The 107,553-nt window shown below is 46.1% G+C and overlaps 2 protein-coding genes and 1 non-coding gene across 5 annotated transcripts; 2 read left to right on the forward strand and 1 right to left on the reverse strand.

Moving 5' to 3' along the window:
• The first annotated feature begins 6,282 nt into the window (after nucleotides 1–6,282).
• On the forward strand, nucleotides 6,283–6,356 carry TRNAN-GUU (transfer RNA asparagine (anticodon GUU)). The gene has a single exon. It is a non-coding gene; the product is annotated as a tRNA-Asn (tRNA).
• Nucleotides 6,357–34,666: 28,310 nt separating this feature from the next.
• On the reverse strand, nucleotides 34,667–50,149 carry LOC116947486 (rab GDP dissociation inhibitor beta-like). The gene is made up of 11 exons (XM_032963290.2): nucleotides 49,984–50,149; nucleotides 46,966–47,073; nucleotides 46,135–46,234; nucleotides 45,362–45,496; nucleotides 44,504–44,702; nucleotides 42,759–42,890; nucleotides 41,604–41,703; nucleotides 38,718–38,889; nucleotides 37,696–37,840; nucleotides 36,752–36,806; nucleotides 34,667–35,580 (listed from the first exon to the last, which is right to left on the reverse strand). The coding sequence occupies exons 1-11, from the start codon at nucleotides 50,026–50,028 to the stop codon at nucleotides 35,428–35,430; spliced, it is 1,344 nt and encodes a 447-aa protein (XP_032819181.1). The 5' UTR covers nucleotides 50,029–50,149; the 3' UTR covers nucleotides 34,667–35,427.
• A 1,460-nt stretch (nucleotides 50,150–51,609) lies between these two features.
• LOC116947487 (transmembrane and coiled-coil domains protein 2-like) lies at nucleotides 51,610–105,609 on the forward strand. Of its 3 annotated transcripts, none has more exons than XM_032963292.2 (7): nucleotides 51,610–51,824; nucleotides 52,256–53,615; nucleotides 85,913–86,164; nucleotides 89,029–89,373; nucleotides 91,861–92,279; nucleotides 97,769–97,904; nucleotides 101,961–105,609. In XM_032963292.2, exons 2-7 carry the CDS (start codon nucleotides 52,716–52,718, stop codon nucleotides 102,297–102,299), a joined length of 2,391 nt encoding a protein of 796 aa, XP_032819183.1. In that variant the 5' UTR covers nucleotides 51,610–51,824; nucleotides 52,256–52,715; the 3' UTR covers nucleotides 102,300–105,609. The 3 variants fall into 3 exon arrangements, with proteins under 3 accessions (XP_032819183.1, XP_032819182.1, XP_032819184.1); XM_032963291.2 differs by having other exon boundaries at nucleotides 51,611–51,855; XM_032963293.2 differs by lacking the exon at nucleotides 51,610–51,824 and adding an exon at nucleotides 72,905–73,032 and having other exon boundaries at nucleotides 53,501–53,615.
• Nucleotides 105,610–107,553: the final 1,944 nt, after the last annotated feature.

Raw genomic sequence — 107,553 nt, forward strand, 5'->3', positions numbered from 1 at the left:
TCTCCCGCACTCCTCCTGTGATCCCTCCCTCAGTCCCCCCCTCTCCCTTGCTACCCCCCCCCCTCCGCTCTCTCTCTCTCCCTCTCTCAGTCAACTCTACCCCTCTCGGCTCACTCTCCCCTCTCGCCCTCCCCCACCACTATCCCTCTCACCCAGCTCTCACCTCTCTCCCCCCCTCTCTCCCCCCCTCTCAGTGCACACTGCTTCACCTTAAACGATGCGAATTCAAACCCCCCCCCCGATGAAGTTTGGAATGCTGAATTGCGTTCTGAAGAAGTCACAAACAAACACCTTCGCGAAAGACCCAACCTAGACGATCCCTCTGCGTTTGATCTTCCACGAAGCTCACGGTCCACCCTACATCGCATCCACCGCACAAACCATGCCGACTATAGATGCGGATTCCCGATGGACAAATGGAACATGAAAAACTCTCCAGTAGCAGCGTGCGACTGTGATCATCCAGAACAGACCGCACAAGCAATGTAACGATGCAATGTCCGATCCGCAAATACGATGGAGACGTCGCACCCGAATGTGACATCGTAGTCTTTGCTCTGCATCTACATCAGAAGCCGTACTAATGGAGAGGTGCGCTTTGATGGCTGGAGGGGCTCGAGTTCGGAGCGATGTCAGACGGAGCGGGTCCCAGTGAAGTCGGTGCATGAGCGAGGAGCGCAGAACCCGAGTTCGATTCCCGCTTACGGCCAACACCCAGTGACGATTATCTGAGCCGGTCCTGGGCCTCCCCTGGGTGGACTCAGCCTAAAATTTGTATCTGGTGTCGTGTGTAAACATCGCCACTGGGGAGACAAAGGCGGCGGGGAGCGGTGCTGGCCACCCACCCCATCGTGTACCGTGCCGGCCTTCGTTAGGTGCAGCTCGCCAGCAGCACTTGCCCCGGCAGTCTGTTGAAGGCTATACGGGGAGAGGAGGGGGGCGGGTGCTTTATCTTTGTCTGTGAGGGCAGTGCTGCTGCTGCTGCTGCTGTACACGTGTCCCACGCGTGGTACGTGCCCACCTCACCCTCCCTCCCTCCTCCCTGCCACCTCCCACCTCTATCATTGCCCGGGGCTCAGCGACGTGGGGGGTGGTGGGGGAGGAGACCAGCGAGCAGCGGAGTGACCGTGACCCCCCACCGACTGCGCACATCGCGGCTTGTCGAGCATAAATAGGAGGAGGCGAGAGCGGCCGAGTCGAGAGCCACTTCGGAACTCAGCCGCCGCCGCTGCTTTGAATATTTGCTGCTGATGCTGGAGCTGAGCGCACGGACAAGCTCGCGCATTGAAGCCGATGGCGATTGCTGATACAGCAGCAACAATAATAATAAGCTGAACGCTCTCGTGCGTGGAGGAAGAAGCAGAAGAAGCAGAAGCCAGGCTCGGCGAATCACGCCGGGGAATAACCGAGTCCGCGAGTTTGTGTTGGACGCGCGCAGCGAGCACGACCGAGAGGTATTTTGGCATTTCAGCCCGGCACCTCCACCACCACCTCCACCACCTCCACCACCACCACCTCCACCACCAACACCTCCACCACCACCACCACCTCCACCACCACCACCTCCACCACCACCACCACCACCTCCACCACCAACACCTCCACCACCACCACCTCTACCTCCACCACCACCACCACCACCACCACCTCCATCTCCACCACCACCTCCACCACCTCCACCACCTCCACCACCACCTCCATCTCTAAGCACCACCTCCATCTCCACCACCACCTCCACCACCACCTCCACCACCACCTCCACCACCACCACCGGTTGTGTGCGTGTGGGGGGATGGGGGGTGAGCGCTACGAACCCGGCGGTCCCAGTTCGATTCCAACTCACGGTCAACGCCCACCGTCTGGCGTTGGCCGTGACGGTTATCTGAACCGGACCCGGGTCTCCCCTAGGTCGACTCAGCCTCAACCGAGTGCCTGTTGCGGTGTTGTAAAACAAAAGGGGGAGACAAAGGCGGCCGGGCGCGGTGCTGGCCACGCGACCCCCTCGTGTACGGTGCCAGCCCTGATGGGTGCTCGCTAACAGCACTTGCAAAAGTCTGTATGTATGTATGTACGTTGGAACTTCTTTCGCACCGTACGTGGCCAACCGTCCGAATCGGAGGCGAATGAAAGCACGCGCCTACATCCGTGCACGCAGTGAGGGAGGCGCGTGTGTGCTTGAATGCGCGTGTGTGTATGGATGTTTCTATGTATAGTTACTTGTCAACAGCCCGTGTAGGCTTCTGCGGTTGTGTGTATGCGCGCGTGTTTAAACTCAAGCCACTCGTAGCAACGTCATGCGGGGTGTGGGGTGAGAATCGGTTTTGGTTTGGTGCAAAACGCCCGATCTCGTCTGAGCTGGGAAGCTAAGCAGAGTTTGAGCCTGTTTCGTGCTTGGATTGGGAGACGCTACGGGAGATCGGAATGCCTGGAGATGTCAGCTTGGCCCTCAAAATGGTCAGGATCTGATCAATGCGGCAATCGATTGAGTATTAGTATATCTGTTGGGACCACTGATTATTATTGCATCGTAGGCAATAATACTCAAACATGCTACTCAATGCCAACCGAACATCCAATGTGGCAGAAACCTCCTGCAAAGGAGCATTGAGACTCAGTGATGCTTTCCTGGCTCATGAACATAATTCAGACTATTACAGTCACGCCAATACGTACTACTAATGCCCTCTTACATTATAACTGTGCGTGTGCGTGTGTCTGTGTAATCCGTCTCACTAATGACTGTTACATTGCTCGGGTCTCATCGCCAATCTTTCCCTCTGCTCCTGTTCCAGGAGAAATAACGTCAGCTCGACCGACTTCACCGCGCTCACCCGAGAAGAGACACGGAGAGAGAGAGGGACGCAAAGAGACATCCGCAGCTCACCATGAAGCACGCCGTGCAAATGTACGTCCTGGGGGCTCTGGTCTCCATGCTGACCATCCTCTTCGGAATCTTCGAGTCCATCCAAGGCTCGACGCGGGAAGCCGCCGCCGACGGCGCAGAATCCGACTACGTGCGTGCCCAGATGGACGACATCTTCGGCGGAGAGGGGAGGATGACGAGGAGGGGCAGCAGGAGGATGAGGGGCGGCGTGGACACGACTGTGGAGGGCAGCGGAACGGGCAGCAGCAGCAGGAGGAGGAGGAGTGGCGGAGACAGAGACGGCGAGCTCCGGAAAGTCGCCGCTCACCCGCAGGCGTTGCTCGGGGAAGCGACGGCGCTGAGGCTGTACGGCCACTGAGGACGCGAACGGACCGGGGCTGAGATGGTGGCGAGTCGCCCGGGACTTTGGGGCGCGAGGCGTCGGGGTGACGGCGGCATGCGACGGGTAGTAAATTAAAAACAAAAAGCCAGCAAGCTACGCCGCCTCTTTGCTGGGACATACGTTAGAGTGTTCGGCTCTTGAGAACGAAGAGCTATGAATTTGTTCGAGTGAAATAAAACAACAACAACAACGGCAACAACAAACGGACCGCGGCGATGGACATTGCAGAGTGACGTCGGCACGAGATGAGAATGAAAAAGACGGGGTCGGTGCAGCGAGGAGGCCACTGACCTATCGGCACGAATCGTTTTCGTCGCCTTTTTCCGCGTCGTGTGTTACGTGGGGCTGCCCGTTTGGGGCTTTGGTGGTGTTTGTTGTTGTTGCTCTCACGCGCTCGAGAAATAAACTCGGTCAGGAACGATCCAAACGTCCCACGAAGTGCTCTGCGGCTCAGAGAAGCGTCGTTTACATGAATACAAAGATGTGTTATGCCGTTTGCACACCTGTCAACCCCTTATCAGTGCCAAACTTATTACAGATCAATTCAGATCTTATTGGTCACCCCGTGCCCTTATGAATGTCAACGTTCATCCTACAAAGCCCGTATTGAAACGGTTGTACGCCGCATGGACCTGAAAAACTAAATTTCTATGTACATGGGTCGACAGCTGTAACTTTGTTCAGCTCACATTGGCGTTTTTTTTGTTGTTGCTGCGACGGTTAGATGTTGCGTGTTGTGTAAGAGCGACGTGTACGTGTGAAGAGGGGTGAAATGCCAAGCTGCGTTGTGATTTCATCTCGAGATCAATGTGCGCGGTGATATCGCGCGCCTTAGTCTGCTGCGGTTCAAGACGAGAGGAGTCTCCATCTCGGTCTCTCTGGGGAGCGTTTCGCTTCGCGGTGTGGATGAGGTTGGTGGTTTCGCGAGGCCTGTTATGCTTGTTTTGGTTTTGTACGTGCCGGTTAGTAGATCGTTGTGGCATATTTTTGTACATTAATGCGCATAATTTTATAACAATAAAAAAACAATTGAATATTCCGCAAAGTTAAAAACTGCTGTTGTTTTCTTTTTTAGTATACACATTTACAAAGTGCAAACTACGACAGTTGAGTTCATGGAGCGTGCCAACACGACAGTACACAACATAACGTTTCATCTCGTTACATACACACACGTAACACAATCGTAATTCTTGATGTTATGATTATTCATAATGCAATATAAACCCCTTGGTCATTCCGCTGCTGGATAAAAGACTCCCAGACGCCGTGGCGAACTTGGAGTTGGCCGATTATACCCGGCCACGCCGGTGATTTCTGCCTGATAAAAGTGGGGGGCGAGGTATGGCAGTGGGAGGTGGACGGCCCCCCACTGATGTTAGCCATGGTCGGAAATTGAACTCAGGTGGCTGGGTTCATTGCTCACTGCACCACTCACCGCTCCACCACCCCACGCCTCCCCCGCCAGAAATAAAGCAAAGGCATGATTTATCGCAGCAACTACAGTATGTGAATGCGACACGTGTTAGATGCCAACTTTAGGACCTATTTGTGGCTGCCAAGGTCGCACCTGTTGCCTCGCTGATTGCACAAAGTTCTGACGGCCAACAAATAAATAAATAAACAAGATGCCGTGGCCCCCATTGGTGGCTCAGAGGTCAGAACGCAAATCATTGATTATCCTGGGGTCTCAAGTGTGGGCGCCGTGGTGGTGAGATGCTAACTACCTTATCTTATCTTAACGTAATCTATATAGCGCCTTAACAAAGGCGCTTTACAGCGAATTAAGGAAGGTACGTCACATGAATGTGATGGTGGAGATGAGGCGGATACAATGGATGAGAGGAAGCAATGGGTGAATCTGTGATGCGTGAAAGCGAAATTGATGACAGTAAATGATGATGAATGAATCGGAATGGAGGAGGTCGTGGGTTCGACCCCGACCCTGACGCCTGCTGTATATTTGCAGTTTGCGTGCCTCTCTCCATCTCTATCCCCGTGGTCGCGTGGATTTTTCTCCGGGTCCTGCGGGGTTTTCCCTACACATTTAGAGTATTTGGCTGCTGTAAATCGTCCACATGATGATAAGCCACTTTATTGGGATATTATTTGTGGCCAGGTCGCTTCTGAGAAAGAGATATATCGCTCAGTGGACCTTACCTGGTGAAATGAAAAAATAGTTTATAATTGAGTTTTAATTGTTTATAGTCTAGTGGGCTAATGGTCTACGGTCACCAATGACTACACAATAACACCCCTATTGCATTACATTATTTTTCTGCGCTCGATTTGGCTAAATTACAGCTGTGAAAATATTTTTAAAAAACATCGGGTTCGCTGTCATGCGTCGAATATCAGTCGCGCTGCCACCGGCAGCATGGAACAGAGGTCATTTGAAGAGGGTATCAGATAGCAGCTCTGTGATGTCTGCTTCTGCGGGCCATTCTCTAACACGAAGTATCGTGCTGCCTTGCGAGTGATCGGAGTTGATGTACTACTTCTCAGGCGTATTCGGGATCAGACTGAGGCATTAATGAAATGAAACAATAAATAAAATGCCTTTAATAACACTGGCTGACAGCGGCTGACAGCGGCGACCCATGGATCCCACTGTGACGTCACGAAAGCACCTGCACAGGGTAAATCGCTATCACACACTCGGGTCATAATTCACTTTGTTGTTGTTGTTGTTGTAATTGCCACCTGGAACACGTGTGGCCTAATTGAGCTCAGCTGTGCCGGTAGGATATATATACGACATACGCAGTGAAGCAATTCCGTAACCGAGTTGTCCACAAATGCATCCAAGCTGGTCGGAACTCGGAAGCCAAGCAAGGAGCGAGCCGGGTGAGAGATTTGCCTGGGAGTGACCAGACCTCTTTCTTGCATGAGGTCTGTGAGACGATCAGGAGATGGTAGCAAATGGATTTATTGAATCCATCTGTGAGGCTTTGCGTGGTGGGTTGGGTGGGGGGTGATTCTTCATTCCCCCAGAGTGCTCACGAGATCCACGGCAGTCTCTGTGGCGCAATCGGTTAGCGCGTTCGGCTGTTAACCGGAAGGTTGGTGGTTCGAGCCCACCCAGGGACGCGATTTTTTTCTCTTTTTTATTTGACAGATAATTATATTGTATCATTTTTGGTGTTCCCAGTGAAGGCCGATTGAGCAAGATTACGATGCGTATCCCCCCCCCCCCGCCTTTGTATTTCAGCGGAAACTTTATTTTGGAAGGGAGGGGGTGCGTCTTATAATCCAGTGTTAGACACATCATCTCTTAGTGATGCTACCGCGTTGGCGGTGGTTTGTTAAGGCACTGTGGCCTTAACAAACAAAACAGGCGACGTTTCGGGCAATGGTCCTCCTCCTTCACAGCACATTGCCCCATCCTGCATGTGGGTTGGCGAAAGGGTGGGAGGGCAGACGCAGATGTTGTTGTGCGGGGGGGGGGGGGGTGTCGGGGAGGATGCGGGAGGCGCAAACTCCTCGCTGGTAATCTGCGTCCCGTGGCACGTGCGTTGGACTTATTTCGCACCGTGCGTAGCCAACCGTGCCAATCGGAGGGCAACTGGGGGACGCAAAGGCGCCGCGTGCAGAGGCGAGACGTGCGACCCTTCACCCACTGAGTGTTGCAGTCCCGTCGCGGGTGAGTGTGCGTGTGCTCTCAGTCACAAAGACAAAGATCCCCCATATAGCCTGAACAGACTGCTGGGGCAAGTGCTGTTAGCGAGCAGCACCGATGAAGGTCGGCACGGCACATACGGAGGAGGTGGGGGGGGGGGGGTGCCCAGCACCACGCCCCGGCCGCCTTTGTCTCCCTACTGGCGACGCTTTGCACACCGCACCAGGTTCAAATTTGAGGCTGAGTCGACCTAGGGGACGCCCAGGACTGGTGACCCCGTGGTCACTGGTGTTGGCCGTGAGCGCCGGGTTCGTAGCGCAGTGCGCTAAACCCCTACACTACCGCTCCCAATCTCAGTCACACACACAGAATCACAATCCACACGAACAGCATTTGCCCCAACAGTCTGTTAGAAGCTATACGGGTTATCTTTGCCTTTGTTCACCGTCAGTCGACGACTAACACCCGAGTCTGTCTCGTGATCTGCTAGCAGCGAACATTCGTGGCATCAGTGTGCACCTAGCCTGGCACGAGCGCCGTGGTGATGTCACGGACACTTCGTGGGGAAAGGCGGTTGCTGTTATCCTTGGCGCCACATTGGCGAGATGTTTACTACCTCGCCTGGTATACAGGAGGTCGTGGGTCCGATTTCGACCCTGACGCCTGCTGTATATTCTGAGTTTGTGTATTTCTCTCATCATCATCATCACGGTGGCTAGGATATGTTAACTTCCTCGCCTGGTATACAGAATGTCGTGGGTTCGATCCCGACCCTGACGATGCCTGCTGTAAATTCGAGTCTGCGTGTTCGTTCTCCCCGTGGTCGCGTGGATTCTTCTCCGGGTCCCCCGGTTTTTTCCCCTCCACATTTACAGACACGCGCGTTTAGAGGATTTGGCCGCCATAAATTTCCATAAGGATAAGCCACTTCGTTAAAGCCATCATTTGTGGCCAGGTCGCTTCTGAAAAAAATTCTCTATAGCTCAGTGGGCCTTGCCTGGTTTAAAAAAGAAAACAACAACACAAAGTTTAGTTTAGAGGGCTTGTGTGCGGGGAGCGGTGCGCAGTGGTCAGAGCACCGCGCAACGAACACGGGCGTCCCCCTGGGTCGACTCGGCCCCAAATGAGTGCTGGCCTCCAAAGATGCTCGCTGACAGTCTGCCAAAGTTGTGTACGGTGGGGGGGGGGGGGAGGGGAATCTTCGCCTTTGCGCAACGCAAGCAGACGCGCCTGCCCAGAGGTTCAGAGGGCAGTGGGGTGTGGTCGAGGCGGAACGCTGACGCGTGGCGATGTCCAGCTCGCGTTCTGGCGAACCTCGGCCACGTGGCTCGTGTTCAGAGTGGGAGGTCAGCGAAAGTGGCTTCTTGTTCTCGCGGATTCGAGTTCAACATCGGCAGCGGCAGGGAGACGTCGCAGCGATGCAACTGCGCTTCTTGCTGACGCGGACACCTGCGTGTGAAATTGTCGTCGTTGCTCAGCGCCAACATCAGCAGTCGTACGAAAGAACAAGAAGAGGAAGACGAAGATCAGCAGCAGCCATGGTCAATCCACTGCTGGATGACGGTTTCCTCCACCCCCCCCCCCACCCGAGCCGTCCGCCACCTCTCACGATGCCTGCGATGTTAACAATCGACCGTAGCACGTGCACGTGGACCGATCTCATGAGTGTGCACGTGACGTTTGCTCCACGAAGACCCCCACGAGTTGCATGGCGCGGGGATGGAGGGCTCCTCATTCAGCAGTAGATTGACAACAACGGCAACAACAGCAACAACAGCAACAGCCGCCGTCGTTCGCCACCGAGTCGCGGTGATGTGACTCATAGCGCTTGTGCCACGCTAGGTGCACTTTGAGGCTGTCACGCGAACGTGTCAAAAATGCTCGCTGCTGGCACGCGTTTTGTGTTTGTTTGATTCGTTACACGGATGATCTCCCGTTTAGCCCGCATTTTACAAGGGAGATCCGTGATGTGTTAGGACAGAAACACGTGTTCATGGGTGGAAAATGGCTGAGATGCAAATGCGTCAAACTGTGTTCCCCACTGCGTATGTACCAACACCAATAGACGCCATTCGCCACTAAGTGACGGTGATGTCACCACGGCGACTGTGCCAGGCCAGGTGCACTTTGAGGCCACGTGAAGTGTCGAAGGCTCGCTGATAGGAGGTCTCGGGACAGACCCAGGTGCCATGGGATGGCTAACTGAGATGACTGGTAGATGCACCAGCTCTACTCCCTACTGTGCCAACTTGCTGTATTTTATTCGCCCGGCGCTGCGCTCGTTGTTGTGAGCGTCGCTCCTCTGCCCTCCGTTGTTGCTGGAGGATGACTGCCTCCAACTGCTCAGCAGCGTCCTTCACGAACCTCCTCCACAGAGGCCGATCTTGACACCGCTGGTATCAGTCGTCGGCAAGTCCACTCAGCTCCGCATCCTCCCGTTCCGCATCACTCCATCTCTTCTCCAGCCCGTGTCGTGCCCGTTTAGCCCCCTCTATGCAGCCAAACAGAAGCTGCTTGGGCATGAGGTGGCTGGACATGCGGGCTACATGACCTAGCCAACGCAGCCTTGCCTGCCGGAGGAGCTTACCGATGGGAATGTGTCCAGATTTTTCAAGGATTGCGAACAGGCATGCACGGCTTGCTTTGCAAATGTTCATAATTGGGTTATAGCGAAGAACGTGGCCACATTTGTGGAATTCGCACGCGTGACCTTGCACAATTGCAACTTTCGTGCGCACCCACGCGTGGGGAGCGGTGTCGCAGTGATTTATTGCACCGCACTTCGAACCCGGCGACCCGGAGTTCGATCCCCCAGCTCACGAGCGACAACGCTTGCGACTATCTGAACCGCTACCTGGGCCTCCTCTAGATCGCCTTAAATGAGTAACTGGCGCGGCGTGTAAACATCATCACTGGGGAGGGGGAAATGCGGCCCCCAACAGTCTGTTCAAGGCCCTTTGGCTTTCTGCGCGCGCGTGCCCACACTGCATGCAAGCGCGGCAGCGGATTGCAAAACGCGACTGCGGAGGGGTTGGCGGAGTTCGCAGTCGGTGGAATGTTGGCGGCGGTGGAGAGGGCGGCGGCCGTCAGCGAGAGGTCGCTGCGAGGCCTTGGCGGTCCGACGCGGCCACGCAGGCATTCACGGACCATTGCAGCGCTGTCCAATGGGAGAGAGGGCACGCGGTGCAGTTACATAGCGGTGCGAGTGGTTGGCCGCAACGGGTTAGTGGGGTGGAGGGAGGGGTAGGGAGAGGCGATTGCACACCCGACGACAGCCCTGTACAATCAACAGCCGCCAATGCTCTATTTGACTATTTAAACTTGGGGTTTTTTTATACTCTTTGGTTCTTTCGGTAAAGTCACGTAGGTTGAAATATAATAGATCACGACGTTTCGATCGCAACACAAGCAATCGTCATCAGGTGGGACAACCACAGCAAGAAAAAACTGCTGTTGCGATCGAAACGTCGTGATTTATTTTATTTTTATGCCTACCACGTGACTTTACCGAAAGAACCAAGGAGTGTGGATTCCTGCAGTCACGAAAGCTTCAAATCAAGATTGTTTTTCTTTTATTTTGCCAGGTAAGGCCCCCTGAGCTACACTGCATAGCTCTTTTTTTTCAGAACGAAGTGGCTTATCACATGGAAATGTATTGGAGGGAAAAACCGGAGGACCCGGAGAAAAATCCACACGACCACGGGGAGAGGGATACGCAAACTCCAAATGTACAGGCGTCAGGGTCGGGATCGAACCCACAACCTCCGGTATAGAAGGCGAGGTGGTTAACATCTCGCAACCGCGGTGCCCCTATATACAGGGTGGCTCAAAGTCAGGACACATAGGGTTTATTCTTTTTATTTTAACTAATCACATAGGGTCGTTTAATTTACTTTAACAAATACTCAAACTGACTGCCATTAACCTCAAAGCATGCTCGCACGAATTCTATTCTAAAATGAATTTCGAAGGGTTTTTTTTTTAGATTATAGCTGCGCAATCTGTGAACATCCCATCAATAAATGTTTTGTCTCAATTCATTCAGGGTTCCTGGTCGAGTTTTACAAACGACGGATTTGCGGTGGCCCCGCAGAAATACGACACATAGATTCATAATGATGATGATCATAATAATATATAATCTACCGCGTTTAACGAGGACTGACTGCATGCGGGGAACGGCTGCGACACCCATCGCTTAATTGTTCCCAATCGAGGATTGCGTCCAGCCGCCTGCGACTGGGGAGATGTCCGCGTGTTTCATCAAACGAAGCTTGCACGCTTAGAGTGAGACGGCGGTGAGGTGCAACGTTTGCGACGTGAACGCATCGAAGGTGAAACTCTCAGGCGAGCGCGCGTTTGAACCCCGGCAGTGGTGTCAGGCGAGGCTTGGCTGGGTCCCGCGCACAAGTTTTAGGAACACTCCCATCCCGCGTTGTGTCGAGGCCGGTGCCACTTCACCCTGGCTTGCCAGGAGAAGGCAGGACAGCGTACAAATGTGGACTCCACCTGTTCCGTCTGTGTGGAATAGAGAGCAGTGGTTCTTAACCTTGCACCTCTTTCTATCTCAATCGTAAAATAAAGGTCCAATAATCTGGAATTGAAGCTTTCGTGACCTCAGGAATTACTATGCTCATTGGTTCTTTCGGCAAAGTCACGAAGGTTTCTTGAGTTCGCGTCTCCCATCTTCTTGCTGTATTTGCCTCCATGCAGTTTGCCGTTCTCTGTGTGCTCAATGTGTGTGATGTCCCTCTGTGTGTTCCCTCGCTATGTGTTTTGCCCCATTTTCACCTGATGACGAGCGCTTGTGTTGCGTTCGAAAAAAGTCGTGATTTATTTAAATTTAATTTAATTTGTGATTTATTTAAATGTTATTTTATTTCTACATACGTGACTTTACCGAAAGAACCAATGAGTATAAAAAAGTACAATGTTAATAAATACATAGGTCTGATGAAACAAGGTAGTTTTACTCACGTGCCCGTGCTTATTTTGTGTTTTTTCGATTATTTACCTTCTTAAAAAGAAAAATCTGTCCATGTCTCGCAGCCCTAGAAAGGGCATCTCGCACCCCCAGGGGGTGCGTGCACCCCAGGTGAAGAACCACTGGGGTAGAGTGTTGGCCCCTAGCACGCGTGGAGTCACGACTGGCACTTCGGTCACCTCCTACATGTAAACACTCATTCGACGACAGGAAACACCTTCACATGTAGATGAATATTCTCGCCGCTGTCGTTATCAACAAACAAAACGCACCGCACTTCATGTGCGTGGTGGAGATTCCTAATTTTTGTATCGCTCCAATTAGACCTTTTTTTTGCAAAGGAGAGAATGCACTCGAGGGGATGACCATCTGGGCAACAGGGCGAGGCCTTCATCCAGCAGTGGATAGACAATTTCCGATGATGAAACACAACGTGTGACAGATTAAAAAAGCATGTTGGAAATCCAGTGACAAGTCTGTGAGTATTCTATGATGAATTCCTGCAGTCACGAAAATTTTAAGTCACAATTTAAGTCTGTGAGTGTATAATTAACTCGGTTTTTAAATATTAGGGGCTGGCATAAAATTACAGTATGTGATTTCAGTCAGTTACACATTATAGCTTTGCTAATGTGGTCATGAGTCAATTTTATAGGCTAGGATATTGCATAACATGTCGTTATTTACCCAAGAAAGCCTCGCTGGATCTCAACGCTCAAATTCAGGAGGATCCTTCATTGGGATAAAAGTTTGTGGGATTGCATTGGCACCACTGTTTTGGGGGGATTTGTGTCTAGTTAATGTTGTAGAGTTTTTGGTTATCCAACAGTACATTTTATTGTGGACAATGGTGGTGCAGTGGTGAGTACACCAGGGCACGGCTAACATCAGTGGTGAGTGATATCTGAACCGGTCTTGGGCCCTACCCCTCAAGTCACCAACCCGCACTGATTAGCGTGGTGAAGTAAGGTCAAACAACTCCCATAACCGAGATGACACGGAAGAAGCCTTCATCCAGCAGTGCATTAACACAGGGCTGTAGTCTAATACCATATATTTAATGTTTTAAAATGCAAGATTCTGTTTAAGGGAGTGGAAATGTAAAATCATTTAGACCTGACAGATTTGGGTCAACGGAAGGACACGCTGGATAGCAGTCAGAGGAGCTTTCAAACCCTTCACTATAATCATGGCAAAAAAATAAGATTGCAAACTGTGGCCGTATAATTGAGTGGTGCCAGTCCTTCTGGGGCAATGCCGTGCGTGTTAATTATGGCAGCACTGGAAACCTGCTACCGAGCAGTAAGAGGAGTGAAATGTAAGACTGAAAAGGGCAGAGAGAGAGAGAGCGAGAGAGAGGCAGGGTCATGTTGTGGCCAAGTGGGCAATGTGGAGTTGATGGTGGTAAATGTGGAACCTGTGAAACTAAAATGGGTGAGGAGGTTGCTGGGAGGCTTGTGGTCCCAGAGGGCTGCGCTGGCATTGCTGAGATTTTGGGATTAAATCCAGACATCTGCCCATAAATGAACCGAGTTCTCAAGTGTAGTGAGTCGATGGTCTCAGCCCAGTAACTTTGAAGGGATATTCCGAGGTAGCTCTGTGCGATCCACTTACCTGGGCGATTCTCTAACGCAGAGGGTTTGCGGTGCTATGCCAGAGATCCGAAAGGATTATATGTCACGTTAAATGAGTCGTTCAATTTCAAACACCGTGGGGCCTTATTGGTACAAATCTGAAACCCGTGAAGCCACTGGAATCACATGGGAGAACATTTGAGTTTGGGGGGGAAATACAGGAAAAAATCTAAGTGAAAATATTTGCCTCGCTCTTCGTGCGAATCCAGGGAAGGTGCATTGTCAGACAGGCACAGCGTGGGTCCAATGTGAGCGCTTAGTTATTACAGCAATCACACGCGTGCATCTAACATGCACACTCTTTGGTCAGCCCACTGCTAGAGGAAGGTCTCCCCACACCCTGCGACTCGTGGGGGTTATTTAACCACACGTCACCACGCTGGTCAGTGCGGGCTGGTTAAAGGCGGGCGACATAGGTGTGGGAGCATAGAAGTAGAGTACAGCACTGCATTTTTTTTGCTGCACTGGCCTCGGCTGCCCACATTGCTGCTGCTCAGTGTTAAGCGCTCGTTAAGTTGGCGTGAAAACTTGAAGTTGCCTTTGATGATCCCGTGCTCCTGCCCTTCCGGAACCTATTCCACCTCTGCAGGATCTCCCACATTCTGCTCCATAATTCCCGCATCCGTCATTCCCTTACTGCACCTGCTGATGCTGCTGCTTACTGACTCCCTTCTCCGTTACTCTCTCCTCTGTGGCCTCCTCAAATCGCTCACCTCCAAATCCCAGACGATCCACCATCCTACGAATAGACTTCTCACCAGCACACGCAAATGATACCACATCGCCCCCAATCCCTCCACGGGCTCCCAATCCAATCCTGGATCCATATTAAGATCACATTCGCCGTCTTAAAAATTATCCGCGGACTCACCCCTGTCTACTTTGTGCCTCTCATCTCACTCCACTCTCCTCCACGACTCTCCTACCTCTCCCGTCTCATCTCACTCCACTCCCCTCCACGCACTCTCCTACCTCTCCCCTCTCATCTCACTCTACTCCCCTCCACGCACTCTCCTACCTCTCCCTCTCAACTCACTCTACTCCCCTCCACTCACTCTCCTACCTCTCCCTCTCATCTCACTCCACTCTCCTCCACGACTCTCCTACCTCTCCCGTCTCATCTCACTCCACTCCCCTCCACGCACTCTCCTACCTCTCCCCTCTCATCTCACTCTACTCCCCTCCACTCACTCTCCTACCTCTCCCCTCTCATCTCACTCTACTCCCCTCCACGCACTCTCCTACCTCTCCCCTCTCATCTCACTCCACTCCCCTCCACTCACTCTCCTACCTCTCTCATCTCACTCCACTCCCCTCCACGCACTCTCCTACCTCTCCCCTCTCATCTCACTCTACTGAGAGAGAGTCACGCTCTCTCCACTGCTGCTGCCCCGAGATGTCGCGGGCGCTGCCCCAGAGCAAGGAGGCGCTGCTGCAGTCGTTCAACAAAAGCGGCTCAAGGACGACGTGCACTCCATCCTGGACAACTTCACGGAGATCGGTCGAGACGGCCAAGGGTTGTGAATGAAGAGTCCCCTGTGTGGGCTTCAGTGGGGCTGTCTGGTCGGGCAGCAGAGACACGAGAGGCCAAGAAACAACATTCCAGTCGTGGGCTGAGCTCAAGGAGGGATAACTCGAGCACCATCCTGCAGCGGGGAATGGAGGCGGTGCATGTGTTTTTCAGCCGAGCCCACAACAGCCAAGAATCTGCTGTCTGGGAGAGGGGGGTGGGCGCTGTTAAACCCTAGCACATGGGGGAGAAGCCGTGCATGTGTGACGAGTGCGGAAAGACGTTTTTCTCACGCTCGGCCTACAAGTATATATATTTTTCTATTCCACTTGTGTGTAAATCTGTGTATACCCCGGATATTTTAGAGATGGCAATTCTCCTGCTGTGTATCCTACTGCTGTCACTCCCGGCCATATCTAGTGCCACACTCAACTCTACAAACGGTTACCCTCGTTATTTTGCGTAAATACTTGTTGCTCGGTTTGCCACTACACCTGCAAATGAAACAGCTCATAGACACTTCTTCACTCCATCATTGTATCCTTTTAAACCCTATCTTTGTCCCATTACTTCACCAGCACTCCTTCCAAACTTCATTCTGCTCTTAAAAATAACACCATCTACGAGCTGCTGCTATTCGTCCAAGGTTCGCCGCTCTTCATCCTTTCACAGAAAATACTTATGCAAACTGTTAATTCTACTTTTCTTATTTCTGGGTGGTATTGAGCTTCATCCTGGCCCAAATGAAAAGAGCTCGTATAATTCTGTAAATTTTTCTGGCAGGAAAGGTGTTGGTGTTCTACATGTCACTATCAAAGGACTTGTGATTAAATTAAGTCAACTAAAACTAGAAGTGGCAAATCTTGACCCGGACATTTTTTGCCTAACAGAAACATTTCTCACTCCTGCCGTCAATGACTTGCAGATTACGATTGAAAACTACAACCTTTTTCGGCTTGACCGAGGATCTAAAGTAGGTTTAATTGCCATCTATGTTCGTAACACTATTGCATGTTCACCAGCTCACTCCTTGTTTAAATAATGTTGCTTTGAAGATCTGGCTCTCAGAATAACTCTCCCAAAAAATCAACAGATATTAGTAGTGTGCTGCTATAGACCGCCTTGTGGGAAGGATGTTGAAGCTGCATCGGCACTGAGAGAGCTTTTTGGGGGCCTCCCTAAAGGTGAAATAATTTTAGTGGGTGATCTAAATTGGAATTGGCTAAACTCGCCGGCCGTGGCCACAAATTTTACAGGTGAATTTAACATGTTTCAATTAATAAATGTCCCCACAAGACCCAACCTAAAAAATCCGGGCCAGTCAACTCTGCTTGACGTCCTATTGACAAATGCCCCTCACAATTTCGCACTGACTGGTGTTCTGGGTAATAACCTTAGTGATCACTCCATTTTTGGTGTGAGATCATCAGCCAGACCCAAAGCCCCCTCTAAAATTGTTGAGAAGCACTCTTTGAGGCACTTCAGCACTCAGGCATTTACAAATGATGTGCTTCACTCGGATATTGATAAGGTCTGTGATATCGCCAACCTGACTACGGCTTGGGAGACTTTCAGGTACACGTTTCTCCAAATTCTTAACAAACATGCTCCGTTGGTTAGATTTAAAATTTAAAGTCAACCGCCCACCATGGTATGATCCTTTGATTACAAAGCTCATGACAACTAGGGACAAGGCTTGGGCATGTGCTCAGAAAAGTAATTTGGTAAATGACTGGATAGAATACAGGATTTTAAGGAATAGATGCGTAAAAAAAATACGGCATGCAAAAAATGCCTACTTTTCCCCCACTCTCCTGGAATCACATGGAAATGCCAGGATTTTTTGGAAAACAATCAAATCTATCGAAAAGGCATCCAAAACAGAAAATCTACCCGTTGAGCTTCACCGAAATGGGGAATATTTTTCAGATCCCCAAATAATAGTTGACAATTTTAACCTTCATTTTTCTGAAGCTGGTAATCTTTTTGATAATGTATTGGGAGTCACCCCTGTTCCTGCAAATTCCTACACCCCTGTCCAAACATTAAACGAATTTAGTTTCCAACCAATCCACGAAAGTAATGTTCTGAAACAACTGTCCTACCTCAAAGGGTCCTCCTTTACTGGAGCAGATAGTTTTCCCGTCTTTGCTCTACTAACTGTTGGTCACCTAATATACAAACCTATAGCCCATATTTTCAACCTGTCCATCAAAGAAGCATCAGTTCCTCTAGAATGGAAACATTCCTATGTCCGTCCACTTCACAAAGGGGGCCCTAAAGATGATCCCAATAACTACCGACCTATCTCAATTTTGTCCCCATTGATGAAAATTTTTTAAAAATTATTGAACTACCAAATTAGCAGTTTCCTGTCCACCAACAATCTACTACATCTAAAACAATCTGGGTTCTGGAAAAAAAATATAGCACCACATCTGCTGCATTAGACTCTTTGAATCAAATTTATAATAGCCTTGATAATAAGCAGTACTGTGCCTGTCTTTTTCTTGACCTGTCCAAAGCGTTTGATACAGTAGACCACAACACCCTGCTTAGTAAACTAAGGTGCCTCGGTTTTTCCGAAAACACAGTACAATGGTTAAAAAATTACCTCTTTTCTCGCACCCAAACTGTATTCACAGATGGTTGGAGGTCAAACAGTGTTAAGATAACAAAAGGGTTCCACAGGGTTCCATCCTCGGCCCCCTCTTGTTCTCTCTTTATGTAAATGACTTGGGCACTGAACTGGATCATTCCAGGGTAAATATTTTTGCAGATGACACGATACTGATTACTGCTGGCCGCTCTCCGGATGACGTGATTGCTAAGCTCCAGGGTGATTTCAACAAACTACAACACCAGCTAGTTTCTCTTAAACTAGTCCTGAATACCTCCAAAACCAAGGTGCTATGCTTCTCACCGGGACTAAAGCAGGAAGTTATTTTTCCCAAATTACATTCCTTGAATAATTATCAAATAGAGCAAGTCAAGATCTATAAGTATCTTGGGGTCATCCTGGATTCAAAACTTAGTTTTGAAGATCACATTGATTATATTGGTAAAAAGACAAAAATAAAAATTGGTTTTCTGTATCGACACAAGCACTGCTTCCCCCCAATGTTCCGTTTGGAATTGATAAAAGCTACCATACTGCCTCTACTTGACTACTGTGACATCGTGTATAAATCAGCCCCAAGTACTGTACTGAAGAAGCTTGATTCCATCTATCACTCGGCCTTAAGATTTGCATTGAACTGCCCATATAGGACTCACCACTGTGATCTATACATTGGGTCAAACTTAACATCTCTTAATGTTTGACGGCTTGTGCACCAGATCTTATTTATTCACGATGTACTTACAAAAAATTCCGCAGACTACCTACTGGATCTCCTCTCTGTTTCAAAGAACAAATTTGACCTCAGGTCTTCGCTCATTTACCAGCTTCACATTCCCTATTGCCGTACAAAAACTGGAAGAAGGGCCTTTGCTATTGATGCCCCCAGGGTCTGGAATGCTATTGCCAATAAACTGCAACTTGAATCACTACCGTTGAGATCTTCACTCAAAATTGCTCTAGAGGACTTGAACAACCCTAGCTGCCACTGCTATTCAGTGGCCTAAAATATGGCTCTAGATTTTGGTGTTATAATTTATTTATGTAGTTTATTGTTAAAAATTCGGTAACAGTCCCTATGATCACTGTTACATTGCATTCATGGCTTTTATTTTGGTGATTTCGAAAACTTTTTTTGTTTTGGCCATGTTTTTGTTTATTGTAGTACGGAGTTAGACTGACGGCCTTAATCTTAGTTGTCTTGTGGTTGTTGTTGTTATTTGACTTGCATTCCACTGGGATTTTTGCACACAGCGTTGGTGTACGGTGCTATTTCAGGAATATTTAGATATTTTTTTCCTGGATTTTCTGTTTGCACAGTCACATAATCACTTTAAGATGTTTTCTTGTTCATGTTTTTTGTTTTGTTGCGGTTGCACCCGATTCAAGTGCCGAATGGCTCACAGGGCTATACCAAATAAATGAACTATGAACTAAGTGGCAAATCTTGACCCGGACATTTTTTGCCTAACAGAAACATTTCTCACTCCTGCCGTCAATGACTTGCAAATTACGATTGACAACTACAACCTTTTTCGGCTTGACCGAGGATCTAAAGGAGGTGGAATTGCCATCTATGTTCGTAATACTATTGCATGTTCACCAGCTCACTCCTTGTTTAAAAAATGTTGCTTTGAAGGTTTGGCTCTCAGAATAACTCTCCCAAATAATCAACAGATATTGGTAGTGTGCTGCTATAGACCACCTAGTGGGAAGGATGTTGAAGCTGCATCGGCACTGAGAGAGCGTTTTGGGGGCCTCCCTAAAGGTGAAATAGTTTTAGCGGGTGATCTAAATTGGAATTGGCTAAACCCGCCGGCCGTGGCCACAAATTTTACAGATGAATTTAACCTGTTTCAATTAATAAATGTCCCCACAAGACCCAACCTAAAAAATCCGGGACAGTCAACTCTGCTTGACGTCCTATTGACAAATGCCCCTCACAATTTCGCACTGACTGGTGTTCTGGGTAATAACCTTAGTGATCACTCCTTCATTTTTGGGGTGAGATCATCAGCCAGACCCAAAGCCCCCCATAAAATTGTTGAGAAGCACTCTTTGAGGCACTTCAGCACTCAGGCATTTACAAATGATGTGCTTCACTCGGATATTGATAAGGTCTGTGATATCGCCAACCTGACTACGGCTTGGGAGACTTTCAGGTGCACGTTTCTCCAAATTCTTAACAAACATGCTCCGTTAGTTAGATTTAAAATTTAAAGTCAACCGCCCACCATGGTATGATCCTTTGATTACAAAGCTCATGACAACTAGGGACAAGGCTTGGGCATGTGCTCAGAAAAGTAATTTGGTAAATGACTGGCTAGAATACAGGTTTTTAAGGAATAGATGCGTAAAAAAAATACGGCATGCAAAAAATGCCTACTTTTCCTCCACTCTCCTGGAATCACATGGAAATGCCAGGATTTTTTGGAAAACAATCAAATCTATCGAAAAGGCATCCAAAACAGAAATTCTACCCGTTGAGCTTCACCGAAATGGGGAATATTTTTCAGATCCCCAAATAATAGTTGACAATTTTAACCTTCATTTTTCTGAAGCTGGTAATCTTTTTGATAATGTATTGGGAGTCACCCCTGTTCCTGCAAATTCCTACACCCCTGTCCAAACATTAAACGAATTTAGTTTCCAACCAATCCACGAAAGTAATGTTCTGAAACAACTGTCCTACCTCAAAGGGTCCTCCTTTACTGGAGCAGATAGTTTTCCCGTCTTTGCTCTACTAACTGTTGGTCACCTAATATACAAACCTATAGCCCATATTTTCAACCTGTCCATCAAAGAAGCATCAGTTCCTCTAGAATGGAAACATTCCTATGTCCGTCCACTTCACAAAGGGGGCCCTAAAGATGATCCCAATAACTACCGACCTATCTCAATTTTGTCCCCATTGATGAAAATTTTTGAAAAATTATTGAACTACCAAATTAGCAGTTTCCTGTCCACCAACAATCTACTACATCTAAAACAATCTGGGTTCTGGAAAAAAATATAGCACCACATCTGCTGCATTAGACTCTTTGAATCAAATTTATAATAGCCTTGATAATAAGCAGTACTGTGCCTGTCTTTTTCTTGACCTGTCCAAAGCTTTTGATACAGTAGACCACAACACCCTGCTTAGTAAACTAAGGTGCCTCGGTTTTTCCGAAAACACAGTACAATGGTTAAAAAATTACCTCTTTTCTCGCACCCAAACTGTATTCACAGATGGTTGGAGTTCAAACAGTGTTAAGATAACAAAAGGGTTCCACAGGGTTCCATCCTCGGCCCCCTCTTGTTCTCTCTTTATGTAAATGACTTGGGCACTGAACTGGATCATTCCAGGGTAAATATTTTTGCAGATGACACGATACTGATTACTGCTGGCCGCTCTCCGGATGACGTGATTGCTAAGCTCCAGGGTGATTTCAACAAACTACAACACCAGCTAGTTTCTCTTAAACTAGTCCTGAATACCTCCAAAACCAAGGTGCTATGCTTCTCTCCGGGACTAAAGCAGGAAGTTATTTTTCCCAAATTACATTCCTTGAATAATTATCAAATAGAGCAAGTCAAGATCTATAAGTATCTTGGGGTCATCCTGGATTCAAAACTTAGTTTTGAAGATCACATTGATTATATTGGTAAAAAGACAAAAATAAAAATTGGTTTTCTGTATCGACACAAGCACTGCTTCCCCCCAATGTTCCGTTTGGAATTGATAAAAGCTACCATACTGCCTCTACTTGACTACTGTGACATTGTGTATAAATCAGCCCCAAGTACTGTACTGAAGAAGCTTGATTCCATCTATCACTCGGCCTTAAGATTTGCATTGAACTGCCCATATAGGACTCACCACTGTGATCTCTACATTGGGTCAAACTTAACATCTCTTAATGTTCGACGGCTTGTGCACCAGATCTTATTTATTCACGATGTACTTACAAAAAATTCCGCAGACTACCTACTGGATCTCCTCTCTGTTTCAAAGAACAAATTTGACCTCAGGTCTTCGCTCATTTACCAGCTTCACATTCCCTATTGCCGTACAAAAACTGGAAGAAGGGCCTTTGCTATTGATGCCCCCAGGGTCTGGAATGCTATTGCCAATAAACTGCAACTTGAATCACTACCGTTGAGATCTTCACTCAAAATTGCTCTAGAAGAGTTGAACAACCCTAGCTGCCACTGCTATTCAGTGGCCTAAAATATGGCTCTAGATTTTGGTGTTATAATTTATTTATGTAGTTTATTGTTAAAAATTCGGTCACAGTCCCTATGATCACTGTTACATTGCATTCATGGCTTTTATTTTGGTGATTTCGAAAACTTTTTTTTGTTTTGGCCATGTTTTTGTTTATTGTAGTACGGAGTTAGACTGACGGCCTTAATCTTAGTTGTCTTGTGGTTGTTGTTGTTATTTGACTTGCATCCCACTGGGATTTTTGCACACAGCGTTGGTGTACGGTGCTATTTCAGGAATATTTAGATATTTTTTTCCTGGATTTTCCGTTTGCACAGTCACATAATCACTTTAAGATGTTTTCTTGTTCATGTTTTTTGTTTTGTTGCGGTTGCACCCGATTCAAGAGCCGAATGGCTCACAGGGCTATACCAAATAAATGAACTATGAACTAAGTGGCAAATCTTGACCCGGACATTTTTTGCCTAACAGAAACATTTCTCACTCCTGCCGTCAATGACTTGCAGATTACGATTGACAACTACAACCTTTTTCGGCTTGACCGAGGATCTAAAGGAGGTGGAATTGCCATCTATGTTCGTAATACTATTGCATGTTCACCAGCTCACTCCTTGTTTAAAAAATGTTGCTTTGAACGTTTGGCTCTCAGAATAACTCTCCCAAATAATCAACAGATATTGGTAGTGTGCTGCTATAGACCACCTAGTGGGAAGGATGTTGAAGCTGCATCGGCACTGAGAGAGCGTTTTGGGGGCCTCCCTAAAGGTGAAATAGTTTTAGCGGGTGATCTAAATTGGAATTGGCTAAACCCGCCGGCCGTGGCCACAAATTTTACAGATGAATTTAACCTGTTTCAATTAATAAATGTCCCCACAAGACCCAACCTAAAAAATCCGGGACAGTCAACTCTGCTTGACGTCCTATTGACAAATGCCCCTCACAATTTCGCACTGACTGGTGTTCTGGGTAATAACCTTAGTGATCACTCCTTCATTTTTGGGGTGAGATCATCAGCCAGACCCAAAGCCCCCCATAAAATTGTTGAGAAGCACTCTTTGAGGCACTTCAGCACTCAGGCATTTACAAATGATGTGCTTCACTCGGATATTGATAAGGTCTGTGATATCGCCAACCTGACTACGGCTTGGGAGACTTTCAGGTACACGTTTCTCCAAATTCTTAACAAACATGCTCCGTTGGTTAGATTTAAAATTTAAAGTCAACCGCCCACCATGGTATGATCCTTTGATTACAAAGCTCATGACAACTAGGGACAAGGCTTGGGCATGTGCTCACAAAAGTAATTTGGTTAATGACTGGCTAGAATACAGGATTTTAAGGAATAGATGCATCAAAAAAATACGGCATGCAAAAAATGCCTACTTTCCCTCCACTCTCCTGGAATCACATGGAAATGCCAGGAGTTTTTGGAAAACAATCAAATGTATCGAAAAGGCATCCAAAACAGACAATCTGACCATTGAGCTTAACTAAAATGGGGAATATTTTTCAAATCCCCCAAAAATAGTTGACAATTTTAACCTTCATTTTTCTGAAGCTGGTAATCTTTTTGATAATGTATTGGGAGGCAACCCTGCTCATGAAAATTCCTACACCCCTGTCGAAACATTAAACGAATTTAGTTTCCAGCCAATCCACGAAAGTAATGTTCTGAAACAACTGTCCTACCTCAAAGGGTCCTCCTCTACCGGAGCAGATAGTTTTCCCGTCTTTGCTCTACTAACTGTTGGTCACCTAATATACAAACCTATAGCCCATATTTTCAACCTGTCCATCAAAGAAGCATCAGTTCCTCTAGAATGGAAACATTCCTATGTCCGTCCACTTCACAAAGGGGGCCCTAAAGATGATCCCAATAACTACCGACCTATCTCAATGTTGTCCCCATTGATGAAAATTTTTGAAAAATGATTGAACTACCAAATTACCAATTTTCTGTCCACCAACAAAATACTACATCTAAAACAATCTGAGTTCCGAAAAAAATACAGCACCACATCTGCTTCATTAGACTCTCTGAATCAAATTTACAGTAGCCTTGATAATAAGCAGTACTGTGCCTGTCTTTTTCTTAACCTGTCCAAAGCTTTTGATACAGTAGACCACAACACCCTGCATAGTAAACTAAGTTGCCTTGGTTTTTCCAAACACAGTACAATGGTTAAAAAATTACCTCTTTTCTCGCACCCAAACTGTATTCACAGATGGTTGGAGGTCAAACAGTGTTAAGATAAGAAAAGGGGTTCCACAGGGTTCCACCCACGGCCCCCTCTTGTTCTCTCTTTATGTCAATGACTTGGGCACTGACCTGGATCATTCCAGGCTAAATCTTTTTGCAGATGACACGATACTAATTACTGCTGGCCGCTCTCAGGATGACGTGATTGCTAAGCTCCAGGGTGATTTCAACAAACTACAACATCAGCTAGTTGCTCTTAAACTAGTCCTGAATAACTCCAAAACCAAGGTGCTATGCTTCTCACCGGGACTAAAGCAGGAAGTTATTTTTTCCCAAATTACATTCTTTAAATAATTATCAAATAGAGCAAGTCAAGATCTATAAGTATCTTGGGGTCATCCTGGATTCAAAACTGAATTTTGAAGATCACATTGATTATATTGGTAAAAAGACAATAATAAAAATTGGTTTTCTGTATCGACACAAGCACTGCTTCCCCCCAATGTTCCGTTTGGAATTGATAAAAGCTACCATACTGCCTCTACTTGACTACTGTGACATCGTGTATAAATCAGCCCCAAGTACTGTACTGAAGAAGCTTGATTCCATCTATCACTCGGCCTTAAGATTTGCATTGAACTGCCCATATAGGACTCACCACTGTGATCTCTACATTGGGTCAAACTTAACATCTCTTAATGTTCAACGGCTTGTGCACCAGATCTTATTTATTCACGATGTACTTACAAAAAAATCCGCAGACTACCTACTGGATCTCCTCTCTGTTTCGAAGAACAAATTTGACCTCAGGTCTTCACTCATTTACCAACTTCACATTCCCTATTGCCGTACAAAAACCGGAGGAAGGGCCTTTGCTATTGATGCCCCCAGGGTCTGGAATGCTATTGCCAATAAACTGCAACTTGAATCACTACCTATGAGATCTTCACTGAAAACTGCTCTAGAGGAGTTGTACACCCCTAGCTGCCACGGCTATTCAGTGGCCTAAAATATGGCTCTAGGGTTTGGTGTTACATGTTATTTATGTAGTTTATTGTTAAAAATTCGGTCACAGACCCTATGATCACTGTTACATTGCATTTATGGCTTTTTTTGGGTGATTTCGAAAAGTTTTTTTTTGTTTTGGCTATGTTTTTGTTTATTGTAGCACGGAGTTGGACTGATGGCCTTAATCTTAGTTGTCTTGTGGTTGTTGTTGTTGGACTTGCATCCCACTGGGATTTTTTGCACACAGCGTTGGTGTACGGTGCTATTTCAGGAATATTTTAATGTTTTTTTTCCTGGATTTTCTGTTTGCACAGTCACATAGTCACTTTAAGATGTTTTCTTGTTCATGTTTTTGTTTTTTGTTTGTTGCGGTTGCACCCGATTCAAGAGCCGAATGGCTCACAGGGCTATACCAAATAAATGGAAAAAAATAAATAAATGGAACTACTCCCCTCCACGACTCTCCTACCTCTCCCCTCTCATCTCACTCCACTCCCCTCCACGACTCTCCTACCTCTCCCCTCTCATCTCACTCCACTCCCCTCCACTCACTCTCCTGCCTCTCCCCTCTCATCTCACTCCACTCCCCTCCACGACTCTCCTACCTCTCCCCTCTCATCTCACTCCACTCCCCTCCACGACTCTCCTACCCCTCCCCTCTCATCTCACTCTACTCCCCTCCACTCATTCTCCTGCCTCTCCCCTCTCATCTCACTCTACTCCCCTCCACTCACTCTCCTACCTAACCCCTTTCATCTCACTCTACTCCCCTCCACGACTCTCCTACCTCTCCCCTCTCATCTCACTCCACTCCCCTCCACGACTCTCCTGCCTCTCCCCTCTCATCTCACTCTACTCCCCTCCACTCACTCTCTTGCCTCTCCCCTCTCATCTCACTCCACTCCCCTCCACTCACTCTCCTACCTCTCCCCTCTCATCTCACTCCACTCCCCTCCACGCACTCTCCTACCTCTCCCCTCTCATCTCACTCTACTCCCCTCCACTCACTCTCCTACCTAACCCCTTTCATCTCACTCTACTCCCCTCCACGACTCTCCTACCTCTCCCCTCTCATCTCACTCCACTCCCCTCCACGACTCTCCTACCTCTCCCCTCTCATCTCACTCCACTCCCCTCCACTCACTCTCCTACCTCTCCCCTCTCATCTCACTCCACTCCCCTCCACGCACTCTCTACTTCAGCAACCAACGTTTCCTATGAAAGCCCTCCGTCAGCCATTGCTCAGCGGAAGGCCACTGCCTCTCTTACGCTGCACCTAAGGTCTAAAACTCCCTCCCTCCCCCCGTGCCGTGCGTGCTGTTGGCTCCCTACCCCTGTACAATGTCAGCCTCGAGATCCGCCTTTTTTTTCCTTCGCCTATGAACTTACTGTCTCTTCTTAGCTCCAAATTAATGTGCCCACTGGTTTCTGTATGGCGCCTCGAGACGTGGTTGCATTGAGACGCTATATAAAGCCACACTGGAGCGCATTGTACGTGGCTGAAACACGAATACACAAATGACCCCGTTAGTCCACCTCGCCCCACTGGGCTACAATCGACTGGTGTTGAATTTTGCCAAACAAAACACCGAGCTGGCAGCGATGTCTCTTGCGACTGCGACCGCCGCTCGCAGATTAAACAAAATGATAGGGGGCAGTAAACGAGACGAGTCTCACTCGCGCACACACAAAGACCCCCCGTGTAGCCTTAACAGACTGTTGGGGCAAGTGCTGTTAGCGAGTGGCACCTAATGAAGGCCGGCACGGCACACGAGGGGGTGGGTGGCCAGCACCACGCACGCCCGACCGCCTTTGCCTCCCTAGCGGCGATGTTAACACACCGTACCAGGTACTCATTTGAGGCTGAGTCGACCTAGGGGGAGGCCCAGGACCGGTTCAGAAAATCGTCAGCGGTGTTGGGCCGTGAGCGCGGAATCGAACTCGGATGCCCGTGTTCGTAGCGCAGCGTAGCACTAACCGCTGCACCACCGCTCCCCCCGCCACCAGCACCACGCACCCAACACGTGCACACGCACCCAACACATGCACACGCACCCAACACGTGCACACGCACGTGTTGGGTGTACGCGGGGGGCGCAAAGCGACGTGGAACCATTTCAATGTTGGCTCCTTCCTCGCGACTCGACCGTCGTCGCTGCATCGGCCAAACGAGACAATCGCCCATTGTGGAGGCGAACGGGGGCACGGGTCGACAGCCGCATTCACGTCTGGTGCCACGTGGGGGGGGGGGAGGGGGTGCGGCGGGGGTGGAGGGGTAGGGGGTGGAGGGGTGGGGGGTGGAGGGGTGGGGGGTAAGGGGGTGGGGGGGTGGAGGGGTAGGGGGGTGGAGGGGTGGGGGGTAATGGGGTGGGGGGTGTTTCAGATTGCACCACCGTGGCAGTTCTGACCGCAGCGATGGCCTTGCGCCGGAGTTTCCACTCTGGCTATTTAAAAAATATATATTCCGCCACCGAAAATTTCCGGCGCAAAGCACAAGCGGCAGGCTGCTTCTGTGCGCACACAGGCGCTGAGGCGGACTGTTGTATATAGACCTTTTTCATTTTTGTCTTTGATATTAATAATGATTTTGCCGATTTTTGTTTAATCACTCGCGGGGTCGCTGGGAGCACAAACAAACGAAACCCCCCTTTTTCGAGCAGCTGTCTTGTCACTCTCGCAAGGATAATGACACCCTCCCCTCCCACCAACGGAAAGGGTCAGTCATAAAGTCAAATAAAAAAAAAGACACACACGCCTCCCCCGCCCCCCGCGAAGGAAAGGGCCCAGGCCTTAAGGAGACATCTCATCACCACAGACAATAGAACAAACACACATCAGACGAAGAATACCGGACAGACAGCTTTTGGGTTATTTTTTAATTAACAGAAAGTCCAAGAAAAACTCAACAACAAAAATAATCTGACATTATAGGAATAATCTCGGGAAACATAAACCAAAAATAATAATTGCATATTAACACTAACGTTACTCACCTTAAATTACATTACATCTTGCCATTACCTGACCTTACAAAAACCAAAGAATATGAATTCCAACAGTAAAGAAACTTACCTCGAAAACTGAAGACGTAAAAATTTAAAGTAATTAATAACTCAAGCGTAACAGCACCGATCCCCGGATACAGACGGGGAACGAAAATTAATAAACCCTAGGAAATGCGTCGTGATGACAATGAACCGCAGGTCTTAGGAAACAGACCAAATGATATTTGTGCAGTATTGAACCAAGGGTTGTCCAGAGGAAATGAGGCGAAATAGGTCAAACTTACACAGCCGGGATGGACTATGTTCCATAGGAGAGGAGCCTCCCGGTCGCCTTTGTCTTCCCGCAGCACGGGATAGCAAAGAATGTAACACCAGAGCGAGGGAAATTACTCTTTATTACAGGGGCCATATGTGCATCCACGGATGAAAAGATGACTTGATGAACACACACACACGGACACACGACAATCCATCCCTCACAACACAGAGCGAGATCAAAGAAAGATCCGGTCCTTTGTGAAGAGGCGAGCCGGAGGGAGAAATTTTGGCATAAAATGAGAGACACGACACACACAATTCAGCTCGAGAAGGAAGAGCTCGGCAAGGATCAGCTCGACAATTCAGCTCGGCAAGGGACAGCAAGCCACCTTCGCGGCATGGCCTCGAGACATTAGCAATGGGTGCTGTGTCTCGCGGAGAAGAGGGGCGAGGTGATGTTAGGTGCTGAGCTCGACAATTCATCTCGACAAGGGACAGCATGGCGAGCGACAGAAGAGGGCGGAAAGCGGCAGGCTCCGGGGTGGGCCCCGCAATCAACCGAGGATGGCGAGGCCTGCAGAGTAGCGATGTGTCACCGAGTGTGAGTTCAGAGCTGAAAGACGAAGTATCGCTAAAAGAGTTTTATTCTACATCGAGTGCCAGCTCCCAGCAGCAGCTGCAGCCCGAGAGAAAGAGTGACGACCGACGCAAGCAATCGTCCACCGCGGGAGAACACGCAGCAGGAGAGAGCGCGCAACCAGCGCAACCAGCGCAACCAGCTCCACCAAGCAAGGGTGCCAGCTGCCAGCGGACAAGCGTTGTGCCGACTCGGCTCATCCAGCAGGGGAAAGAGCCTGACCAGCCGCCCGTGAGCAAGAGTGTCAGTGGACCAGCGGCGAGCGCGATCGAGCATCTTCAAGGACAAGCAACGTGCCGATGCAGCTACTCCAGCAGTGGAAAGAGCCTGTATCTGCCAGCGGAAGAGCAGCTAAGTCAACGCCCCGAGCAAGAAAAGCAACGAAGCCGTTTGTATTCATTGATAACTGCTCTTGCCTTCAGGACATGTTTCTTTATTGCCCTTCGTATGAATATGGTTGCATGAATTTTTTATGACTTTTCCACAAGCCGTGTGTGCTCGCGTACTCTGAGGAATAATCAATTGTGCTGTTACCCAGTTAACAAACGCCCATTGAGGGTTAAACGTATGGATCAATGAGGAGAACATCTCCTGGAGTACTGTGTTGACAATTTCAAGCATGAGAATTCGCATAATAGAGTGTTAAGGTTTTGTTTAGAAATTCAAATTGCTTAACAGAGAAGTGTTTGAGTGTTTCTTTCCTGAGTTCATGCATGATAATCTTGATTATAAGAACTGTATCCTGCGGTGAGATTTGAATTTGGAGACCTGACATAACACACTAATACCTAATCAGTAAATGTTAAAGCGAAAATAATTGTATTACACCGATCGATAATACGAACCTAGACACCAAAGCCGAGTTTAATCTGACGTACTTACATCACACCTGCATAACTTCATACGATTGTCTTATCCCGATTGATGATACGACCCTCGTCAGTGAGGCAGGACCTAATTATCATAACGGCTCGCATTAGCATAATCGCATACATGCACATAAATTAATACGGTTATCTCTCGAAGTAACACAATTTATGCGCATAATTACATAACTTAACATAACTTTGGATAATTATGCATTTTTTACATTTCATTTAAATTTTATTATTTTCATCAAATTTTCAATACCCTGATATACAACAGGACGCAGCCGCAGACGCTCGCTCGCTCGCTCACTCTCTCCCGCGTGTCTCAGTGGCAGAGTGTGGTCAGTGTTGTATCGGGGCGCCACGGCAGCGAGATGTTAACCCTCTCTCATTGGTGTACAGGAGGTTGTGGGTTCGATCCCGACCCTGTCGCCTGTATATTTTGAGTTTGCGTGTCTCTCTCGTCTCGCGCTTGCGTGGATTTTTCTCCGGGTCCTCCGGGTTTTCCCTCCACATTTAGAAACGTGCGTTTTGAGTGTTTGGCTACCATCGATGTCCACATGGTAAGCCACTTCGTCGAACTATATATTTCAGTGGGCCTTACCTGGCAATTTTTTGTTGTTTTAGTTTCGTATTCATGATAATAATGTCAATGATTATGATATTACTGAGAGGTCATCGGTGTCGATTATTTGGCGAAAAAAGCGTCGCTTGAATTTCAAGACTTTTTTGTTGTTTGTGTAGTGGAATAAATAGGCGCATTGGGGTAATTGGTGAGTTTGCGCGGGAGCAGGACAGTAGGGGGTCAAATTGGGACGATGAGGTAACGATTGGGCCAATTAAGCTGGGGGAGCCAAGGACGGCTGTGATTGGCTGGTGTTGATGTCAAGGCTGGAGTGGCGTCTTGAAGTCTGGAGAAGTAACAGGCGCAGAGGGCACGCGGAGCGCCGCTGGGACGCGGGTTAATTAATTGGGGTGTAATGAGAGCGGGGATAAATTGGGGAGACGCGAGGAGAAACGGGGAGTTGGAGTCGAGGGCTGGACGAGGCAAGACGTGGAGCAGTTGAAGAGAGAAGTAGCCAGCAGTGGAGAGAGCATAGTGATAGTGAAGAGCGGAGAGCAGAGACGAAGCAGTTAGCAGTGGAGAGAGCACAGTGATAGCGGAGAGCGGAGAGCAGAGACGAAGCAGTTAGCAGTGGAGAGAGCACAGTGATAGCGGAGAGCGAAGAGCAGAGACGAAGCAGTTAGCAGTGGAGAGAGCACAGTGATAGCGGAGAGCGGGGAGCAGGGACGAAGCAGTCAGCAGTGGAGAGAGCACAGTGATAGCGGAGAGCAGAGACGAAGCAGCCAGCAGTGGAGAGAGCACAGAGACATCGGAGCTGACGGAGAAGTGGAGATTGGAGAGACAAAGACGGCGAGCGAGTCGAGTGAAGCACGGCGAGCGAGCTGTGGCAACGAGGGAACTGTGGAGCATTGAGGACATGTGGAGAACTGTAAATAAAGTGGTGTTGGAAGAAAGACAAAAGTTGTCTGAGTGAAATCAACCACTACATTTGTATTCAGGAGGATGCTGCTACATTTGGATTTTTTTGGGGTAAATTATTTTTAGCGGTGGGAATGACACCAAATCTGTAAAATAAGGACCCCCCCCCCCCCACCATCGTAACAGAAAAACCGTGCAGGTGAAAAACCCATACCATTAATAAAGGTTTTTTGGGGGTTAGAGCTCGCAAATATCAATGTGTCGTTAAACCCGCCATCACCCGACACAGCCAATTAAGGTTTGTCACGGACAACAAAACGTGCCAATTTGTGACTACTTCGGCACACCGGTCTGTTGGAGAGTAAACCCACAACAACATTTACAATTCGAGTGTACGAAGTTTCAACTGCCACATTGGAAGACTCAACCGGTATCCTCTGGATTGCAGATCCAGTTTGCTCACCGTGAGACCACGGGCAAAAAAAAAAATATTCATTATAATAAAACGATAATTTACAGCTTTTTGCAAATTCACTGCTGAATGAAGGCCTCCTCATGTCTTCTCAGCCATTGATGGTCCCCGCGGGTTGGTGAAGTAGGGGGGGGGAGCGACAGGACTCATTCAGATGTCACTCGCCACTATTTTCAGCCACGGGCAAGTCTCGGAATTCAGGTTTGCCGGGTTCATAGCGCAGTGCACTTCACCATCGGTCCACCATTATATAAATGAATGATTGACGAGCAATGTGTAGTCGCACCTCTGTGCTTTGCCAAACACCGAACTCTATTTCTATTTTACACGGTGTGGATTTGGAAAGGACACAACCTGACGCTGGCCACCGATGCCGCCACGTGGGGAACGCATCGGCCCCGTATTGACTGCGCGTTGACCCAGACATGCAAGCCAAGCGGTGGCGAAACTACCAACGACCTCGCAACTTGCTAAATTAAGCATGGACCGAGTGCTCCCAGCGGTTGATACCAGTGGTGTCCTGGCAGAGAGACAGATGCCCTCGCTCGAAGAAGAGTTGCGAGCTGTCGTTGTTTGACTGATGGTGGTCGGTGGTGGTGCCATGCCAAAATCAACCTAAGCAAACGTTTAGGGCCCGAAGTAGCTCAAGTGGCCCCGGATTCACCAAATATCAGCTCGAACTCAGACGATTATAAACAAAAAACAACAACAAATAAACCAAAGCTCGTTGTTGTAATAACACTTGAAATTAATTATGATTGTAATGAGTCCATCGACCACACAAGTGTGATTTTAATTGAGTGGCGTGTCGGTCGTGTAATGTGTTGTCGGCACGTGGTACCCCAGGAATATATTCTGCTCGGGGACCCTGATGTGCAGACGCCACCACCAAGGAGGGCGACTGCCCTCTGACCAAAACAATTACTGTTGAGCGACTTTTTTTATCGTGAGTTCGACCATATTGAACTGGTAGCAAACTCCTTTTTATATTAGTTTAATTTCCGCAGTAAAATATATTTCAATGTTAACGGTGGATATTCTACCTCTTTTAGCAATAGCCCTATGCAGCAAAACTGTAAGAAATTATTATCGTCAGCCACCATGATCTATCCACTACTCCATGAAAGTCCTCCCCAATATGAATGTCAAATGCAGAAAAATATTACAACAGCACGTCTGGGGACAAGTTACATCTCGCAGTGGTTTGAAACATCCTCACAGCCCAGACGAAGAACATAAATCAAGATGAATAAATACGCATGTTTGGGATTGAAACGAGACGAGAAATGTGACCTCTCGACCTCTTAACAGTAACCGCATCCCCAGTGTTGCAGAACAAACCAGACGCATTCAAAGGGCTGAAAGTCATTTTGCGCGGAGTGAACGCCACACGGTGTCAGCTGTGAGGGACAAGGCACCCGATCCCCGGTCCAATGAAGGGCAAATTAATTTTAATCATAATCTCGACCACTGGAGATATAGGACACGGGCCATTAATGGCCATGGACATTATTCGGTCCTCTGCAGTTGCCAAGTCACGATTCGTACTACAGGGCACCTGGTGAGCAGTGGAAGCGGCGTTGGTGAGTAACTTAACATATAATTCTTCAGATTATGTAATTGTCTGCGATACGTTTCCACACGGTAAGCCATTTGTGGCCAGGTCGCTTCTGAAAAAGAAGTGAATGGGTCAGTGGGCTTTACCTGGTAAGATAAACATAATTTCGTTTGTTTGTATATATATTTTTAAAACGATTCATTTACCTTTCCTATACTTTGAAAACCTACCGTGTTCCCTTTATTGTCTGTTGTAAAGTTGAGCAGCCCCTACTGGACATTTGTTAAAAAGAGCTTTATAGCTCATCGGATTCCTGCAGTATAGATTTTAATATAACCTTGGCGATCAGGAAGTTCAGAGGTCAGAATACTGAGCCGGCTCTGCAGAGTTCCTGGGTTTTAATCTAGGGTCACCTAAATGTAGTAACTTGATGCTCAGCCTGGTCACCACTTATCGTGGTAAAAAAAAAAAATCACAGTAAATTTAGTTATTTGCTAAATGCCAACTCAGGGAATTAAAATATTTGTTTTACTGTCATGACGAATATTACTTTTACACAGATTGACTGGGAAGGTTCGGCACTGTTGTGAATTAAGTCACTTGAAGGGCTCTCATCAGACTCTCGGAGGCAGCGCTGTGATAGCCGCTTCTGGGCCATCCTCCTACATGGCAGGGTTTGCACTGCGCTGAGAGAACCCCAATAGTGTCTACACCTCATGACATAATCTGGATTTAATTGGGAGGGGGGAATAATTGCACGCTATCCGGTTACCTTTTTGGGCAAAGTTACCAGATTTGCGGGACTTTTACTTGCGTGGAAAGTGAGTGCATTTTTGTACATTTTCTACACAAGTTTTTCTTAAAACAAATGGGCGTGAGTAAAAGCCGCCTCTCGTCAACCTTACCAATCTCATTTGTGGCCGATCATAGTTATTATTTTTCCAAAATGAAACTTTGCTATTATAAATAATTTGCATATATCATAACGATGCATCCATCGGAATGGTGAGAATATCGTTTTACAAAACAATTGATCCATCAATACTTGCGCAGTAAGAACCAAGCCAAATACCGCACAATGAGTAGGGCGACACTTCGCGAGACAGGATGGACGCCGCTGGTGACAGTGGCAGCTAAAGAACACGTCCGAGAAAATGACAAGCCATGTGATCAGTTCCCGTGCATGAGATTGATGGTAGCAGCACCGGTGATGGCGTTGGGAGGCCTTCATCCAGGAGATGGATCGTGGATGATGATATACAACACACGTGTGTATGGTATGTGTCCATTAAAAACACATTATTTTGCAAACAACAAAAATACCACGAATCGATTTTTCTCCCAAGAAGGTGAACTCTTTAATCACCAAGTGAAACAATGCAGCACAATAAGTCAATAAATGGAGATTGTTTTTCCTCCCACCATCATTTGTCTCATCAGCCAAACGAGGTGGTTCTTGTAAGAATAGCTGTAATATTTACCACAGCAACCCCAGCATGGCACACTGAGAACACAGCCACCAATTGTAACCAATTTATTGATGAGAGCATTGGATCCGGAGAGAGCATTCAGTTTGTGATCTCTTGACACTAGCAGTTGAGTATGCTACAAAAAGAGAATAATCCTTCGGCAAGCCACCTGCAGCAAAAGAAGATACTTAATCATGATTATATAAAAAAAAAGATTCATACCAAACTGTTACACTTCCTTGGAAAACTTTGCTTTATTTAATGTCATGTACTCTAAAGCATTTATTCAAGAGAAACTTGTAATTGCCAAATAGAATTGTTTTAAACACTTTCTGAAATACAGCAACGCCAATCAAAAAGCCCTGCAATCAGAGTTCAAGGTCTGCAATAACAATACCTCTTGGCCGAGCTTATGGCACCGACTCATGAAATCAGAAAATACCACTGGCAGCTTGAGCTACCGAAATGTGTCAGCTTGGCCTAGCAAACAGAAGCTGAAACTACAATAAAAACTGCGGCACAATGGTGGTGGTGGCGGGGGGGAGTGGTCGTGGGGGTGGGGGGAAGGGAAGGAGACGGGGTGGAGTTGGATGTCCTAGGGAGCCGGCAGCGTACGGGAGGCCAATCACTGGTTGTCCTCGCCAAATACATCGTTGTGCTTGCGTTTCATCTCCTCGAAGTCAAACGCGACACCCATCAGGCGCTTGTACACGTCCTTGATGTCATCGCACGTGGTCTCGAAGTGGGTGGTGGCGTCATACGACCGCGAGATGAAGATCTGTCGGCGATCGACAATAAGCAAGAGTTCAGTGTCAACAACGCACACGGAGGTGACTTCTAGACAGAAAGAGGCACAATTGTGACCATGGGTTCGGTCTTCCCATCATGCCTTGAATGTCACATGCCGTCACCATACTGCGTGTGTAATGCACAGAGTGTTGCTTTTTATCACCAAGATTCTAAATTGTGGTAATATTATTTTAGGCAGCAGCGGGACAATGCGGCTACTATACATGAGTGGCACCCTTGTGAAGAATAATCAGTACAGCATAGCCATCATTGCTAACTCCTGCACTGTGCCTCAGGGGCCACGTGACGGCAGCCCAGAGGCTTCAGGAACATTTCAACGTAGACCTTTCAGTTATCTTCCATGCGTGGTGGCGACATATTAAACACCTCGCCTGGTATACAGGAGGTCGTGGGTTCTATCCCGACCCTGACGGCTGCTGTTTATTTGGAGTTTGCATGTTGTCTCCGTGGTCGCGTGGATTTTTCTCCTCCGGTTTTTCCTTCCACATTTAGAATCAACAGGCGTCTAGAGTATTTGGCTGCTAGACGTTTCTACATATGCCGCTTCGTTAAGTTATCATTTGTGGCCAGGTTGCTTCTGAAAGTGATAAAGCTCAGTGAGCCTTAAGTGGTAAAATAAAATAGTTAATTCGTTTAATTCGTGGGTTTGCTCCAGGTACTCTTAATTTCCTCTCAATCCACAACGGGGAGGATCTCAACCCATGCCGTGCGGACTGTGAGGATATTTTTGCTATAGTTTAAAAAGCTGATGGGTGTGGGTTGAAGATGGGGAGTGCAAAACTATGGATTTTACTTCACTGCACTCGACTGCCCATAATACCTATTACAATTGTATTTGCGCAGACACCTACCAAGGGTCAAGCCTGCTTAGCTTCCAAGGTCTTATAAAATCGGGTGCATTCCGCTGATTTCGTTATATATCAATTGTACGTGTATGTATAACTTCTTTCGCACCATACGTAGCCAACCGTGCTAATCAGAGGTGTGGGAGATGGATAACAAACTAAACACAAAAGCAGTTCTAAAGAAATTAGTTTTCAATCTAGATGGTTTACAAGCGCATAGCTCCAGGTGACTTCCTAATATCGGAAGGAAGAGCGTTCCAGACGGCCGCAGCTACACAAGCCAAACAAACTCACCTGGCTTTCGTTGCCCAGGTCGGCTGGTTCGTACAAGTCGCTCACCGACACAAACCTGCACACACCACAGGGGCATTTATCAGTAAAAATATAAACAAGCTGGCAAGCCGGTCCATTCGGGGAGCTCCAATTTTGACGAGAGATTTTACTGAACAAAAGTGCGTATGGATATAAGCAGACGCATGTGTCACCAAAGCTTAATGCACATGTGCTTACACCAATGTTTATCTCATCTTTCCTCCTGATGACGATCGCTTGTGTTGTGATCGAAACATCGTCGTTTTTTGCTATTTTCTTTGAACCATCTACGTGACTTTACCAAATACCACGGAGATAGGTTCTCATATTCTTTGGGCCTTTCGGTAAAGTCACGTAGACAGACCCAAAGAATATTAATTCCTGCAGCCACGAAAGCTGTAAGTCAAAAACACAATATTTGACAACTATGCGAGATGGTGACACACACGTAGGTGTACTGGCAAAACGCCCAACTGTTTAACAGCACGAGAGACGAATCGGACTGAATGACGGACAAATAGACTGATTCATCTTCTTTGGTTCTTTCGGTAAAGTCACGTAGAATGAGAATAAAATAATAAATTGATAAAATAAAATAACACAATAATATTCTCACGACGTTTCGGCCACAACACGAGCGGCCTTCATCAGGTTCATCAGGTGATGAAGGCCGCTTGTGTTGTGGCCGAAACGTCGTGAGAATATTACTGTGTTATTTTATTTTATCAATTTATTATTTTATTCTAATTCTACGTGACTTTACCGAAAGAACCAAAGAAGATGAATCCTTGCAGTCACGAAAGCTTTAAATCGAAAAATAGACTGATTTTAAATCGAAAAATAGACTGATTGACGGACAGACAGATAAGACTGACGGGCGGACGGATGTACTGACTGACAAGCGGACAGTGTGTCTCTGCGCTCACTTCTGGTCGATGGGGTCGAGCTGTTCGAGCGCCGGCTGGATCTCGGCCTCGGGATTGCTCGTCTCCACCGTGGTGCTCACGATGGCAATGTACTTGCCGGCGCCGGCCACGTTGTGGTCGAACGACACCATACACACGTAGATGTCTGCCGTCGGACAGAGAGGGGGAGAACACCACGCACGGTCAGCCTAACCACAACCGCTGCGGAAATGCGGTCGGCAAGCAGCCACCAAAGCAGGCGTTTAACCAAACGTGTGGGAGGCAACTCGCAGAAATAACCGGCGAGGAGATGTTCACGGTTGTGCTGTATAGGTCTCAAACGGGTTGTAACCGAGTTAATTTTCCTCAAAAGGCTTCCGGCGCACGAGAGCGAAACGTCGGACGTGCCGAACCACACACAGTTAAACCCCAAACACGTGAAGAGAGCTATACTTACCCAAGTGCAAATCTCTTTTAAGCGAGACGTGGATAAAATAATGGATACTAGGAATAATATAATTAACAAAAAATCATCTCGTGTTTATAGTCGCTCCAGTGGTGCCTCCATTCGATCTCGCTACCACCCTCACTGCCCTATGAAACTGTGGGATGCTGCCGTGGCATAACAGTAAGCACATTTCAGTTGCGATCCAGAGGTAGCCAGTTCGATTCAATCTCCTGGCGCATCAGCTAAAGTGTGGGTAATTCCCACCTCTAACAAGCCGTCTCACTCGCGTGGAAGAGTAGGCCAAGTGGCATCTTATAGGGGGCTCTCTAGAGCTAAACATCTTTGAAAATGAGCTTTATAAGCTCATCGGATTCCTCCAGTCTAAATAAAGATTGTGATGAAGATTCTCATTCTCTCTCTCTCTGGCAGAAGCCCTTCTACCAGCAGTGGTGCGGGAAAGCAATTGCGGGGCTGATCCGTTAACTTTTATGAAAATGCAGAAACGACCGTTGTCATCTCTCTGGGTGCGTGCGCAGAACACGAACCCCTGGATTTCCGTCGAAGGTGCCATTTGGACAGTGTGCAAAGGGCTCACCAGACTTCCTGTTGACCTGGTTCTGTGGGATGATGATCTGGCAGGACTTGGCATTGCTGGTGTTCTTGATGGGGTGGCTCATGATGCAGATGGCGCGGATGACCTGCCCAACTTTCTTCACGCGATCTGGCGCGTAGCTGGGGTCACAGATCAGCTGCTTGCAGCGAGCCACCTGCCCACGAGACGGTAACACTATTTTGTTATATCGAAGGGGAACATGCATTAGCGTTTCACTTTACTGCTGACATCGTAAATAATGTTTTAACCGAATCGCAATTATTTTTTTTTTTAAACAGGAGCGGTTTGCAAGCTGAAACAACGTGGTTGGGAAATCAACCCACGCAGAGAGATTAACACTTTTAAATGGCCAACCAACAATATATATCCATCATTGGAAGCATCTTGGCTGTACCGATTCCTAGAGGGGAATATGTTTGACCTGCGACACCATTTCTAATTTTAACACGCTCAGTCACTTCTGTCAATGTAAGGAGCCTCCCCCTATTAGTCAGTCGGCATGGATGTTCCGTTCGCTGTTCTGTGCTCAAGAAGGCTGCACCGTGTGTGTGTGTGTGGGGGTGCATGCGCATGGTCCTCTCTCAACAACACGATGTCGATGTGTTTGCGAGTTCTAATTATGTTCACATTATTATTGGATAATGCAAACTTGGATAACGCCAAGGTGTGCGTGAATGTATGGCCTGCCAAAGGTATTGAAAGGTCCTATTCAGCCCTCAGTGCACCACTGATCTAAAGGCCCTATAACAAAAAGCATTGATTTTATAGTGGTTGTCCTTCCCCCGCACGTCCGATTGGCACGGGCGGCTACGTATGGTGCGAAAGAACTTCTACATGCATGTAGCACATCTGTGAAAAAGAGCTTCCTAGCTCATCGAATTCCTCCAGTCTAAATAAAGATTCTGACATACAACATGAATCATGATTAGGTGCTTTCGTGACTGCAGGAATTACTCTTTGTTTTTTTTCGGTAAAGTCACGTAGAAATAATAAAAAATAAAATTATATAATAGCATACGTTTCGATTGCAACACAAGCAATCATCATCAGGTACAGAAGAGCTAAATTTAAGAGAGAGGAAACACATAACCGCAGATATATATACAGACCTTAAGTAGAGGGAATTAACACAGACACACCAGGGGACACAGAGAGGGAAGGAGCACACTAAATCAAACAGGGTTGAGCAAAATTTGGAAACTATATAAAGCAATACAGACGGTCGGTTAAAACACAATTAACGCATGGCTGGTAGATTACGCTATTTCAAAGATTGCTAAATTGTAAGTTAAGTGTGAAATTTAAGAGACTGATGGAACACAGACCGTAAAGAGACATATATTGTCTCTCCCCATATGTCTCTTTACGGTCTGTGTTCCATCACTCTCTTAAATTTCACACAACTTACAATTTAGCAATCTTTGAAATAGCGTAATCTACCAGCCATGCGTTGTTTTAACCGACCGTCTGTGTTGCTTTATACAGTTTCCAAATTTTGCTAAACCCTGTTTGATTTCGTGTGCTCCTTCCCTCTCTGTGTCCCCTGGTGTGTCTGTGTTAATTCCCTCTACTTAAGGTCTGTGAATATATCTGCGGTTATGTTTCCTCTCTCTCTTAAATTTAGCTCTTTTGTACCTGATCATGATTGCTTGTGTTGCAATCGAAACGTCGTATGCTATGATATAATTTTATTTTTACTATTTCTACGTGACTTTACCGAAAAAAACAAAGAGTAACATGAATCATCACTACCATCGTCTGTAAAGTCTCATAGCATCAGTCAAGTATTAGCCAGATTATAATACGAACTCTTTTCTCCTCTTCCATTTAAAGCAAAAGTTGGGAATGTGTCTATATATTCGTAGCTGTGTGACTGGAATTGTATAACTTTATTGACAGCGGGCACCAGTTTGTGTTACTATCTGGACCATCTTATAATCCAGAGATTACAGCAACAGTTATTAAATTGCAAGAAGTGTCAACTTTTGAAACTGATGGAGAAGGGTTTGTTTGCTCATTGGATTGTGTCATTGTTATTTATTGAATTACAATATCAGGAGGTAAACCATTGACATTCATGTAATCTGTGACATGTTCTAAGCATTACTTGTGTTTTATATTTTTTTCATACTACATTCTCTCATTGACTTTTACAACTGTTTACATGGTGTTGTGCACCAAAACTATTTTGTACTCCACATGCAGACATTTATAGTCTCAATAGGCACTCAACTGGTCAGAAGGTTCAAGTGTGCATATTTTGGGTCATTACGTAAATCACGCACGGATTTTACAGCAAACGCTTTCAGTAAGGACTTGATGAAAGGTCCAAGTGTAACTCGTGTGCAGCCAGTCACAGTGACGATCGAAGAACGCAAGTCAACTTCGCTCGATTAGCATATACTGCACAATGCAATGGAGCCCTCTGTTGGCTTAAAAAAGCATTGCTTTTAATCAGTCGAACAAAAAGCACTTTAACAAATCCCACCAAATGTACCTGCATACAATCAATTCAGCACCAGCACACGAGCCGATATCATCGCTTCCTCTCTACTTTCAACATCCCCTTGACCACGTTCCCTCTTTATGAGGCCACTCCCATCATTAGCCTCGACTACTGCACTAATGTGTATTGAACTTCTTTTGCACAGTACGTAGCCAACCGTGGCTAATCGGAGGTGTCGGGGTTAGGATCGAACTTGCGACCTCCTGCATACCAGGCGAGGTAGTTAGCATCTCGCCACCGTGGCGCACATTATTATCTCGTGTAAGGGCAGCACCGATGATAACCGCAGTGGTTATTTGTTTTCCTTCACACCACCGCCAGCCCTTTTAAGTGTTTTTTTGTCAGAGTTCTCAGCGTCTCACCTCGCCCTCCGACTTCACGCCCAGCACCTTCCCGTTCTCCATGACGATCTCCTCCACAGGCTTGTTGAGCATGTACGTCCCTCCGTAGATGGCGCTCAGCCTGCGGGCAAGTTAGCGGGCACGTGTAATACCTCCACGGCGACTGTGAGCAAGCCTAAGTGTTGGGACTTGGTTTATGCCTCGAGCGCAGGAGTCGTCGGCAACCCGTGGCTCCGCAGCCGGGTGCAACTCTAAGGACTGCTTCGTGACGTTATAAACATGCACTGGCGGCTCTTTTCATTTTTTTTGTTTGCTTTTTTGACTGAATTGTTTTGGTTGCCGACCCCTGCCCAAGTGGGTGGATGCTGCAGGCCTGAAGGCAAAGACACTGAACAGTTGTTAAACACAATCATCGGATAACAATTTACCATCCAATTTTATCCTGATTGTTCTAGTGACATCACGCTAATCGGAGTCATATCACAAGAGACCAAGTATCCATGTGGAATAGCTCACAGTGCAGTATAAATCTCTTGTGTGAAGAGAATGGCCCACGGAAGCAAATATCAGAGCTACCTCGGAGATCCATTCAAGTGGTCGATAGAAGGCGGGGGGGGGGTGCATTTTCCTATGCGCTCTGCCATATGAAGGTAATGGTAATGATATTAGTCAAACCAATAATTTTTAATTATTAGGGCTGACAGACAAATTAAGCTCAGAACCAAATTTAAGTTATGGTTTATTACAGCCATTGGTGACTGGCCCGAGACTAACCCACCCCTAGTGGACATCTGTGAAAAAGAGCTTCATAGCTCATCTGATTTCCAGATCAAATACTCACTACGCTTGAGAAAACCGATTTAACCATATGCGGCTGCCCGGATTTGAACTCAGGATCTCAGCGGTACCAGTTCAGCGTTCACCCGAGCCACCTGACCAATATGATCATGAAAACTCAACATATCATGGATCTTATCTGCATTTGATGGCAACATGCACCGAACCAATATAGCGTCCAGTGACTGTACATTAAAGTTAATCTGCCAGGCAATCGCACGTGTTGATCTCGCAAAGAAGAAAACTCTCAAAATCAGAGGTGTCTTTAACTATGTAAAAAAAATACACCTTGAGCTTGGGAAATTAAGTGATGGAGCAGAGCGGGTGCACGAAACTCACCTGGCAAAACCCTGGGGCAGCTCCCCAAGGCCGTAGAGCGGGTAGAGGTAGGGGCTCTTGCCGTATTTGGCCAGCGACTCGCTATACAGCTTGATGCGGTTCAGTGCCTCCAGACAAGGTTTGTCAAGGTAACTATGGGCATAGCACAGGATTATTTTACATGTGTGTGCGTGTGTATATATAGTGTTCGGTGTGACGAAGTGTGGTCAAATAACCCGCAGGACCCATGTGGCATGGGTGGGACCGCTCGCCAAATAGTTGATTATATTAACAGACCTTTAGGCACAGTATCATTACTTTGCATGTAACCATTCACTCCTTGTTGTACAATGATGTCACAATTTTGGGTAGCAATTTATAAAACAAATGTAATTGCCAATTGTGGTAAATTCAGCATCCATACTTGCTATAGGGTTTAAGTGAACTGTATATAACATTGTAAATGAGAACCACTACATGAATTAGCTCTTAAACACATAACTAGATAGGTTACCTACTATTGTCATTATGGTGAGACAAGACATAGTGTAAATGTTGTTCCGGCTTTTTTTTTAATTGCCCCCAGTCCCCTCCTTCGGCAACCCGAAAGGACCAGCATGGTGAAGAATGATCAAACAATCCCCGTGACTGATGAGGCTTGGAGTCCTTATCCAAAAGGGGATTGACAAAGGGCTGTAAGTGATTATTTATCTTGGTAAATTCCTCATTTACATCCTTGCAAATGAAAACGTATCTCAAAAGTTCCAAGTAAAGTAAACACTACATTTGTAAAGATATTATTTAGGTTTTTTTGAGTGTTATTGACGTTTAATCACATTTTCTGTATTGCTTTGTTTGACCCAAACATTCCTCGAAACAGCAACACTTAAGTCTCAATGGGCTCTTACTTGGCTTGGAATAAATTATGGCTTCTCACACATACAATCTGATAGATATCACCAGCATAATAATCGATTACATTTAAATTAGACTTGCCTAGGTATTACCCTTAATACTAAAACAATCTTACTGCTGGCAATTCTTAATCTACCACCCGCAATTTTTTGGGGGTTGACAAAATACGCGTCATTTTGTGAAAAGTACACAGTGGCTGTCCCACGGAGCAACTGGCTCCAACATAGGCATGTGGAATTTTTATCAGGTGGCTCAGGGGAATCAATGAAGGCGAGCGTCACACAATACGCATCTAAAACACAGACACACACTTTGACTTTCTTCGCACTCATCCAGGAAAGCCTCAACGAGGCGACAGTCAATACAACACTACCCAACAAGCCGTGTCTAAGTGAAACAGCCACGCTTCAGTGCTTTTGTGTAGTGAACACACAAAATACTCTGATGAAACCAACTTACATCTCCGCTTACAAGTCAGTTACACTTGTACGTAGGCTCCAGATTTCCTTGCATCAGGCACGGGTGTGGCCATGGGCGATTTGGCAAGCCAATTTGCAACCGGTTTGTTGCGCGCGCCACCCAGTCCACATGCGATTTCAAAGCTGCCCTAAGCAAAAGCGGTTCACATCGTCGAGCACCTGCCCCCTTTAACGGCAGCTGGAACGTGGAATGAAAACGTTGATTGAACTCGAGGACAAAGGCAATCAAGTGGCTGCCGAGCGCTTTTGGATATCGATCCGTGAAAGCAAATGCAAGACGACACAGAGAAGCAGTCCCGACAGGGGGACCTTCGCTCAAACGGGCAACAGCACCATGGCCCGCAGCCCAGAAAACCGCTCGCGAGCGCTTACTCATCGGTGCGGTAGAGCGCAAGCGAGTGGCCGGTGAAGTCAATGACATCCTGGCCCAGGTCGAACTTCTTGAAGACGTCACGCATGGTGGTCGCCTTGGGGTCGACGCCCTGGTAGGTCTGCGGGTCATTCTCTTCGAAGTTTGCGACAAACACAAGGAACTTCCTGAAGCGCCGCTTCTCGAACATGCCCATCAGACCTGCGACGGAGTGGACAAGCCGAGCGTGTTCATTTATTGGCAATGACGGCAAAGATGCCGTTTGAATGTCAAAGGGCTGAATCACGATGACTCAAGGAGGATGCGGAATGGGAAAAAAATATGACGCATCAAGAGTCCTACTGAAATAACACTACGAGAGAATCTTCAAAGAAAATTATAAAAATATATTTTTTAGAAGCTATTGATTGAAGGTCGAAGTAAAATTTTCTTAGAAAATGTCAGTTTCAGGACTATTAGATTGCAATACATTTAAGACACAATGAGGTACATGTAGAGTACTTTGTCTCTTCATTGCTGAATAAGGTCCCCTCCATGCTCTTGCAGGCGAGTGAACGGCGTGGAGCATAGATTTGGGAGCACAGACGTACAGTACAACAATCTAAGTTGCTGCACTGACCTCTGCTTTCTGCCACTTAGCCCTGATAGGCATTCATCCAAGCCTTATCCAGGCTCAAATTTACTTAACTCCCAAGGTCTGATGAGACTGGGCAAAGTCAAGGTGGGTTTAGTCTTGGGCTTCACAAGAATGCCAATATTTTTTTCCACAAGCACTTTAAGTTGGCATCGGACAGAGCAGATTCAATTACGAGAACCATGGATTAAAGGTCATCGGCAAGGAATCCTATCACGGTACTCACCGGAGGCGAGAGCTTCTGTCTCCGTCGAAGGCACCTTGTGGATCTTGCCGCCCTTATACACGTAGCTCCCCTCCACCACTTTGAAGTCCAGGTAACGAGTCACCTCCGTGTACAGCAGCATCTTCACCAGCTGGCCTATCACCAGGACAAACGTGTCAGTACGTTCGTAATAGCGTGTACATATTTAGCCTTTTGTCAATTAACTACTGGATGAGAGTCTGCCCACTCTGTGCGGTTCATTGGAGTTATTTCAACATATTTCACCACGCTGGTCAGTTCGGGTTGGTTAAGGTGGGGAGCACTGATGTGGGATTATAGCCCGATGGATGATGTTGCACGGTCCTATTCTAATCACTGTATAGCCCTGCAGCTGCCTATATAAAAACATTTTTGTGAATAGTGGTTACCCATCCAAGCACCATCCAGGGTCAAACTGGCTTTACTTTTGAGATCTAATGAGATCAGTTACATTCCGGGCAATTAATAAGCATACTGCCCATCAAATTCAAGAGTAGTTTAGGAGAAACCAGGAATGACGTGGATAAGTACTTGACCTTTACTTATGAACCTGCCAATTGTTACCAAAGTGCCTTTCACAAGGGATACTTGGTCAAATAATAACTGCACACTAGCAAGCAAAAAAAAGTTGACATCAAGGCAAAACATGACTTGAAAAATTAACAACACAAGAATATAGAAATATTTCTTGTAATTTAACATCAAGTCAAAAATTCAGATTTTATTTTTTTTCACGTGAACTTTGGCAATTGTACCATTCGCCATCAGAAACTTGGGGATGAGATCCACGTTCCAGTCACGTCCATTCCCCATGGAGGTTGGGGGTTCCCCAGGGATGTTAAACCGCTTGTAGAGCTGTTGAACAAGGCAGACGATAGCTCAACCACATGACAACACGACAGATCTCTGCTACACTCTTTATCCTGAGAGTTACAGCTTCAGAAATGTGAATGACGTTGTACTTCATCTGTATGTGGACAGTTCTTTGTAAATCTACTACTGGTTGAAGGCCACCTCATGCCATGTTGGTCATATAAGTTGTTTGACCACACTTCACCAATGAGGTCATTGCTGGCCAGTGACATGGTGGCGGCCCTGCATATGTTCATATACAACCCGCCACTGATGCTAGCCGTGGCCAGGAATCAAACCCAAGGTCGCTGGGTTCATAGTGCAAACAACTCTTCTGTCATGACCTTAAATTACAAGTTGGCAGGATCAACACCCTGGGTTCTCACAACGCAAGCATGACACAGCATGCGGAGGCTTGGGTGATGGATTACTTTGGCTAAGCCGCCTTTTACCTAATGTCATGCCAAGCTCCTTCATGGGAAGCATAGGTGGGAGCGTAGAACAATGCAAGAACATTTTTTTTCTGCACTGCCTACTGCTGCCCATTACAACTCTAATATCAATAAATTGCCCATGTTTTTTCACCATTATCTAACAATGTGCACGTATTGATTTTTGTATAATGTCTTGAAATACAACCACATTCAAGCCATTCTATAGATTAGCGTGGTTTTGACTAAAGCTTATGGCTACAAAGCTGGAGGTTGTGGCAGGGATGATGATGCCAAACTGACATCTCCGAGGGGGGTGATAGATGAGCTCTCCCCTCCGTAGTATGAGTTGCGGTCCATGTGCAGCACCTTCTTCCCATTCACCGACATGATGCCCGACAGGATGCATTCCTGGACAGAGGAACATGCACACGTGTACATTTATGGTAAGTTATACAGTCTGCCGTCGCATATCCGACAGTCGCATATCCATTGTGACCAATTAACTGCCCACGCCCAGTGCAGGATTGCATATGATGCAACTGCCATTTTCCATTGATGTTCACAAATCTGATTATTTCATGTGCAGAAATAAAGGTTTAATCTCGCATACATTCACTGCTACAGTACGGTGAATATTTTTCTCCATCTTTAAAGTAATTTACACTTCATTTTAGTCCAGTAAGCAATTTGCACATGGTCTAACTATACATTTCCATAGATGTACACATATCCGACCTGTCACATATGGATATGTGGACGTTGTACTGTAATGTACATGTTAAACTTTTCGCACCGTACGTAGCCAACCGTGCTAATCAGAGGTGCCATTGCAATTATTACATATCACATTTACATGGTGGTATTTAGCTTTATGTACAGACAGAAAATAGTTTCATGCAGCCCTGTACATACCCACTGCTGGTGAAGGTCTCCCTATGCCTTTCAGTTGTTGGGAGTTGATTGCCCATACTTTCACCACATTAGTTAGAACAGGTTGAAGCTAACCACTGCACCACCGCTCATGCCTAAACATCATTAAGATGTGTTGAAAACGCCCACATGACTGTGGTTTATACAAATATAACCACATCATTTAAACATGCATGACGATTTGTGACATGCAGCATATATATTGCAAGAAACATTTCTTGAGACCATGACTGTCTTGCGATAGTGTAACCTAATGGCGCAAATGATCCTCCAGTAGTTTGTGTTCTGCTCGAAAACAAAAGTCAAACGGCACTGATGAGTGACCACAATATTGGTCATCAATGGCAAAGGAGAACAAAGTATGATATGTGATTTTAATTAACATATGTTTTCAGTTACTGTGCAGGTGAAAGTGACATGTCGTTGACGTGCGTGCATTTCAGCTATTTTTGCGTAATGTTGAGTTGCCATAATGACAACGGATGTTAATAATTATCTTCTGCCGCATGCAGGAAATGAAGGCTGCCTGTTTGCAGGTGGACTTTGCAGCTTATGCATCCCGTGATCACCGTGAAGCAAAATTGGCTTAAAAAGCAGGATATTTAATTTCAGCCCTTGATACTTCCTTGTTTCAGGGAGAAAAAAACCACGAATATTTAAATAGTTAAAAATATTTATGGGCACAAAACTGCAATCATAATGGGACAACCTTTGAATACATTTCATTTATCACCGTTTAAAGTTCAGAAGATTGTCAAACTCAAAACAAAATTAACAAAACCAGGGTAATTAAAAAAAATACAAATTCTGACAATGCACAAATAAGCAATGTACTCTGTCCACTTGAAAAAAAAAACCCCTCGCACTAAAGTAAGCAACGGGAAACGGAAATTCACCCAAAAAACAATGGGCTGAATGTTGTGGAATGATCATTGACTCGGCTGTATTTCAGATGACATATACTGTAATGCTTTTAGTGGAGATGCCATGACATAACTGTTGGCATTATATTTCATAACATAAATACATACCACAATATTCTTGGTTCTTTCGGTAAAGTCACGTAGAAGGGAAATAATAAAATTAAAATAAAATTCTCACGACGTTTCGGCCACAACACAAGCAGCCGTCCTGTTGTGGCCGAAACGTCGTGAGAATTTAATTTTGTTTTATTTTTATTATTTCCCTTCTACGTGACTTTACCAAAAGAACCAGGAAGATGACTCCCTGCAGCCACGAAAGCTTTAAATCGAAAAATACATACCACAATTTACATCTCTCGACATTGTCCATGTGGTGTATTCATGCTTCACGCAAAAAAGCGGCTTTATGGTTACTTGCGTTTAAAAAAAAAGAATATCCGCTTACCTTTCCTACACTTTGCACTCCTCTATGATGTTTTTTTGTATTTTGTGTTGCTGTAACGTTCTGACCCGCCCCTACTGGACATCTGCGAAATAGAGCTTTATAGCTCATCGGATTCCTCCAGGATAAGTATTCCGATTATTAAACGGTTGAGACGTACATTGGCAGAGTAAAATTTGGCCTGCTATTTTACGCCTTCATTTTGCTCGAAATTAAAACAAATCTCGGCGGTGCCCTTCGACACTACGGAAAAGCCGCGAGATTGTCAACGTTGTCACGTGAGCACCCAACTTGACATTTCACAGTCAAGTACATGTAGCGAGCGCCCTTTGTTAAAATCTAATGCGGGACGAGGGCCTCCCCACCGCCGTGCGGGTCACGGGTGTTATCTGACCATACTTCACCACGCCCGTCGGCGCGAGCTGTAACGTGGTGGTGGTGGTGGGGGGGCGGCAGCGTCAATGGATCTCAGTTGCTGCACCGTCCTCTTGGGACAGCCCGTGACAAACCCTTTCCCCCACACCCCTCACCTCCGATGACAGCACGGTCGGCTACGTGCAGTGCGAAATGAACTTCAGACGTACACGGCGCGTACGCAAACGTGCATGGCCGTGTGGTGGTCGCCCATCCGAGCACCATCCAGGCTCAACATCTGCTGAGCTTCCGAGGTGCGACCAGATTGGTCACGTGCCAGGCGATTGGGATCATGGAAGGCCGCAGCACAGCATTTAGTGAGGGATAAACGCAACTAATTATACGCAAAAAAAAACAGCGCCGCATGGTAGGAGCCTTTAAACCCTACCCCCCTCCCCCCCCGCCGCTAACAACCACACAAAACACGGGCAACGAAAACGAAAGAAGCCCAGAGAATTTGGGTTGAATTCCAGGAAGGGCTCACACGGAGGCCCTTTCAGACACGGGGCCCTGTTGGCGTGACAGCGGCTACGTTTGTTCTCCCCTCGCCGCCGCCGCCGCCGCCTTCACGCAATTAATCGCGACGTCGTTCACGGCTCGTCGAATTACCTTCAGGCCCGTGCCCAGCACGATCACGTCGTAATCTTCGTTCATGGCCGAGTGTTGGCGGGTCTGCTGGAGCTACAGAGAGAGAGGAGGGGGGGGGGTGTTGGTGATCGGTTTCCTCTCCCGTGTCACTGCACTGCCGCTAATGGCCGGAACCCCGCCTTCGAATTCCCCAGCGCGCTTAAGCAGCCCCGAGGCGGCGCCCGCCAATCGGAGGACGCCGCCCAGGCAGACGCAAGGCGGGGGGGGGGCGACAACGACGCCCGTCAAACCAATCGCGAGCGAGCCCCGCCCCCCCACCGACCGCCGCCGCCTATCCGCACTACGAAATGCAACGGCAACCCACGCTCATCACTAAGGGCGGAACCCCACTCCCCCCCACCAGAAGACAAAGACAAAGATCCCCCGTATAGCATGTCAACAGACTGTAGGGGCAAGTGCTGTTAGCGAGCAGCACCTATGAAGGCCGGCACGGCACACGATCGGTTCAGATAATCGTCACTGGTGTTGGCCGTGAGCGGGAATCATTTATATAGTTATAGTTCATTTATTTGGTATAGCCCTGTGAGCCATTCGGCTCTTGGATTAATCGATCTCGGGTCCCCGGGTTCGTAGCGCAGCGTAGCGCTAACCTCCCATCACCCCCCCCCATCATCCTCCCATCACACCCCTATCCCCCCCTCATCACCACCCCCAGCACCCCCCATCATTCCTCACCCCCCCCCCCCCATTATTCCTCCCCATCACCCTCCCCCTTTCACCACCCACCCATCACCGCCATCACCCCCCCACCAACACCCGCCCATCACCCCCCTATCCCCCCCATCACCCCCCATCACCACCCCCCATCACTCCTCCCCATCACCACCCCACCCTCCCCCCATCACCCCCCCCCCATGACCCCTCCCCATCACCCCCCTATCCCCCCCATCACCCCCCATCACTCCTCCCCTTTCACCACCCCCCCTATCCCCCCCATCACCCCCCATCACTCCTCCCCTTTCACCACCCACCCATCACCGCCATCACCCCCCCACCAACACCCGCCCATCACCCCCCACCCCCCCCCATCACCCCTCTCCATCACCACCCCCCCCATCACTCCTCCCCATCACCACCCCACCCTCCCCCCATCACCCCCCCCCATGACCCCTCCCCATCACCCCCCCCCATCTCCCCCATCACCCCCCCCCATCACCACCCCCATCACCACCCCCCCTATCCCTCCCATCACCCCCCATGACCCCTCCCCATCACCCCCCATGACCCCTCCCCATCACCACCCCCCATCACCACGCCCCACAACTCCAGGTTACGTCTCCCCGGAGCTCAAACACGATTGGTTTGCGCGTCAACAAGCCTCGCTGTGATTGGCCAAGGCCCCCCCCCCGCCTCCCTGCCCCCCCCGCCTCCCTGCCCCCCCCCCGCCTCCCTGCCCCCCCCCGCCTCCCTGCCCCCCCCGCCTCCCTGCCCCCCCCGCCTCCCTGCCCCCCCCGAACCGCATCCGGGAAGTTGGTGCCGAACAAATAAATAAATAATAAACAAACTATCCCCCCCCCCCCTCCGATAGAGGGCGATACATTCCCTAGCGAGCTTAGGCCGAACGCGCCGCGAGCGCGCGTCCCATTGGCCCGGCGACGTGGCGCGTGCCGCTCGCCGACCAATAGAAGGCCAAGAGACACCGGAGCGCGTCGCCTATGCAGCGTAGGGAATTGGAGACGTCGCTTTTAAATGCCCCCCCCCCACGACCAACAATCCCCGACGGGGTTGATAGGGGGGGGGGGGACCTGGCGAGCTTTAGTGGCAGAAGCCGAGCGAGGGCGGCACGGCGTGGACGGCGGCAGGTAGGGAGGCAGGGAGGCAGGCAAGAGAGAGGTGAGCGCGTGGCTCTCGCAAACAAAAACACCTTGATGGTACGGGGGGGGGGGGATAAGCGGCTTCAAACGCTCACCGGTAGATGTTGTATCAAAACTCCGTGTTCGTCTAATGCGATTCAGGGGATGGGGGTTGTTATTAAAATGACCGGCAGTTGTGTTTTTTTCTTCTTCTTCTAGTTGTTGCGCTTTGTTGTTGGTTCGGTAGAGCTGTTTTGGGTTTATTTTAGGAGCGGTTGTGTTGGTTGTTGGGTGGTGGGAATGGAGTTGGCCCAAGCAGATGTGTGTGTGTGTTTGTGTGGGACCAGGCTCTCTTGAATGCACGCGGTTGTGTGGATTTTGTTTTGTGTTATTAATTTGCTTTCTTCTTGTTGCTGTGGTTATTTTTGTTCTCCTTGCAGAGCTGTTTATTAAGAGTACTAAATTATCAACTTGTTCATATAGTTACGTTGGTTTGTTGGCGTATAAAGAGCGTTACCTAGCAAATACTGTAGCGATTAAACTTTAAATACAGGCTTCTTAGAATTAGCTGGGCCAAAACAAACTACACTGAAACTAACAAAATAGCTCTTTTTTTAAGACAACTCATTTTCGCCATAAAGGAGACTTCCATTATTTTTATATTTAAGTTGGACTTTGGCACGCATTTCCACGCGTCTTAAATCGTGAGTGGTTGGTAAGGTAACAGGCAAAGGAGGCGAGGTGAATTCGTTAACAATAACCATTGAAAGAAAGTGAGAGAGAGAGAAAACACACACACACGGGGAGAGAGATACACGAAGGGAAAAGTAAGCTCTTAAATGAGGCGACATTAACATTAAATGAGGCCCAAAAGTTGAGGCGGAGTGGGTTGGGAGGGCCATGAAGCGATTTCGGTCTGCCGAGCTGGGCCACGGAGGAGAGGGCCTGCCAGGTGGCCCGTACACGGCAGCAGGGTCTGAGGCAGCAGGTGGAGCTGGATCAGTAACAACAGCAGCAGCAGCAATCGGAGCCCTCGGATCTTCTGGAGCCGGAGGATCTGCGGCTTCTGGTGGGAAAGCAGCTGCTAGTGGTGGTGGTGGAGGAGGGCCTGCAGGAGCAACGATGTTCGGGCAGGGCTTCAAGCAGCTCTTTCAACCGCGGAAGCGCTCCAAGGACCGCGGTGTGACACCAACGCAGACGCCGATTTTGGAGACTCCGAGCCAGGCTCAGGCCCAAGCCACGGGTCCCGGTCTCGCCGAGGCTTCCCCCCTCACCCGCCGAGGTATAGGATTCGCCCCCGGAAGCGGCTCCGACTCTCAGCAGCACCTGCTGCAGCAGTCGGACTGCGAGGAGTCCGACGAGAGGTCTGAGCGGGATGGGTCGGCTGTGCCATCCACGGCAGACGAAGACACGGCGGGCACCCAAGATCGGCAGACCGCCTTCAACCGGGTGCTGCAGCAGATGAGGCCACGCGGCAGCGGCACCGGCAAACGGGGCTCGGGACCGAGCCAGCTGGACCCAGCGCCACTACCGCCGCCGCCGCCACCACCACCAGCAGCAGCAGCGCTCACCGCTGCCATCACCACCACCACGACCACCACTGCCGCTCTGGCCCAGCCGACGGCGACGTCGGTGGTAAGGCCAAGCCCGCAGCAGCACAGGAAGGCGGAGTCTTTGCCGCGAGAGCACAGCGGAGGTGTGGGGCTCCGACCCCGCTCTGCCTCAGCCACGGAGCCGGCCCTGGCTCATCCTCCACTGGGACCCCCGATGGATCCAGACGAAGGTGGCGGCTTCGAGCAGGTAAATGGAATCGCCGCGTGGTGGTGCCGAGTCATTTTGCCATTGAGGATCGCTTGACCAAATCACACCTGATCGCACTGCCATGCCTAAAACATGTTAATGACGCTGATCGCACATCCGATTAGCACGGTTGGCTACGTACTGTGCGAAAGAAGTTCAAAATACATACACACATATCCTTGGTTCTTTCGGTAAAGTCACGTAGAAGGGAAACAATAAAATAATAAAAATATAAAACAATAAAATTCTCACTACGTTTCGACTGCAACACAAGCAATTATCAGGTGTGCAAACAACAGCAAGAAAACTTGCTGTTGCAGTCGAAACGTCGTGAGAATTTTATTGTTGTGGTTTTCACACCTGATGATGATTGCTTGTGTTGCGGTCGAAACGTCGTGAGAATTTTATTGTTTTATATTTGTATTATTTATTGTTTCCCTTCTACGTGACTTTACCGAAATAACCAAGAATATGAATCCCTGCAGTCACGAAAGCTTTAAATCAAAATACATACACACATCAGCCGGAAAATGCTCGATCTCGGATGATAAGGAGGGGTTAACCTGAATAGTACTTAATGGATAACCACCATGCACACATAAGATGTAGACTCACAGGCTCCATATGGTAGGGCAGCAGAGAACAGTGCAGCGAAATCCATTGCTGTGCTGTACTTCTGTGCCCCTACGTCTGTGTCCGCCTTGTCCTATAACCTTCAAGATGACTTCCATAGTGTGGAGAGGGCTCCCCCCCCCCCCCCATCCAGCAGTCAATTTGCAAATTGGCTCTACGTGTATTTCCCTTTGTGTCTGGTTAATTGGCCATCTGGCCATCGAACAAAATGTTCCAACCCACTTGCCATTTCCAGGATTGTAAGACTTCTTGTACATCGCTTCATGTTTCCTAAAGACCCGTCAGCTGAAACGTTGCGATCTGTTCTTCCCTTTCAGTGAGAGCAACGCAAACCCTGTTTTCTTAATTAACCTGTTATTTGATTAGTAATGTGTTGCTTTTGTGGGTCTTTCATTGCTGTATCTACAGTATCTTGGTCATGTGTCCATCTGCCTACAAGAAATTAAGAAGAAATTAAGTAACTGTGTTGGTAGGAGTACACAACAAAATCTGAAACATAATTAGTGTTTTATTAACAGTATTACGACAGTAAAAACTATAACTGGCTAACATTTTGGACAATAAATCCTCCTTCCGTGTCTGCCAAGTCCCTTTGCCACTGCTTTGTATATTTTTCATGGAGAGATTCACACTTGGCATTATACTTGGGGACAAGGAAGAGTAACATGTGGATCGGGGAATATATGAAAGTTAGAGATTTCATATTCGCTGTTAAGAAAAGTTGTCTTGGGCAGGTCACGTTGCTGGAAGGCATGATGACCGGTGGTGAGAATGGCAAAGTGACAACCAAAGGAAGGATCTTTCTCGAGGTTGTCCAGTTGTGTACGTACGTATGTGGAACTTCTTTCGCACCGTACGTAACCAACCGTGCTATTCGGAAATATTAGCAATGAGATCAGTTTGGGTGCAGGAGATAGAAGGCTGGATAATTGTTTCTGTATAAGATAGATCGTGATGATTGGGGAGGCCTTCATCCAATAGTGGATAGTTCACAGCAAAGGCCCTTGTGCTGATTAACCACATTGTGTTTATAAACATGGTCTATTACTCTGTGTTGATATATTCTGCAGGTTATACGATATCATTGTGTTAGTGTCCATCTATGCATAGGCCTGGAAATATTTTACTTTGACATATGTACTATCAGATACAGTATTCTGTGTCAGCATTTTCATCTCCACTTATGACCTCTAGTTCACACTATTGATTTCCCTCCATCCAACATCCTGTGTTTAATATTATTAAAGCCTATGCATCATGTTCATACCTTTATTTTTCTTACTGGCTTAATATATGTGCTGTAAATGGCTGTATTTCAATTATTAATGGTTCATTCTAAGTGGTGTTACACATGAGCTATGTGTGCCTACCTGCCTGCTAGCCTACCTCGCATACCGACACAACATTGGGTGTATTACATCCAGTACTACCGTGACCAAATGTGGAATGCATTTGGCCTGTTTAGGTCTTGGGAGCTGAGCAGGCTTGAGCCTGAATCGTGATTGGATGAGTGACCACCATGTATTAAACAGGCATTGTAGCCTGCTGTGGGGGCTACGTTAGCAGTCAAGGGCAGTCAAGAAAAAATGTATTTTTGCACCCTACTATGCTCCGTCTTTGTTTCCCTCCTTCGCCAACCTGCACTGACAAGTTTACCGAAAGAACCAAAGAGTATGGATCCCTGCAGTCACGAAAACCTCAAATCTAGATTGACCAGTTTGGTGAAGTGTGGTCAAACAACCACTTGGGACCTGTAACGGTATCGGGAGGCCCTGAACACGTACATCAATGTTGATATGGTAAGCTTAGTGGTGTGTACTGATGGTGTGTGTTTTGCACAAGTGTGACAGACCAGGAAACGCGTTTATGAATGCTGTCGTATTTGGTGAGACCACTCGGGAACCCAATGTACCTTTGTATCTTAGTAACAGTAAAACAACAGTCATACAAAGAAAATGCTAACTTTTTTGCGGTGGTCTATGCATTTATATAACACTTATACGTACTTTTACGCTTAGCTGAAGTATTCAAAATGTAAAATAACATGAGCCCTTTACCCACCAAATCAGGCTTTATGCATGTAAAATGGGTGCCGCGTTGTTTGACGTCCGGTCATTGTATCCATTAACCTCACCATTAATTGCGTTTTCCGATTAAGATGTCCATTATGCATGCCTCTGCGTTTAATGATTTGTATTTAAAAATTGCCATCGATCTTCAAAAATCGACGGAGAACATTTTTAGTTTGAAACGGCCAATTGTTTGCTTTTTTCTTTGGACATTCACTTTGCAAATGGACCAACGTTTAACATAAGTTAGTTTCCTGATTTTTTTCATATCTCATCCACATCTCATTATTACACACTTTTATTATTATCACACACTTTTTTCACACACTTGTATTGAACTTTTTCCGTGTTGTCTGTATTCTTTGGAATCTTTGACACTTTTAAAGCTTGGGATCTACAAAGCCCAACGAGCTGAAATTTTCAAAACAGACTCGCCGCCTCGCGTAACAACAAGTGTACACAACTAGTACACAGACTCGCCGCCTCGCGTAACAATTAGTGTACACACAACTAGTGTACACACAACTAGTGCAGATGACCGCTTGTGTTGCGAACGAAACGTAGTGATATTTGTATTCACTTGATTATGATTATTTTATTGTTATTTTTTCTATCTACGTGACTTTACCGAAAGAACCATAGGATATGAATTCCTGCAGTCACGAAAGTTTTAAGTCAAAATTTAGTACACAACTACAACACACAAATAGTATACACAACTAATACACAACAATTGTACACAACTAGTACACACTAGTCCACTCAACTAGTACACTCAACTAGTACATTCAACTAATATACTCAAGTACTCAGTACACACAACGAGTAACACGACTAGTAACACGACTAGTAATACACAAAGGTAATAAACACGATTTTCAATGCGCACGCTTTTATTTTTTCAAAGTAGAAATTAAATAATTTTGACCCTGGAATTAGCACAATTTGATGTGATCAATAAAAGTGGGTGGCTTACTTTTGATGTGTTTAATATTCTTCATGCAGGCCACCCAATTTTATGGAGCACATCAAATTTGATTAATTCCGGTGTCAAAAGAATGTACTCATACTTTTGAGTGCAAATAAAAGTGTGTGCATCGAAACGCTTGTTTTTCCACAATTTTTTGTTTACAATTCAGCTTGCTTGCCTGTTGGTCTGAAATATTTGTCCTCTTGCCCTGGCGTGTGCCACTCCAATGTGTGGTGTACGAATTGTCGGCGATGGCAGTTGTGTTTTGTTAAATTCATCTTGAGGATGGTAAAGCTATATAGTGCGTTGGCTGCTAGCATCGTGATGGTGATTGCCTGCCTACGAGTGCTGCTTGTGCACGGGAGCACAATTGAAATTCCTGTTTAAACGTCAACCCCATTAATGCCCCCTTTTTAGTGCCGTATCTGCCCTTTAAATGACGCAGCTTCACGTTGTAATCGCCCATATGCTGTGTTCATGATACCGGATCGTGGTTATGTTGGATGGCATTCACGTGACATTGCTTGCGTATGAGAAAAAAATGCAGCTCTCGCATATCCGCGCTCGCGCGATTTGATGGCGGGTTTTCGTGTAATGCACATTTCATAGTTATAGTTTGTTTCCAAGGCTGAATGGCCAACAAGGATTTTCGTGCTGTCCATTAAAAGTCATTAGCCAGCAATAGCATTTGTAGATGGGTCCCTGTTGAGTGTTGATATTCCCAGCCAACCGAAAAGGGGATGTCCTGATTCCTATTTATAGAACGAGTGCGAGTAAGCAGGATTTCTGCTGAATTCACGTAATGGTGTATGGTCGAGGTGTCATGTCTTGCAGAGCAAAGAGGCAATGCTTTTTTGTCGTGAATATATTTTATCTTTCCTCCCTTTGACTGGGTTTCAGCAGTCCTACAGCCATTATTCAATTTGTTAGGCATTACAAACTTTGGCTAACAGGGTGATGTCAAACATTCGCTTGGCAGGTACGAGGTTGTAATTTGCACGTTGTAAAAAGAATAGAGCTTGAATGTGTAAAATCCTCTCTCTTATATGACATGCGTCTTTATGATATTGAAGATTAATGTGCACACCTGGCCACTTATTACAATCTGCTAAGATATAAGTGGGTATCGTGTAGCACAGTATTGAGGAACAACTGCACAACGTTTGTCTTCATTCATACTTTTTGTTAGTTTTTTCTTCTTCATCTGCCTTGCCATTATGAAATGTCAGCCGAGTCAGCAGGTACAGGGGATTCGTGGGGAAAAAAAAAAAAAACTTAAGTTTGCTCGCCCAGTCTTAACATTTCGACATCAATCTATTTACCTAGCCTTAGCTTTACTTTACGAGTACTGGGTGTCACTACTGTGAACGTTAAGTCGAACAAAACAGGGCGGTTAATAAAATGTACCATCACAAATCGTTTGCATCCATAGTAGAGGTGTTTGGGTTGGATCGCGTAAATAACCCCAAAACCTCCATTATGCATGATATTGGTCGCGAAAGCCTACGTGTTTAAACTACAACAAATTTGCAATTGAAAGTAGGGGCAACAGCTTACACTGAAAAAAAAATCGCGAGTGCTTATAAATAACGATTAACTTTGTATTGAGGGCAACAAAATACAAGCTTACAGTCACATATTTCTCCACCAGAAATGCACTTTGTCATTGTGAAGCGTACTGGATAATCGTTATTGTAAACCTGAAACATCTGGGATTTGTTTGGGATTTGTTCACTTTAAAGTTGTCACGCGCGCACAAAAATGCGTCGCTGTGGCGCGTAAAGCTGCTTTTAAGCTGGTGCTACCCACAGCCGGCGATGCTTGATGTGCGCTTTGTGTGAGCCCTGCGCCCACTATAACCGGAAAAGCCATGCCGTACGAGTTTATGGCGCCTCAATCAGTGCCCCTCGCACAGGAGGACTTGCGGTGAGGTGGCACAGCGTGGAACCTTACGCGCACACACACCACCGATGGCTAACGACACCTTTGGCACGAAAGACTTGTCTTGTAGGTGGCTTTGTAGGAGGCTTGAGTTAAACGTGCGTTTAATTTTCGTGGGTCTTTGGACAATCCCTTCCCCGAGTGGTCATTGTTTTGAAGGAGGGAGACGATTTGCTATTTTTGGAACTTTGTACCCAGAAGGCTGGAGCCAAACCCAAAACTTGAGTGAATGGCGGCGCAGGTCACTCACACTCCTCACATATAAATTGCTTACACCTCAGTAAAACGACCTGAGGGCCATATCACCTGGAAGGCGTCTGATCTTGGCAGACCTCGGATAGTAAGCAGGGTTGAGCCTGAAGTCTCCTGCGATGAGGCTGTTACATTAAAGGGGTATCTTCGGCTGCTGCTGGGTAAAGTTATGGACAGCAGGGGGCAGTGTAGCTAAAAAGTTAGTTTTTGTACGGTACCATACGTCGTCTATGCCCCCTGCCTACGCCAAACCCGCACTGACCAGTGTGGTGAACTGTGGTCCTCATGACGGACATGGCGTAGGGAAGCAGTCATCCAACAGTGGATTGACAAAAGGCTTGTACGCGTGTACACACTAAAACGAGACTGAAAATGCAGGTTTTGCGCTGCGTACTTTTCAAATCGCCCCGAAGCTTTTACCCAGACTGCCTAATTGAAGGCAGTGGCATATTGTGCGCGTGTACTTCTGGTGTTGTGGGCATTGCCGCACCACATAGCATGTGCTGTCAACCATATCTCGGATGATCTAGCAAGTCCCCCCCCCCCGGAACATCGCCTCTGTGGTGTTGTGTGTATTTGTCACCGAGAAGCAATTGCGCAGTTGCGAGGGGAGGCTAGTTTTTCACCCCGACCTTGTCTGATGGCGTTGTCTGCGCATGTTGCCATACATAATTAATTGACTCCACGGTTGTTGTTGTGTGTGGGGGGGGGGCCTGTAAACCTATACGCTTTGCAGTCTGGAGTGTTCTGGCTCACCACAGCCGCAGAAGTTCCTTGCCAAACGCACGGCGGAAACGCATTATTGCTCATGTCTCTGCCGTTTTGTGCATCCGGTACACAGGTAAGCTCGGAGGGACACGTTTACATTGTGAAGAGAGGCCATAAAGTTTGTTTCGCGTATTACGTTTTTGATATACCCATATACCCCACATTTCAGCCGAGTCAGTACAAAGTATCTGTCAACTGTAGTTGGAGCTTTTAGGCTGTGTTTAAAGAAGACGTTAATGATTAACATTCATTCGTTTTTTATACCGACTACAGCACAATGCACAATATAATAATGCCGTTTAAAAAAGGTGTGAGATAATGCGAGTTGACCTACAACCGTGCCTATTTTGTAATGTTTCCGAAGCTCGTTATTGGTGGACAGAGGTCGGATTTTAACAATTTGAAGCAGCAAACCCTGAACTCAAAAGCAAGCGCACAGCTCACTAGGTCAACCTAATAACCGTAGTTCCATATTAAAGTATATGTTTTATAATGTGAAACTGCTTTGGCAGTGAGGCACAAGCGCCATTAATAATAATAACTCACTAACACTGCCCTAAATAGGAAAACGATGTCTAATGGGTGAAGTTTTGGGCAGTGGTCCTTCAGTCACCTTTTTGCTATGAAGATGGACCACTGCCCAATAACGTCACCCATCATATAATTTATCTTCTTGAAAAAAGTGTTTTTTGACAAATGTGGTGAGTTTTGTAACTCGTTCCATGTCTTCACAAGGGTCTGGCAGAGTACCACTGTTACAGGGTAAGGATTTGCATTTTACTGTGTGCCGTGCTTAAATTCTATCACATCTCAAAGCGAGACTGTTAAACAGACCTGCCCTCTTACACAAACCTTGGCTCATACGTGTATGGGATAGTGGACATTCACACAGAGAGTCGTGTAAAAACCACTGCTGGATGAGGACTTTTCTAAGCAATGCCGGTTGTGGCAGTTATATGACCATATTTCACCGTAATGTTCAATGCTTTTTTTTACGAAGGCAGAGTAGTGTAGATGTAGGAGAACAGATTGGATGTTTTTGCACTGCCCACTGGTGTCCACCGCGTAGCACAGCCTCGCAGCGGCCTATGACTACCTGGCTTTGGATGGTGGCTGGCCATCCCAAGCACCATCCAGGCTTAGCTGTTGCTCACCTTCAAATGCACCCCGAGTAATTTTGGTCATGGGCGAGTTCCCATCGGATGACTGGAAAGGCACTCGCATGGAAAAGGCACACTGTCTCGTGTTGTACTTTGGCCCACGTAGTAGCGGTTACATTCAGCAATATAGCTGGCGGCTTTTATCGGTGCAATGCGCCATCATGTAATGCTTTCTGCTTCAGCTCCCTTTTTACTCTTGTACTCCTTTCTGGTTGGACCTTGGTCGCAACACGATCTCAGCTTGGGGACATCTTTTTTGGCAGACCTTTTGTGTGAATACAAGACACATGATGCCCCCTCAACGGTAATGCAGACTTGTGTAATGTAAGCCAGCTCTGCGTTTTTATTTTTTATTATTTTTGCAGCAATTTACAAATGGAGGCGATGCCATGCAAACACCCAGCAATGTACGTGGGCACGCAGCGTAACGTGAACCGCCGTGTGTGTTCATGAATGCATCCATACTTCACTCTTATTGTGTACTCTGTGTGACTGGTAAGTCTGCATTACCAGGGAATTGTATTGCACTTCACACCTTTTGAAGGTCGGGTTGTGAATTTTGTTCGGTTTCCCTTTTGTCGCGAATTTTTCCACCTCGCACCGACTCTGTGTCAGTGTCAGAAGAGTCGCACTGGATTGGGTTGGTCGCATACCACAATTGGCAGATCTGACGGTGCCTCAGGGTCAGAGCAAGAGTCTGCAAATGAGTGGAATTTTTTTTTTAACTGGGCACTGAACCAACTGAGCAATAAGTAATTTTTTTTTATTGCTCTTAAGCGATTGTGCGAGATGCTTCTTCGGAGCCTCTGGTCTGGGTTCTTTTGAGCTGCTGTGTTGCTACCTTTCCTGCCGAAGAAATAGGCAGACTTCAAAAGCGAGGAGGTTGACCTCTGCAAGTTACGTTGGGGATTCAAGGCGACCTCCAAAAGAGGGTCTTGTACAAATGAGTGTTCGTCAACCTGAGTTGCTGAGTGTGGCGTTTGTGCTACCTGTATTTGTAATGTGGTGAGAGTCTCGGGTGAAGAAACAGTTTCATTCCACCTGCGCCATCGGAGAAGGACAGACTGGCCATTCTGTTGTTTCACATTTACAAGTCGGAATAATGGGTGTTTTGTCAAAAGTCATATTGTTAAGTTTGTTCTCCTTTCCCTGCATTCGTTTGTTCCCCCCCCCCACACCTCCGATTAGCACGTTTGGCTATGTACGGTGCGAAATAAGTTCTACATACATTGATGACACCTGCGCCTAACAAGAGCTTCTTCCAAAAAACTTGCTTATGTGCCATGAACCCGTAAATAATTAATGGGGTTTAGGTTTTATATTTCCTTTCCTCTGCACTTTAGTACCAGTATCTATTTTAGTGAAATTTTTACAATTACAATCCAAATTTGGATTTATTTAATGTACCGTAGTGTCTAAATTATAATCGCATCTAATGTTTAAAATCTAATATTCGAACACAACAAATGCTCCCATTGGTGAAACTTTAACAACAAACAACAGTTTGCAATGTTATTACAATAACGATTAAAATAAATAGTACCCAACTCTTGTAATTATTCTTATTTACAATGGTTAATACTTGAATCACTCATAATATACATGAACAGCCATCTGTTGTTCCATTGCTGGATGTGGGCCTCTACACACCATGTAGATTAAATTTTGATTTAAAGCTTTCGTGACTGCAGAAAATTCATATTCTTAGCTCTTTGGGTAAAGTCACGTTGAAGGGAAACAATATTATTTTATTGTTTCCCTTCAACGTGACTTTACCGAAAGAGCTAAGAATACCATGTAGGTTGTTGGGGTTATTTCACCATGCTTCACGTTGGTAAATTCGATTTGAAGATGGGGGCAGACTTAGGAGCACAGGAGTCCGACAATAGCTTTGCTCAACCCTCTGCTGCACACCACAGAGCCCTACAGCCGATATGACACCAGGCCTGTTATGTATGATGGTCACCTTTTGAAAGCGCTTTCTAGGTTCAACCTTGCTTAGATTTTGATGTCTATCGAGATGAAGCGCATGGCCGCCTGATTTGACCACAGGCATCGCTAATAGTTTAGTAATACCTGAATGCTACACCACAGAATTGTATCATTGGTATATCCATTTTATATTTAAGTGAGCAGGCCGAGTGGTCATTCGTTTGACAATGAAAATGTATTTTAAATGCATTTCTCCTTTGCTCACCAGCGCTATTCCACATGGTGTCTTTTCGATTGGGCCCACTGGAGTGTGGCCGAGTAAATTTTAAGTCATGCATCGGTTAAATTCAGGCTGCAAAAAATGCATACCAAAGATGTGAGCCATCTGTGTTCCTCCAGAGAGGCTCACTCGGGCGCTGCTGACAGATTGCAGGCGAATTGGACGGGAGAGGACGATGCATTATTCACTTAAGTGAATGGGACATACCTGATGTGGCCAATCTGCAAAATAAACTGGATGGATTGCGCCTTGTGCTCTGAAATCGGTTTTGTTGTCTTGGAAATGCAGTTGCGTGCAATGACACGTTGGCTTGGCTCAAGATACAACAACAGAATCAGAATCGGAGCAGAATTTTTATTTCTACTAGAGGAATCCAGTGATCTATAAAGCTCTTTTTCACAGATGTCCAGTAAAACAAGCCAGGAGGTTGGGGGTTAGAAGTGATGGTTTCCAGTGTCGACCGGTGAAGCTGGTTTTCAGAAGTTACCCTCGGCCCACTGTCACGTGATGTGATCGATCTCTGTGGAAGGGTGTGTCTATGTCGTTCAAATGCCGGTCCTGCTAAGTCAAGCGAACTCACAGGAACCAAATATAACAACCGTATAAGATGCCGATGGATTACCGGCACCAGATGCGAGAGAGAGGTCATCATCCTTGGTGATGCACTTCATGGTGAACATAACAAAAATGCAAGGATTGCCTCTTTAGCTTTAAAAGTGCGAAATTGAGTTGCCAGGTTGATAATTGTTGATCAGATTTGTGCAATTTGCCACAAAGTGTTAACAAATTTTAGTTTGTGCCATTTTTGTTCGTATGTAAATTATGTTAAAACGTGTTTTCAGTGTTAGAGCGAGCGGCTCGTCATTGGAAGGCTGCGAGTTCACATCCGAGTCGGTGGTTGACTCGGCCCATCATCCCTCTGGGGCCTTTACAATGCACACCAATTTGTGAAGTGTACATTGGTTGTCCTTTGGATAGACTCTACCGCGCCATAAAAACGATTAATTTCCTCAATGGAGATGACCACCGCCTCATTGCTCATTTCGAATAACAATAACAACTTTGACTTAACTTCCCATGTAACTGCAGAGGCGAGTGAACGCCAGCAGATGGAGACACGCTCAAGCGGGCACGTGTGCGCTTGCGATCCCTTGTTGGCTAAAACAAACAAACAAACCCCCCCCCTGTAAACACGTTCAAGAGAAACCCCCATCCGCAATTAGAGTGCGACATATCCCGACAAATGGCATTGACAATGCAGCTGTGTTGCTCCATGCGCAGTGAGAGCAATGCGCACACGTAGCTGAACAGTCGTGGCATTTATCGATGCAGTAAATGCTATTTTTCCCAAAAATGTCTTCCCACAAAAGAACATTTCTTTTTTTTTACTTAATGGTGTGTGGTGATTGTGAGTTTGTAAATCCACTGCTGGATGAGGGCCTCCCCTTGGCTTTGTTGGTCATGGGGCTTGCATGGCTGTACCTTGCCCCCCCCCCCCCCCCCTTGCTGGGTGGGAATTACTGAAGGTTTGGGGAGTTATTGTACAGAACAACGAATTTTTCTGCACTGCCCTCTGCTGTGCTCAACATATCCCTGTCCCCTATCACGACACATTGTGCATGTTGATCATGCAGCTTGCTTGTATTCCAAGATCTGGTGAGTGTCAGGTGATCTGGTGCCTAGGTATGGAATATAACCATGGGTGTGTTTGATAACGCAGTTACCTGTGGAAATCTAATCTGTGGTTTCCGGGTGACTAAGAGGTCGGTGCACTGTATACTGATATCCTGGTTTTAAATCTAGATTTTCTTTCAGCCATGTTTGAACAACTCGGGTTCTCCAGGTACAGGGAATTGATGGTTTTAGCCGAGTAATTCATGAGCGCACAGCAACATCACATTATTTGTTTATTTTTTCCCACTTCTAGCTTTAAAATTACAATGTTCGATTTGACTGCCATGTGATGAATATTTTTCTTTAGCTTTGCGTGAAATATGTGCTCCTTGGTACGTTTGATAAATTGAAGGGATCACAGACATGGCTCTGAAACTCCTTTTCAGGGCAATTCTCTAGCACGGATGGTCCCCAAGCGGTGACTTTACCGACCACTGGTGGCCCAGTGGTCGGTGAATCACCTATCTGCAGCAGTTCCATGAACCATATATGATTTGCTTTTTTCAAACCCTATATTTTTGTCAAACATTTTTTGAGGCTTGACAGTGTTATGAGAGGTGTTGGGATCCACTTCTGTAACACGTGGGGATTGTGCCGCTCAGGGAGAGTTCTCAATGGATCTCTCCTGGCATGTAGCTGATGGCGCAACTGGAATTAAATTGGGGGGGGCTGGAAATAAAAAAAAATATATAAACATCTGCTGTTTAAATGTCAGGCTCACTCGGCATGCTGTAAGGTTATGGCTGGGGAGGCAATTAGGAACGAAGGACAAAGATCTTGAGACGAGTGAGTCATTGCTGTGAGCTGCTGTTACGGCAGTGTGGATACATCTGTAGCAGGCAGGATACTTGCGGAGGAGTGCATGAGTGAGTATCGGCGTCGACAGCTTTCGGAGAGAGAGCCCATTGTGGGCTAACGGGGAATAATAACCCACACGTTTTCACTACAGAGGGCCCAGTGTCTGAAAAAGCAAGTGGTACTGACAAGGCACCAAGAAAAAGTCGCACCCCTTTTTTTCTTGATAGTTATATAATTGATTTGCATATAGTGCTTGTTGGGACCTATTCGGACCGAAGTTTAAGCTTTGTGGTTTAGTCTGTTTATTTATCTAAATCTTATGAAAACGTTCATTAATATTCCACCAGTGTATCTGCAATAGTTGGCCCAACAGTTGAATGGCCCAACAGTCGAATGGCATGCTTAATCTTATCAGCTTGAGGCAATTATTAAAAGTGGAGAGAATAATCATTAGCTCAGATTAATTTTAATGTTTCCCAAGTTATTACTTTTACAATTAATCACAATTTCATTTTCATGTTAAAACTGTTGCAAAAAAATCTGGGGATAATCATTGTTTTGGTTTATTAATTGTCATTAAATGTGTTTTTATATAATACTGGATGAAGCTTTTATTAAAGGTTATACCAGTGTTATATCGATCACGATATAATTTTCTCCGATACCAAGGTTCTTTGCAAACCCACGGGTTTTTATCAGAAATTTGTTCACGAGGCAATTCAGATCTACAGACACAATTTCAACCGAGAAGATGGTTTCAAATTAAGCAACCATTGGAAAGATGTTCTAAATCGAACCAAACATTAAACTAATTTTCAATGGTATAGTATATTTTTCAAGTAGTGGTAACCCAAACTTTCGCAGCTTCTTAAAATCCCCTTTTCACACCACCAGCATGTGGACGCTACCTTGCCCCCTCACCAGCCTGCACAGGTCGACCCCCTCCCTACCTTTCATCATGCTAAGTCCGCCTATTAAAATGCAAATTTTTATGCTAATTCCTTTGTCAAGGCACCTTAATTACTCTCACACAGCTTAAAGGTCGCGGTCTGAGCTTGGCTGTGTTTCACTCCAGCGCTGTCCTCGAGACAGTCTGGTCCCTTCACCTGATGAAGGCCGCTTGTGTTGTGGCCGAAACGTCGTGATTTTTGTTGTTTTATTTTTTACCTACGTGACTTGACCGAATAGAACCAAAGAGTACAGTGTTATATCACTGCCTCGGTAACAAGTCCTAGCTCATAAGCCATTACGTTTATAGAAATGTTATTTTGTACACTTCTCAAAGTTGTTTTTATTATTCTTTGGGTCTTTCGGTAAAGCCACGGAGATGGAACAAATAATAAAAATAATAAAGAAAAATTATTATCATCTAAAAGCCCTTATGAAACACATTACCTTATTCAATACCACAATATAACGATTTGTTTTCCCTTTGCCAAATGGTACCCTTGTTGCTTTGATAATCAATACTTCCATGAATTTACGAGTTGTGCATTTTGGAACCCTGTAAAAGTGTATTGGTAGCTCATGCATGCAATAATTATTTGTTGTATTTCTGGCCTTTGCTGTATACACAGTTCCGGACAAATGCAACCTTGGAGTACAAGCGTAAATACTTGAACACTGTTTGAAAATACCCAGTTAGCAGACATTAATTCTCGAATAAACTAAACTGTAAACTAAACTCTTTATTTTAGCAGGTAAAGCCCACGGAGCTATACAGCTCTTTTTCAGAAGTGACCTGGCCACAAATAGCTCAACGAAAGTGACTTATCGTGTGGAAATTTATAGCAGCGAATTACTCCTAAACGTATTTTTCTCAATGTGGAGGGAAAAACCAAAGGACCCGGAGAAAAATCCACATGACCACGGGCAGAGATAATATGCAAACTCCAAATATACAGGCGTCAGGTTCAGGGTTGAACCCACGACCTCCTGCATACTAGGTAAGGGGAGTTCACATCTTGCCACCGTGAAGAATGTTACTTCTAATTGGCCCTTTGATTGAATTGTTGAGGATGTGTCCAGAAACACTGCCTTCTACAGTGTACGCAATAGTGTGTCCATAATAGAGATTTTTGGATTGGATCGCGTTAATATAAATGTGTCGTTAAACATGCCCCCACCACCAGACGCAGCCAATGAGTAAGATTTGTCACGTGAACAAAAAATGCAAATTCGTTATTAGTTCAGCACACCGGTGTGTTGGAGAGCAAACCCACAACATTTAAAATTCGAGTACAGTGTACGCAATAGTGTGTCCATAATAGAGATTTTTGGATTGGATCGCGTTAATATAAATGTGTCGTTAAACATGCCCCCACCACCAGACGCAGCCAATGAGTAAGATTTGTCACGTGAACAAAAAATGCAAATTCGTTATTAGTTCAGCACACCGGTGTGTTGGAGAGCAAACCCACAACATTTAAAATTCGAGTACGACGTTTCTACAACACATTTCCGACACTGGTGTGCTGAACTAGTCACGAATTGGCAACTTTTTTTACGTGACAAACCTTACTAATTGGCTGTGGTCAGGTGGTGGCGGGTTTAACGACACATTGGTATGCAATCTAACCCAAAAATGTCGATGGAGAATATTGGTCACGAAAGCCTACTATATGTTAAACTGCAAATAGTGTGTGCTGCGTACGTTTCAGTTGACTCGCGTATGTCCTCCCTACCACTCGCTGAGCAATGGGAAGTTGGCAATTACGATGTAATTGCTCTGGTCAATTTCCTATAAAGCACTGCTGATGGCCTCGGTCCATGAAGCCCCCCTGACATGATTTAGTTGTTGGTTTTGATAGGCCCAATTGATCGTATTAAGGTGGCCTCTCGGTCCACTGGCCCGTTTTCGACTGCAGGCCTGCAAAATTTAGGCGAGGTGATGTGTTGGAAAAGCCTCTGAGTCTCCCGGCAAAACATGTTCCCAGCTGATAAAGGCCGCATTACAAACGATGAGCATGTGTGCCTGTTCGTTATTTTTGTAACACAGGACATTGTGGGAAGATGCGGAGGACACAATTGCATAAACTTTTAACCGCGGAGCGTGCTCATTAAGTGGCTATGCCTCGGTGGCCTTGTGGAATTTTAACAAGCACATGTTGTAAAATTTGTCAACATGGTAAATGCCATGCAACCAAATTATAATCCAGTAATTTTGGTTGTCACTCTCACAAATTGTTCTTAATCTTTTTTTACCGCGTGTGAATGCTGTAAATTAATAGAATGTGTTTGTGCAGGGAAAGGTAACGGTGCCAAGCAAAATTGTGGTGCAGGGGTTATTTTGAAAATTAGGCAGAGGGTGCAGAGTCGAGCCGCTTATTGATGTGTGTTTGAGTAGTCGCTGCAGGCAGAATGCAGCATGAGGTCATGTTAAAGGATTCTAACAGGGTTACGCTTACCAGTAGGCATGTAGGAGGTGACCAGGTGGCTCAGAAGTCATAGCGCTGTGCCGATACCGCCGAGATCCTGGGCTCGAATTAAGGCAGGTGCCAGTTAACAGGTCCCTGCAGGGTGGGCTGGTAGGAACATTGGAATTTTTTTTACACCCAACAGCACGAGATTTCACTTCGTTAAAGTATTGAAAGGGGACGGACGGACACATTAATCTATTGCAGGCTGGTACACTCAGTTTACAACTTCGTTCCTACCAGTATTATTCCAGGCTCTCATTTGTTGCGAGCTAATAATCTCAGTTTTTGACTGCAAAAACAAACCAAAAACCCCCATTATGTTAAATGCGGTATCGCACATCAATTTAGATAACTTGCTGCTCTGAGGATTGAAACATTAGTTTGGCTGTCGTGAACGTGAATCTGTATGGCAGGGCATGTGGGAGAGTATGGTGTCCCCCACCTGTGCAGACCAGAGGCCACCGTGAAGGATTCTTGGAGGTAGCCGTGTAACGACCGCTTCCGTGGACACGATTCTGACGCGGAAGAGTTGCGCCGCTCTGCGAGGTCTACGAATGGACACGTCGTCGCGTGACACGACACCGATAGCAGACGGCACAATCGGGTAAAGTTTGGGAGCGTTAAAAGGAAAGACAAGTCGACATGCAGTGATTAATCGAGTCATCGATTGCTGTCACTTATTTACGTGTCGCAATCCATGCAGCGCATTTTGTGTTTGTGAATTGATCATTTGCAATTCGCATATTATCGTTTAAAAAAATTGCTTGAACATGCTGCCACTAGGGGCACTTTTAACCACAAAAATAAACATCTAATTTAATTTAATCGTGACAAAAACAATCCATTAAATCGCAAAGAGTGGGGGGGAGGGAGAGGTAAAACAGGTAGGGGTTAGTGATTGGGATTCATTGAGGAAATACAAACTTGTCCTCTGGTAGAAAGTGGCCTCGGCTCTTCACAAATAAACCCACACATCTTTGGTATAATATAATTGCTGCCGCGAATGATTTTTGATGCAATTAATTAACTAATAAATACGTTTAATTGATTTTGATTTAAAGCTTTCGTGACTGCAGTGATTCATATTCTTGGTTTTTTCGGTAAAGTCACGTTGAAGGGAAACAATAAAATTATATTTTAAATGTTTCTTGCCGTTGGTTTTTCACACCTGATGATGACTGTTTGCGTTACAGTCGAAACGTCGTGAGAATTTTATTGTTTTATATGTTATTATTTTATTGTTTCCCTTCAACGTGACTTTACCGAAAGAATCAAGAATACATTTCATTGATGTTATCCTGAAGTTGAATTTAACTTTAAACCCCTCCCAGAAATATGTTTTTAAATGTGTTTTTGTAGTCCGGATCATGTCATAGTTATGCAATGATGGTTAAATGATAATATGAGCGGAGTGGTCTAACCAGTCTGTCTGCCTGCATGAATTTGTGGTACTCGCAGATTCACAAGTGATCGCCAAACAATGTTTCGCAGACACCCAGCAATTCTTAGGCATGTAACGCTGCATCGATTCACTCCGTTCCCGCGCTCATGATAACGTAACGTTGAATTGTGCATGTGAGATTCAATAATTTATGGTTTGTATATGTTACATTTAGGTTAACGGCGCAAACGAAACTTACTTTGCTAATGAACAAAAACACGAGCGAGATGGGAAAAATGAGACCAAGAATAATTGATTCTTAAATTGAATGGCCAGAATAATGATTCTGGAATGGGAGTGAATCATGATCTGCCAAGTATAGAAATTGCCACGGTATTTTATTTCATTGGTGGGATAATTGAGGAATTAATACAGATCATGAGTGGAGTTTGACAAACGTGATTAATCATGACAACACTCTATTTAAATATTGTGGCAATATTTTTCATCGTACATATAAATTACAATTAAAAATCTGTTAAAATAGTTAAAAATGGAAAATAAAATGTCCTGTTTTCTTTATTTTGTTGTTGTGCGGCCCGAGTTAAATTCATAGAAACATTGCTGGGTTTTTAAATGAACCGACTTGGGGTTGAAAAAAATGTCATTTTACCACAAACAACATTTTGCACTTTGGCTTTCACGTACCTCCAATATCTCTCCGGATGACTGTCAAAAGGAAGTGCGTCAATTTCCGGGACTAATCAGCCAGCGGTGCTCGTAAACGAAAGGTTAAACTTTTAACGGCGTGCGTTTTTAATGTAGACCGTCGTAAGACGGTGCCATTGTGTACAACGCACACGAATATCATCCGCGTCGACATGTCGATAGGCAATTAGAACGCATTTGTCGATGATGGCACATTCACACACACACACAATGGCTTGTCAGAATGCGACACCTGTTTATTCCGAACCATAATATTGACATTGCTCGTGTTTATTTTAAAGCATCAAGCACCCCCGAAGCGGACGAGTTCCTGTCGTCTTAAATGTCATTCCTCCCTCTCTCTCCCCCATTGTTATAGAGCACGGATCATTGTGTTAGCATTCATAGCCACACAGTGCCCGCCGTCCCTTGTTCCGCTCTGCCCCAAAACTCAAGCCACGGCATTTGAATGCCCGGTGCGTGGTGCGCCTTGCGCGCGCGAGGGGGGGGGGGGTCCCTTTCAGGAATTCAGGAGAGCAAAATCCTCCAAGAGACTGTTCCGTTCACAGAGTGAAATAATGAACTGACAACCTGAACTGTAAATCAAATGCCACAGCAGCACCCAGCAGGCAAAATGGCCTTGCTAACTGTGTACACACAATGGGGGTGTTCATATCACACAGCCAAGGAACCGAGTCGGGTCATATAATTTGTTCGCGTGTGTGTACTCTAAAATATTAATACCCCTTCCCCCCCCCCCCCCCCTTTCAAAATCAATAACTTGTGCCTTTTAATGCTTCCTCGTTCATAGGCCAAGTTTGAACACAGTGCGGTGCATGTTAAAATATCTGCACGACTAGCGAGCGCGCGCGATGTCACAGCCCATCCAACTCCCCCTCCACCCCCCCCCCACCATCTCCCCCTGTGAGATGTGAGAAAATGGTACAGTCTGCAGGGTTGTTGAGAATCACCAGCGGGGCAGGTTTACACATCAGGTGAAGCCCCAGGGCTCATCCAACCAGTCCGCTCGCTTCTCTCCACTACGGCCACCGCAGCAGAGTATCCTCCTCCTCCTCCCTTACAGTAACTCTGTCGCGTGCGCGCGTGCGTGGGGTTTTTTTTGTTGGTGTGCGAGAGCCCCTCAGTCACACGGGGAATGTGCGGCGGGCCGACAAGATCGTCTTTCCCCGAGCGGCTCTCTGATGGTGGGGGGGGGGGGGGGACTCGCCCCGTGAGCCGGAGCTTTGAAACATTGTTTTCTTGTTCTTGTTGCCGCTGCAAATAATATTCCTCCGTTGTTGAAGCGCCAGCGTCGAGAGCGGCACTTGCGGGTCTGATCATGCTAACCAGCGAGTTGGCGATGGGGTCAGTGGATCGTCTAACTGTGCCGACAGCGTTGGACCACCGCATCACGCATAGGCGCAGCAAATCGGTCAGTGGGTCTTTGCGTTGGATGGATATATTTATTTTTTCTTGTTGTTGCTGCTGTTGTGTTTTTGCGAGCAGCGTGTTGTTGTTTTGTTGTTGCCCGATCGCTGTAGGTGGGGGGGGGGGGGAAACGCAGGCTTGGCTTCGTCGGGTCAGCATTGCGAGCGTGTATGCGCACGTGTGTGAGAATTGGGGTGGGAAGGAACGGGAAAAAAAAGAGAGTAACCCTTGCTCTGCTTTGATGGCTCAGTTGACGATGCGGCGATTAGGAACGGTGCTCTCCGTGCACGGGGGAAGACGGAGGCGCGCCTCTGGGACTCGTGAATGAATTGGGGTAACCGGGAAGGGTTGGCGGAGGGGGGGGAGTGCGTTTTGTTGGCGGCCGTGTTGTGAGTGAGAATGTTTTAAAGCCACGGCCACGCACGCCCGTTTGGTTTTGTGCCTTTGCCTTTGCAATTACCCGCTTGTGCTTTTACAGCGCCAACATAATCATTTTTGTTATGTCTTCTAAGCAGATGTAGAAGAGGGGAGAACAAAAAAAGCTTCTCTCGTCGGGTTTAAAGTTGTGGACACCCCCCATGGACTTGGTTTTTTGCCCTTGGCGCATAGCTGATAATTGCGGTGTTTTATGTACAGTTGCAAAATTAACCTGCGGCTGTGTTGTTGTTCATGCCGAAACTTGGCCCGGTACAATAAAGCCGTGTTGGCTCTGACTAAACGCATAGCTCACCGCAAATAAACATTTACAGCTCAAAACACAAGACAGGGGGGTTTTTAACGTACTTTTTTTTCTCCCACAGGCTAATAAACTCATCCCTCGGTGTAAAAATTGTACTTTGACGATGTTAATCGGCTCGTGCGTTGTGCAAGTGGAGATTTTATTTTTCAAAGGCATTTGGGATGTCAAATTTATAACGCGAGCGATGAGAAGACAATGAAGAGTGACTTAAAAAGAAAAATATACGTTGAACGAGATGGTTTAGGCTATGGTCCCTCTTTATGACACGTACATGAAGAAAGGGTCATTACCTCAAACATCACCTGTTTTATATATATTTTTAAAGACCGTCTTAATGGCGACTGTGAGTTTAGTTTTTTTTTTATTTACTCGTGCACCATGTGCCATCGACGCATAATCACCAAATAAATTTGTTTCATTTTAAAGACAAAAAAAGCAGCCCCATCGGCTTGTCATTCGGATCATTAATTGTTCGACTGTGGCATACATAAATACGTACGTACGTATTGCTGGCAGACCTTCAACCGTATCGGCGCTTTGTGAAAAAAAAAACTTGACTCGGAGATAACAGAATCTTGGGAAACAGTGTGCCAAGCATCGCGCGCATTTTTTGATGTTGCAGCCTGCCTTTAAATAACCGTGCTACACCTGTGATAAGGGCGCGTGCCATTCCTGGTTGGACCAGTTAGCCGGGTGAAACCAGCATTTTATTTTGAATTTCTCTTAATTGTTCAAATTCCCACTTTTTTTATTTTGGTCGTTACTTTTTTCCAACTACTGAGAGACTATCGTGACACACGTGAAATGCTGAACACCGCATTGATTTCCCCACTATAAGAGTAATTTACCAACTGTCATGTTAGATTTTCGTATGCTTTTGATAATGAAAAAGGTCTTTGGAATGATGTTAAGTATGGTAATTTGCCCGTATTTGGAGTAGGCTCAGAGATGAGTTCCCAATGTGAATTCTAGGCATTTGAAGCTTGCTCTTAAGTTGTGTGTTTTTTTTATTGTGGATATTTTAAATGCTTTCCCAAGGATTGCTGCCACACGCGGTGAGATTAAATCACAGTGCCAGCAGCCTCCTCCAACGTGGATACCTTGACTCTGCGATGATTTAGGATTTCAATCGTCATTTGGCTTATTTCTGAAGTGCATTTTTGGAAGGCTGAACTTGATCATGAAAAGCAAAGTATCGTGTTTTCATTAGTGAGTCCTACTTGCAATGACACGGGTAAGACATATGGACACTCAAAGTATATGGAACACAAGCTCACGAGTGCACATAGAAGGGTGGAGAAATGTATGCTTGGTATTACACTGAAAAAGAAACGGAGAACAACACGTGGGTCAGAGAAAATACACAGGTTAACGATCTAAATTTGACCGTTAAGAAAAATAATTGGGCTTGGGCAGGACACGTTGCTTGAAGGGTTGGTGGCCAGGCAGCCCAAAGGAGGAAATGCAGCCAAAGAGGATGTCTGCTACTCTGTGGTTCTTTCGGTAAAGTCCACGTGACTTTACAGAAAGAACCAAAGAGTGTGGATCCTTGCAGTCACGAAAAACTTCAAATCTAGAAGGATGTCTGCTGCTTGAGACAGCCACGATATCGGCTCGTGTCCATGAGCTGGGTGGATTGTTTCATTGCAGGATCATTAGGGATGGCGATGCCTTGGAGGCCTTAATCCAGCAGTATATTGTTTCGGGTTGATGATATTGCTGTACACGTGTGTGTGTGTGCCAGTGCACTGGAGCATATTAACAGTTAGAACTTTAAATCACTTCAACAAAATAATTCCATATTTACAACGATGTCAACACAACCCTGGGGCTTTACGAATGCATTTGCAAAATTCTGCCCCTTCTACCAGACATAAAAGGCTGCACGTCGGTTACATTAGACTAAATACGCAAACACGTGATTTGCTGAACATGGGATTGGGGATTTTGGCATTAATTCTCTCCAAGCGCTGCCGTTCATCAATGTGCCGTACAGTGTCATTTAATTTTCTGAATTTCGGCGATCCACTAGCTTGGAATATCTATAGCCAGATTAAATCAGCTCTCATGGGGTTTCCATTTTAAAATAGTAAAGATATATATGTAAATATTAGATATTTAGTCGGCTGGGATATCCTTGAGGTCGGCATGCTTGCCACACCACCAGTTTTGTAGGGAGTGTACAGTTCCATTCTCTACAAGCTCCCACATTTCTTTAAATATTTGGAGTGATTAATTTGCTGTAAAATGAACAACGACTATGTTATAATCAGCATAATTAGACCATTGTAAAACCATGTTGTTGGTGGCCAAATCCTAAGCTTTAAAATGGCTCCTTAACTAAGTTGCAACAAATTAACAATTGTGCATTCATAGGCAATTGGCCTGTAAGGATTCACCATCTTCGTGATTTGATGAAATGCCCCGATTCTGGGTTATTGTCCAATTCCTGAACATATTATTTTAACATTGTGGTTCATGCAGCATCTCTACACATGACTGCAGGGGTAATGGGAACTAATTGCGCAAAACGTATAGGCATCAAACGTAATCGATTCTATTCCTTCGCGTAAACTTCAATGCAGTGTATTGAGAGTGTAATAATCTATTGTTGTTGATGATGCCTTGCTTTGGTAAATGCCCAAATAAGTAAGGTTTAGCAAGACCGTTTTGCATAAGAGATGGTGACTCACGTTGTGCTGTCACTATATGGCATGGATCTTGTGTTTATTGCGTGTGGTTTGTCTGTGCATGGTGTTACACGTGGGTCAATATGGTCATGGTATTGACACAAGGTGACCTCCACCCTTAGGACCTCAAGCCCTGTTCGGAGAGAGCCGTGTTAGACCATGCGCACTTGCCCGATAACCTCCACTCAGGGATATTGGAGTGTGGGAGGAGACGTGAAGCCATTTTCACATTTATTGAGTTGTATTGTTGGTTTGCCTTTGAACAAATTATCTGGAGTGTGGACGATCTCATCAGGTTTTTTCGAAACGCGGCAGGGCTGAGCCTAGACAGTGCTTGGGATGGGTGACCACGGTGCATAAAACAGGTGTTGTAGGCTGCTGTGGAGCTACCGTGTCACCAAGAGGAAAGTACAGCGAAATCCGTTGTATTGTAATTCTATGCTCCCACATGAATACGTCGCAATCCTCATGAAACTGCACAGTCTGATCAATGTGGTGTCGTATGGTCAAATGACACCCACAACCCACACGATGCGAGGAGGCACTGATCCAGCGGTGGATTTACCAAAAGGGGGCTTTACATATATCTGTACATTTTGGTTTTAATAAAATAAATAAACGAAACACAAAACGCCATTTTTTTAACACGACCCTGAAAACGAACCTGGCGAGGCCTTGCCATGTCGTTCCTGTCTGATCTGGTTTTTGTTTAAAATGCAGCATTCCAACGTTCCCTCTCTCCAATGTTGTTCATTGTACGTCTTCTCATATTGTCACTGGAAAGCTGCTGCTGGTGTCCATTACGACGCGGTGATGTCTCACACCATTCCTTCCCTCCTCGAGATATATATTTCAAGAGCTACTGCGGAGCAAAAGCCTTTATAATGCATTCCTTATCGCTAATTTGCCGCTGAGCGCTTGCTGTGCACACATCCCTTGTTTTGTCGCCGGACGCTGATACCCACTGACACTTCCCAAATGCCAACTGTACATGTCACGTAAAACGAAAAACTAAATTATATATTTTTTATTTTACCAGGTCAATCCCACTGAGCCATAAAGCTCTCTTTAGAAGCGACCTGGCCATCACAAATGATAGCTCAACGAAGTGGCTTGTCGTGTGTAAAATGTATAAGCTGCCAAATACTCTAAAGGCACGTTGATTATAAATGTGTGGAGGGAAAAACCGGAGGACCCGGATAAAGTCCACGCTACCACGGGGAGAACATGCAAACTCCAAAAATATAGGCGTCAGGGTCGGAATCGAACCCGCATCCTCCTGTATACCAGGCGAGGTAGTTTATCTCACCACCGTGGTACCCAGTAGTCCACAGCACAGGAGTGCAAATTCGTAAAAATACAAAAATTGGTTTCAATATGGCTTGGTTTGGATAAGAGTAAAATTTAAACATGTGCCCATGTCTTCCCTTTTTTACAGTGATTTGATATTAGCCGGGTGGCTCAGAAATCAGCCCGCTGAGCTGGCACTGCCGAGATCCTGGTTTCAAATCCGGGTTTCAGTCACCTGTGAACTCAACTTGCTTCTCAAGTGTAGTGAGTCGGTGGTGTCCAGACTGGTCACCGATGACTGTACACACAAAATAACAACGTTATAAATTTTGTTTTGTACTTAATTTGGATAAATTCCAGTTTCTGGGAATTTAAATGTTGTTATGTTGTCGTGCAACAGACATATATCTCTGCAGCAGGGTGAGTAAGAAATTGTGTTGCCTTCTAGTGTGGATAAAAGGTCACTTTAATAATAGGGCACTTCAGTGATATCACCTTACATGGATCATTCTCGACAAGGCGTGATACACTGCTCCGCTGGAGCCGCCAGTAGTCATCATTTTGCGACATGATGCTGAAAGCACAATCACAATAACATTTGGGAAGGAAAAAAAAGTTTTTCAGTAAAGTCACAGCCTATTTCACCCTACAGTTCTACCTTGCATCCCTTACAGTGCGTGTAACTGCCCTCATCAGTACGATCGCAAAAAAATAAATCACATGGCCACCACCATTCTTTCTCTCGGTGCACACACAACCTGCTGGGGTCCATAAGGTCAGCAATTTGTAATCGCCGTGTCTATTGATTAATTTGCAAAGGCTCCTGCGACGGCTTGCCCCACCGCCAAGCGGAATGAGCCGCTGAGCCGCGCTCGACAGCGCGCGTTTTGATTCCCGTACTTTACGGCGGAGTGTATCGACGTTTATTGCGCCATTAATTTCGTAGCCCCGTGAGATGGGTCCTCGAACTTGTCGAGTTTTATTTTTTTGCTGGAGCCTTCGTGTAATTTTCTTTCTCAAGGGGGGCGGGGGGGGAGGTGGGTGGTTCGAGCATGTTTTGCCTTCTCGAATGTGGCAGCACCTATGCATGCGAGTGACACTTGTCTTTCGTTTCCTTTCCCGGGGTGACGGATGCAAAGTGACGTTTGCGGGAGCCCTTTGCGCGTCAGAAGCCGCACTGTACGATTTTTTACATCGCCGAGGCTAACGTGTTGCTCCTTTCACTATTTTAGCGTGCGGCTGCTCCATTGTATGACAACCGTTGCCAGGTGATTCGTCCAGTGTTGTTTGATTACCGACCGTCATCTCTCACGCCGCAGAAGGCAACTGGCACTCATTGCGTTCAGTACGGTTATTTGACGTTATTATTATTTCCACTCAATAATTTCGAGCGTTGATGTGCTCGCAGCATAGCTCTTTGTTGACGTCTCAAATTAACATGCAAAACGATGTTGAGCAAGACGGATGGGCGTTAAGCTCTGTGGGTATGTGACATGCTTATTTTAGCGACGCTGTACTGGTTAGCACGGTGGATTTTCATCATTTTAAATTATGGCAAGTTTATTAAATCTCCTCCATCTTTTGCACACCCCGCAGTATCAAACTATTTTTTTCTTGCCAGGTAATGCCCACTGAGCTATACAGCTCTTTTTCAGAAGCGAACTGGCCACAAATGATAGCTCAACGAAGTGGCTTATCACGTGCACATGTATAGCAACCAAAATACTCTCAAACGCCTGTTTCTAAATGTGGAGGGAAAAACTGGAGGACCCCGGAGAAAAATACACGCAACCACGGGGAGACCATGCACAATCCAAATATATACAGGCGTCGGGGTCGGGATCCAACCCACAAACTCCTCCATAGCAGGCGAAGTCGTTAACATCGCACCACCGTGGCGCCCCTATAAACGGGTACACCACAGTTAGGCGATTGGAAGGTTGTGTGTGGTGGGGTAAAGTGTGGGTACTACCACCTCTTTTGAAGACATGTGGCCAGCTTGGAACAATGATTCAAAATACCGTCCAGAAGGGCTCTGTAGAACTTTATTTAGTGGAGAGGCCCTTCCGCCAACAGTGGCGTGAGAACATAAGCAATTACAGAGCGGGGTAACCTTTGCCAAAATGGTGAGGCTGAAATGGTGACATTCGGAGGATTCGACTTTTGTAGAGCGAGACGGAGAGAAAAAAAAGAATCCACTTTGTAAAATTCCTCTGTGATGCTGATGCAGCTAATAAATGCATTTAAAAGGTAATTAAGAACTGCATTATGGGCTCGGTTTTTGTAACTTTCACAGTCAATTGAATGTGCAGACAAAAGATTAATTGAAGTATGTTATTGAAAATCATGGAAGCTGCTTAGATGTGAAAATCTCACCGGAAAACCCAGTGCAACACATCGCTTTGACGTTGCGTAACCTTTTAAAAGAGAGAGCGCTGTTGTTTAGAGAGCACATGTAATAGCTAATGCCACCTACAACAATCGTTCTTAACTTTTAATGCCCAAAGGGCAGCAACAAGAGAAACGCAGGAGAGATTTATTCCAGAATTCACTTCACGCAGCATGATTTTTATTTGAGTTTATTGTTCACTTTTGAGTTTGCAGCAGCAATTAGCACACTGAGCTATGAATCCAGAAACCCGAGTTCGATTACAGACCACGGTTAACATTAGCAGGGAGTCATATAAACTGAACTATTTATTTTTTATTTTATTGGACCAGGTAAGGCCCACAGATATATAAACTTGTTTCAGTTGTGACCTGGCCACATGACAGCTGAATGAAGTGGCTTATGTGGGCATTTCTAGCAGCCAAATACTCTAAAACCCATGTTTCTAAATCTGGAGGGAAAATCCAGAGGGCCTGGCAAAAATCCACGCGACCACGGGGAGAAAACGCAAACTCCAAATTTTTTGGTGTCGGGGTCGGGATCGAACCCACGAGCTCTTGTATACCAGTTAACATGTCGTCACTGTGGCACCCCCCAACTCCCTCTGCCCGCCCTGACCTCTCGACCCCCTCCCCAGCTTCACAGTCAGGACTGACCAGCTTGGTGATGACTACTGACCACCGTGGTGATGTTTGGTCACGCAACCCCCATGACCAGTGGATTGACGAATAAATCCGTGGTTTTCTGCTCCACTCAGCATTGAGGTGGCGCTCGGCTCATCATTCCAGCCTTGGAAATTCCACATTCCTATGGCGGGGGCGAGTTTATCCATAGTATAATACCAGTATTGATGGGCTGAGTCAACTCCCCTCCCCCCAATAGGATTTTTTTTCGAGGGGAATTGACAAAGGGCCTGTGAATTATTATCTTGTTCATAGTCATGTACTGGAAAAATAACCCCTTTAATGCAGTGTTGCAAATATAACTTTTCCAATGGGATAATGAACACATGTGAAGGCAGCTACTGTTACAGTGAGGGAAAAAAGTATTTGATCCCCTGCTGATTTTGTACGTTTGCCCACTGACAAAGAAATGATCAGTCTATAATTTTAATGGTAGGTTTATTTGAACAGTGAGAGACAGAATAACAACAAAAAAATCCAGAAAATGCATGTCAAAAATGTTATGAATTGATTTGCATTTTAATGAGGGAAATAAGTATTTGACCTCTGCAAAACGTGACTTAGTACTTGGTGGCAAAACCCTTGTTGGCAATCACAGAGGTCAGACGTTTCTTGTAGTTGGCCACCAGGTTTGCACACATCTCAGGAGGGATTTTGTCCCACTCCTCTTTGCAGATCTTCTCCAAGTCATTAAGGTTTCGAGGCTGACGTTTGGCAACTCGAACCTTCAGCTCCCTCCACAGATTTTCTATGGGATTAAGGTCTGGAGACTGGCTAGGCCACTCCAGGACCTTAATGTGCTTCTTCTTGAGCCACTCCTATGTTGCCTTGGCCGTGTGTTTTGGGTCATTGTCATGCTGGAATACCCATCCACGACCCATTTTCAATGCTCTGGCTGAGGGAAGGAGGTTCTCACCCAGGATTTGACAGTACTTGGCCCTGTCCATCGTCCCTTTTGATGCGGTGAAGTTGTCCTGTCCCCTTAGCAGAAAAACACCCCCAATGCATAATGTTTCCACCTCCATGTTTGACGGTGGGGATGGTATTTTTGGGGTCATCGTCAGCATTCCTCTTACAAACACGGCGAGTTGAGTTGATGCCAAAGAGCTCCATTTTGGTCTCATCTGACCACAACACTTTCACCCAGTTGTGCTCTGAATCATTCAGATGTTCATTGGCAAACTTCAGACGGGCATGTGTATGTGCTTTCTTGAGCAGGGGGACCTTGCGGGCGCTGCAGGATTTCAGTCCTTCACGGCGTAGTGTGTTACCAATTGTTTTCTTGGTGACTATGGTCCCAGCTGCCTTGATCATTGACAAGATCCTCCCGTGTAGTTCTGGGCTGATTCCTCACCGTTCTCATGATCATTGCAACTCTACAAGGTGAGATCTTGCATGGAGCCTCAGGCCGAGGAAGATTGAGAGTTCTTTTGTGTTTCTTCCATTTGCGAATAATTGCACCAACTGTTGTCACCTCACCAAGCTGCTTGGCAATGGTCTTGTAGCCCATTCCAGCCTAGTGTAGGTCTACAATCTTGTCCCTGACATCCTTGGAGAGCTCTTTGGTCTTGGCCATGGTGGAGAGTTTGGAATCTGATTGATTGTTTCTGTGGACAGGTGTCTTTTATACAGGTAACAAGCTGAGATTAGGAGTACTCCCTTTAAGAGTGCTCCTAATCTCAGCTCGTTACCTGTATAAAAGACACCTGGGAGCCACAAATCTTTCTGATTGAGAAGGGATCAATTACTTATTTCCCTCATTAAAATGCAAATCAATTTATAATTTTTTTTACATGCGTTTTTCTGGATTTTGTTGTTATTCTGTCTCTCACTGTTCAAATAAACCTACCAATAAAATTATAGACTGATAATTTCTTTGTCAGTGGGCAAACGTACAAAATCAGCAGGGGATCAAATACTTTTTTCTCTCACTGTACACTGAATTTTTTTGCACACTAATTCACATTTTCCTGCAACAGCTTCCTTAATTTCACTACCACATATATTTTTTTAATTATATTTTTTATCAAATAAGATTAACATGAAACTGCTGCTCAATTGATTAGCGAATTGTATATTTTTGGCTTAGTTGGAGTTAGTGTGGTTTTTTTAAAAGAGGGAGTGGTAGTGCAGCGGTTAGCACCTTCCCCGACTGCGAACCCAGCATCCAGAGTTCGATTCCCGCTCACGGCCAACTCCCGCAAGGATTATCTGGACTGGTCCTAGGCCTCCGTTAGGTCAATTCGGCCTCAAAAGAGTTTCTGGTACGGTGTGTAAACATTATTATTGGGGAGAAAAAGGCATGTCCAGTGTGGTGCTGAACACCCACCACCCCTGCTCAATGCACTCACCACCAATAGTTTATGCCCTTATATCCGAAGATATTCAGGTATAAGGATACCTGAAAATGGGGAGGTCATCATAACCAGTAGTGCATTGACGAAAGGGCTGCATATAAATTAATTATTGATGCAATATAACGACATTTTGGGATATTCCCAAAATATTGTGACATTTTAACACGTAGGCTTTCGCGACCAATATTATTCATAATAAACGTTTTTGGGTTAGATGGCGTTATTTACAAATGTGTCGTAACCCTCCACCACCCGACACGGCCAATCAGCAAAAAAGTGTCACGTTGACAAAAGACAAATAGTTCACTACTTTAGCCCACCAGTGTGAGTGAATCCACAACATTTACAGTTTTTGAGTACGATGTTTCGCTGGTAATTACATCCAGCATCATCCGGCAATTATGAATATTGTGACATGCGCATATGTGTGTGCGCATACGCAAATGCACACATACCAGATGGACTCGGTCGCTCACGCTTACACACTACACATGCGCATACCACACAAGACATGCATTTTGCATATACAGTACACACGTGCACATAGGGCATACAAGAACAAATAAACACCTTCTTGCAGAGACAGCTGGTAGGAACGTTGGGTTGCTCGGTCAATGGCCAGGGTCAACGGCGGCGTGCTGTATTCTGCAAATATGCCCGACTGTGAGGGCGGGCACAAGCCGGCGTGAGTAGGTTAAACGTTGAGTTTTATAAGGGCACCACGGGGTGACCAGCCCCACCCTCCCCTCCCCACCCAGCCCCTCCCTCCCCACCCAGCTCCCCACCCTCCGCTCTCCACTCAACCCCACCCCTCCCATTTTTGGATGCACGACGGACGGACGAACACAATAATCCCCTGTGGGCTGGTGTAACCAGGAGGTTCCTACTTGTATAATGTAATTTGCTTTGGATTTACTGAATGTTCAGTGCATATCCTAAATATATATATACACACACGGGTACAAAATGCATGACCACTGGCGGACTAACCCTTCCTGTGGAATGACCTGCCCCAAGTCCGCTTACTTTTCTTATTCAATATAATACATCTCACTTGCGTATGTTCTCTAATCCCATGCGTGTTCTCTTCTTTCTGTGTCTCGGTATAATACAAGCATGTATGCATCTGTCCGTGCTTCTTTGCACTCTTCATTTTCCAATGTCCTTTTTTAACCGTATGTCCTACCTCGTGAGAAATGTACACGAGGTGTACATTGTTGGTATGTTGCTCTGTATTAATAAGTTAAGTTTTTTTCAAAACGCAATCCAGCATGCCCTCATCCACTTCTGCATATCATCGCAGTCAGCAATTGCATAACTGAACTAGATGTACATGCCCTGATATGTTTTCGGTTGTTCCCCGTTCAGATTTCTTCATATGATTTGGCGAACTTACTGTGCCGCGACTTTTACTCTGTTCGTATTAATCTCGAAGCCCCGCTTTCCAGTCTTTTAAAATAAATTTTAGTTCTGTCATTTTCTGTAATTCTCTTCCATTCGCTGTTATAGTGACTCATCGAAAAAAAATCGCGATGCTTAATATTTTCAAAATGTATATTTATGCCTTTTTGTTTCTTCAATCACATTTTAAGACAACACGTTTGAATGTTGCTGTGACATTATTATGAAAACAGGCATCTCTGATTTCCCTTTGAATATGTATTTGTTTCTTTCTGAACACAATATCATTGTACTTTTATCATCTTTGTAAACATGTTACAGTATTTGTGATCTTTATGAAGGGTCTGCAGCTGTAAAAATCCAAGCGATGAAATGGCTGCATTAACAATGTATTTGTCACCAGTAGCAATACTTGAGTGAAAGCAGCCCAATGAAATGTGTGTATAATACATTGCATTATACACGTCACATTGTAATCCAATGTCAATACTGCAATATAGATGCCCCTGTGTGGTGTGTGGCAGTGCATTCTGGAAGCCACATTAACTCCTGGCAACTACATTCACTTCTGAGAACCAAGTTGCATTCTGAAGACTGCATTGTATTCTAGCAACTGCATTCTAAATGCCACAATGCATTATTGGTCTCCCATTGAATCCTGGTTGAGCCACATTTCATTTTTGCTGTCGTATTTCATTCTACACGACGCATTGCGTTCCGGAAGCCACAGTGCAGTCAGGGAGTCGCCTATGCTCCACGATGTCTTATCAATTGCTTGTCACCGATGCCACAATAATATTATATTCACTGTATCATGTGTTTTCTTGTTGCAAAGTGCGTTTGGAATAATATCCATTTCATTCCACCGGTTGGGAGCTTCTGCGAGAACTGAACTAATTTTATACGCTCTATAATATATACAATCGGCTATATAACATGGCATATAATTGGGGAGAAAGCAAGCTCAATTTAGTTTCTGAAGAAGCTCCCTGCACATCGAGCAAAACGTCGGGACATCATGCCGAACAATACGCGGTACAACCCGAAAACGCACTGGAGAGCTTTTCAGCACAATCGCAAAAAGAAAAACTCCACGCATTTGTCAATAACACCGCCACATTCTGAGCAATGGCTCTTCTGCGTCCGTGTGCTATGAAGAAGGGCCATTGCTTGAAATGTCACCTGTTAAAAAAAAAAAAATCCGCTCGTGAAGTGGCATTGACGATTGCGCGCGTTTTTATTAATTGTGCTTGCTCGCCATTGACAACAGCAGCAGCAGCAACATTTCACTTAACCTCTTCCTCCGCCGCCTGTCACGTCCCTTCCCCCACTCAGCACGAGCGGCTGGATGCGAGCTCGCTGGCACTGCCCGCGGTGCTGGTGGCGTCGGCGGGCTCGGACGTGAGCGTCGCGAGCGACACGCCCGACGGCCTGCTCTTCGGCAGCGTGGGCAACAGCAGCGGTCCGCCTGACCCGCAGAAGACACGCGCGACCATCGAGTCGCTGCAGCAGAAGATCCTGCGCTTCACGGAGCAGATCCGCGTGGAGCAGCACGCGTGCGACGAGAACGTCGCCGAGTACCTCAAGGTGGCCTCGCGTTCCTCCTCCTACTCCTCCTACTCCTCCGTGCGTGCGTGCCTCGGAATTGTTTTGTGTAGAGTTCACCGCAGGGCTTCCTCGGTAACGTTGGGCGCATGTTGCCGTGCCCCGCATGTAATGTAGGGTTTTTTTTTTGGGGGGGGGACCCATATAACATTATTTGAGAATTCAAAATGTTTAAACATTTAACGGGTTAGAATGGCATGCAATGCAATGCTGATTGGTGATTTCTGCATCTCCATGATGCACAGAAAGATCACACACCAGGCAGTCACCGTTTAGTCCTGTTATCGTACAGAAATTAGTGTAGCATTGGATTGGTCATTCCAGATTTGGCTTGTGATTGTTGTTGGTGGCAACAGTTAAAAGTTAAAGTTACAAATTTGTGACGTGCAGTTTTCTAAGATTCAGAGGCATGGAACGCACAGACAAGCGAGAAGAAAGTCAGCACTAGCACCAGTTATAATCGCCATAAGTTGTGATCCTAAAATTGTATGTTCAGCCAGCTCCATTTATGAGTGACAAGGGGGGGTGGGTGGCCAGCACCACGGCCGGCCGCCTTTGTCTCCCCAGTGGCGATGCTCACACCACAGCAGTTACTCGTTTGAGGCTGAGTCGACCTAGGGGAGGCCCAGGAGCGGTTAAAATAATCGTCACCGGTGGTGGCCGTGAGCGGGAATCGAACTCGGGTCGCCGGGTTCGTAGGGCGGCGCGCTAACCGCTACACTACAATGCGTTACGCTTCCACATGCGCGGGTCACGTGACAGATTTGACGTCACAGCTCAATTGCCGTGCAAAAAATAAATGCATTATTGAGCTCCCCGCCCCCCCCCCCCCCAAAAAAAAACAAAAGTGTATTTTTATAATTTTGCATGGTGTACAGTCTAGAAAGTACTCACATGGCAAATTTCCAGTTTGTTGCATGTCGGGAAGCACGCTAAACATTTTGAATAGACACACATATTCACAACGTGGAGATTTATACATGTGGAAAGAAGCCAGAGTATCTAGAGAAAATTCGTTTGTACGAGGAGTGACACTTCAAGAACTGCACAGATGGGTTCACAAATCGACTTGCTGTCTACCACCTCATGGCCACGTCTCAGTGGAGCAGGTTTGGGGAATTCATAAATCTGTGGTCCAGCAATCCTTTTCTCCAAAGTTCTGGATTGCAGTCATGTGCCACCACTTTTTTTTTACCTTAATGGAAGTATAAACTTCCTTCCTGAGAACATTGTTTGACGTCACCTAACTACATTTGCTTTGATCCTGTCTCTTGATCTCTTACCATCAATTTGGTCTCCAGTAACATCTGAAATTTTCATTTCCGCTTGATCCTCTTCAAAGAAGACACAAATCAAAAATACCTTGTACACGTGTTCTTACTATGAGTGTCCCCGAGCTCTCTGACACAGGTTTGATAATTCGACTGATGTCACCGACATCACTCTCATACGTTAAAGTGATAAAGTCACGAAACTGGAGCAGATGGCGATCGTTACGATGGGACATGTTACGATGGGACATGTAACACGTATCAAACTGTGGCCACCATTCTCTGTGCAGTATTATTGATCAAATATAGCTGCAGTTATAACATCTACGCTTGCAACGATAATTTTGTATGGCCGATGTTTTCTATCCTGTGGTAGTGCTGCATTCATCAAGGGATGATTCCGATTTGTGGCTGCTTTTTGTCATCGATAAGCACTCAGTGGGGTTCCAGTACACAGTATACATAGCAGATTGTGGTTTTATTTCGTGTAGCCATTGATTATTTCAATACTCACTTTTATCCAATGCAGGCCTGCGTTTTATGTCATCCATACAATTTCTGGCTCCTGTAACCCAACTACCATTTATTTGTAAAATGTGTATCGGTCTGTGCGCTTGTGTGTGAACAAACTCGTACGACTACATTTGATCAAATGTGGCGTAATTGCCGTGACTATGGCTGTCCTAATTTAAAATCGGTTTGCTACATTGGCAAAAAGTACTTTTTGAAATGGATAATATTACATTCAGACAATACATTTTCAGTCTGCTTTGTTCGCTCTGTACTGTCGCGCCCGTGTGATGGTGGGACCGGGCACAAAAGCCGTCGCGGAAAGAGATCAATCCTTTTGAAACGCAGCACTGCCGTGGAATGTTAAACATCAGCTGGACAAGTAGCATCCAATAAGTGCAGAAGAGCCACCGCTATTTTCTACACAAGTTTAACTAACTGACGAGATCACCAACAAAGCCTGTTTTGTCTTATAGCACTGCATGTCATTCATGACTTGATTTACAGAAGAGCTGATTGTTTGTTTTGGAAAAGGCACACATGGGGACAAGTGACATTCACGCAACACCGACACCTTGCAATAATTTCTGTAGGGTCTGCCTTCCTCGTCCCTTTTTCTTCACTCATTCCTGTTCTGGGCCATCTCTACATCCACTCGACAGTCCTTAATATACTCGTTCACCACTTTGAACCACCTCTTTCTAGGCCTGCCGTTAAGTCTTCCCCCTGATTCCTCCGTTGAATTTACATATGTGCTCTTGTGGTTTACCTCTGTGTTGCATGCCCTAGCCATCCGAATTAACCTTCTCGCATTGTCTGAGACGGGTACCTCTCTTCTCTTCTTGCTCATCTCTTAATTTTGTCCCAATGCAGTTTCACGATCCCCGAGGATCTGTTTAGTCATCTTAATTTCTACGGTGCACAACGTGTGCTGCCCTTGGGTCTTTACAGTCCCAACGTGTTTGTAATTTACGGCGATGGTGCCACTTGTCCGAAAAGCAAGCCGCTCTGCTGCTGTACAAACACGTTTTGCCTGCCTCCCCGGGCGCGTCTGTCCTGCCGCAGCTCGCCTCCAACACGGATCGTCAGCAGGCCTTGCGCATCAAGGCGGTGTTCGAGAAGAAGAACCAGCGGTCGCTGAACTCCATCTCGCAGCTGCAGCGCAAGCTGGAGCTATACCACCGGCGGCTGCGCGAGGCAGAACAGAACGGCGTGGCGCGGCAGCCCAAGGACGTGCTGCGCGACGTGCAGCAGGGCCTGCGCGACGTCTCGGCCAACGTGCGTGCCGGCATCAGCGGCTTCGGCGGCGGCGTCGTGGACCGCGCGCGGGGCCTGTCCAAGCCGCCGCGGGAGATCGCGACGATCATCCGTAGCAAGTTCGGCAGCGCTGACAACATTGCCACGTTCAAGGTAGTGGCGGCGGCGTCCAGGCTCGCCCGCGTGCTTTTGGTTTCCTCTGGTTTTTATTAATTTTGGTCGAGTGCGATGTGGTTTTTCGGGTTGAACCGCAAGTCGATCAGCCTTTGTCCGACGTTTTCCCTCGACGTGGTCGATGCCCCAGGGAGAAAAGTAAGCTTGGAATTCGCAGCGATAAGACAAATAGGAACACGTGGATTTGTGAGTATACGCATGTTTTTGATATATTATTTTGATCGTTATTAAATATAAGTAGGCTTGGGCGGGTGAGAATAATGATGGAGTGAGAGCCATCGGGAGGGCACGTGCTCAAGAGGACATTCATCTCGGAGTTGGAGTGATGAAATCAGCTGTTGTGCAGGAGTTAAGTGGATTGTTTTGTTGCTCGATCATCAGATCTGGCGACGACTTGGGGAGGCCTTCAGTCGATTGATTTTGGCCGATGATGGTGCTGCACATTGGGGGAATGGTCCAGAAGTAACTTTACTCTCCATTGCCTGACATGCAAAGGTTTACGTTATTGTAACACAAATCCAAGCAATCATGTGCTCTGTAGTTTTGCAGCTGAAAGCATTTTTTTTGTCATTCACATTGAACAAACCATCTGAGCTTAGATGGACGTAATTAAGTGCGATTGCAATCATGACTTCTAAAGCTGAGGCTGGTTAACACATTACACTTTGGAGTGATCTTTAATCAGTGGGTGGCGGTCTGAATTTGAACATGAAATCTCAACAGTACTGGCTCAGTCCTTTGCGGATGTTTATTCTTTTGAGCCACATATACAAAGGCAATGTGAAACGGTTTTAAAAATAGATTTTAACTAAATTTAGTCGTGGGAAAAATTGGTTGTGGTCTTATGTGGTTTACGTTTTTAAGCGTATAAGAATGTGGTAGTATAACATTGTGGCAAAGTGTATACATGTTTTACCAGCAATTTGAACGTTAAAAAAAATATTTATTTGAATTATTTTCCTCCGAAACATTTGTCAATTTATGCTACATTCTTAACAGCCATAGGATTCCGCTGTGCTGTAACGCTTACCACACTGGATTAACAAGTCGGAGATCACCGGTACAATCTTACTGGCGTAACATTTGGAACAATGGGCAAACTTTTAGAATCCCCTCCACCTCTGTCCGTCACCTAGCAGTGTGAATGTGTACACTGCAGTTAGTCAATTGGTATGTCGCGTGCTGCCACGTGAAGTGAGTAATCTCACCTTTTCCAACTCGTCTGCGCAGTGTGGAAGAGCAGGCCAAATCACCCTCTAGAATGGCGTTCTTTACTAATTTTCAGAGAGAGGGGGGGGGGGCACTTTGGCCGACAAGACATCAGTGCAAGGGCCGCCAACACCGCCTGCAAGGGGGGTGTTTTCACATTTGTGTATTATCGGGGGGGCCACACGTCAGAAGGCGCCAGTGGCCTTGTGGGTCTTGCAGTGAAGAACACTGCTGCTCTAGAGGGGGCCCTCTTGAGCTCCCTTTAGCGGAGGCCCTTCCGCCAGCATAGGCGTAAGCGTGTAATTGCAGGGCTGCACCTTTACCCTCAAGAAACACGTTGGGTAGCAACCTACCCGTGCGCTCTTACGTTGAATAATTTTACACAAGGTAATTAAGCAGTGGACCCACCACTCTGCACGGCGCAGTGTGTTTGTATTATTCTCCAGGGCAAAAAAAACGTATCAATAATGCACCGAGTGCTGTTCCCGATCCTGTCTCGTTTGTTTAGCTGCTATGCAACTTTAACCCACCTCTCTTACGCACTTAAGTGTATGAACTATTCTCTTTTACATTTGTAAAGAATTGTCAAGTGGTGACAGGGTGAAAGCACTGCGGGGCTATGAAATGCTTTTTGAAGTAATTTTATGCGGAGGGAGCAAAGCCAAGCATTCTGCACAAATATAATTAAAACCATGCTTATCAGCTGAACACTCTGGAGGAAGTAAAGCTACCTGTTTTCAGTGTTTATCATGTACAACTTCTTTCACATTGTGTGTCAACCTCCACTTAATGGTATGATATTCTTTCTCTGCATAATCTGGAATTCCCTCCTGCCAGATGTTTTAGCCATTCCCAAACACAAAGGGGTTATGCTGCTCTGCAAGAGTTCCGGAAGGATACTTTGTCTCGTAACATTGGAATTAAATTTGGGGGGGGGGGTGGTTAGAGGGGGAAATTGAAAAGGGATTGGTCAGCAAGCAAATGAGGATGCATCAAATTCATCGGTGCTAGCCACTGCTTGTGCTTGCGGTGCATGCATCCATTTGAGTGCGTAAGGTGTTACATTCACCACAATGGCAACATGGGAATCTTATCAAGTTGAATCCCAATACTGAATCTGAACCCTTTCTAGTGACGAGGTCGCATTAACGCTTACCCATAACCAAAACTGCCGCGCTGCGAATTTTTTGTTTAAACGCGCGCATCGTCGTTGTCGTCGTCGTCGTTGTCGTTGTTGTTGTTGTACCGCGAGTTCAGGAGCACGCAGACCAGCACCGCTCGGTGGAGGCGTCGCGCACGCTCAGCGGCAGCGCCACGCTCGTCTCGTGCCCCAAGTACAGCGACGACGACGACTGCTCGAGCGGCGGCACGTCGGGCGCGGGCTCCGCGCTCGGCCTCGCCATCGTCTCCACGTCGCTGGGGCGCAACCTCACGGGCTCCTCCGCCACGGCGGGCGGCAACGGTGACGGCGGCGGCGGCGGCAACAACGGAGGGACGGAGCTGGGCAGTCCACGCTACTCGTCGTACGAGGGGCTCGGCATGGAGGCGATCCGCCGGGAGCTGCACACGATCCACAGCACGCACGCACGCCTCGAGGGCATGGTGCAGGAGATGCGCACGCAGTTCCAGACGGAGGTCACCAACTTCAAGCAGTCGCTCTTAGAGGAGAGATTCAGGCAAGCGGAGAGCGCCTGTTCATTTTCCTTTTTTCATTTTCGTTTACATTTTACCCCCCCACACCGTTGTTTCGAGCGCGCCATTGCCGCCATGTCATTAGGCGTAGATTGCTCATTTATTGAGCGTCATGTTTGCATGGCACGTAACGTAAAGATTGATTGAAAGCATTTGAATTTCTCGCAGAGAGTAGTATAATCGTTTGTGTAAGTGTGGCCGGCAGAAGCACATTTCGCAGACGTTTGCAATCCTTTCCAAGTCATTTTATCTGGAGGTGTTTTTGAGCAGTCGTTGGTGACCAGGCTGAGACCATCAACTCCCACCAGTGACCGAGTTGTACGAGTTGTGGGGGTGGGAGGGTCAGTCGGAATAACTTTTGGAGGATGCGGAACTTTCCAGCAATTGTCCTTTTCATGAAGCGCCTGTAAACTGATTGACACCGTGCATTATAATCACATGATGCACTACCCCAAATATATTAATTACAGTAATTGTGTCGGCATTGTTATGCTGTCTCTGTAGATTGGGCCATTTCTACTGAATGCATAAAAGATATTATTTAATAGACGGTGATTGTATATTTTTTTAAGCCATTTTAGCTCAGTACCATGCCAACCATCGTGAGTCATTGGGAATTAGTTATCAAAAACAATGCAAAAAAACCCCTTTCATCCCCTGTTATATTCTGTTGGCATTATTATCTATCCTTGCTGTTGGGATGTTTCCAGAGGCCACCGCATGCGAGTTCAGAATTCCAGGGCAGTGTCCATCGTGTCACACGATCATCCTGTCCCCACAATTGCTACGTGCACAATCACTTTTGCATCGGCTTTCGTGCAAAAATGTGCCTGCGGGGGAGGCCCATTGTGAGACGAAAACGCAAAACCCTCGCTGCTGTAAAGACGGGGTGAGGGGGGTGAGGGGGGGATTTATTGTAATAAATACTTGTCCTTTTTCCAAGTCTAAGTGAAGCTTGTATTTTGGGGCAGTTTAACGCCTTCCGGCGAAAGTGTCCGTCCTGATCACGTTTGCCGGATGCAGCGATGCGAGGAGTGGGCGGTTGAGCTGATAGGTTTCACCCACCTAGAGAGTTCAAGGCCCGCAAATCCATCAAGGCACATCCCGCGGCTGCAAAAGCCACACAGGCCGCAACACATCGACTGATCTCTTGCGAGTAAAAAAATAAAATAAAGAATGTCTCACTATTTTTATAGTCGAGTCTGGAGGGCTTATCTGTATTACTACATGGCTTAGAGAGCTGGACCCTAACTAAGCAGCTCAAATTAATTAGCATTTGAGCACGGGTATCTGAATTTCATGGCAAGACTTAATAAGCAATGGGAAGCAATGCAGAAGTGAAATGGAGAGAACATAGACCAGGCAAAAACGTTTTTTCTGGGAAGTACGTGTGTGCAGAGCAAGTGAGAGCCCATTACCGAGACATGCATTGCAATGGTCTTCACAAAGTCTGGCCACCAAGGGATTGGCCTCGGACTATGTGGTGGGATGCTGTTGGAGCAGCACTTTGAAGGGTCACGTCTTCTGTGTAGCAGCACTTGCAGAATCTAGCAGAGGGTAGAAAGCATTGGCGAGGTCTGACAACTTGATGGGTTTTTTTAAATCTCTTTTTTTAATACAGTTAAGTCAAAGCACATCGTAAATTTTCAACAAAGCAACTGCTCATTAGCCGGGTGAAGTTATTAATTTGTGCTGTTGATATTCATGTTTGGTGGATTGAATTGAGATGCGCATATCTAGTTTTTGCCGGTGTACAGTCCCCAGGAGGGCTTGCTTTAAGTTACGAATTAATCATTTAAGGGGAATTCGGGGAGGAAAGTGGTCGGTGAGGTATCTGCCGGAATATATTGGGTTCGTAAAAAGATTGTCAAAAAAATCCTTGAAAGTGTTGCTGACTTAGTCTGAAGCTTTTTAGGGTCGGTAATCAATTCTGGCAGAATGGAAGAACTGGTTATACATTTCAGATGGTTTACACTCTTATTTCCTCTGACCACCTCGCCCGGAACATATCTTGGAGGCTTAGGATTGACTTTTGCTTTGCGCTTGGATTGGTGAACACCACCATGCACAAAAAAACGGATTCGGCAATCAGCATTGCGGACTGTTGAGGGGCAGTGCAGTAAAATCCACTTTTGTTATCTACACCTCCAACGTGGTTATGTTCCTACACCAATGCCTACGCTCCCTGCCTTCACCAACCTGCGCTGACCATTGTGAGGAAGTATGGTCAAATAAATCCCTCCCACCGTGACAATACGCGGTGTGGGGAGGTGTTCATCCAGCAGAGGACTGTTTAAAAACGAGCTGTACTATAGACGAGTGGTTTTTTAATATTTACTTCAGCCTTGCACCTCGTTGGTTCTCAATCGTAAAAAAAAAGTATAATGTTCATAAATACAGACACAAAGTACAGTAAAACCTTGGATTGCGAGCATAATTCGTTCCGGAAACGTGTTTGTAATCCAAAGCACTCGTATATCAAAGCACTCGTATATCAGTTGTGATCACGTGATGCTCGGCAGTACAAAGCGTATACGTACTTACTCGTATTGCAAGACCCTCGCTCGTTTATCAAATTAATATTTATTTAAAAAAAAAAATTTGCTCGTCTTGCAAAATACTCTCAGACCAAGTTACTCTCAATCCAAGGTTTTACTGTATAATTATACTTTTGTGCCCATGCTTAATTTGTGTTCTCGCACCCCAGGTTAAGAACCACTGCTAGAGATGATGCCACGGTTCTTCTGGTTTTTTGAGTTGCATACAAATGGGCCCAGCCAAGTGTAAACGGTGTGATGTGAGCCTGTTGAGGCTTGACTTGGGCACGCACGCAAGCAAATAACTCTGCTGCTGAGAACATGTAAACACCATCAATGGAGGCTCTTGTTGGAGTCTCTGGTAGATGAAGGTCATTATTTGTTTTCAGTGCCAATAATTGTTGTCATCCCTAGCCACAAACAAGTGGGTACAGTTTTGCTTTTACTGCATAAACAAGCTATTAAACTGATAAGAGATGCAGGGTTTGTTTGACCATACTTCACCGGAGTGTCTGCTATGTGGCAGCTGCAGTACCTGGAAGAGGGTGGAAAGCATTGTCGAGATTTGATGGCATCAACAGCTTTTGGCCATGATGAAATATATGCTTTCAATAGCAGATATTTAACTTTGTTTTAGCAAAAATATCAAGGTAGTGCTCGGATGAGCGACCACCATGCATAAGAGGTGTTATTTTCAGTTTATTTATTTTAGTTCCATTTATTTGGTATAGCCCTGTGAGCCATTCGGCTCTTGAATCGGGTGCAACCACAACAAACAAAAAACAAAAACACGAACAAGAAAAACATCTTAAAGTGACTATGTGACTGTGCAAACAGAAAATCCATGAAAAAACAGCAAAATATTCCTGAAAAAAGCACCGTACACCAACGCTGTATGCAAAAAATCCCAGTGGGATGCAAGTCCAACAACAACAACCACAAGACAACTTAGATTAAGGCCATCAGTCTAACTCTGTACTACAACAAAACAAACATATCCATACCAAAACACTTTTCGAAATCACCAAAAAATAAAGCCATAATTGCAACGTAACAGTGATCACAGGGACTGACCGATATTTTTACAATAAACTACATAAATAAAATGTAACACCAAATCCTAGAGCCATAGCTGGCTGCATGAGTTACTCCATAACAACAGAAGCATCAGTCGGAGTATCAAATTTTTCAATGCACCTTTAAGCTCAACAGCGTCATGAATCGCAGTGGCAGCTAGGGGTGTACAACTCCTCTTGAGCAGTTTTGAGAGAAGATCTCATTGGTAGCGATTCATGTTGCAGTTTATTGGCAATAGCATTCCAGACTCTGGGGGCATCAATAGCAAAGGCCCTTCCTCCAGTTTTTGTACGGCAATAGGGAATGTGAAGCTGGTAAATGAGCGAAGACCTGAGGTCAAATTTGTTCTTTGAAACAGAGAGGAGATCCAGCAGGTAGTCTGCGGATTTTTTTGTAAGTACATCGTGAATAAATAAGATCTGGTGCACAAGCCGTCGAACATTAAGAGATGTTAAGTTTGACCCAATGTAGAGATCACAGTGGTGAGTCCTATATGGGCAGTTCCATGTAAATCTTAAGGCCGAGTGATAGATGGAATCAAGCTTCTTCAGTACAGTACTTGGGGCTGATTTATACACGATGTCACAGTAGTCAAGTAGAGGCAGTATGGTAGCTTTTATCAATTCCAAACGGAACATTGGGGGGAAGCAGTGCTTTGTGTCGATACAGAAAACCAATTTTTATTTTTGTCTTTTTACCAATATAATCAATGTGATCTTCAAAATTCAGTTTTGAATCCAGGATGACCCCAAGATACTTATAGATCTTGACTTGCTCTATTTGATAATTATTTAAGGAATGTAATTGGGGAAAAATAACTTCCTGCTTTAGTCCTGGTGAGAAGCATAGCACCTTGGTTTTGGAGGTATTCAGGACTAGTTTAAGAACAACTAGCTGATGTTGTAGTTTGTTGAAATCACCCTGTAGCTTAGCAATCACGTCATCCGGAGAGCGGCCAGCAGTAATCAGTATCGTGTCATCTGCAAAAAGATTTACCCTGGAATGATCCAGGTCAGTGCCCAAGTCATTGACATAAAGAGAGTACAAAAGGGGGCCGAGGATGGAACCCTGTGGAACCCCTTTTGTTATCTTAACACTTATAGGTGGCTGCGGGGGGCTACGTTGTGGGTAGCAAAGGTCAGTACAGCAAAATATTTCATACGGTTCTTTACGTATAGACTCCCCACCTTCACTATTCCACACTGACTGGCATGGTTAAGTATGGTACAATAAACCCCACAATTCATTTGCATGAAGAGATCCTTGTACATCAGGGGATTGTACCACATACGTGAATACACATCGCTCCCATCTCAGCAGAGGCACACCTCTTCGCAGAGAGCGTTGAGCAAAGGATGATAGGGCAATTTCAAAATTGCTGGCAATTGCTCAAATTTTGTTATTATACTGGTAAACAGGATATTTTCATGGTTCATTATATCCAAGCCTGATTTGGCAGAAAATGTGCTTATTTATTGATATTCCCTTGGTGCGTTGGGAGGCAGAAGTTAGATTTGAACTGACGACCCCTAGACCCAGGAGGGGCTGATCTGGCAATTATGAGACCCATCCATGTGTCACAAAGATAAATGGGAAATGTACAGTGATGCGACTTCAAAAATATTTGACATTTTCCAGGTTGGTCTACGTGACGAGCATGTCATCTTAAAAGCTTTTGCCACACAAAATCAGTAGTAGGTGGCGTAAGTTTGAGAGACAAAACACACTCGACACACACCACAACGTAGAGAAAAACCTAACTTGGTTTGCAAACGGCAGTGACAAACCTACGTGTTAAAAGATTATGCGTTGTGTTCGCGGATTCTCACGATTTCGCTGCTTTTCGTCCGCGCCTCCAGGTTTGGGCGTCTGGAGGATCAGCTGAATGACCTGACGGAACTGCACCAGAACGAGATGTCCAACCTGAAGCAGGAGCTGGCGAGCATGGAGGAGAAGGTGGCATACCAGTCCTACGAGAGGGCACGCGACGTGCAGGTGATTTCATGCCTTGGCGTGTTGTGGTGGGCTGCGTGTGACGTCAGGAAATGAAAATGTTGTTGCTACGTGCAGTAATTTGGCATCCTTTCACCTCGTGATTGTTATGCGTGAATGCTGAAATGATCATGTGATGTCATCGGCCAGGGCGTTGCGGTGAGGCAGCTGCAATTGGAAGATAATTTAACTCTTTGAAACGGACCAATGTTTTTTATCCGAGAACATTTACACCTTCAGTAAGATTTGTTGGGGATTACTGCATAGATGCCGATGACAGTATCACTCGGAATGCGCCCAATATCATCATTTCACAAGCCAAGCAAGAGTCTGTAGTATTGTGCTTGAATGGGTGACCGCATGCATGAACAGCTATTGCAGGCTGCTATGTTGTCAACAGCAAAATCCATTATTGCACTGGATTATGCTTCGTGCATGCACTTTTATCAACTGGCTGTGACCAGCGTGTGAAGTATGGTCAAGGTCAAATAACTCCCACGGCTGCACAGCGTGTGGAGGCACTCATTCAGCAGTGAGTTGATGAATGAGCTGTACGTTTTATTGAGCGAGTCTTGATAGTAACTTGCATGTTTTTTTTTAATGTTTTAACTTGGAAGAACTAGAAATGAATGGCCAAAAGCGCATATTCAGCAAACTTCTTTGGCACCATACATAGCCAACCGTGCTAATGGGAAGTGTGAAAGGATATACACAATTGTCATGACGACTTAAAAAAAAACATACAAAAAATTGCCACACACCCCCGTATATCTTATATTGTTCAGTCAGACTTGAAATGCATATTAGTATAAATATTAATAAGCCTGCTCTCCGCAACTGCACAAGAGGAATGAAAATTATAGTGTTGCTTTCCCATCACAATACATGCAGTCGAAACGTCGTGAAAATTTTATTGTTTTATATTTTTATTATTTTATTGTTTCCCTTCTACGTGACTTTGCCGAAAGAACCAAGAATATGAATCCCTGCAGTCACGAAAGCTTTAAATCAATAAATCAAATAATGCAGCGAATTGACAAGGGTGACAAAGCACGAAAAAGCGTTAATGTCAATCTCCTACTTTACTTTACTCCTTGGGCGAGAAACACAAAAATCCCATTATGTCACCCACCAGAATGACAGGCTTGGCAGCATATACATGAGAGAGTGGCAGACAGGTGCTGTATGCTCCCAGCATGGGTGCCTTCCATGGTCACGGCAAGCAGAGCCCCCCCCCCCGCCCCCACTGCTCTACAGCACATTGATTTTTGTCTTCTTTATTTTATTTCCGAGGGTCAAAAATTGTCAGCACGTCATTGAGCCGGCCCGTAGGTCACGTTACTGACCTGTTCAGCCGCACACTTTGCCAGTCATCTCTCCTCCTTGGCTCGCCCTGAAGCTGTTCCCTGCCGCTCCCTCTTGCCCACGACTCCTTGGCCACAAATGGCCGTGGCGTGCGGTTTCGTGACATGCTGTCACGGTCGAAGATAATCTGTAAATGGAATTTAGTTATTTGCCGTGTTTTCGTAAGGAATATACATTTCATTGACAGTGTTTTCACGAGAAAGCCCTGTGCGGCCATACATTATGCATGAAAATTTGAGTGATTTATTGATAGGGCCTTGCTTTGCGCACACTGCGCTATGAATCCATTGAACTGTGTTCGATTCTCGGCCACGGTGTGGAGAGAGTGATATCTGCTGAACTGGTCCTGCGCCTGCCCCCTTTACCAACCTGCACTGATCATCATGGTGATGTTTGGTCACACAACCCCGTGACCGACACAGTTTTGGTAGGCTTTGCTCCAGAATTGGATTGGCAAAAGCCTATACTTTAATCCTCTTTTTTAATCTATTAACGTATGCTTTACACTGTTGAAAATAACCGTTTAATTCATATCATAGCACCTACCTGATGTGAGAGCCCCCTAAAAAACTCAAAGCAAATTGTAATAACAACAATTTGTTTCCAAATGTCTGACAGAAACCGAATATTTTTTTCATTTGCCCGTTACATATATTGATGTCTCTACTAACCAGCTGTACCTTCACTTTGTGCTGTGGTGGTGAGAAGGGTGCCATGGTGGTGAGATGTTAACTCCCTCGCCTGATATGCAGGAGGACGTGGGTTCCATCCCAACCCTGTGACGCCTGCTGTATATTTGGAGTTTGCATGTCCTCTCCCTGTGGTCGCGTGGAATTTTCTCCAGGTCCTCCAGTTCCCCCCCCCCACCCACATTTAGAGTGAAGGTGCATTTAGAGTGTTTGGCTGTTATAAATATCCGCGTGATCATCTTCTCGTTGAGCTATCATTTGTGGCCAGATCGCGCTTCTGAAAAAATAGTTATATAGCTCGGTGGGCTTTTCCTGGTAAACTAAAATACTGTTGAGTTTTGTGCTTGTCTTGCATAAGAAATACACCATTTTTAAAAATGTATTTTCATGTATTTAAAAAAAATGGTGTGGAGGAAATGCAGGGCAGTCGAGCCTGTGAGGACTGCACAGTACTGCACAGTACTCACATTAGTGTAGTCTGCAGTACGCGCATGTGTGGATGCAGCGCCGAGTGTTGAGAACCATTCTCCCACGGTGGATGTGTTGCGAGGGTAGGCTCGCTGAAATTATTTTTGATTCCTCACTGGGGCAGTTGTACACGTTTTCAAGTACATTTTGGTCATTTGAGACCTTCACAATGATGCCCCATTGGTGCATTATTTAGATTATTTTTGCTTTGTTGGCTGAGGTTTGTGGAACTGCTCACATTTTCAAAGCGGAATGATGAGGATGCACCATCCCATGATAGCTGTCACCTCGGGATCAAATCGTGAGTCAACCTGGGTCAGATGCAGGTAAGGTGCAGATACCAAATGCCATGGCTCAAATCAAACTCAATTGATTGTTTTGGCAGTGTTGTATGCACATAGCCCAAAACAACCCTCCTCAGTGCAGTCATAAGCAATGCCTTATAACATCATGATACTACTGTAGAAAAGCCACCTTCTGCAAGACCATCTGAAGAACACTACCGAAATACGCCTTCTGTCTTTTTCTGTCATAAGGCATTGTTAATGGTGACGCTGAACGAGACGTGTACAGTTTTCCATTCCGAGATGTCTGCAAGTTGCAGATTGGGTGTCCCGTTCACCGCGGAATCTCGGAACGTGCAAACGGTTAACGTTAATTATGTTTGGAGAGGCATAGCACCGTTGTTTTGAAATACATTGTACTCGCCGCAAAGAACCGTATCGACACGACCGCACTATGATAGCTGGTGCCAAACTGTGCCACATGCCCTCCCGCATGGCAATGTGGGAGCCTCGGTACCGATAGTTATTTTTAGTTTTTCTTCCGATTCCATTCCGATGACATTCACGTACGTCATCAGGACGGATTCGGAAGAAATGGTGATGACGTTCACATACGTCATTGGAATGGGAAAGGGTTAATTATCGTTGCTGCTGCGCATGGTCAGGAATTGAACCTGGGTTACCGGGGTTTTGGCACGGTGGCACCCGTCGCAGTACCACGGTCACGTCTAACAACACGCTTGCAGGTGTAGAGTATGACCATGAAAGCAAGGGGTAGCGTGAGGCAGTGCCCCTAGTGTGCATAAGAGGTATCTCGGCGGTTCTGTGAAATTACCTTCGAGGTCATTCTGTGACATAGGGAGACGTTACAGTGCTTCGAGTGAGTTTTGTATGGGAATTTCTACCGAGCATGATGTGTTATGAGAACGTAAAGCAACATTTTAAAACATAAATTATTGGGATTGTGAAGATGTCCACCAGAGTGGAGGCAATTGAATCAGTTTGCGTACAGGTACGAGGTGGGTTGTTATATTGCAGGAACAAGAGAGATGGCAACCACTTGGAGGGAGGCCACAACAGCAGTGGTTTGACCATGGCAGATGTTAACGGTGATGACTAGGATTGTGGCAGAGTACAAACCGCGATGCCAACCTTGCACGTAAAAAAAACAAACACCCAAACGCATGGGTAATGTCTGGTCACTTTGCCGACGTGTTGTCAATCTTTGTTTCTGTTTCTTCCCCGCGGGCCAGGAGGCGCTGGAGGGATGCCAGACACGCATCTCCAAGTTGGAGCTGCAGCAACAGCAGCAGCAGGTGGTGCAGCTGGAGGGTCTGGAGAACGCCAACGCGCGCGCCCTCCTGGGCAAGCTCATCAACGTGCTGCTGGCGCTCATGGCCGTCGTGCTGGTGTTCGTGTCGACGGCCGCCAACTTCATCACGCCGCTGGTGCGCACGCGCAACCGCATTCTGGTGACGGCGCTGCTCACCGTCATGCTCGCGTACCTCTGGAAGAACTGGGACGGCATGCCCGGCCTGCGGACTAGCGCGCCCCCCAACCACTCGAAGGAAGGGCCGTCGCTAGCGCTGTGATGGCAGCGCTCCCCATCCGTTTCTCTTTTCGTGTATTTTTCTATGAGCCATCGGCCCGAGGGTTCTGTGTGCAAGGTAATCTCTCGCTTCTTTTCTGCGGTTCTGGACAAACAAACAAACTTGGCGGTTTTACCAAAAATTATAGGGCGAGGACCTTTAACTATCCAACATAGAGATTGGTACTCGCCTGTGATTGTGTGAGAGGGTTTTATGTGGTTGGCGTTTTCGCTTCGATTCATCATTTTTCCAGTCGAACAATAAATCTCACCGATGCCAGGGATATGCATGGAAATTATCGCTTCCTATGCAAGTGTCCTGCCATCTTTGGCCACATGAATGACATTCGTTTTGACTTTGAAAACAACAAAAAATGAGATTGCATTTTTTCAAGTGAAGTGCCCACAATCTACAGCACTCGAGGCAATGCGACAATACGTTTTGCACTTCATTTTACTCTGCATGAAACAGAGTGCACATAGCATTGCCTTTTTACTACGTAACGTTTTGGAATGTTTTTTTAAAAATGTTTTGAGAAAAAAAAGCTGGAGAAATGTTAGGTAGTTAACTATGGGTTGCGGTGTTATTATATAACCTGTCGGCTGTTGGGCAATGCAGAATTTAATTTAAGTTTACCGTTTACAATTTCAACATTTCAACCAAACTTTGCGTTTTTTTAAATAATTAAACGGACCATTGATTTGGTCAGTATTTGTTAAGAATGTCTTGCAGTTCACATCCATATATCACCACTTTTATGACAGTTTGTCACTATCATATCGCTAAAGGATTATTGCCTCAGATCAGAGCATCATTTACCTACTGGAAGCTGGTTGGCATGCCATAATCAAGCTGCCAGTCGCATGTTCAGTGCATTTATAACCTGGATTTTAAATTGTGAATAGTAATAATACCACTGCGATGGCTTCTACTTTGAAATGAATGTCACTCTTCCAGTATGTGCCCTATAAGTATGGCTCATAATTTTACAATATTTAATAGGAATTTGCCTTGGACTACATGAGTGTCATATTGAAGTATTTTAAGAGCATGTTGTGAAATTACGTTACCACTATCAGCCATAAACACTTTGGGAAAACACACGTGGTATTTGTGAAGGTGTGAAATTCTTACTTATTTAAGTAGCTTGTACCTGCTACCAACAGGAACAACAACAGGGTTTCTACAGGTGTACCGTATAATTAGATTGACCCTGCTTCGAGCACAATTTGATAAACACTCGTGGTGAGTTTTGACATACTTGTAGTTAAGAGTACAGCAATAATGCAAGGTGGCAGCAGCGATGGCTCGTGGATAACTAATGGCAGTGCGGGTTTACTATATGGAGATTCCCTGATATCTGGTATCGATGAACAATATTTTTGCCAATCCCCTCCTGGATGAAGGTATCTTCTTTGACCATACTTCGCCACACTGGTCCCGTGCAGGTTGGTGAATGTAGCCAGGACTGCTTCGGATGTCACTTGCCACCGATGTTAGCCACGCCTGGGAATCAAAACTCTGGTCCCCAGGTTTGTATTGCAGTGCTTGAACCGCTTCGCCACCCCACCACCATTGCCGGTTGCGCAACGCAAATCGGCTGTGCTGCTGGCATTTCCATATCTCTGTTGTTGTGGCAGTGGCGATGTTTCGGTGGAAGGCCGCTGGCTGGCTGACGCATGGGACCAACAGAGGATGGAAATTCGCTGCCAAGATGACTCGTCGCCTTGTGATTGGTTTATCGAAAAGCTGTAATTAACTTGGGAGTTGAGCATGTTGGTGAACTCCATATTGAGTGGCGTATCTTAATTTCAGGTTTACTGAAGTCAAACTAAATGAAAATAATGTATTCTATGGCTTCAACTAAACTTGGCCATTTTATTCCCGCCATTCTGGAGAGTGTTGAGCAGCGATGCTTCAGTGCAGAGCTGCCACGTAATTGCAGTGTCATTTAAAAGTGACGATAACGCCCGGGACGGAAGCTAAAGTTAACTTTACTCCTGTGTTACATTAGCTCGGAACCAAATGTTTTATCGGCTCGTCGCAATGCTTCTTGAAGCCACGTTCGGGGCAGCCCAGGTTACTGAGGGGTTAAAAACAATCTGAATAATACAAGGACAAAATAGTTGACTACAAAAAGACACGCACTCCTCTTTGACACTTGATCTATGAACACTACCGACTTTATACAAACATGTTCAATGGTTTTACAAGTGTGTTGCATAAAGAATGTGCTTTTATTGCTCCTGGCAATGTTTAGCTTAATCGTGGGCAGAGACGAAACGTTGTGAATTATACTGGAAGGGTCTCTCTTTTTTTTTCTTAATCCTGTTAACGCTCGTCTGTGGCATGAAGAGAGGGTTGTGTTTTATAAGCACTGTGTAGTAACCAAAGGACAGTGCATCACCGTCTCGGGTTATATGCTAAGGCTATTGTGCGCCCTGGTTTGGCTGGAGAGTTTCAGGAAGGCTTTCCCTGGTGTCCCGAATGATTTGTGAAGTTTGGGATTTTTTTTGTCCCCTTGGGGTGAACATTTTCTAGCTTCCGTGTTCAACTGTCGATTGGCAAAGGGGTGGGGGGGGGGCAGAGCTACCCGATTGGTCGACTGGGGCCCCCTTGAGCGGTGGCGGCATGGCCAACATCAGAGAGTAGGGGGGTGGGGGTCACCTTGCTCGTCGGCAGGGCTCGTGACGGAGTGGGTGGGGCGACTGAAAAGTGGGTGTGACTTAAGGAGGAGTGGGCCCGCTAAGATGTTGGTAGCTTTAGTGTAATACGCATGCTGGTGCAACAGCGAATTGTCCGACCGATTTGTCTTTCTTGGGCTGGCTTTACTGGTGCTTTCGAACCCAGGTCTTAAAAGGCATTTTTTTTTAAATGAACCTTGCCAATAAGTACATGCAGCGTCGTAAGGGAGCGCTCTCGCCACTGACTGACAGCCCACATGTTGACCGCTCGCCCAAGTGCACAGCACTGCTGTGCTTTTGTCGGCTTAATGCACAATATAGGTGGCGACAAGGGCATGTTCTCGGCTGCTCACTGTGGAACACAACATTCCTACGAATATTGTTGCAGCTGTCACGAAAAACTTGCATTATTTCCAGTTTGTTTCCTTTTCCGAAGCTCGCGTTTGTACACTTTAGTTATTGTGCGACAGCTAATGTCCCGTCACTGATTTTCACTTGTTCTTTTTACGATGTTTACAAATAATTGTCCCGAGTTCTTTCTGTGTGTGTGTACATATGTGCATTTACTACTGATTTGTTTATTGGATGCACACAAGTATAAATACGTGAATAAAGAAACGTTGTATACACTGGAGCCTCGGAATAAAACCTGAGCTCTCTGACCATTGTCAATTTTGTAAAAACAAATAATGCTCTTTCTGTATTGAACAGGCCACCAACTGTACATGTAATATTCTTTATACACAATGGCCCGTTATAAACCACTTTTTTTCTTGAAAAAAATATATAAATTTAACAAACTGAATGTCCATTGTTTTTTTATATAAAAAACGGTGATATGGAACTTGCTGATGGGTGGTGGTGACAGAGGGTAGATTAAACTTTTGATAAACAAAGGCAAGTCATTTAATTATTACCGTACTGCATTATTGAATGCTCACAAAACACCGATCAACTGAGTTGAGCTATCGACAGCTGTGACCAATGAACATGGTTTGTAGGGCAGTGCGATAGCCAGTGCTCCACCATTCACACATCCTGTGCAGAGCCATAGACTTGGTGCTGTTCGTGAGCACCGATGCAGGCCGGGATGGTACACGAGGGGGTCACGTGGCCAACACCATGCCTTTGTCTCCCTCGTGCTGATGTTCATTCATTGGTTGCAATCGCGAATTGAACTCGGGTAGCTAGATATGCAGTGAAACTAATCTACCGCTCCCCACAACTACGTACAAGCTTTCGTGCAACATGGCAATACATTTACTTTTATATATATACAAAGCGAGAGGTGGTGTGTCGGGGAAGAACCACTAAGATAATGGGAGGTAGGATAGGGATGGTAAAGTGGTATGCCGCATGCTGTTGTAGCAGAGGTACTGTTAAGTCGAAGATGGGGTTGGCGGAAAATTAACAAGTGGCTGAGAACCTAGCAGTGTGTGATGGGAATAAGCCACAGGGAAAGGTTTTTTTTTGCTTGCGGGAGGTCACCGATGGACGTGATTGCAGAAAATTCAAAACATTCATCAACACTGGTCTTATAAGGACAAATACATCATATAGGAGACGTTTCGGGCAATGGCTCTTCATAGCACAATGGCCTTGTCAATGTGCTACGAAGATGGGACATTCATTCCTCGAAAACGTTGCCTATATATTTTTTTTGAAGGCAGTGTTATTAACTTATTTCGCACCGTGCTTAGCCAACCATGTGTTTGTGCGTTATTCCCCAAATCATTTTGACTTCATTCGATTGTCGTCGAGTAATTGAACCGAGAATTTGTAATTTATTCCTTATATATTGACGGGGAGGGCTGGGGGGGATAAGCAAACAAATGATTTGAAATTTCATATCTAGGTACATTTTTTTTGTATGCATCCAAAAATCCGAACGCTTACCCGCAATACACAGATCGCGTACCTGAAGCAAGAGCCGGGCTCTCCAACTATTATTATTATAATCTTGTTTTAAAGAGAAGACCAGCCCGGCTCCACGGAGATGCCACGTGACGACACACGGAGCTCCTTTCGCGTCTCCTCCTTCTGGCCTCGTCAATAACGAGGGTCGATCATTTTACCGTGCGAAATCGTTCAAAGGTGGTATGGGGGGAGCAGTGTAGGACCGGAGTCGTACATCACTCGCCACTGACGTTAACAATGCTCGTGGGTCGCCTCGCTCTCGCTATTTTCAGACTCTTTTTTGAGCGTATACGTTTGCATATACTCACACGTTTAATTGATTTGAAATGCTATAATTGCTGTGACTTATAAGAGCGGTGCTGGGTTTGGATGGAATCGCGTGGTGGTGAAGCGGGGATCGGTGTCGTGGCCGTCCACCCAAGTCTCAATCCCACCCCCCCCCCCCCCCAATCTGTGATCGCGCTGTTGTCACCATCCTCGAGTCTCACCGAGATACGGACAAACGCTGGCCAACAGAGCGGAAACAACGTGGACGTCCCGGATTGAACGGATCACTCGAGACCCCAAACGTCGCACTTTCTAGCAATGGCATTCGTCGAAGACACCGGTTGTAACCATCCACCGATTGGCACGGTTGGCTACGTACGGTGCGAAAG

The sequence above is a fragment of the Petromyzon marinus genome, chromosome 30 (assembly GCF_048934315.1).
Source record: "Petromyzon marinus isolate PM22_M1 ecotype Great Lakes invasive population chromosome 30, UKy_Petmar_22M1.pri1.0, whole genome shotgun sequence".
NCBI lineage: Eukaryota > Metazoa > Chordata > Hyperoartia > Petromyzontiformes > Petromyzontidae > Petromyzon > Petromyzon marinus.

What these genes read in the sequence shown, in the direction of transcription:
- LOC116947486 (XM_032963290.2), bottom strand. Translation starts at nt 50,028, where the DNA reads ATGAACGAAGATTACGACGTGATCGTGCTGGGCACGGGCCTGAAG. An exon ending in TGCTGGGCACGGGCCTGAAG is followed by an intron (nt 47,074 to 49,983) that starts GTAATTCGACGA and finishes TCCTCTGTCCAG; the next exon opens with GAATGCATCCTGTCGGGCAT. An exon ending in CTATCACCCCCCTCGGAGAT is followed by an intron (nt 46,235 to 46,965) that starts GTCAGTTTGGCA and finishes CTTGTTCAACAG; the next exon opens with CTCTACAAGCGGTTTAACAT.
- LOC116947487 (XM_032963292.2), top strand. Translation starts at nt 52,716, where the DNA reads ATGAAGCGATTTCGGTCTGCCGAGCTGGGCCACGGAGGAGAGGGCCTG. An exon ending in ACGTCGCCGAGTACCTCAAG is followed by an intron (nt 86,165 to 89,028) that starts GTGGCCTCGCGT and finishes GTCCTGCCGCAG; the next exon opens with CTCGCCTCCAACACGGATCG. An exon ending in CTCTTAGAGGAGAGATTCAG is followed by an intron (nt 92,280 to 97,768) that starts GCAAGCGGAGAG and finishes CCGCGCCTCCAG; the next exon opens with GTTTGGGCGTCTGGAGGATC.